The sequence below is a fragment of the Schistocerca gregaria genome, chromosome 5, assembly GCF_023897955.1.
Source record: "Schistocerca gregaria isolate iqSchGreg1 chromosome 5, iqSchGreg1.2, whole genome shotgun sequence".
NCBI classification, from domain to species: Eukaryota; Metazoa; Arthropoda; class Insecta; order Orthoptera; family Acrididae; genus Schistocerca; species Schistocerca gregaria.
In genome coordinates, this window is record NC_064924.1 from 37,423,143 (window position 1) to 37,567,321 (window position 144,179).

The 144,179-nt window shown below is 41.9% G+C and overlaps 1 long non-coding RNA gene across 1 annotated transcript; it reads right to left on the reverse strand.

The window, feature by feature from the left end:
- Positions 1-9,635: 9,635 nt before the first annotated feature.
- Positions 9,636-53,292, reverse strand: LOC126272018 (uncharacterized). The gene is made up of 2 exons (XR_007549163.1): positions 52,922-53,292; positions 9,636-10,042 (listed from the first exon to the last, which is right to left on the reverse strand). It is a non-coding gene; the product is annotated as an uncharacterized LOC126272018 (long non-coding RNA).
- Positions 53,293-144,179: the final 90,887 nt, after the last annotated feature.

Sequence of the window (144,179 nt, forward strand, 5' to 3'; positions counted from 1 at the left end):
AGGGGATTGAGGTGGACAAGCACCCTCATGGGCATCCTTGCCACACATAATTCATTTGGCCGGATTGGAACATGACTGGCTGGTATGACTGAACTGCTGACACTGATAGCAACGAGTAGGGTTTGGGATGTAAGGGCGAACGGAAATTATCTCATAGCCCACTTTTATGTTTGATGGAAGTTGAACTCTGTCAAATGCCAAGAATACAGGGGTTGGAACCAAGTCCTCATCAAACCTTTTCATGACTTGAACAGCCGGACCAGACAGGTAGTTTTGAATTTCCTCATCGGACAATACATCAAGGGAGTGCATATAAACCACCCCATGCGATGAATTTAAAGTGTAGTGCGCTTCCACCTGGACAGGGAAGGTGTGTAGCAGTGAAGTATGAGGCAATTTTTGTGCCTGGAGGGCACTGACTGTTTCTAACAAGGTGCCATTTCGTAATCAGGAACAAGACTTTACAGGACCTGCAACTGCGTCGACACCTTTCTGAATAATGAAAGGGATGACTGTGGAGAAGTCTTGAGCTTCGTCCAACTGAGAAACAGCAAGAAACAGCAAGAAACTGTGGCACTGATGGAAGAATTGTCCATGGCTGAGACTCATTTAACTTTCACTTATGAGCAGACATAGTAGACAATGAGGAAACCATTGCGGAAGTATCCCCCATGATTACCAGCATCTTTAATGGCGCGCTCGTTCCTTGTGGGGGCCCTCTCTGAGGGCACTACCGCCTTAGGTGATTGTTCACACCTCATGTCACACCTCCCGAGAAACAGACAGAATGACCAATCGGCACTTTCAGAAGGTACCAGTTCGTTTAATCACCCCTCCCTGGGTCTGGCCATTACCAGGGGGTATGTACGTGTCCTACCTGTCTACGCAGGCTGGGGAATTACGTGTTACCCCGTCACTGGCTACGGGTGGGAATGCGTGGGTCAGCCTTCAGACATGCACAGGGAGGAAAAAAGATACAGAGATGAACAAAGAAAAGGAAAAGAAAAAAGAAATGTCTCAAATGCCGCAGTAGAGAAGAGGATTAAGATAAGAGGTAAGGAAAAGAGGACAAAGGAAGGAAGGACAGAGACTTGCCAGCAGAGAAAGCGACGAAGAGAGACTGTTTTACAGTTTCAAGTGTCCGTCACAGAACATAGGTACTAAACATACTCCCAGTGGGGGAGGAAGGGAAGGGAAAAGGCGGAGGTGAGGGGGGGGGGGGTGGAAAGATGAGGGATGGGGAAGGATGTGGAAAAGGAAGGTATGCTGCCTGGAAAGGAAAGAAGGCCACACTAGCTCGGGGTCCCGTGCTTGCTACGCACGTATCCACAAAAAGAGTTGTGGACCCCCTGAGGGTGGTCTGAAGTGTGGTTCCGTGAAAGGTCCTGGCAGATTACACATGATTGAAGGTGAAGGGACACTGAGGCAAGAACAATATACAAAAATCCTACGAAAGGAACTTTTACCCCAAATAAATGATTGGTATCCTAATAAAGATGCCATTTTTATGCATGATGGGACACCTTGCCACAATGCCGAAAGTGTTTAAAAGTAGATACTTAGAAGAAGAGCAACTGAAAGTTTTGTCCTGGACAGGAAACAGCCCTGATATGAACTCAATTGAAAAATTATGGGGTACTGTGAAACAGAGGATAAGGAAATTTAAAATAACCACCAAACAAGATCTCATGGAGAAATGAGAGGAAATCTGGTACCATGACAATATTAAAATGTCATGTGAAACGCTATGTCAAACAGGATAAAAATGTTGATTAAGAACAAAGGCGTGCATACAAAGTATTGAATGTAGAAATATAATCTGTATGTGGATGTAAATGTGTAATAAATGTAAAGTTTTGGAAAAAATGTCTTTAATCTAATAATTTGAACACATCTGTAATTAGTGAAGACTATAAAAAAGAAATGTAATTAGATTTTAAAAATTCAATGCCAGTTACTGCATAACAAATTAATTTTAAGCCATAAAATTTCAATGATGAAATCCATACAATGTAATCTGTTTCATGGATTGATAGCAATCAGTCAAGGAAAGCATATAAACAAAAGAAGCATACCTGAATCAGGACTACCTTTTCTTGTTTATTCTAATGTTACATGAACAGAATACTAAAGCAACAAAGTGCATAAAGGCAAAAGACATCTATGAAACAAACCACATACACAGCAAACTTTTTAAACTTCCTGTGGTATTCATACACTTTCAGACATGATTTCTTGTCTGAAGCACACCAGAGGCCCTGTCCAAACCAAAGCCTGTAGGAATGATTATCCCAACATTCACTTGGTCTACCTCCATGATGTCAAATAGAATTGTGAGTGCATTAGTTTCAAATAGTAGTTTTAAAAATTGATGAGGAAAAGTGTGGCATATGTGAAAAATTGAGCACTTATTGCAATAATGTTTGTCTGATGTGTGATAATATTTGAAGTGGTTAAAAGCAAAGGGTTTTAAGTGACAGACCCACGAGTTTCAGAAAATGAGTGTCAAAGTTTCTACCAAATTTTCGAATTCTGTGTTCATTTGTTATACTGTCTATAGTAACTACCATGTTGTTGTTGTTGTTGTTGTTGTATTCAGTCCAGAGACTGGTTTCATGCAGCTCTCCACACTGCTCCATGATGTGCAAGCTTCTTCATCTCCCAGTAACTACTGCAACTTACATCCCTCTGAATCTGCTTACTATATTCATCCCTTGGTCTCCCGCTACGATTTTTATCCCCCACGCATCCCTCCAGTACTATAATGGTGATCCGTTGATGCCTCAGAATATATCCTACCAATCGATCCCTCCTTTTAGCCAGGTTGCATCACAAACTTCTCTTCTCCCCAGTTCTACTCAGTACCTCGTCATGAGTTACATGATCTACCCATCTAACCTTCAGCATTCTTCTGCAGCACCACATTTCAAAAGCTTCTATTCTCTTGTTGTCCAAACTGTTTATTCTCCATGTTTCATTTCCATACATGGCTATAATACATACACATACTTTCAGAAACAACTTCCTGACACTCAAATCTATACTTGATGTTAACAGACTTATCTTCTTCACAAACATTTTTCTTGCAATTGCCTGTCTACATTTTATGTATACCCCACTTTGATGTCACACGTTATTTTGGTTCCCAAATAGCTAAACTCTTTCACGACTTTAAAATAAGCGTCAGTTCATCATCTAATTCCCTGAACATTACCTGATTTAATTCAACAACATTTCATTATCCTTGTTTTGCTTTTGTTGATGTTCATCTTATATCCTCCTTTCAAGACCCTGTCCATTCCGTTCAGCTACTCTTCCAAGTCCTTTGCTGTCTATGACAGAATTACAATGTCATCAGCAAACCTCATAGCTTTTTTAATTCCTACTCCAAATTTTTCTTTCACTTCCTTCACTGCTTGCTCAATTTACAGATTGAATAACATCATCGGTAGGCTACAATCTTGTCTCATTCCCTTGTCAACCACCACTTCCCTTTTTGTACATACAAACTGTAAATACTGTGTCGCTCTCTGTATCCTACCCTGCCACCTTCAGAATTTGAAAGTGTGTTCCGATCAACATTGTCAAAAGCTTTCTCCAAGTCTACAAATGCTATAAACTTAGGATTGCCTTTCCTTAAGCTATCTTCTGTGACAAGTCATTGGTTCAGTATTACCTCTGTGTTACTACATTTCTCCGGAATCCAAACTGATCTTCCCTGAGGCCAGCTTCCACCAGTTTTTCCATTCTTCTGTAAAGGATTCGTGTTAGTATTTTGCAGCCGTTGACTAATTAAACTGATAGTGCAGTAATTCTCACACCTGTCAGCACCCACTTTCTTTTGAATCAGGATTGTTATATTCTTCTTGAAATCTGAGATTATATTGTCTGTCTTGTACATCTTCCCCATCAGATGGAAGACTTTTGTCAAGGCTGGCTCTCCAAAGGCTATCAGTATCTCTAATGGAACGTTGTCTACTCCTAGGGCCTTGTTTCAACTCAGGTCTTTCAGTGCTTTGTCAAATTCTTCATGCAGTAGAAGAACTCCCTTTTCATCTTCCTCTACACCCTATTCTATTTCCATAATATTGCCCTCAAGTGCATCCCCCTTGTACAGACCCTCTATATATGCCTTCCACCTTTCTGCTTTCCCTTCTTTGCTTAGGACTTGTTTTTTATCTGAGCTTTTCTCCCGAAGTCGTTTTAATTTTCCTGTACGCAGTATCTATCTTACCACTAGAAATACATGCTTCAAGCTCCTTACATTTCTCCTCTAGCCATCCCGCTTAGCCATTTTCACTTCCTGTCGATCTCATTTTTAGACTTCTGTATCCCCTTTTGCCTGCTTCATTTACTACATTTTTTTAAATTATTTTCTCCTTTCAATGATTAAGTTCAATATATTTTATGTAAGGATTTCTACTAGCCCTCACCTTTTCACCAACTTGATCCTTTGCTGCCTTCACTACTTCATCCCTCATAGCTACCCATTCTTCTTCTACTGTATTTCTTTCCCCTATTCCTATCAATTCTTCCCTTATGCTCTCCCTAAAACTCTGTACAATCCCTGGTTTAGTCAGTTTATCCAGATCTCATCTTCTTAAATACCCACCTTTTTGCACTTTCTTCAGTTTTAATCTACAGTTCATAACCAATAGATTGTGGACAGAGTCCACATCTGCCACTGGAAATGTCTTACAATTTAAAAACCTGGTTCCTAAATCTCTGTCTTATCATTATACAATCTATCTGATACCTTCTAGTATCTCCAGGCTTCTTCCATGTATACAACCTTCTTTCATGCTTCTTGAACCAAGTGTTAGCTATGATTACGTTATGCTCTGTGCAATATTCTCTACCAGGCGGCTTCCTCTTTCATTCCTTAATACCATTCCATATCCACCTACTACGTTTCCTTCTCTTCCTTTTCCTACTATCAAGTTCCAGTCACCCATGACATTTAAATTTTCGTCTCCCTTCACTATCTGAATAATTTCTTTCATCTCATCATACATTTCTTCTTCATCTGCAGAGCTATAGTCCGTGAGACGAGTGATTGGTACTGACAGTTCCGGCGGGCAGACGGCGCTGTTGCCGAACGTGGCTCACAGCACGCGGCGCCCTGTCTGCTACACGCATTCTCTAGCAGCAGAAATAAAAGCGAGACAAAATACAAGTCGTATTAGTACGCGTGAATTTATTTAAAGTTGATGCCTGAAATATATTAACTTGAAAACTGATAAGAGCTATTTAGTACAAGCATCTAAGATGCTGAAACATAATAAAGTTATTTGTTAAACTTCACAACTGAAATGAAAACTATTTTCGCAAGTTGTTGAACATTAGCAGTTTTGGTTTCCATTGTTAAGTATTAGCATTATTAATTTCTTCTACTACAAGCTACAGAATAATTGGTCAGTGTATTAAGAGTTATAATCTGAAGAAAGTACTCACAATATGATGATCTGGTTGTAGATCAATAGCAAACTCCCTCCTTACATTCCTGAATATGTTGTAGTTACTGTAATGGAAAAACACCACTCACATCACAGTCAGAATCTGATTTGACATTGTCTTCCTCAGCACTACTCGAACTATCACTGCTCTCTCCCAGATGTATAATTAAATTTTCGATGCATTCTTCCAAAACCCCTTCGGTTTTGGCCGCCTCTCTGATGGCACTTGCAGTGCTGTTTACAATTTTAGTCCACACCTCACTTTTCACTTTATTGAAAGCTGCTGGAAGAAGAGTTTCCACTTCAGAGATGGTGAATTTTTTATTGTTTGCAGCAATGTAATTTTTTATCTACGCCCACATTCCTTCAATTGCATTGAAGTGACAGTGCTATGGAGGAAGCCGAACAATTTCATGCCCGTGCCTTTTAGCAATCTCGTCAGTTAAATATATTGGAAATTGGGGTTTCTTTTGTGCCACGATTTCGAGCAGTTCCACCTTCCTTAAATCTTCTCTGAAATCTACTTTTCGCTGTTTCAACCACTGAATGATATCGTCCTCTCTCTCTCTCTCTCTCTCTCTCTCTCTCTCTCTCTCTCTTTTTTTTTTTTTTTTTGCCAAGGTTGGTGCCTTATCATGAACAACGGAATGATAGGCGCATTGTCCATAACAATCACTGATCGTCATAAGCGATGTCTCGAACCATTCTTGAAATACTAAACTGTTCATTTCTTCACGGTAATCTCCCATCTTTTTTGACCGAAACGTTTTCAAGCAGTTTGGCACAAAACCTTTCGATGTTCCTGCATGTAAGACAATAATACGCCCTCCTTTGCCAACAGGCACTGCCATTGTCCTCTCGGGCGTTCCATCATTCCAGCCTCTATGTAAAGAATGGCTGGCATTGACCCAAGTTTCATCTAACCACACTATACTTTCGAATTCCACACCCATGATCCTGCGCAGAAATCTGCAGCGCCATGCAACTACATCTGTCCTTTCCATTAATATTTTGCGACCGTTAAACAGTGAATAGCTGAAGCCTATGTCTTTCAACACTGTACGCAATGAAAATTTGCTCCCTTTATAAAGATCGTCTTTCTGAAGCGACACCAGTAATTTACATAGAGTGGGATGTTCCCTTCTCTTATAATACCTGTATATATGACGACGAATAGCGTCTTTCTGAAAATCGTCCAAAGCTGTCACCTGCTTATTTCTCGGTCACTTCTTTCCTGGTGTGTGCAGCTTTGTTGTGCCACTCTCGTCACAATCTATACTGTTCTTTCCCTATCTTTACAACAGTGTTCTTACTTATTTTCAATGCTGCTGCAGTTCTCTTCACAACCTGAACAACAGGAATTAAGGGCCCACCTTTGTCCCTTTCTTTCTCCACGTAATCCCTCACAGAGCACACGAATTCACAGGTCTGGGTGTGTAGCACACTTTTCTTCCTCCGTTTCACTTCTTGTGTTGGGCTGGTACTACCGGCCGCACTAGGTATTGTTTACAACGAAACATAAACAAAGAAACACTAAAAACAACAAAAACGAAATAAACTGCGAATTCAACTTCAGACAAATGACGAACGACCGCACCGCCTGCATGCGAGACACTGGTAAGTTTCATAAGCGCGCGCGACTGGGTTTCAGAGCGGCAACGTGGCCCTTGCTACCCGCTCAAAGTCAGGCCGTCATTGGCCGCCTGCCTGCAGTCGCTAGGCAACAGAAAGATGCTACCGAGCTGTCAATACCAAAGACTCGTCTCCCAGACTATAGTTGGCATATAAACTTGTACTACTGTAGTAGCCATGGGCTTCATGTCTATCTTGGCCACAATAATGTGTTCACTGTGCCGTTTGTAGTAGCTTACCCGCACTCCTATTTTTTTATTTTTTATTCATTAATAAACCTACTCCTGCATTACTCCTGTTTGATTTTGTATTTATAACCCTGTATTCACTTGAGCAAAAGTCTTGTTCCTCCTGCCACTGAACTTCACTAATTCCCACTATATCTAACTTTAACTTATACATTTCCCTTTTTAAATTTTCTAACCTACCTGCCCGATTAAGGGATCTGACATTCCACACTCTGATCCATAGAACGCCAGTTCTCTTTCGCCTGATAACAACATCCTCTTGAGTAGTCCCTGCCCGGACATCTGAATGGGGGACTATTTTACCTCCAGAATATTTTAGCCAAGAGGACGCCATCGTCATTTAACCATACAGTAAAGCTGCATGCCCTCGGGAAAAATTACAGCTGTTGTTTTCCCTTGCTTTCAGCTGTTCGTAGTACCAGCACAGCAAGGCCATCTTGGTTAGTGTTACAAGGCCACATCAGTCAATCATCCAGACTCTTGCCACTGCAATTACTGGAAAGGCTGCTGCTCCTCTTCAGAAACCACAAATTTGTCTGGGCTCTCAACAGGTACCCCTCCGTTATGGTTGCACCTATGGTATGGCTGTCTGTATCGCTGAGGCACACAAGCCTCCACACCGACGGCAAGGTCCATGGTTCATGGGGCGGTCCCCATAAAGGGTTAAAAAATTAGTGAAAATGTTAGAAGTATCAACAAGAACCCAGTTAGTAATAAAAACAATATAAAGATGATAACTGATGGGGAGTTATCATCTTTATATTGTTTTTGTTACTAACTGGGTTCTTGTTGATACTTCTAACATTTTCATTAATTTTTTAACCCTGGATGTATTGTGCCCCTATACGTACTTTTGGTCTACTGTTGCCCATATGGATTCATGATAGGTATTTTAAATTTTTGACGGGTTTTCTAGTCCATTAACAGTCTTTTATCAAATTTTGTTGTGAGGATATTTCTTGATAGTTTCGAAAAAACATAATAATTCAGGCGTACTTGAGGAACTGTGGACCCATATTTTCTACTTAAATGATGATTTGGCAATTGCGGCACTTATTCATACACAAGGAATGTTCGGTCCCATCCACATTGCAACATTAATGTTACAATTTACCATGTAAGTAATTTTTTCTATTTGTCACTATAGAATGCAACTAAAATTTGGCCACAATTGGTTAATTTAATAGATTTAACCCTATGAAGTGGCCTCTAGTCTACAATATTGGTCATTAACTAAATTATTTACAAGAGCGGCCAAGTGGCTATTATTCAAGATGTATAGTACACAAACTTCTCTTCTATATTAAAGATACTATCCATTTCCTAGAAGGTCTGAAATCTGTGCCCATCCCACTCCTACCACACACCTTGCTTGTTGCCACTGGTGTCACCTCTCCTTGTACCAACATCCCCCATGTACATGGTCGGTCTGCTGCTGAACAATTCCTCAATGGGCACACATTTGATGTCCTTTCTGCTCACCTTAATCAACTTTATACTTACCAACTTTACCTATGAGGAGCAGACCAGGGGCACAGCCATAGGAATCAGGTGGCTCCTTTCTCTGCCAGCATTTTCATGGTTCACTTAGAGGGGAGCTCCCATGGGATCCATAAGATTTCAGCCCCTGGTCTGCTTTAGATACACTGATGACATCTTTACCATGTGGACTCATTGTGAGGCTGACCTGATAAAATTCTTGATGTGTCTAAACACATTCTCCCAATTAAATTTCGCACTGTCCTATTCTGAATCCCATCCACTTTCACTACACATGCCATCTGGATTCCTTCCCCAGACACTAATTTCTCAGAACTCCACAGGTGGAAACTGGCATTACAAAATGCCCTTTGTCCTCACTACCCACCTGGCGTAATTTAATTTCTTCAGTCTTAGCATTTAATCTCGGTAACCATTACCTTTGTTACTCTTCTTTTAGTTTTCTATATCTTTTATTTCTACATCTTATTTTCTGACCTGTTGTTTTTTCCCACCTTCCACCTCTGCCACATACAATGCACTTACCTTTCTATTTTTGTTAACCTTGTACAATGTCTTGCTAGTGATCTCTGTCTTGCTTACTGCCCTGTCTTCCACCTTTAAGTTCTCAGATTTCTAAATCTCTTTCAGTGCAGTCCCCAGCACTAGTCTTTGTGTTCCTTCCTCTTCAGCCCTCCTGCCAGAAGCAGGAGCCACTGACTCTAAAAGCTTACAAATTTCAGTATCTTTACATGTTTTATGTTTTTTTCCCTGCCACTTCATGGTGAGTAGATTTTTTTATCAACCCAATTACATTACATTTCTATAAAGAAGGATCGATTTATTTTCTGTGACCACATTGCATTGTACTACAACAATCTTTGTATGTAGTGAACAGGTATTTAAAAAAAAATTGTAAGATAGTACAATGTGACAAAATGTTTATACTGTGAGATCACTTATTTGCATCAGCAAATACTGTCAGTTCTTTATCCCCTTTTCCCTTAGTCGTTTGATAAAACTAACATGACATTTATTCCATATTCCCAAGTCTTCCAACAAATCACTGTCACTTTTCAGTTTCTGACCTTCAAAATACAGCCAATTATTTTTCCAAACATAGCGCCAACTGATTTTGGTGTATATCTTCTCTCGGGCAAGCTTTAATGACATGTTTCGGCGAAAAGCTCTCTTCAAATCCAAAACAGTTGAGCCTCTTTGTGGCACCTAGAGGGAAAAAAGCAACCATTGTTCTAAAACAGATATTAAGAAATATACTTTTGATAAGACTCATCTTCTACAAAATAAATAAATAAATAAAATACCTATTAAGGCTTCCATGAATAGAAAACTGATACAGAAAAATCTACTCAGAAAGAGTGACAGCAGCAGAAAATGTAGCAATGCATGATTTTTCCAAATTTTAAAGAGTTATGAATTCCTTCTTCCTGGAGAAGACGGGAAAGGGTTGAAAGGAAAAAAAACCTTGGCAAGGTTTAATGCTGAAGGAACAACTACCAAACAAACAAAACACTAACTCAACAAGACAAAAAAAAGGTTGTTGGTACTAGATGAGATTTAGTATCCAAGAGCTTAGAGGAGATAGAGAGGATGGTTGTCAAGTCTGACATGAGCAGGAAAGAGAGGGAGAAACAATGTACAGAAAAAAAAGTGTGAGAAAAGAAAAATTATTGTACACTCAAGACAGATGGATAGTACAATTAAAGTCTAATCAGTAAAGTTCTGAGTAAGAGGTAAAGTCCGTCAAATGTGTGACAGAAAATGCCTCATCAGTGACAAGGTTATTAGAGATGGAGTTGGGGAAGAATGGGTCCATGTTCTTTTCAAAGGAACTGTCCCAGCTTTGGTATTAGGCATTTTAAGAAAATAACCTTAATTGTAAAACATCCATCTGTCCTGTCAGATGGAAATTAGAGCTTTCATCCTCCTGCATGAGTCCAGTGACCCACATATGCAACAGTGCATGACTGAACAGGCACCAGTTCACAACTGAAGTGTTGCAGAACATGTCTGGCAACAGTTGCAAGTATTTACTTTCCATCTATGCCCATTTATCCATATTGACTGTTGCTGTACCAACCGACTGCTTCCATTTGGTGAGTAGTTTTTCTTTATCAACATTTGCCATTTGAAATAACAAAATACATTCTAATTCTGAGACATTGAGGCAGACATAAATCATAAAGATTACACAAAATGTTAGTTAATGGTGTTACATATAACTTTTCAGAAATTTGTGTCAGAAATAAAAAAGTGTGGTGATTATTTTAAGACTTTAACCACAATAATATAAATACACCAATCAAGAAACACCAGCTCAGTAATTAAAATGTGTATATCGTCTACTGCTTAACGGAAATAGCCTTCACAATTCTGCTACGTATCATATCAGTCCAGCATTTTGTCTAACTCCAAGTCCAAAATATAGCAGCAGAGAAACTGAAAAATACTAAATAAACTTTGCTAAGAGCTTTTCATATCAATGATTTGCACATCTTCCCCGTAAATCCCAAAACAAAGGAGACACACTGGGTGTATGAACGACCCAAGGTATACATTACCACGCAATAGCGGCCACCACAAACTGCTTTTGTAAAGTACACCAACAAAACTGGATGTACATCTCCGAATCCAAATATACTGATAATTTTAGGAATGGCTAAGCAGTTTTGCAGTTTTTCCTAAGCTTTATCTCTCCCCTGCTAATATCTGGGATTTCCAGCTTCCTGTCAAATGTCTTCAGGCAGCCAGTTTAACACTTTGCACCAGAAAGGAATACTCCAGTGTGAATCCAAGTCGGAGACAGAGTCTACACAGACATTATTTTCAAGTATTGTGGTTATAAATTGCACAGTTTATTCCAAATTCTTATTAATATTTATTATTAATTACAAATACCACAGCATGTAAATGCTTTGGTACATGAGGGTACCAACATCTAGATCTCTGAAGAAGCTTCTACAAGATGTTGGTTATTGACTTTGCATTATATTGTAACTGCACATACTGTAGAACTTTTTTCTCTTTAGTTGTTTTGCCCAAGAAAATTATGCCACATGAATGTGTTGCTGCCATAACCGTGCTGACCCTAATCTCTGTTAACCCACTGTAACCACATCTTCCATGCTACAGTTCCCCCTTCCTGTCTCCTATCATGCCTCTCCAAATCACCTACATCGTGTGCCACTCCCCACCAGCTCTGGCACCATGCATCACATGCCTAGCCCGTACACCTGCCACCCCTCCCTCACTCATTCCTGGCCAGCAAACTGGGTGAAAATATTTGTGAGTGAAATTACAACCAGTTTCAGGAGAAGTGCAAATTGCAGAATTACAATAAAGATTCAAAACAATTTAAGGTAGATTTTGCCTACTAGTCAGCAGTTGGAAGGGAAGAAATGTATTCAGAGTTACGAAAACAATTAGACTTCACACAATATACTGCTGATACACGAAAATACACTTCAGGCCAGGACTCGAACCCGGATTTCCTGCTTCACGTGAGTGGTTGCCTTAACCACTTCAGCTGCCTGAGCACACCACCTGGACTAACCAAACCTCCAATATGTCACAGTGGCCCATATCCTAAACTCACACAGTTGCTGCGATTAACGTACAGGGAACTGTGCAAGTGCAGGATGTGGACACACGGTGACATGTTGCAGGTTTGTGTCAGTCCGGGAGGCATGACAAGTGGTTAAGGCAACTGCTCCCAAAGCAGGATCTTTATGTTCAAGCCCCAGTCCGGCACAAATTTTCACATCACCAATAAATTGTGCAACTAAATCCTACAGGTATTTGCAATTGCTAGCTCATTTCAAACAGTGATCCATTGGTGTAGATTATTTATGGGCTCTGGAAATTGCCGAAAATAGAGAAAAATTGCTGGTGGAGGTCCTCAGGTGGAACTGAGCCTTTTGGGCTGTGCGATAGGTCCAGACAAAGCTGTGGCCAAGGCATGGACCATGGAGGTGTACATAAGTGGACCCACAGGACAGATGATGGAAGGAAGTGTCGAGTTCAGTAAGAAGCAACTGGACACGGACTGCAATTGGAAACCCAGTTCTGGGCCACTGTTGCGGTAAGTGGATTGTCGTCTTAGGGAAAATAAGACTGTAGTTTGGATGATGAGGCTAACTATGAATGTGGGCAGTATAATTCGCAAGCAGTAGTTGCTGCCTGAGCCGCAATGGAGGAATGGCAGCTTCCATAAGGAGGCTATTCACTGGGCTCATTCGGAAAGTTCCAGTCGCAAGTCGAAATCCACTGCGGTGGATAGGGTCCAGCAGCTGCAATGCAGAGTATGATGCTGAACCATACAACATGCTCCCATAGTCCAGACGGGACTGCACGAGGGCTTTGTACAGCTGCAGCAGTGTAGGGCAATCAGCACCCCAGTCGGTGTGGCTCAGGCATTAAATGATATTACGATTCTGCATGCACTGATGAAAATGGGGAAGCCAAGTCAACCAGGTGTCAAGGACCAGCCCCAAAAAGCGGTAAGTCTCCACTATATTAAGTAGTTGGTCATCGAGGTAAAGTTCCAGATGGGGGGTGGACAGTAATACAACAACAGAAGTGCACAACACAAGTCTTTGCCGCTGAAAACAGAAAGCCATGAGTGAGGGGCCCCTGACTGTGCCTTTTGTATGACTCCCGCAGACAACTTTCAGCCATACCAATAGAAGAGAAGCAGAAGGAAATGCAAAAATCGTCAGCATATAGGAGGGACCCTATTGTTAGTGTGAGACCATTAACAGCTATTAAAAAGAGTGGGACACTCAGGACAGAGCTCTGCGGGACCTCGTTCTCATGGATATGGGTGAATTGCGGGAAGCACTGAACTGAGCTCTGAAAGTGTGAAGCGACAAGAAGTTCCGTATAAAAATCAGGAGTGGGCCCCAGAGACCCCTCTTGTGCAGAGTAGCGAGGATGTGGTGTTGCCGAGTGGTATCATAGGCCTTTGTGAGGTCAAAAAAGATGGCAATAATGTGTTGTCACCAGGAAAAGGCCAATCAAATGGCAGATTGCAGGTGGACCAAGTTGTTGGCAATTGAGTGCCCTTGAAGAAAACAGCCAGAAGGCTCCAAGATTCAAGGAGCCAACACAACTGCCGGCTCACCATATGTTCGAGCTGGTTCGACAGAACGTTGGTGAAGCTGATAGGACAATAACTATCCACATCTAGCACGTTCTTTCTTGCCCACCACCCTACGATGCAAGTCAAGAAATCTGGTCGCAGGACCTTCTGAAACTCTGATTTAGACCCTCTACATGGCTCTGTACCAGACATCTGCAATCAGTCCTATTGGCTATGCTGCAAATGGTGAGCTCTACCTTCATCTCACAAGCAAGACTAGCAGTGTGACTCTTCAAGCTTTCCTGGCAGATCTGTTGTAAATAGTCTTCACGGGTTTTCCACCAGATCATGTTATGCAAATTCTACAATATTTCTTTGGAGCAACTGTCCGACATCTTCAGGTGGTTCAACCTCGCTGGTGGCTAGGTACGGCAGATGGTATCAGCATGTCGATGCCCAGTTTCTAGAACACGCGCACGAAGAATGCACAGCCACAGAAATCGCACATGCACAATTATTTGCCACATTCAAACCCACTCTGCCAAAAATTGCAGAACAGCTCTCCCGCATGTACCCTGTACACGGTATTTGTCAACAGTGTGGCCAGACGCTACTCACCAACATCTGTACTAGGCCAGAGTTACAACAGGCTCGTTATCGAAGAATCTTGATTTTTGCATCGTGATTTAATAGTGCCGTTGAAATCCCGTATCCTTGTCGTTGAGATTATCGGCTGTACGGATATGTATTGCTTCCTTAATGACGCAATACCAGAAAGATGATGCCGGGGATAAAACTTCTGTCTTTTCATAAACCATACAATGTCTTGTATTCAGGCAGTGTTCCACAATTGCCGACTTTTCTGGTTGACGAATGCGTGTATGATGCTGATGTTCATCGCAGCATTATTGTACTGTGCGGCATGTCTGGCCTATATACGCTGCCCCACACTGACATGGAATACTCTAACTACGTTTCTTCAGCATCTGAATTCGCTCCATCCGAATAAAAATTTTGCAATAGAAGTGGAAAAAGATGGTACTTTACCTTTTCTTGAGTGTCTTGGTATGAAGGAAAGCAGATGGAACCTTGGGACACAACATCTACCACAAGCCAATGCATACAGACCTATATCTGCAGGCCACAAGCTGCCATCATCCTGCACAATATGGTAGTGCATTACATACGTTAATTCATGGAGCACATGTGGTATCTGATCCTGAGAGCCTGTCGAGTGAAATAAAACATTTGAAGACAGTGTTCCAAAAAAACGGTTATTCTGAGAAACAGATACGTAATGCATTTAGGACCAGGTGAGTTCAATCTATGGAGCAGACTGAAGATACAAAGACACCCACCACTTTGGCCTTTTTGCCGTATTTTGGTGCCATGTCGTCAAGAATCGGAAGAGTCCTAGGAAGATATGGAACTAAGTGTGTTTTTCAACCATCTGCAAAACTGAAAAACCTGTTGGGTCCAGTTAAGGATAACCTTGGCCTGAGGAAATGTGGTGTGTACAACATTCCTTGTCAATGTGGACCAAAAAAAAGGCCAGACATGCCACACAGTCACAGTGATGAACATCAGCGTCATACACACCTTCGTCAACCGGAATAGTCGGAAATTGCGGAAAACTGCCTGAATACAGTACACTGTGTGATTTATAAAAAGATACAAGTTTTATCCCCGGCATCATCTTTCTGGGATTGCATCATTAAGGAAACAATACATATCTGTACAGCCAATAATCTCTTCAACTAGGATACGGGATTTCAACTGAGCACAGCCTGGAACCCTGCACTGGCTGCTATTAAATGAAGACTCGAAAATCAAGATTCTTCGATAACAGGCTCGTCATAACACAGGCCTAGTACGGCTGTCAGTGAGTAATGTCTGGCCCACTGTTGACACAGCATACAGCGCATGCGCAGGAAAGCCGCTCTGCTATTTTCAGCAGAGGGAGTTTGAATATTGCAAATGATTACACATGTGTGATTTCCGCAGCTGCACATTCTTTACGCGCGTGTTCTAGAAATGGGGCGTTGACATGTGGATACTGTCAGTCGTACCTAGCCACCAGCAAGGCTGAACTACCTGAAGATGTCAGACAGTTGCTCCAAAGAAATTGCACAACGTGATCCAGTGGGAAAGACTATTTACAAGACTAGCAGCCTTTAACACTTAAGATAGCTGCTTGGAACCAGAGAGAATCTCTTTCAATCCAGAGTGACAATCATCATTGGTATCAATGTGACCCACCAACTGCAGTTGGCTGCCACCTGTGCTTTTCATGGAATCCAGAAGAACCTGTTCCACATCTGGAATGAGTCCACCCAGTATGCAGAGTGCATACTGGCTTTGTTCACCTTCTTCCCAGCCGTATGACTAGACTGCCTACATCCTGAAGGCTGAGAGGTTTCCTCTGAAACAGGGAAGACAATTGCATTTGGCTGATGGACAGCATCAGCCACAGACGGTAACTGGAACCTGTTCGTCAGACTAAACAGGAAAGCCTTATGTTTGCAGCCCCTCCCCCCTGGTAGTCTTTTGCAGCCTTCCACACCCCAAAGCCACCTTCCACTCGACCATGGATGACAGATCAACCTCAACATGAACAGTAACTGAACTGGCCTCCAGTCCGAGCCAATTGGTGGACTCATGGGTCACGCTGAATGTCTTTTGGATTCCCGTGGCCGGTCCACATCAGTGATGTCCATTCACTGCAAACTCAAGCTGTATAACCAAGACCAACAAAGCCTGGAGGTGAGTGCAAAGTGTCACCAACTCAGCTCATAGTGTAGCCAGGTGTTTTTGTTTCACAAAAATCATTTAGGAGAGGGTACCCAAAAAAATCTGAACAACATTGCCATTGGCGGAGGTTTTGTAATATGCATTTCTGACATGTATAGTGCAATTCATTGGCAGTTCAGTGCCGCCTGTGTCATCATCCTGGTTTGTTCTGTTCATCTGCAGTGTTTGTTTCGTTCTTGTTTCGTTTTTTATGATGCTAAGTTGTGAACAATACGTAGCTCTGAAATATTGTTTTTAACTCAGTAAAAATGCTGCTGAAACTGTTTTAATGTTGAAGCAACTTACGCAGATGACATTATGGGAAAAACTCAAGTGTACGAGTTGTCTGCTCGATTTAAAAATGGCAACATGTTGATTTATGACAAACTGCCCAAATCAACGAAAATATTGAAAAAATTCGAAAGATTCTCACAGAGCAAGTACTGACAGACATTTTAAATGAAATTTGGATTCTGCTGCTGAAGAAGATGTGTACCAGTCTTCCACCATGGGATGATAGATAGTAACAACGGATGAAAAACAGTCGACAACGGCCAATTGTGCTCGCATATTCAAAACATGTGACGTCACGCCGCTGCGCAGCAGCTCGGGGAAGCGGTATTTTGCTGTGGTCAGTAGTGAGCCAGGGTGTGAATCGGACATTCAACAAAGCCATGACCCCCTTGAAAATGCCCTCCGCAGATGGGCATGAAATCTTGGGTTTTAAAATGAAGTGCCTTCGACCACGTCACAATAGCCCGGGTTATCTTTATTAATTGAGATATTTGATCAACTGTCAGAGATTAGTGGGTTATCTCGGAGCTTGGTTCAGAAAATTTGTGGCAGACAGGAGACTGGTTGTCCCACAACTACACACACAAACAGCCATCTCTGTTAGACAGTCTTTTGGCTAAAAATGGCATGGTTCTGCTGCCCCTCGCATCTTACTCTCCTGACCTGGCTACATGCAGCTTTTTCTTATTTCCACGCACGGAAAGTGATATGAAAGGACACCGATTTGACAACATTTAAGAAGTCAAGAAAGAAGAGGCGCTGTCAGCCATTTTCTAGCAATAGCTATAAAACAGTGGAAGCACTAGAGGGACAAATGTATTGGTTGTAAAAGAGAATATTTTGAAGGGGATAAGATTGTTTAGTAACAATTTCAAAATATATAGCTTTTAAAAAAAATTCTGGTCTTTTTGGTGACCCTTCTATAAGTCAATATTACGTAAGTTTTTAACAGGGTTTGTGACAAAGCAAGCTGGGATAATTTTAATTCCCCTATTGTTTTGCCATCTGCATCTTTGAATTCGTTTTTCCACTTTTAACTAATTAGCATAAACATACGTGAATATACCCAGCATTTTCATAAGAGAGAAAGACTGGCTCTTAGCTGTAAAGAATATAACACCAAATCTAATTTTGTGCTTAGTTTTAGGTATGTAATTGATTTTCTAATTTATCTTTTGTTATAGGATGAAATCAGCAACTGTTTCATACCTTAAATTCTATTGTTGACATATGAACAAAGTCTAATTATACACATCTGGAAGACAAAATGCTAGTAATCTTAAACTATCTATTTGGCTGTAGTCGGAAACATGTTAGCAAAACCAGCCCTTCATTAATTCCAAAGTAATTAACAGTTTTGTCAAAAGTATTGTTTACATAACTGTATGTTAATTTCATAATTTAAACAAATAATTCAGCCTAAACCTTATAGTAGAAGAAACTGTTAAAAAGAACGAAGTTTTCAATGTATTCAGTTAATTTAATGAGATAAGTTTTAATTGTAATTCCTGTAAATTAACCTTCAAACAATATGTAGTTTCAGCACCTATTATTGTGAGGATACATAAGGGTTCCATTTTTTGTCACGAGACAGTAGTCCATGGCCGATTTTCAGACACGTAACCTGTGCTGGTTATAACAACAACAATGCTTCAAGTTAACTGTGAAATACGTGTTAAACAATTAGGCCGTCTGTTATAACAGTGACAGTGTCTGCTCCATATGTACCTTTCTATTCTTTAAGAACTGTGAACTTTGTGGTTAGGCTTTTAGTGCTCGTAGATGTTCAACACTGAACTATTGTAGCAGTATGTGGATGGTTCGCCTAACTATTCATGAGCCTTATAGGAAGTTAGAACAATAGTGCACTGGCCATGTGTAACTGTGTATTATTGGGTGGGGGACTGAGACAGTGAAATGCAGCTGTGCATTTGCCGGCTACATCATTTATAGTAGTCAGTGTCCCACTTACAAACTTTTTCAGCCAGTGCAGCAATGCAATACGTCGAAACCAATAATAAAAGCAGGTTGAACCGCTACAGGTTGGAACAGGATATTTTTTATGTCTACTTACAAGTTGTCATTCGTCTTCCAAAATACTAAAAGTACTCCGTACTCAAGGTATAGCCCGGCCTTCCTCCCCCAAGGCACATATACTGGTGACGTTAACATATAGCCCGGCCTCCCTCCTCCAAGGCACATATACTGGTGACGTTAAGACCTGAATAACAGGAACATTTCATCTGCATCAACTTTACTCTGACCGCTATTAAAATTAAGCACAGTGAAGGCGGTCTCTACATTCAGCTGTGAGAACTTTTCGTAAATATTTGCACAGAGTGCCAATGAGGCAGAACATGGGTACCAGCTTAGTGTATAACTAGTGGGATGTGGGAAATCAACCAAAAATAGCAAATCTGGGCAGCCCGGCTCATAGCCCTTGTCATCAATGCACTGAGTGGATTTGATCCAGTCAGACTTGCCTCCTGAGGTCCCGGAAGTGGTACATTAAAATGCTTCGCTACTAGCATGGGTATTAACAATTAGAACATCAATGTGACACATTGAGTAGGTCAGCGTAGCACCATTTACATTCTGTACACACAGTTAATCGCCTAAAACTTGCATTGCAAATATTGTCAAAATGGAAAGTTCCATTGATGTAAAGTTTTTACAAAATGGGATAGTAGTCAGAGGCTCATACCGTTAGACAATCAGAAGATTGTAATGATACTCAGAAAGTGTATTTTTTGTGCAGCAAACATACATTTTAAAATGACATTAACACTCTAAAAGTAGAGTAAATTTTTGTCACGGTTTTCTAGCGTGAATCATTTACAAAATACTGTATTTTGACAAGTTCCCACACAGACACTTGTACAATACCTACGGTAGCACACACTAAAGAAGAACAAAACTGCACACACTAGTAATGAGGATTCTGACCAGTAAGAAGGCAATTGACCATCAACAGGTTGTGTTCAAAACGATCACTGGCAGTGGCAATACACATGCTTGGTCTCATATGGAACGATGCTGCACATGTGCTAGCATTTCAGCGAAGATGTCTGAGCAGGCTGCAGTAATACTTCGTTGCACAACATCAGATGAAGTTGGTATGTCCTTGTAGACAGTGTCTTTCAGCTTTACCCAGAGAAAAAGCCTACAGGCATCAAACTTGTAAAACAGGGTGGCCAAGGTATAGGTCCTTTGTGTCCAAGCCAATGATTTGGAAACAACTGGTGAAGACATGCTCTAGTACACATGCACTACAGCTGTATAGCCATAATGTTGGTACCACAGGTTCTTCTAGTCTGCAGAGGGATATCTACTAGCATCTGAAGAAGATGGTCTGTCAGGAGGCTACAATACACACATTCAGTATTTAGCCTATGAAAAATGCCCCTATGAGCAATGGTTCACTATTCTGCACCACACATTTACACTCCATGGATACAGACATTCCACCTGACAGAGCCAACGGTTCTGGGGTATCCTGCCTTAAGGGGGGTGTAATGGATTTTGGTCCAAAAAATTGATTTTTCAAAAATATTATTTTCTTGATCTACACAGTTTAATCTATGTCTTGTATGAATCTTATCGTAATAGCATCTTTAGAAATGCCTCTGCACCCACCTTTTCTAGCATTTGGGAAACTGCTTGCTTCAGTGGAATTTTTGTCAGTATGAAGGCTATTTTCTTTTGATATCTCTGGCTGACATCTGTATCTCTGGCTGAAAACTTCCTTGCATGTCTTTTATTTACATTTTGACAATACTAACACATATTAGTAGGTGGATGGTTGAATTCGCAAACCTTTATGTGGAAGTCAAGAATTATGCATAATGGGTGGTGGAAAGACTGTGTTAAGGAAACTGAGGTTTCATGGAAACTGGTTTACGAACAAAAAAGAGGAAGCAGCTTGAAATGAAGAACATAAGCTCTCAGCTTCAGCATCAAAACTTGGGACAGGAGAATTGTACAGGGGTGTGAATGATGTTGATATGGATTACACTGGATTCAGACTTATTTAGAGCTTCTCTGCTGGGCTAGTAAGTTTTCATGTCCATGTGTTACCTGTAAAAATATGGAATACATGATAGTCGTTGATAAACTAAGAGTGGGAAGAGCTTGTGATTTTAAATAAATTTGTAATATGTGTGGGTATGAATTTTCATTTTTCTCCTCCAAGAAAACTGGCAGTGGTACCTATGAAAGAAATTTTAGATTAGCATATGCTATGAGATGCTCTATGAGTATGTAAGTTGGGTGCAACTTTTGTACCATAATTCCACTACTATTGTTCAGAGTACTGCTCTGCTGGTATTTCTCTGCACTTCGGTATCAAAGTGGGTGTTCATCAGAGTTCTGCCCTTTCACCATTGCTATTAATCCTTTGCATGGACACGGCAACAGCTGACATACAAATTTCACATCCCTGGACCCTTCTTTATGCAGATGATGTGGTACTTGCTGACAAAGCCCGCCCTGAACTCCAGCACCAGGTTCAAACATGGAAAGACAGGCTGGCTGAAAATGGACTGCACCTCAATGTCCAGAAGACAGAGTACCTAGAATGCAGCTCCCAAAACCAGAGGCACCATAAGTATTGGCGAAGAAGACCTGCAGAAGACCATGTATTTTAAATACCCAGAGTCTGTCGCTACCTCAGACTGCAACACAGCTCTTGATACTCGGATGAGGGTGAATGCAGTTTGGCTCAAGTGAAGACAGGTCATTGGAGTCCTCTGTGATAAAAAGATGCCTCAGTATCTAAAGACAAAGGTATATAAGACCTTGGTACACCCAGCAGCAATGTATGGGACTGAGTGTCACTCTATGACGAAACAACAGGAACAAATGTTACACACCATGGAGATGAAGATGCTTTGATGGTCCATGGGGCTGACAAGATGTGACCACATAAAAAATACAGACGTCCGGCAAAGGTATGGTGTCGGACCGATCACCGACAAAGTGAGGGAAGCTTGTCTCTGCTGGTACGGCCAACAAGTCGGGATTAACGGCCTTTACAAACGTCTGCTTGTGTCTGTGTATGTGCGGATGGATATGTGTGTGTGAGCGAGTGTATACCTGTCCTTTTTTCCCCCTAAGGTAAGTCTTTCCGCTCCCGGGATTGGAATGACTCCTTACCCTCCTTCCCTCTTTCCTGAAGAAGCAATCATTGGTTGCAAAAGCTTGAATTTTGTGTGTATGTTGGTGTACTCAAGGAATGTACAAACGCACTGTTAGCAAACACAACAACATCGTGTCTAGTGACTATGGAGGTTGAGTGGCACAAACAACATTGTGTCTAGTGACTATGGAGGTTGAGTGGCACAAACAAGTGTTGGTGCACAAATGTTTCAAAATACGATATCTGGTAAACAACTCACGCTAGAATCCTGCAACAAATACCACTGACATTCTAACTGATTGGTTGATTAATTGATAGGAGTTTTGGGACAAACAGCGAGGTCATCAGTCTCTCGATTTTGAAGTCAATTGCAGAAGAAAGACGGTCCACTAAAAGTGGATGGATCCAGTCAGGGAAGTCAAATTATAAAATAATGGCCATTAAACACACAGTAAAAGGGAAAAAAAGGTGAGACCAAATCTAAAAACTGGAAAACAGAAGACAGTCTTTCCATGGGGGAGTAGTCATGGGGTACCAGACCAATAAGACTGGATAAGAGGTCCCAACCACAACCACTCTGCCCCTGCTTCAAGACTAAAGCAGAAATTATATCTGAAAATAAAAACCACTTTCAAGGAGAAAATTTACAACCAGTTCAATCATCCATGAATCGTCTGCTAATATTAAATTTAAGGAATCGGGAGGACTATACTAAGCACGAAGTGGACATTCCACCAATATGTGGGATACCGTCAGTCTGGCTCCACAACCATATTGTGGGAGAAGGTCATTACGTAGGAGGAAACAATAGGTGAGCATGGTATGACCACCACGTAGGCAGCATAAAACAATGGACTCCTTCCAAAAGGAGCAGAATGAAGAGCGCCAAACTACAGTAGACTCCTTCATTGTGCAGAGTTTATCACTATGAGCAGTAGCACACCAGATGTCATTCCTTTCTTGGGCGAAGAGAGATCTGACATAGATTTGTATATCCACAGCTGGAATCGTGAAAGGAAATGGGGGTATCTGCTTCTCTAGCCAAATTGTCAGCCAGTTTATTCCCTGGAATACCCATACGACTTGGGACCCAGCACAGCCAAGTGCAGAGAGGAGGTCATGGATAGCAGATACCAAAGGGTGGTGAAAGTAACACTGGCCAATAGCCTGCAAGCTGCTCACTGCATTGGAACAAATTAAAAAACTGTGGAGGGAGACCTGAGAAACAAAAAGGATAGCCCTGTGAATGGCTAGAAGCTCTATCAACACACTACACAATCCCAGCAATAAATTGTGTTCGAAGCCAGTAGGAGACGTGAAAGCATATCCCACATTATCAATTGTCTTAGAACCATCAGTGTAAAAGATGGTGGCAACATGGAACTCTGCAAGGATTGCACATACAAGATGCCAGAAAACCACAGGGGCAACAGAGATCTTAGGACCCATGAATAGATCGGTCCTAAGCCGTGGTCTAGGCACTATCCAAGGGGTGGGGGGGGGGGGGAGGGGGGGTTATGGGAGGAAAGACAAGGGGTGCATTCCAGTGAGTGGAGATGGAGATCCCGACGGGGGGAAGTGAGACACATGCCAACTGGCAATCCCACCCATGGGCAGGTGTCAGGAGGGAGACATCCCTCGTTGGCAGAGCGTACACTTTACACGGCATGGTCGTATGTGTAAAGGATGGAATCCTGTGAGGAGACTATCAATGGGACTAGTGTGAAAGGCACCAAATAGCCAGATGCACCTCCACAATGGTGAACAGGGTCAAGCAGTTTCAAAGTGGAAGGAGCTACTGAGCCACAAACCTGACTACCATAATCCAGTCTGGACAAGACCAGAGCATGGTAAAGATGGATAAGAGTGGTAAGGTTTGCACCTCAAGATGTGCGGGCCAGGAAGCAGAGAGCATTAAGCTTCCGCATACATGTACTCTTTAGGTGGTGAATGTGAGGCAGCTATGTCAGCTTGTTATCAAAAATGAGGCCCAAGAAACAGGACTGTAATACAGCATCGAGGGGCTGGTCACTTAAATAAAGTTCTGGATAGCGGTGTACTGTGGGTCAATGATAAAAATGTATAATCTGCATTTTGTAGGAGAAAACTGGAAGCCATGGGAGGTGGCCCATGCAGGGGCCCGTCGGTTGGCGCCTTGGAGCCGATGCTCAGCAGGTGCTACCAAGTGGGAGCTGCACCAGATGCAAAAAGATCCACATACAATGTACGGGTAGCCAGAGGCCCCTACAGAGGTCACAAGCCCATTGATGGCAATGAGGAAGGGGATGACACTTAGCACAAAACCCTGTGGGATACCTTTCTACTGAATCTGAGGGGTACTGAGTGAAATGCCAACTCGAACCCAGAAGAGAAAGTGAGATAAAAATTTTCAGATAAAAATCTGAAGGGGACCACGGAAACCTCAGTCATGGAGGTTAACTAAAATGTGATGGCACCAAGCCATGTCATGTCTTATGTAGGTCAAAGAAGACTGCTACAAGGTGCTGTTGGTGAGTAAAAGCCTGCCAGGTGGCTGTTTCCAATCGGAGCAAATGGTCAGATCGTACTGCCCAGAAGCCAAAATGATACAAGGACAAAAGGCCTCGAGATTCGAGTACCCAACATAATCTGAAGCTGACTATCCTCTCGAGCAGTTTACAAAATACATTTGTCGAGCTTCAGGATGAGGATAGCTATACTGTCTCGCCATTGTGACAGAGAAGGACCTGTGAGCCAAATGCAGTTGAAGACCCTGAGGAGATGATGCCTCTGGAGAACTTCCAAGTGTTGGATTATCTGGTTGTGCATGGAATCCGGGCCTGGGGCCATGTCTCATCAAGAGGCAAGAACCTGCAAGAATTCCCATTTAGTGTTCATTATACGGCTCAGTGTGGTGCAAGACGAATCAGAGGAGGGGCTCCGTTCAACTCTGTGCTTCTGCCGGAGAAAGGTAATAGGATAGGAAGAGGATGTCAATGCCGTTACGAAGTGTGTTGTGAGGTGTTCTGCAAGGACCAATGGATAAGTTTCTACAGGGAATCATAACTTTCTTGGCAAATGCCTTTCCGAGATTGATGTCTGAGATACTCCTCTGTGATACAGACAAGAGGGAGATCGAGTCAATAATTAAATCACTGAAGACTCAGAACTCTCATGGTTATGATAGAGTGCCTGGCAAAATATGAAATTACAGTGCTGCACATGTTAACCCTGTATTTAGCCATATTTTTAATTTTTCCTTTAGGAATGGTCACTTTCCTGAATGTTCAAGTACTCAGTAGTAAAGTGGCTTTATAAAAAGGAAGAAAAGGATAATGTAGGTAACTTTAGACCTATTTCTATGCCATCAGTGTTTGTTAAAGTTATTGAAAAGGCTGCATATGTAAGGATAATTGATCATTTTATATCACATGATTTGCTATCAAATGTACAGTTCGGCTTTAGAAGTCGTTTAACAACTGAAAATGCTATCTTCTCTTTTCTCTGTGAGGTACTGGATGGGTTAACAAAAGGTTTTGAATGCTAGGCATATTTTTTGATTTAACTAAGGAATTTGATTGTGTTGATCAAAAATATTGCTCCGGAAGTTGGACCATTACAGAATACAGGGAGCAGCTCACAATTGGTTCAACTCTTACTTTGGCAACAGACAGCAAAAGGTCATTATTCACAATGTTGAGAATGGCTGTGATGTGGAGTCTGGGTTGGGTACGGTCAAGTGGGGAGTGGGGTGTGCCCCAAGGATCAGTGTTGGTTGGGACCACTCCTTTTCCTTATTTATATAAATGATTTGCCCTCTAGTATTACTAGTAACTCTAAAATATTTGTGTTTGCTGATGACACTAGCTTGGTAGTTAAGGGTGTTGTGTACAACATTGGCTCAGTTACAAACAGTGCAGTTCATGACATATGTTCATGGCTTGTAGAAAATAAACTAACACTAAATCACAGTAAGACTCAGTTTTTACAGTTTCTAACACGCAATTTAACAAAACCTGACATTTTAATTTCACAGAATGAGCATATGATTAGTGAAACTGAATAGTTCAAATTTATAGGTGTTCAGATAAATAGTAAGCTGTTCAGGATCTTGTTCAAAGACTTAATGCTGCCATTTTTACTATTCGAATGGTATCTGAAGTGACTGATCATTCGACACGAAAATTAGTCTACTTTTCTTATTTTCATCCGCTTATGTCGTATGGTATTATATTTTGGGGTTAACTCTTCCCATTCTAAAAAGATATTTTTGGCTCAGAAACGGGCAGTTTGAGCAATAAGTGGTGTAAGTTAACGAACCTCTTGTCGAACCCTGTTCACGAGCCTGGGTATTTTGACATTGGCCTTTCAATATATTCCTTACTCCCATTTCTTGTTGACAATATTAGCTTATTCACAAGAAAAAGCAGCTTTCAGTCAGTTGAAACTTGGCAGAGATCAAACTTGCATTTGGATCAGACTTCCTTAACTCTTGTGCAGAAAGGTGAGCATCATACTGCTGCATCCATTTTCAATAAGCTATCACTCCAATTCAAAAATCTTAGCAGTAATCCACACGCTTTCAAATTGAAACTGGGGAGTTTTCTCATGAGTCACTCTTTCTCTGTCGAGGAGTTCCTTGAAAAATTAAGCTGATTCTTGTTGTATTGTTGATTGTGTTTCCTTAAACTTATGGACTGACTTTCTTGGGGTTCACAAACATTTATTTTTATCTGTTATTTCTCTTATGTTGTAATTCCATGTACTGACACGTTCCATGACCTTGGAGATTTACTTCTCAATTTGTTCCTACGGAACTTAACGTGCAAATAAAAAATAAAAGTACACAGAGCACCTCGGAGGTTAAGACCCAGGACAGTTGACTGTCACTGGTATCCCAAAAGGCTTGGACTACATCTACGATGAAGAGGCATACACGCCAGGGAGGAAGCATAGTGCTTCCAGCACTCCTTTTTACTCTGCTTAATAAGGTAATGAGCCTTAGCATGGAGAAGCTTAAGAGCAAGGAGGTTGATCTGTGAAGAGTATCACTCAAACTGCTGCAGCACCCGTCGGCGGTCCTGGACAGCGACTGCGACATCCTTGTTCCACCACAGTACCGCTCGATGACGAGGGGGACCTGTGAATAGGGGGACAGCAATGCAAGCAGCACGGAGAATAGTGGCAGAGACGCCTTGCATGACTGCAGAAATGGAATTCGAGATGCAGGTGTTGAATTGAACAGTAGACGTAGATAACGGCCAACTGACCGTGCGGAATGCCCAGCGTGGGGGCCTGTCTGCTTGGCGGCAGCAGGGGAATGATAGAATCACCAGAAAGTGTTCACTGTCACAATGGTCATCATGGGATGACCAATGCAGTGAAGCCACGAGGGCAGGGGAGGAGATCAAGAGATCGATAGCAGTGAAGGTGCCATTAGTGGCACTGAAGTGGGTAGGAGAACCACCACTGATGAGACACAAATAAAGGTCCATAATAAGCTTGTCAATTAGGAGACCCCTACCCACAGTGGGTGGTGGGCATTTAAGTTCCCACACAGGTGGCAATGGAGGGGTGAGGGAGCTGCTGGATTAAAGTAGACAGTGCAAGATAAGGAAGTGGCCGCCTACCTGGAGGAAGGTAGACATTGCAAATGTTGATTGAGTCATTTGCACTCGAACCACTACTGCTTCCAGGTTGGTACATAGGGGGATCCAGTCACTAATGACATCGGAGCGAACCTAAGTGCAGACCCACCAGACCCCGGGACTGGCACGGTTCTGACAGAATGCCAATAACCACGAAATGTTGGAGAGTGATCATCACGGAAACGCGCTTCTTGAAGGCTAAGACAGCACACAGAACAGGAGGGGACAAGATGTTGCATTTTCAGTAGGTGACGATAGCATCCGTTGCAATTCCACTGGATGATCATGTGGCAAGAGTTCAGGTTAGAGATAAAGAAGCCGAGAGGAGGTCATGTCACTCGGCCAGTAGTCATCACCGACAAGAATGGCATGACATTCATATATAAGATGTTAGACTCAGGTTGTGAGGGAGAAGATAGCACCTCCAGGGGCACAGGGCATGCCTTGTCTTGGGATTTATGTTTCTTCTTCTCCTCTTTCCGAGGTGGAGGAGGGAAGGGCACAGAGGGAGTACAGGCGTCTGCAAGATCTAGAACTGAAAGAGAGCGGGCGACCCAGAGAGAGACAGAAGGTGTGTCTCATGGCCAGGTGCTGATAGGAGTCTTCTGGCATGAGAGACGTCTGGCAGAGGGGTCGAAGAAGGGGGACAGTTCTTTGGCCGGTGTGGGGGAGCGGCATTCGCACAGGAGGTCATGGGAACTGCATGGGAGGGGGAGGGGGTAGGTGGACTGGACTGGGGTAAGGAAGAGGTAGGAGGAGGAAATGAAGTAACAGAGCCAAAAGTTGAAGACAGTGAGATTGGATGGAGTCTCTCATACATTATGTGATCAAAATTATCCATACACCCCCAAAAACAAATGTTTCTCATATTAGGTACCTTTTGCTACCACCTACTGACAGGTACTCCATATCAGTGACCTCAGTAGTCAGTAGACATGGTGAGCGAGCAGAATGGGGCACCCCGTGGTACTCATGGACTTTGAATGTGGTCAGGTGATTGGGTGTCATTTGTGTCAGACAGTACTCAAGATTTCCACACTCCTAAACATCCCTAGGTCCACTGTTTCCAATGTGATAGTGAAGCGGAAATGTGAAGGGACACGTAAAGCACAAAAGCGTACAGGCTGACCTCGTCTGTTGACTGACAGGGACAGCCAATAGTTGAAGAGGGTTGTAATGTGTAATAGGCAGACATCTATCCAACCATCAGACAGAATTCCAAACTGCTTCAGGATCAACTGTAAGTACTACGACAGTTAGGCGGGAGGTGAGAAAACTTGGATTTCCTAGTCAAGCAGATGCTCATAAGCCACACATAACGCCAATAAATGCCAAACGATGCCTCGCTTGGTGTAAAGATGGAAGATTGAACAGTGGAAAAACGTTGTGTGGAGTGATGAATCATGGTACATAATGTGGTGATCTGATGACAGGGGGTGGGTATGGCGAATGCCTGATGAACGTCATATGCTAGCATGTGTGGTGCCAACAGTAAAGTTCTGAGGTGGTGGTGTTATGGTGTGATCATGTTTTTCATGGAGGAGGCTTGCAGCCCTTGTTGTTTTGCATGGCACTACCACAGCACAGGCCTACATTAATGTTTTAAGCACCTTCTTGCTTCCCGCTGTTGAAGAGCAATTTGGGGATGGCGATTGCATCTTTTAGCATGATCGAACACCTGTTCATAATGCATGGCCTGTGGCGAAGTGGTTACATGACAATAACATCCCTGTAATGGACTGGCCTGCACAGAGCCCTGACCTGAATCCTACAGAACACCTTTGGGATGTTTTGGAACGCCACTTCATGCCAGGCCTCACTGACCAACATTGATACCTCTCCTCAGTGCAGCACTCCGTGAAGAATGGTCTGCCATTCCCCAAGAAACCTTCCAGCACCTGATTGAATGTATGCCTGCGAGAGTGGAAACTGTCATCAAGGCTAAGGGTCAGCCAACACCATATTGAATTCCAGCATTACCAATGGAGGGTGCCACGAACTTTTAAGTCATTTTTTTCCCAGGTGTGTGCTTAATTTTGATCACATAGAGTACTTATAGCAAGCCTCAGCATAAGGCAGGCAACCCAGGGACTTTTATTTTTGGATCTGCTCAAACTGGGCAATCCGGTGAGCGGGGGGAGTGATGGTCAGCACAACTGACACACACAGGAGGTGGAACACAGGGACTTACCTCATGAAGTGGGTGTCCAGTCACCACACAGATGTTCTGCAATACACCGGAAAGACATATGCCCAAAACGCAAACACCGCATGCAGGGAGGGACGTATGGCTTCACGTCACATCTGAAGCACATAACCTTGACCTTCTCTGGGAGGGTGCCCCCCTCAAAATACAGAATGAATGCTGGTTAGCTGATTGGTTGGTTTAAAGGAGGGGGGGGGGGGGGGGGGGGGGGGAAGGGACCAAATTGCGAGGTCTTCGGTCCCTTGTTCCTGGTAAAATAATTACACAAGGGAAATAAGAAAAGAAAGTAGACATACAGCACAAAAACAGGAGAATGGAAGAACCAGAAGAACGACAGAAGGACAACCAAAACTACTATGAATAAAACAGGGAAAGAAAACCACAGAAACAGGTAGATGGGATTAAAAAAAAAGAGAGCAGATGATTGTGGCTGGCCGACCATGAGAATAAAAAGGAAAAGCCAGCCACTCTGTGACACATTAAAACGTCCAGCCTAAAAGCATTAGAGTGGAGAACACAAAGGGACAAAGGACATGCGCAAAAACCTATACAGAATGATAAAACTCACCATCATGTATAAAACATAAAACTAAATTAGCCGATGAGGCGTTGTCAGCTAAAATTAAAGGCAATGAGTCCGGTAACTAAAAAGTCCATTGCAGGACAGCTCAAGATACCTGCCACTGTCAGCCGAGCACAGCACTGACACTGAGGTGGGTCATCACGGCGCAGGAGGTAGCCATGTGTCATCCAAGCGTGGCCAATGCAGAGCAGACAGAGAACCACATAATGGCACGCAGTTTGTTGTGTGTACTGAGGCTATGCCATTCTGTCTCACAAAGCTGCAAAACCTTGTGGCATAATCTGAATGCAGGTCAGCTGCAGAGAAGTCAATCTCCATAAGTGGTTTCCATGTAGCCTGTTTGGCCAGCCTGTCGGCAAGTTCGTTGCCTGGAATTCCAACGTGACCTGGGGTCCAGACAAACACCACTGTACGACTGGACCGTTCCAGGGCATAGATGGACTCCTGGTGGTCGCTAGCAAAGGATGATGAGGTAGCACTGGTAATCAGCTTGTAGGCTGCTCAAGGAGTCAGTACACAGAAGAAACAACTTCCCAGGCCATGAATGGATGTGCTCAAGAGCAGCAGATATAGCCACCAGCTCACCAGTGAAAACACTGAAGCCATCAGGCAAGAAATGCTGTTCAATATGTCCTCCACGAACATACGCGAAGCCGACGTGATCATCAGCCATCGAGCCATCGGTGTAAACCATTTCATGACCTCGGTACATGTCATGAATCAAGAGGAAGCAGCATCAGAGAGCTGCAGGGTTAACTGAGTCCTTAGGGTGATGTGATAGGTCCAGGCGAAGCCACGGCCTAGGTGTACATCACGGAGATGGGCATAAATGGACCTCAAGTACAGGTGGTAAAGGCAAGGACTCCAGTTCGGAAAGAAGGGATTGGACACGAACTGCAAATGGAAGCCCTGACCTGGGCTGCTGATGCGGGAGATGAACTTCCACGAGTGGGAAAAGGAGACGGTAATTCGGATGCACAGCAGAACTATGAATGTGTACAATGTAACTGACCAGGAGTTATGCACACCTACCCTGCAATGGAGGAACTCTGCCCTCCACCAGGACGCTGGTCACCGGACTCATTCAGCACTTCCGCTTGAGCTGACAAAGGGGAGGAAGCCAAGTCAATCGGGCATCAAAAACCAGCTCTAAGAATCAATATGTCTCCACTACAGTGAGTGGATCATCATTAAGATAAAGTTCTGGTTCCAGATGAACGGTATGACACACGACTTTGCACCCAAAAACTGGAAACCGTGGGCTGGAGCTCATGACTGTGCCTTGTGGATGGCTCCCTGTAGGTGCTGCTCAGCAACACCAGTACTTGAGGAGCAATACGAAATGCAGAAGTCGTCAGAAGTCGTTTGCACACATAGAAGGTGAGACAGACGAGCCTACAGCTGCTGCTAGACCATTAACAGCCACTAAAAGTAGAGATATACTCAATACAGAACTCTGTAGGACCCCATTCTCCTCAATTGGGGGGGGGGAGGGGGCAGGGGGGGGGGCAGGGGGGGGGGATGGGGGGTAACTATGGGAGGCAGTAACTTGGACATGGCAAGTATGAAGCGACAAGAAATTTTGGATAAAAATCGGGAGTGGGCCTCTGAGATCCCACTTGTATAATGTGGCAGGGATATGATGTTGCCAGGTCATGTCATACACTTTTTGTAAATAAAAAAAAGATGGCAACTAGGTGTCAGTAGCATCTGGAAAACGCTGTTGGTATGTAAGACTCAAGGGAAACAAGATTATCAGTGGTAGAGCGACACTGGCGGAAGCTGCCCTGACATGGAGCCTGTAGGCTACGTGACTCCTAGGACCTAACCCAACTGCCGACAAACCATATGTTCCAGCGGCTTACAGAGAACGTTGGTGGGGCTGATAGCTATCCACACCAAGCGGGTTTTTACTGGGTTTGAGCACTGAAATGATGGTGCTCTCCCATCATTGCAATGGAAAGGCACTATCGCTCCATATCCGGTTGAAGATGACTAGGACAAGCTGCTTGTAGAGATGAGAGATGTTTAATCATCTGACGGGATCCGATCTGGCCCAGGAGCAGTGTCAGGGCAATGTGCAAGGGCACTGAGGAGGTTTCACACTGTAAAGGGGGCATTGTAGGATTTACTGTGGCATGTAGTGGATGAGAGGACTTTCCCTTCCAGCCACCATTTGAGGGTGCGAAAGGCTGGGGGGTAAAATTCACTGACGCAGAGGCTCGAGCAAAGTGCTCGGCAATCGTGATTGTGTTGGTATATAACACACCATTTATGTTAACACCGGGGACTGGTACCCAAAAACACGGTTGATCCTTGCCCAGGCTTGGGAAGATGATGTATGGCGGCCAATGGTTGAGATGTATCTCTACCAACACTCCTGCTTCTGTCATTTGATAAGTAGGCGAACGCCAGTTGCCATAGCTCAGCCAGGCGGTGGACTCCTGGAAAAAACCACCACAATTCCATTGGAGGATGACATGATCATGAGACTGGGAAGGGATGGAACATTCAATGAGGCAATTTACGCCCCAGGGTCACCTGCTGCCACTGACGTATTGCCTGAGCAGTCTATATCCATTGTGTCTGAGGGTCGGTGAGATCTAGGTCCTCAGTGGACACCAGAATCTCCACCTCATCTGCAGTTGCAGAGCTTGTAGGTAGCGATAGTGTGGTTGCCACCACAATTCGCTTGGTCTTGGGGATCATCTGTTTTGGATTTCTCTCGCTGCTCCTTGGGTTTCCCTGGCTCGCAGGACTTCACTGATTCAGTCTCTGGGACTGAGGATGAGCGTGAAGCCCTACGACCAGCTGCTTTCGGGCTCTTCACCCACTGGTGGGCGTCATCTTTCCCACTAACAGAAACCTGCGAAGGAAGGACTCAAGGGACCCCATCCTAGCAAGAGGAGCTGAAGACGACTTGCATTTCTCTGGCACAGAAGTGGAAACTGATAAAACCAATGGTTGGGATGGGGAGGGGGGGAGGGTGCTCCCGAAGTAGGTGGTGCAGGAACAACAGGGAGGAAAGAGCCCCCCAGCACCTAGGAGGCATGTGTAGTCTTCTGGCTCTGAGAGGGGACTGGAGTTGGCGGAGCTGATGCTAGAACTGTTATGCGGTGGCATAAGACGATGTCATGCGTACAGGATGTAGACTTTCAAATTTCCTCATAGCCTCAGAGTAGGTCAGTCACTCCAGGGTCTAGTACTCCATGATTTTCCTTTATTTCTGGAAAATCCTGCAGCCTGGCGAGCAAGGCGAATGGAGTTCTCCACAGTTGACACAGATGAGAGGCGGGGCACATGGAATATTGGGATGTGATGGACGTCTGCAATCTCGACACCTGACACTGGAACTATAGTGGGAAGACATATAGCTGAACTTCCAGCATTTAAAGAACCGCATTGGGGGAGGGATATAGGGCTTCACATCACAGTGGTGGACCAGCACCTTGACCTTCTCAGGTAATGTATCACCCTCAAAGGCCAAGATGAAGACACCGGTGGCAACTTCACTATCCCTCAGACCCTGGTGGACACACCGGACGAAATGTACACCTTGCTGCTCTAAATTGGCACGCAGCTCATCATCAGACTGCAGAAGGAGGTCCCTGTGAAATTTGATACCCTGGACCATATTTAAGCTCTTATGGGGCGTGATGGTTACAGAAACATCCCTCAGCTTGCCACAAATGAGTAACTCCCATGACTGGGCAGAGGATGCTGTTTTGATCAAGACTGACACAGATCTCATTTTGGACAAGCCCTCCACCTCCCCAAACTTGTCCACTTAATACTCAACAAAAAACTGAGACTTCATCATCATAAAAGATTCCCCATCAGCTCTCGAACATACAAGGTACTGGGGCGAATAAGAGCTGCTACCATCCTTAGCCTGACATTATGTTCCTCCCATGGTGTGGTCAGGGAGGGGAGCGATTTGGGGTCGTGCTTCTGTGATTTGAATTGAGCCCGTGAACACTTAGAGACTGCTGGTGTTTCACCACCAGCAAGAGATGATGTACTATGCTTTATTGCGTGCCATCCGCCCCGATGCCACCTACTCCGCCCCACAGGTGCTACCCAGCTGCAAGCAAAGGCCACCTAGCAGGATGGCCATTGCTGAGAGTCCCGATGCCCCAGGGTAACAGGCACCTACTCCTCGGCAAAGTTGGGGAATTAAAGACACACGCATCTGCAGTGTGATCCCTGTGTGGTCAAATGGTTCAAATGGCTCTGAGCACTATGGAACTTAGAACTACTTAAACCTAACTAATCTAAGGACATCAAACACATCCATGCCCGAGGCAAGATTCGAACCTGCGACCGTAGCAGTCACGCGGTTCCAAACTGAAGTGCCTAGAACCACTCGGCCACTCAGGCTAGCTCTTGTGTGGTCATGGGGCTACCATCAACAGGGTCCACGGTGGCCCCACCACAAAGGACTGGCTACTGTGCTGGATATCAAGTACCACCAAGCAAACAAGTCCATTACCATTGTCAGTGTAGAAAACGATGCTGCACAGTTGATGGAGGGTGACCTCGTCCAAGAGTTGGATAATGAGCAGACGTGCAGATCCACGTCAGTGAAGGATGTGATAGGTCTCAGTGCATGATAGACACAATAAACCATATAAGGCACCCTTTCCCAATTGGCTTACTCTTCGGGAAAATTTTGAAAAATGGAGGTCAAACCCAACAGGGGACCATCACATAAAGGCCAAAATGTGAGAGACTCCTTTTAGTCGCCTCTTACAACAGGCAGCAATACCTCGAGCCTATTCTAACCCCTGGATCCACAGGGGGGTTTGAGTGAAGGCACCAGTATCGTTTGGTGTTCTTTGCAACCCTTCTGCACACGTCTAAGAAAATGAACGCCAAGCCACACGGAGTTCCTCATCTGTTTGCAGGATGAGGTTCCTATGAAAACTCAGTCCCTGGACCATATTTCTGGAACTGGTGAAACTTAATAGACACAGGGACATTGCCAAGACAGTCACAAGTATGAAGAGCTGTGGATTGGGTGGCACAAGCAGCTTTGATGAACAGGGAGACCGACCGCATCTTACTAAGAGACTACATTTCACCAAACTTGTCTCAATATTTTCCACAAAAAACAATGACTTTGTGCCAGTGAACTTGTCTCCATCCATCCTAGTACAGACAGGGTAACAGGGAAAGTGCTAGATAACGGCCAAATTTTTTGCAGCTTGATATGCTTCAAGTGCAAAGCATCCACCCTGATACCATCCACTCCGACCAGGGGCTCTCCCCATGAAAACCACCCAGATACAGCAAGGGCTCTCTGGCACAGCAGCCATTGCCGGGAGTTCCGATGACCCAAGAAGACAAGCAACCAGTCCTTGGGAGGGAGCAGCTCAGGTATCATCAGTGTGAGCCCTATGTCGTCAGGGAGCTCAGTCATATTGGTACAAACAACTCCACCGTACGGACTGTCTACACATGCTGGTGACCTAGCAGGGTGGAAGGGGTCTAGAGTGGGGAAGGGAGATGAGAAGGAATGGGGGAGAGAGTCCACACCATAGATGCTAAGGAGGGATTTCTTCCCCAAATGGCTCACACTAAAAACAGGAAATTTTGGAGTGGAGGTCAAACCTCAAGTGGGGCCCAAAACACCACAAAGGATGTAAGAACAGGAGAAAGGAACAAAATTGCAACCAATACAGGAAACCAAGTGAATAGCCAGCTTGATGTAAATCATAACACCAAGAGAGGGGCAGGAGGGAGCAACAGGGAAGGTGCGAGGATAGGGAGTGCGGCAGGGTGAAGGAAATGCAGCCAGGGAAGGAAGAATTGGCTGCAATAGCTCGGGGCCCCATGTGTGCCATGTACAAACTCATGAAAGAACCGTGACCCCCTTTGGTGAGAGGGGGGGGCACTGACATTCTAATTTACTCATTTTTAGTTTGTTAAAGTCAATAGACATTGGTCCATTTAAAAACGTGTGTATTTGGACTACCAATCCATTCTGGGAGAACCCCACATCAATAGCACTTTTCATTTCCACAATAATTGCAGTGCAAGTTTTAAGTGATTCACCCTGTATAAGAAAAAAACACACAGCTGGTTTTTCATTCAGAATTCCCATTTCAATTTTAACCGTTTGTGAGAAGATCTTGGCATGTGCATGAATTTGACAGCAACGGGTTTGCAGTGTGCCAAAACTGCAGTCCTCCATTCACCAATATTGCTGCTCCCATCAGTCAGGATTCCACGACTGTCACGCAAGTACAGTATCCACAGGTTCAGAACAGCCATACTCAGTGCCGCTCCAGAACTTTATCATCCCACGCGATCACTGTCAGCAGGGAGAGATGTACAGTTCACATGGCCATGCAAGATTGTGCAGCCATATCACACACCTCACATCAGGAAGCCTCTGTGTTCACACTAACAGTTCACCTGGGCTTAGAAGTACCACCACATCACCTTTTATACAAGAACCAGTTTAGCGTACAGCTTTGCAATGGACTTATCCATGCATGGAGGCTCTGAGGAAAGTGAACACAGCCAGACTGCATTTGTCACCATCATAAAGGCCCGGCTCTGGGTGTGAAAAGGGAGAGTGCCATTTAGTACCTACCTATCACGATCACCTCCAGATCGAACGGACGGTAGTTTGGAAAGCAGCCATCATATACAGGGTGAGTCAGGAGGAAAGGTAAATGCTTCGAGGGATGATAGTATTAGTAATTCTGAACAAAAAACTTCATATGGACATATGCCCTGTCTTGCATCCTGACCTGCCTCAAGACAATGTGCCCTTCCCTCTATACATCTGATATTCCATCTTAGTCCTACTTGGTAAGGGTCCCACACTTTTGAGTAATGTTCCAGAATGGGTTGCAAGAGTGACTTGTATGCAATCTCCTTTGAGACTGATGGCATTTTCCCAGGATTTTACTAGTAAACTGGAGTCTACCAACTGCTTTATCCACAACTGAATCTATATGATCATTCCATTTCATATCCCTACAAACCGTTATGACCAAATATTTGTAGGAGTTGGCAGAATTAACTCTGAGTCATTGACAGACAAGTTCTCGGAGTATTGTACCATGTCATAATATAAAAAACTTTACTGGAGAAACCAACATTTCAGCCACAGTTACAGTGGCCTCCTCCTGGGCCTACTGATGGGATTTCGCTGTGAGGAGTCAATTTTATTTTGTAACTGCTGTTCACTGAGCATGACATTACATTATAATTTTGTGTAAGGTCATAGCTGTGATTGGTCGTTTGAAGCAGAAGGAGCAGGAACTTTATTATAATAGGTTGCTGCAGTGGACAGAGTACATATCTGCTGCTGTTTATTGCTTCTTGCACAGTATGCTATGACTCAGTGAATGAGACGTAGGCTCTCGTTTTCCTCCTGCCGGATGCATGCCATACAGCAACAGTTACCTGTAGGCAGTGCTCACGTCACGTGTTGTTGGTGTGGCTGTTGGACTCTGAGAGCTGGCAGCCAGGATGGAGCAAGCTTGTATTGATCCTTGATGTTCATGTTGTTGGGGTGTTTTATTATTTCTATGGCTGCACCAAGGAAACTGAGTTTAACAAAATGCGCGTACTGCCTAAGCAGCCAGCTTTGACAAAGCACAAGACCAAAAAAACTGTAGAAAAGTAAAACAAGGGTCATTAAGTGTAGTCCACATAAATTAGGTAGTGCTGGAAGAATCAGTGTAGGACATGAGACACTAAAAATAAGTGACAATGGCAGAGATAAAGGGGCTATAAAATACAAACTGGCAGTATTATGAAATAATATTCTGAAAAAGAGAAACTTGTTTTGATCTAATTCAGAATTAGACAAAATGTTGATATGAAAAAAGCAGAGATAAGAAGAGATAGATGCCTTTGAAGTTTAGTGCTGCTGAAAACCATGTAACTAATGAAGAGGTACTGCATTAAATTGGCTGAAACTCAACAAAAGTAATGAATCGGTTGAAAGGATGCATCCTGAAATATCTGGGAATTGTTGATTTGATAACAGAGGAAAGATTCAAGGGTAAAAACTGTAGAGGGAGGCCAACTTCAAGTGGATGTACACTGCAGAACTTGTGCAGAATGGGCGAGTCTTGCCCACAATAGCCTAGCATTTGCATGAAACCAATCCTTTGGTCTGCAGGTCATGATAACATGCCACATACCTTATGATTTTTGAATTGGGGATTCTCATTGCAGATACAGACGGATGTTTATGTGAGAACTGTTATTAGTCTAACCCAAAAAGCTAGGTCCTCATGCCTGCAGTTAAAAGAAAAAAGAAATAACATACATTCAATCATAACTGTTTCTTGGTCTCATTAAAAATCGTGAGAGAAGGTCTGGAGACCTGTTAGCTGGATTACACAAGGGTCAAACAGATTCTGAAATTAGACTATAAGGCATACCAAGGAGCAAAAATACACTCAGATCACAATTCATTAATGATTAAGACTAGACTGAAATTCAAAAGATTTGTCCCAAAGGATTAACGTGTAAAGTAGTGGGATACTGAGGAATTATGTGATGTATGAAGTTGTTCAATTCTGTACAGAATGTGATAATTAATACAACATTCAGTTCAAATGAAGAGGAATTAACTTCTTTAAAATGGGCAATCACAAAAACTGAACAGAAATCTATAGATACAAGGAAAGTAAATGTGAAGAAATCCTAGGTAATGGAAGATATACTTCAATTGATCAACAAAAGGAGCAGGCACAAAAAAATTTCAATGGCTACAGCAAAAATGTGAAGAAATGGAAAAAGAAATGGTTGTTAGCACTGATGCAGCCTATATTTAAACACTGTTTTAAATGTAAAGGATTATGTATGCAATTCATTTGCAGGCCTCTGGTCCCGCTTTAGTCCATTTAAGTTCTCAGCGTGAAGTGTGAGAGGACTCACTGTCCTCCCCTTGTTTCCACTCAATAATTAGACCGAAGGCAACCTTTTTGATGTATAAACACTTTATTCCATATTAATTTACAGGTGCTATTCAGCAATGCACAAGGTTCCTGCGACCTCAGCCCTTGGCTGGATGAGACGTGTGTGCGCTCGCTGCAGAGTCTACGACCTACCTCCTGGCCGCTTACAACAGCCGACCAGCCTACCTGCAAGCACAAAGGACCTTGGAAGACCACTTCCACACACACAGTTACAATGTTTCCCAAAAGGGAGCATATTATATCAGACAGTGTAATCTGCCCAGTTTTCAGACTGCCACTAGATCGTTCTTACAGGGGCAAGTGAGTTATGAAACTCAAAATACAATAAAATGAGTCTCCTCATTTTACAAACAGACATAAATTTAACCGACAACACGATTTAAACCAAGGAAAACAACAAAAATAATACTAGACACAAAATCAGGGCACATAAATATGAAATTCATTAACTTTTAGTTGCACAGACCAACAAATATTGCTGTCACGCTGATGAGAGACATGAAGGACACTAACATTAAACACAAAAGCAACAAAATACTACTATCACACTGCATATGAAATGTATGAAGTCAATACTGACAACAGCCAGTCCACAAGAGAAACATGCACAGCTTCTCAAGCCAACTTTAATCATTAAGGGTTTGTTCCTGTAAATCGCAATTTAGCAATGGGCCTTCGTAATGTTGTTGTTGTTGGGATGTTTAAGGGGGACTAAACAGCTAAGGTCATCAGTCCCCCATTCCAAAAAAAACGGCGAAACAAAATTTACGGAACAGGTAAAACCCCAAGGGGGGAGGAGACGCCCCTCCCCCCAGTCACTGAAAGAACACCAATGCGGCAGCGAACACTAGAGACAAGAAGAGTACAGACGAACACTTGACAGAAAGAAACGGAAGAAAATAAGAGGGTCGGAGACTGGTTGACTGACCATGGGAACAAAAATTGGGAAAGAGTCAACCACCCGAATACACACATTAAAATCTGCGACCAATGGGACACTCGAGGACAAGATACACAGAAAGGGAAAGGGACAGGTCCCCCCTAAATGGAACCATAAAAAGGACTACCACGGATAAAATTTAAAATGTCGTCAGCCATGGAGGCATCGTCGCATAAAACCAAAGGCAACGTGCCCGGGAGATTAAAAGTCTGCCGAAGGGTGCGCACGCGGGGACACTCCAACAAAATATGGGCGACCGTCAACGGGGACCCACACTGACACAGGGGGGGATCCTCCTGACGCAAATTGATGTCCGTGCGTCAGGTAGGTATGGCCGATGCGGAGCCGACACAGGATGACAGAGTCCCTGCGAGAAGCCCGCAGGGAGGACTGCCACACATCGGTCGTCTCCTTAACAGCCCGCAGTTTATTCGGAGAAGTCAGGCTACGCCACTCGTCACGCCACATCTGAAGCACTATACGGCGCAACGCCAGCTGCAAATCACGAGCCGGGAGGCCGATCGCCAAAGTGGGGGCGTCGACCGCCCCTTTGGCCAGCCTGTCGACACGTTCATTCCCCGGGATGCCAACGTGACCTGGCGTCCAAACAAAGACCACCGAACGACCAGAGCGGGTAATGGCAAAAACAGACTCCTGAATAAAGGATACCAGAGCAGAAGAGGTATAGCAGCGGTCGATAGCCTGGAGGCTGCTCAGGGAGTCACTGCAGATGACGATGGACGTACCTGAGCAGGAACGCATATGCTCAAGAGCGCGCAATATGGCCACCAGCTCTGCAGTAAAAATACTGCAGCCAGCCGGCAAGGAGCGCTGTTCAACATGGGCAGCGTGAGCAAAAGCGTAGGCAGGACGACCATCCACCAGGGAACCATCAGTGTAGACAGGCTCACAGCCTGAAAATGAGGCGACGAGCGCAAGAAAACGGTGACGGAGGGCCGCATGCGGAACCGAATCCTTGGGTTCCCGTGCCAAGTCCAGGCGGACGGACGGACGGGTCATACACCAGGGAGGCGTGGGTGCACAGGCCCGGAAGGGCGGCAGAAGAGGGAACGATCCCAGTTCAGACAGCAGGGACTGGACGCGGACAGCAATGGAAAGCCCAGACCTAGGTCGCCGGTCGGGCAGAGGGAGAACCCTGGCAGGGAAAAGCAGGCGATGATTGGGATGGCCCAGTGAGCAATGCACGTGGACAGCATAGTCGGCGAGCAGTCGGTGGCGGCGAATCCGCAGCGGGGGAACCCCGGCCTCCACCAGCAGACTATCTACGGGGCTCGTACAAAAAGCGCCAGTTGCAAGCCGAACCCCACAGTGGTGTATGGGGTCCAACAACGTCAACACTGAGGGCGATGCAGACCCATAGGCCAGGCTCCCATAATCAAGCCTGGACTGCACAAGGGCTCTGTACAATCGCAACAGCGTGCTGCGATCTGCATCCCAAGACGCATGGCTTAGGCAGCGGAGGGCGTTGAGGTGCTGCCAGCACTTTTGCTTCAGCTGAGTAATATGAGGAACCCACGTGAGCCGGGCATCAAAGACGAGTCCTAAGAAGCGGCTAGTGCCCACCACTTCAAGTAGGTGACCGTCGAGGTAAAGTTCCGGATGAGGGTGGACCGTCCGACGCCTGCAGAAGTGCATAACTCGAGTCTTGGCCACAGAGAACTGAAATCCATGAGTCAGAGCCCATGATGCCGCCTTGCGAACGGCTGCTTGCAGCCTGCGTTCGGCGACTCCCGTAGTCGTTGAGCTAAATGAGATGCAGAAGTCGTCGGCATACAAAGAAGGAGACACCGACGACCCCACGGCTGCAGCCAGACCATTAATGGCCACTAGAAATAAGGAAACGCTCAACACCGAGCCCTGCGGGACCCCATTTTCCTGTATATAAGATGAACTAGAGGCGGCACCGACTTGCACCCGGAAAGAGCGGCGCAATAAAAAGTTTTGAAGAAAAGCTGGGAGCTGACCACGAAGACCCCACTCGCGCAACGTAGCAAGGATGTGATGCCTCCATGTTGTGTCATATGCCTTCCGCAGATCAAAAAATACAGCAATGAGATGCTGACGGCGGGAAAAGGCCGTACGGATAGCAGATTCCAGCCGCACCAAATTGTCCGCAGCAGACCGGCCCTGACGGAAGCCACCCTGGGATGGAGCGAGGAGACCGCGCGACTCAAGGACCCAACACAAACGCCGCCCCACCATACGTTCGAGCAATTTGCACAAAACATTGGTTAGTGTAATGGGACGATAGCCGTCCACCGCCAGAGGGTCTGCACCGGGCTTCAAGATGGGAACGATAACACCCTCTCGCCATTGCGACGGGAATACGCCCTCGCTCCAAATGCGGTTAAAGATGGTGAGGATGTGTCTCTGGCAGTCCCTGGAGAGATGCTTCAGCATCTGCGCGTGGATGCAGTCCGGTCCTGGCGCTGTATCAGGGCAATTGGCGAGGGCAGCGAGGAATTCCCTCTCGCTGAAAGGAGCATTGTATGTTTCAGAACGACATGTGTGGAACGATAACGGCGTCCGCTCGGCGCGCTCCTTTAGAGAGCGAAAGGCAGGAGGGTAAGTTGCAGTCGCAGAGCTCGTAGCAAAGTGCGTGGCAAGGTGGTCAGCAATGGTGGCAGCGTCCGTGCAGACAGCGCCGTCCAGGGAGATTCCAGGGACACCCATAGGGGCCTGGTATCCATAAATCCGCCGGATGCGGGACCACACAAGCGACGGGGAGACACGGGAGCCCAAGGATGAAATGTACCTCTCCCAGCATTCCTGCTTACGCCGTGCAATAAGACGACGGGCCAAGGTATGGAGCTTCTTAAAGGCGATGAGGGTCTCCAGAGACGGGTGCCGCTTATGACGCTGGAGAGCCCGCCTACGGTCGCGAATAGCCTCAGCAATCTCCGGCGACCACCAGGGGACAGACTTCCTCCGAGGGAGTCCAGAAGAGCGAGGGATGGCAGTCTCGGCCGCAGAAATAATTGACGAGGTCAAGACACGGACCACCTCGTCTATGTCACCCTGTGGGAGAGAAGCAATGGTGGCAGCGGAAGTAAAAGCCGGCCAGTCAGCCCTGTTGAGAGCCCAGCGGGGCAGGCGCCCAGAAGAATGACACTGGGGCAGTGACAAATAGATGGGAAAATGGTCACTACCACACAGATCAGGATGCACTCTCCAGTGAAGGGATGGGACAAGTCCGGGGCTGCAAAGAGAGAGATCGATGGCCAAGAACGAGCCATGGGCCACACTGAAATGCGTGGGAGCACCAGTGTTCAAGAGGCTAAGGTCGAGCTGAGCCAACACATGCTCCACAGCGCGACCGCGGTCATCGGAGACAGTCCCACCCCATAGAGGGTTGTGGGCATTGAAATCGCCCAGAAGCAGCAATGGCGGCGGGAGTTGAGCCAGCAGCGCAGCCAAGACATGTCGGGGGAGTTGCCCATACGGAGGAACGTAAACAGAGCAAACAGTAATAGCCGGCGAGAGCTCAATCCTGACAGTGACTGCCTCTAAAGGCGTCAGAAGGGGTACTGGCGAGCTACAGACAGAGTGGTGAACAAAGAGGCAAACTCCACCTGAAGCTCGTTGACAGTCAGCGCGGTTCTTATAGTATCCCCGATAACCGCGAAGGGCAGGGGTCCGCATTGCTGGAAACCAAGTTTCCTGAAGAACAATGCACAGAACAGGGGAAACACTCAGAAGCATCCGGAGCTCAGGCAGGTGGCGGAAATAACCGCCGCAATTCCACTGGAGAATGGAAGCAGGAAGGGACTGGGAGGGCGTGAAGGCGACTAAGAGGCAGACGGCGCCGCAGAGTCAACGGCCGCCACTGAGCGAGAGTCAGCTGTGTCCATAGGAGAGGTCCCCGAGGGTTCCGTGAGGGCGAGATCTGCGGCAGAGGCGAGGATCTCCACCGCATCCCCAGAGCCAGAGCTATTGACAGCAGGCGGTACTGAAACTGCCGGAGCGTCCTTCTTCTTGGACACGTTCCGGTCCTTCTTCTCGCGTCTGTCCTTTGGCTTAGAGGGCTGGGAGAGTTTCTCTGAAGGAGCGTCGGAGGCTGACGACGACGCAGAAGCCCTACGACCAGCAGGTGGATGAACCTTCAGCCACTGGCTGACATCCGGCGGGGTAGCAGAAGAAACGGAAGAAGGGAGGGCCCCGAGGGACCCCTTCCGCGAGAGAGGAGCCGGCGGAGACGACGCCGGCAGAGAAGGGGGAGGGGGAGGGATCGAGCCCCCTGGTTTTGGAGCAGATGTCACTCCTGAAGCATGTGCGGGGGGGAGTGACAGAAGGGGGTTTGCCCCCAACTGCTAAGGGGGCAACAGAGGAAGGCTTGCCCCCAGACACGAGGGAGGCAGACAGAGATGGACGGCCCCGAGGGCCAACTGAAGGCGGCACAGAGGAGGCGACAACTGCCGCCCGCGAGGGCGACGATAACGTAGCTGCAGCATAAGAAGTTTGAAGAGGGACAGGATGCAACCTTTCAAATTTCAGTTTTGCCTCGCGATAAGTAAGCCGGTCCAGGGTCTTAAATTCCATAATCTTCCGCTCCTTATGAAGAACAGGGTAGTCCGGCGAGCATGGAGAGTGGTGTTCCCCACAGTTGACACAGACAGGCGGAGGCGCACATGGAGAATCGGGATGAGAGGGGCGTCCGCAATCTCGACATGTGGCGCTGGATGGGCAACGGGAGGACATATGCCCAAACTTCCAGCACTGGAAGCACCGCATCGGGGGAGGGACGTATGGCTTGACGTCACAACGGTAAACCATTTCCTTGACCTTCTCAGGCAATACAGCACCCTCGAAGGCCAAGATAAAGGCACCGGTGGCCACCCTGTTGGTCTTGGGTCCTCTGTGCACACGACGGACAAAATGCACACCACGTCGTTCCAAGTCAGCTCTCAGCTCGTCATCGGACTGTAACAAGAGGTCGCGATGGTAAATAATCGCCTGGACCATATTTAAGCTACTGTGGGGAGTGACGGTAACAGGGACGTCTCCCAGCTTATCACACAAGAGCAACGCCCGTGACTGGGCTGGGGAGGACGTCTTGAGGAGGATGGACCCATTCCTCATTTTAGACAAACCCGCCACTTCCCCAAACTTATCCTCCAGGTGTTCCACAAAAAACATAGGCTTTGTCGAAAGAAAGGAGTCACCATCAGTCCTGCTGCAGACAAGGTATTGTGGTACATAAGGCTCCTGCTTGGCACTAGATCTGCGTCCCTCCCATGGTGGAGCCAACGAGGGGAACGACTGAGGATCATATTGTGCAGCATCAAATTCAATTTTGCCTCGCTTAGAGACGCTGGTGGCAGTGCGACCACCAGCTTGGTGAGATTTATTGCGCTTCATTGCGCCACATCCGCCCAGATGCCACCTACTCCGAACGAGGGCTCTCCCCAAGGGGCCACCCAGCCAAAGCAACGGGTACCTGGCCGATATCCCGTTGCCCGGAGTCCCCGTGCCCCTGACATGATGGGCACATACTCCTTGGCATGCATGGGGAGGAAACAGCTCTGGCATCTGTAGTGCGATCCCTGCGTGGTCAGGGGGCTACCACCAAGAGGGTACATGACGACCCCACCACAACGGACTGGCTACCGTGCTGGATTTTAGGTGTTGAAAGGGTCCACAGTTGCCGTGGGCGCTAAGAACGGGATTGCGCACAAGACGAGGAGGCAACCCAGAAGACATGGGGTGTAAATCCCTCCACACGACAATAGATAGCATGCAAGATGGAGGTGCACGATGGACCAATAGAAAAACACCACATAAGGCATCCTTCCCCAAATGGCACGCACTAACAACGGAAATTTTGAAAATGGCAGGTCAAACCCAAGTGGGGACCATCACATAAGGCCGAAACTTTGAAGACTCCTTTTAGTCACCTCTTACGACAGGCAGGAATACCGCGGGCCTATTCGTACCCCCGAACCCGCAGGGGGGCTTCGTAATGTACCACCACAGAAATATGAGGGTACACTTGACTGATTCACTGCTTAGGCAGGGGACACAGTTTTGCTATATGCCTCTTAACCTGCCCATGAGCAGTTTTCACCATCAGCACATGCACATGATTATCAAGTCCTTGAAACAACTGCTCGACAACACCCAGCCTCCACACCAAGTGAGGCAAGTTATCTTCCTTGACCAGGACATGATCACCTATCTGGGGTTGCAATGTTCTTTCCAATTTCCATTTACTGCGTTTCTGCAGTTGGTGCAGGTACTCAGTGGACCATCTCCTCCAAAAGGACTGATGCAGCTTCTGTACAAGTTGCTACCTGTGCGACCTTTTGGCAGGAATCTCAAGGATGGAAGGTTTGGAATAGGCACAAAGTGGCTGTCCAATGAGGAAATGCCCAGAAGTGAGAACAGACGGAGAATTTACGTCATCAGAGAGAGCACACACAATGGCCCTGAATTTAGGCATGCTTCTATCCGAGTTAATACCATAGCTAGTACTCCGAAAGTCAGTACTGTACTGCTATGGACGTGACTACATACATTTGACTCCTGCTTCCCACAGTCCACCAAAGTGAGGGGCATGAGGTGGAGTAAAATTTCAACTGATACCCTCTGAGGTCGCAAAGTTCACCAAACCTTCAACTGTAGCATCGTCACAGGAAAAACGTCTAAGTTCAGTGTGTGCATCTACAAATGTAGAACCATTATCACTATACATGTGAGAAGGCTTTCCTCTTCTCACAATGAGTTTCCTTGGGGTAGCCAGAAAGCTGGTTACTAAGTCAGTAACTAACTATATATGGATGGCTTTGGTTGCCATGCAAATGAATAAGGTATTATAGGCCTTACTCCATCTTCCACCATGCTTCACACTAACAGGGCCTGCAGAATCCATACCACAGTGCCGGAAAGGATGAGACTCGTTTACTCTCAATGTTGGTAGTTGACCCTTAAGTTGAACTGCAGTCTATGACTTGAACCTAATACAATTCAAACATTTCCCAATAACTCCTTTGACTGTGTTGCTCTCGTTGGGAATCCAAAACCACCTACACCCAGCATGCAACAGATTTTCAGGTTCATAAATGATGAGAATTTTTGTCAGATGATGCTTAGATGGTTTGATAATAGGATGTAATCATACGGCATGTCAGCATTCATTAACGTCCCTCCCACCCATAGAATACCTTCTGTATCAACAAATGGATGAAAATCTGATAATTTGCTGTTATGTGGCACAGAAGAATTGGCCATTAACTAAGTCATCTCATTGCCATACTCGCCACTTTGAACTATGGCAAAAACCTTTTTGGTGGTGTTTTGGCATTCTTGTAGGCTGAGTGGACCAGTTATCCTGTATGCTTGCCACAGTGTAGCGTTGTTAGCAAGCCAAACCCCCATACATATTCTTGAATGAGGAATACTGACAGAGAAATTGATTATCAAATTCAATAACAGACACCAAAAATACTTGCACATACCTTCTTTCACGCACATCTTCTATATCACCAGTGAAGGACAACTGCTGCAGCCCAGGTCATAGTTGGAAGGCCATGAAGGGCCAGACCACCACTGCACAAGTGACCTCATATGTGCTGGACTAATGCCATGCCATGTGACTCTTCTGATTTGATATGTCTCCAGTTGGGAACTGAACTCAGCTCCTGAATTTCAGAGATTCTGTTGGCTACAAAAGTTTTCCAGTGACTAAGGCTACATTGCAGCCAGATCTACTGTGGAGTCCATCCACAGTTGGATATCACTGTTTTTTACGGCATCTAAGGCATTTGACACCTTATAAGTGAGTCAAGCAAGATGCAGAACACCACATAATTCCAGTCATGAAGAGATTGCAGTGTGACAGGAGTTGCATGAGATTTGGCTGCAGCCAATGAAACTAAAACCTCGTTGTTGGAAAGAACACATCTAATGTATACACAAGCACTATATGCCAACTGTGAAGCACGACAAAAACCACAAATTTTGAGTTTAATATGTTGACGGGAAATGATTTTCTTTCTGATTGAAATATCATTACAGGAAGGTAGTTGCATGTACAGGACATTCCATTGATCAATTAAGTTGGACAGCTGAACTTCATCCCAATCAAAGATTGGTTGCCAAAAGCACTGCAAGACTGGACGTAAAAGCCCTAGTGGCCCAAAAATAGATGCTATTGTAGACAGACCATTATGCCTGGTAAACTTTGAGCACTGTCGTCGTCTCTTCAGCTCCATGTGAAACTGGCATGTGTCAGAGCCAGGGTACCATAATATTCCTAACATTTTTATGGTTTATTCAGCAGTAAAATTACAAGGCAAAGAAGTTTGTCTGCCCTGCAATGGAATTTTTTGCCATAACCTTGTCACTACTGGAACATCATTTCCTCAGTGGAAACTCCCCAGAAGCAGGTCAGCTGGGTTTGAAGTTCCTGAGTTTCAGCTCCTGAAGCTGACACACCTAGGAAGTCGTACACATAAAAGCTACACAACAGCGTTTACGATGCCACTGGAAAACTGCCTTGATTTTCCAAGGCCACACGTTGGTGACATCTAGTCACAAGAAAAGCAGCAGGAGTGGTTCCATAAGTGACTAGACAATATATATTCTTGCAATGGTTCTGATGTTGATTCCTGCCACAGGATGGAGAGACACTTGGCGACACATTTTTGTTATGTCAGCTAACAGAGCCACATTAAAGGATCAAAATTTTATAATAATGGAAAAAAAACTGGCTGGACCATGAGAGCAACCTTCAAGATTTCATTGAGAAACACTCCATTAGAAGTGGCAGCAGAGCCATCAAACACTACTCTTAACTTACTAGTGGAGCTGCATTCCTTGAACACAGCATGATGTGGAAGGTAAAACCTGAGAATTAAGAGACTTCTATGTCCTACATCAATATACTCATGCATGAAAGCAGCATATTCCACCCTCAAGTTTGGTTGCCTCATAAATTTCCACTCAAGATGCTCTGGCCTCCAAGAGGCCTGTTCTTGTGATTCACCTAAGGGTTTACAGTCAGGTTTTATTGGCAGTCATATCACAAATCTCCCATCTTCATCTCGAGCTGTGGGGCGCTGAAAGTGAGCCTCACATATTTTATCCTGCTTAGGGATTGGACCAATGAGCGAGATTACAGAAGTGTCCGATTCCACCATGAACCATGACCTCATGAATGTGGCAGAAATGGCTATTCTAAGTGTCTCCAATATGGCGCCTATGATGTCACTACATACACACTGCAAACACGAAAGCTCGCATAAATAAGATAACTAATGGGACTACCGCGGGAAATTGGGGGTTTTAGGGAGAGGACAAGCAACACACAAAATGACAAACAAAAAACAATGATCACAAAAATCTACAGGAATCGCACACTTCCCTTTACCTATATAGGTCAACCGCAACTGACGAAACCAAAACAGTGACACATACAACAAAAACTACGAAAATTGGAATGAGACATTTCCCCTGACCACAGCTGACAATACCAAAACACCAATACCTACATGTAAAACTACAAAAATTGGAATCTTGTCATTTCCCTTGTCCTATATAGGTCAACCGTAACTATTGATACAAAAAATTCAGCACACACAACACATCAAAAAGTCAAACATCCCTACATAAATGAAAACACATTCAATAAACAAAACATTATAACTCAAGAAAAATAGACAAAAAAAATTACTTATCACCAAAGTAGAGTGGACACACACACACACACACACACACACACACACACACACACACACACACACACACACACACACACACCGCTTCTGTTGACCCCAATGAGCAGCACTCCACTATCGGAAATAACTTTTTGAAGCTTGAGAATTTAAAGCAACGTTTCAAAACAACCACTTGTGAAATTATAAGCTGGGCATCAAGATTAAGAATCAATGAGAATTCCACTGATAGAAGAAAAGAGTACACTGATGGCATCTTGGAGGGAAACAACTCTTCTGCTGATGTAACAAAGGAAAAGGTTGGAGCCAATATGAAAAACAGAGGATCTAGTATAACAGTCACATTTTAACAGAGCTTTGGAAGGCTTGTGATTAAACGAGGCAGAATGGATAGACAAGATTCTTCTGAATTTCTAAAATTGTTGGGTAAAGTGGCAACAAAATAGCTTTCAAGTTAGTGCATAAAATCTATGAGTTTGGAGACATACAACCAGGCTTTTGGAAAAATCCATTAGGATCAGTTTGACTTTAGCAAAGGTAATGGTACCCGAGAGTTAGTTCTGACATTTCTATTGGCAGTGGAATCAAGACTTCAGAAAAATCAAACTCATAGGATTTGTCGATCCAGGATAATCATCTAGCAGCATAAAATGGTGCAAAACATTCAACATTCTCAAAAAAATAGTTATAATGTATAGGGAAATACAGGTGATATTAAGTATGTTGAAGAACCATGAGGGGAAAAATAAGAATGGCAAACAAAGAAAAATGTGGACACTATGGGAGAAAGCTCAGTGTGTAGTCTGGCTCACAGAGACGAAGTCTTATGTCCCAGGACAACGAAATTTTCAGACACAATATGGAAGGGAACCTATGAAAAAAGGTAGTTTTTTGATAAATCAGATGTCATCATGAACAAAGTACAGTAGACACCTACAAAGAACCCAATAAAATCAATGCATATGGAGCTCAGAGGCTTTTGCCTCCAAGATGCAGATGCTTCAGGCACTAAATCTGAGTGACAAACATTAGCACAAACTATTTGTAATAGTTGTATTAGCCAAGACTGACACAAACAAGACTTTTTGGGAAAGATTTTTCTCTCCAATAAGTCAACTTTGCAAACTGTACCATCATAATATATGGGGATCTGTGAACTTATGTTAGTCATGAAATGGAAAGACAATTCCAAGTTCAATATGTGGTGCAGACGAGCACACAATTGCATCATTTGTCCATTCTTTTTCAGCAAGTCTCCCATCAACAGTAATGTTTACCTGGATATGTCACAACAGTATGCTGTGTCACAACTGAAACACATGTAACCTGGGGCATCACAGCACTGGTCCCTAAATTTCTATTAATTTCTGGATGAAAAGTTACTAGATGGAGTTGTTCCTATGGGGTTTTGTAAAGGATTGGACCAATAGAACTTTAAGACAAGCATTCACAATGCATTTCAAGGTGTTGCCATTGAATTCCTAGAGTATAGGCTACATCGAGAAAAACTGGATGCCAGCTGGAAACTGTTCTTAAGACTTGGGATGAATTGTGGTTTACTAGTCTCATAACATACAGACGGAGATATCATGATGTTGCAAACATTCAGGAGTGATTAAAAAGGGTAAATGTATCAGTTTGAGGTAGAAGACACTGAGCCTCTTCTCCTGCATTCTCTTTGGTTTCTATATTTTGGCAGGAAGTATTATGGACCAAAACAGAAAAGTCCAGTAAACAAGACCTCTAAAATGCATATCTTAAAAGCTATCAGGAACTGTTCACCTTTGCTACAGTGAAACAAACCTCTCCGACTGAACTCATCCTCCCAAGATTTTGAAAGCAAAGGGCTTGCAGCAGACGTGGTCCTTTGTCAATGGTACCAGAACAATATTACTATGACTTTTAGTTCTGGACTCGAGTTCCTTGCCTCCGATACATTTACCCTTCCCCATAATTCCTTAACACCTGCATCATCATGGAATCACCCTGTACAACAAATCATTTGATTCAGAGACACGAGACAAATTGTGCAGTAAAAAATCAAAAACAGAGACCAGGTAATTCTAATATGCCTATCTCAGTCCTAATAATTCTTCACGTTATAAAAATCTCTAATACAACGTTACACCTGGTCGAATTATCTGTTCACCTTACGTGAATTCAACTAAATAGTAGCATTCCACTAACAATCTTCTGCAGCATTAATTTTTTGGGTGATTTTGTTTCATATTACGAACATTTCTGCCCATTAATTTATTATGTATCTTCATCCTAACATGTTTTGCGGGTATAATTCACTGGCGTCTGTGAATTCTCGTTAATTCTCTTGTCATGTGGTGTGGCTGAAATCATTCTCCTCGGGTAATTTTTTTCTGCTGTGTAATAAAATAAGAATTTCGTAAATGTATAGGGCAGGAACCCTTAGGACTGCATCTGAAGTGAGTTGCAATTTGTCTCCTGTTCTGGGGGTATGAGGTAAGCGATTGCATAGTATCACCCTTAATTCCATATTTTCCAGTACGACTACGTGTCTCAAAAAACTAAGTTATTTGTCACATGCAATTTCTTAAATTTATGGTTACCATGTACTTTCAGCACAATGACCGAAATGACGCGTTTAAACATCAGAATGAATCCATGCAACATAACATGAATCCGCTAATAAAGAAAAATACTGCTACAAAAGTGCGTAACTGTCTTATCATCCAAAAAGACAACTCTGCTACAGAACAGGAAAAACGCGCCATCCAAACACTTCTAATAGCAATGACATGTTATTACTAACCACAACTGGTACCGTAGTTTCATTATGCCTGTCGATAAACACTGTAATTGACTGTCCTTGTTGTAGCGCAATTTGCGAATTAACCTCTTCCAAAGTCACATTCTTGGGCAAATCGCACATTAATGGATCTTCCATTAAAATGTCATTTAACGTCCTCGCAGTAACGGCGGCCAAATCATCCTCTGCAGACTGTTCACCCATATAATCTTTAGGGCTCTTTTCGTAATTTACGTTTTCCATGAACACTAACTAACACTCATAACAAACCAACTAGGCCACTTCTCACGCCAAATTCTCATAAACGCAAAAATTTGCTTGTAAACAACAGAGTTAGAATTAAATATCGAACTGAAATCGAATATAGTCGATATATCAAAGAAGTCGATCCCTATATTCCAACTAGTTTAAATCCCTCTTTTTTTACTGTAGTACATCGATACAGAGATTTAATAATAATTAATAAAACTAATTATGTTTTTGGTTCATTTTTCCCCCTTGGAGCCGGTCTCTGCTGGGGGTAAAAACCGTTGCAATTAAGTGCCAATACATATACTGATCTTAAGCCCGGTCCACACGAAACGATCTGTCTGCGCAGACATCGGCGCAGTTGTCTGTACATGCAAAAGAGGGCTGCAAATTTGGTGTGTTCACACGACACAAACCCCAATCTATTACTCGCCCGCCATCTGTCGGTGTAGAAAAGAAATATCAGTGGCAAGCGACTACGCTCCTCGTAAACGTCAAAAATTTAATTCAGTTATTGTGAAATATAGAAATGGTGGAAGTTCTGTTGTGGTCTGTGTTCGCAACTTGTGTTGCAAAAAAAAAAAAAAAAAAAAAAAAAACATTCATACCAACCGCAGGAAACAGAGAATGCGGTCAAAATGGTGTAGACAGTGGCTGCTAAAGCGAAAGTAATTTTCTCACGTAAATTTAATGCGAGAGTTGCAGGGCGAACCTAACGACTGGCGAAATTATTTGCGGATGGATGTCGAAACTTATAATTATCTCATAAAGCTTGTAACCACTCATATTGTGAGAAAAAATACTTGTGTGGCAGATCTTCCAGAAAATATTAATATCTTTGCTTTTTTGTACTTAGTTTGACTCACTTTGGTTGTTGACTAGGTTGTGTGAGACATTCATCATGACTGTTATCGTGATTTTCGAAAACTATTTCTTTGTGTTTTGATTTATCTTGCGCCAATAAAAATATTACATAGTGAAAGGAAATGGTGATTTCTGTGTTATATGTATAACACTCGCCAGACTAGCGACCTCCGGCGCGCAACATACGTCCAATTCGACAATGTGACCGTTTACTTCGACATCTCCACATCGCTCAGCTTCCGCTCCTTTCGGACTACAACATGACACTAATGGTGCCTCTACACTGCCTTCCCACGGTTTCCTACGCACAACGCCACCAGCAACTGGGATAAAATTGGAAGATAAGTACAAACGCCGTGGAGTTTTCTTCATCATGAACAATGCCGTTGTGGACTCTTCCAACATCGTCAGTGATGTCACCTGGTATGAAATCTTTTTCCACGTTCGTCTATAACGAACCAATCATGAGTGCTGTGCCTAAATTTGTGACTCACAGTGCGCCGTATGTACAACCTCCTGTGACATGTAGTGTGCAACAGTGGCCCAACAATATGAACTTCACAAAGTTTTCGAGCCCACAGATCACTTGGGGCTCCCCATATATTGCTGATAAATCGGTTTTGGACACATTCTCTCCCCACCCACTACAAGACTCACTACAAAAACAGATGGGTACAAATTTCAGTGACAACAATTACTGGTTGGACAGTCGTCCCGCCCCGATTGTTTCCGCAGCCCCGGCTGTGCCTGAAACGCCTCCCGCGACAGCCATGTTTAAACCAGCCGCCGAGAGTGACAGCTTCATAAACACTCCGCCACTCCCGTCCGCCGTGCAATCAAATCTGTTAAATCCACAACACAAGAGTGAGAAAATTCCTAAATTACCAAGGTTCACGATGGACAATCTGCATACGTGGTTTATTTTGGCAGAGACTATATTCACCGCCCTAAACATTGATTCAGACAGTGCTAAATTTATTGCGCTTATTAATGTCTTAGAGGACCGTGCTGAGTGGGTACAGGATTTAGTGCTGTCGGAGGCCCCCGCAAATCGTTACGCACTGGCAAAACAACAGATCTGCGAACGTCTAGCTAAGACTACGCAAGAGTCTGTTTTATACATACTGCAAGGTGTACATCTCAAAGACTCGACTCCTTCACAACTGAGGGGACGTATCAGAGCAGTCTTCGATATCAAAACTATGCTTTACTTTCTTTCTGGGTTGCGAAGCTGCCGCAAGCCATTCAACTGCAGCTCCTATCACACGATCAGGAACCTCTACAAGTGAAATTATTGCTGGCAGACGCCGCATATAAGATAACCAACAGAATAAAGTTATCTACGTGTGCCCCCCTCGATGTTACGCCTCCCCCGCGTGGCAGAGGCCGATTTTCCAAAACAACAGACAGAGTACACTGGTTGAGCACCAGATTACACACCGTCCTTCACCATCCCATACCACAGCTTGAAGTGACGTCCTTCGCCCTGTAACAACACAGGATCAGCAAGCTTATATCACTCCGTTTACGGTAATACAGCCAGGAATTGCCGCTCACCCTGTGCAATGTGCCCAAACACGCACGGCGGGCCGCTATAGGCGCACCGTTCCGCACTGTGACGTCAAGTCGCCTAACAGATCACAGGCTAGTACTACCGAATTATTCTCTCGGACGTTAGTATATCCAGGATATAGCTTCTCAGAAATGGTTTTTAGTGGACACTGGTGCCGATGTGAGCGTCATTCCACGTTCAATGGTCACTTCTACAATCACGCATTCGCCTCCCCAAATCAGAGCAGCCAACAACTCCTCATCAAAGGTTTATGGTGTAACGCAACTTCGCATTTACTTCGATGATACACATAATTATGAATGGACATTTTCGGTAGTAGAAATCGAAGAGCCAGTATTAGGATTGGACTTCTTAACTGCTCATAACTTTTCTTTGGACTTAATTACACCTGCCCTCTGATCAGTGGATTTTAAACAAAAATTTTCGGTGAGGTTTTCCCCACCCACGCCGACAGAATTCAGCTCGAATACGTCCTGTCAACAAGACAAAGAGACAGTTTCTATTCTATCTGAGGAGGTCAAAGCTTCCGTAGTGAAATTAGTTACGCAACGCCTTGAAATCGACCAACTGTCCGAAGACAATGCAAAGCTACTTCAACGTTGTGATGTCCTGACTGACGAATTGCGTGGGTTTAGAGAGGAGATCAAGATTAAAAGTAATAACACGCACGAAACTACACGGGGCCTGCATACCGCACCGTTGATTATCCGCAGCCACAGCAGCACCTGCCACGACCCGGACAGCGAAGACGGCAAACCCCCACCCTGTGCTTCACCGTCCGCCTTTCATCAAAACACAGAGGCGACAGCTGTTACAGGCGACGCCGCGCATGCGCGCGCAACGATTCCTTCGTGCAGTAACTAGAGTTGTGCAACACGATTCTTTTTCCCGATTCGATTTCTACGATTCAATCTCACATTGCGAATCGTTTTCTACGATTCGTTCACGATTCTTTCACGATTCATTTTAGTGTGCGATGGCACGATTCTTACAGAATGCAAAAAGTTATATATCGTACTCACAGATGGTAGGACATGTCTGAAATTGTCAATGGGGTTAGAATCGAACTGTGTCATGATAAGATATGCCAGAAATAGTTTGTTTATGAGTAAAAATGCATATGACGTTACAAGTGTGGTTCTCGATTTATACGTGTAATGCCTTAATTGATGAAAGGTCATGTTTCATTTGATTGCATCTATTGTTTTATTTCAGTATGCCAGGAAAGAGGAGTCGATTTGTGAGAAACACTCTGCAAAATTACATCATATGCCAGTTTGGTTGCGTGGCTTGAACTTATCTAACTACAGACGTCTGTTTTATAGTAACAAAATCTAGCAGTGAGGCAGACGTGGTTTGGCTCATATCATCCTATGCAAACTAAGCTGACGTCGGCGCGGTGACTGATGGTAGCGATAGTGAATGGGAGATGCCTTTATGCTCTTTACCGTCAGCCACCGCCAAGTATCAGTTTGGTTTTCACGAGTAATATTACGGACCACGAACTTCATTTGTTCGTTCCGAGCTTCCTTTGTTCACACGCATCCTCCACTTTACTTCCATCTGGCGTTCGCAATCATTCGGCACGACTCAGCATGATTCTGAAGTTGCCTTCGATGCATAGCGTACTAAGAATCGATGAATCGTTGGAACTTGCAATCGTCACGACTCGGAAACACACAATCGTTCTTACGATTCTTTTGAACGACGCTTCGTCCATCACGATTCGATTCTTACGATTATTTATTTAGAGTCGTTCAAATAAACGACTCATTCACGAATCGCCACAACTCTAGCAGTAACACCATAGTCAATGGAACCCCGCCGGCTGTCGCACAGCGCAGCTCTGCGGACAACACTGCAGTTTTCACTGAACTCCCATTCAATGATAACGTATTTCAGGTTAGTTCCCTTTCATACTTACCGCGCACCGACGATAACGCCGCTCCTTCCTGCGTTCCTCCACGTATTTCGGCCACACCTATTCAGAAAATCAAAGCCATTACTATGGGCGTCTGTCACAGGCTTAACACAACTGAAGGACCGCCTGTCCAGTCTCACCCCCGACGCCTCAATGAAAAAAAACTTACCGCTGCCATGGGTATAGTCCACCCTCGGACATTGCGTGGTCTTCTCCAATACATGTCGTTCCCAAAAAGGACAATTCCTTTCGACTCTGTGGAGACTATAGGCGTTTGCACGCCAGAACAATACTTGATAACTACCCTGTCCCACACCTCCACGATTTTTCACAATCCATGTTCGGTGTCAATTTTTTCTCTGTGTTAGACTGCAAAAAGGCATACCATCAGATTCTGGTGCACCCAGAAGATATCTCCAAAACCGCTATCATCACCCCATTTGGACTATTTGAATATTTGTTTATGGCTTATGGATTGAAGAATGTCGCCCAGACTTGGCAAAGGTTCATTGACACCATTTACGTGGCCTTCAATTTTGCTGTGCCTACCTAGACGACATTATTATTTTCTCCACAACTGCAGAGGAACACAAACAACACCTCCAACAGGTTTTTGATAGATTGGCACGACACGGAGTTGAGATTAATCATGACAAATCCCAACTGGAGAAGCCAGAGGTCATTTTCCTGTGACACGTGGTCAATAATGAGGGAATTCGTCCCACCTCAGATAGAGTACAACAAATACTCGACCTTCTCCTCCCTTAAACCTATAAAGAGTTACGTAGATACCTCGGAATGGTAAATTTTCTTAGACTCCACGTGCCACATGTGGCATCTCTTCAAGCCCCTCTCACTGAGGCCTTAAAGGGAACGAATATCACAGGTGACAGATACGTAGAATGGGATCAGATCATGCAGCCAGCCTTCGACTAGCTTAAGTACGCCTTGGTGAACGCTATTACCCTGTCTCGCCCTCACCCTAACGCCTCCCTGACAATAACCACAGACGCTAGCGATAATGCCATTGGCGCAGTTTTACAACAGACCCTACCAACAGGTACTACACCCCTGCGTTTCTTTTCAAAACAGCTCACCGAAATGCAAAGAAAGTGGTCCATATTTGATCGTGAACTTTACATCATTTATGAGGCCGTAAAGTACTTTCGTACAGATATTGAAGCCAGACTTGTGACAGTTTACACAGATCACAAGCCCCTTGTCGAGGCTCTCCGCAAACCAGCATATCTACTACGCAGAAGGTTTCGCCATATGTATTTGGTATTACAATATGTTTCAGACTTTCAGTATATCAGGGGTAATGACAATGTTGCAGCAGACTACCTGCCACGCCTGTCCTCCCTAGAGACAGCTATTGATCCTCACCGCTTACACCAGCTCCAGCTATCCGACTCAGAGATACAGCACCTTCTCTCTGACTCTGATATTTCCTTACAAATTGCTCCACTTCCCTTCCCTAATGATGATGGCTCTTTGTATTGTGACATTAAAACAGGTTATCCTCGTCCTATAGTCCCTAAAGCTCTTAGGAAAGACGCTTCTGACACAGTCCACAATCTCGCTCACCCGAGCATTCGCGCGACTACGCGCCTCATTACAGAGAGATACGTTTGGCCTAATATAAAAAGAGATTGTAATCGGTGGGCGAGAGCTTGCATACTTTGCCAGAGAGCCAAAATACACAAGCATACTAAGTCCCCATTAGGCAAATTTACTGAGCCCTCAAGTAGATTCCGTCATGTCCATTTAGACATCGTCGGTCAGTTACTGATATATAACAATTCCGTTACTTACTGACTGTGATAGATCGTACCACATGTTGGACCGAGGCTATCCCCATCGCAGACATTACGGCCGACACTGTAGCTAACGCTTTTGTCCACAATTGGCCTTCTCGTTTAGGTTGCCCTACTTCACTTACCACAGTCCAGGGGAGACAGTTTGAATCTAATCTGTTTAATCGCCTCTGTCAACTGTGTGGTATCAACAAATTCAGAACTACAGCCAATCACCCGCAATTTAACGGCCTAATACAACGATGGAACCGTGCCCTGAAGGTCGCTCTCATGTGTTATTCTTTCTCTTGGACTGAGGCACTCCCCTGGGTCCTCCTAGGTTTGAGGACGGTTTTCAAAGAAGACCTTAAAGCGTCAGTTACTGAGATGATATACGGAGAAAACCTCGCACTTCCGGTGGATTTTCTTGATGATCCTCCTCTACTTCCCGAGGAGCAACTTCCCGAGTTGGTACGACAGGTTCGACAGGATATCACCAAATTACGTTTTCTGCAACCTCGATCGCATGCTACCCCTCCGGTTTTCATTCAACCACACTTCAGTTCTTGTAACTATGTGATGCTTAGAGAAGCCGCCGTGAGTCCACCCCTAGCTCCACTCTACACTGTTCCAAACCGGGTCCTGTCACGCTCTGAATATACTTATACGATCCTCTTTAAGAACAAACCATCTGTCGTGTCCATTGAGCGCTTGAAACCAGCATGAACCCTTAACGACACTGGCATACTCGATAATGCATTTGTTTTGCAGGAAACTTCAGAGGCCTGTCCTCTCCCTACTCCACAAGCTAATCAAACACTCTCTGCAAGTCAAGGCCCCCCTCTTCTGTACTTCACGCCTCCGAGTGCCAGCAGTAATAACTAGTGCTTCAAGTGAACTTGAATGACTATGATGTGGACTCTATTAAAATACAACTTGTGGACACTTTTCTTTTTTATTTTTTGTTTTCAAAACAATTCTGTGCCATCTGACCAGAAAGACATTAAACTATTACAGTGCTTCAACGTGGCTCATGGTACTTCACAAAATGACATTTCAGCCTATGTAGACTCCAATAATGTTTTATTTATAAGAGTAACCCCCCCCTTCTCCTTCATCTTCCCCGAATCCTCCTATCCCTATTGCTATCACCGTGCTGGCCGCACCGTACGGCCACCTCTCAGACTTCAAGATTACGTCATGCCTTAAATGTTTACCTTCCCTTTATCACTTACACCTCATCACTCCTCCTATGCGCTCCGCGCTCCTCGGGGGGGGGGGGGGGGCGGGCTCTGTGGCATAACTGCCAGAAAATATTAATATCTTTGCTTTTTTGTGCTTCGTTTTACTCACTTTGGTTGTTGACTAGTTGGTGTGAGACATTCGTCATGACTGTTACCATGATTGTTGAAAACTATTTCCTTGTGTTTTGATTTATCTTGTGCCAATAAAAATATTACATAGTGAAAGTAAATGGTGTTTTCTGTGTTATAAGTATAACACACACCATACCTGTATGAGAAGGGCAATTTCTCCTCATGAACAGCTTGCGGTAACATTGAGATTCCTAGCAACAGGAAGGAGCTACAAGGATTAGGAATTTTCAACTGCAATATCGAAACAAGCGTTGAGTGAAATAACACCCAACACATGTTAAGCTATTTACGCTGTCTTGAAGGATGAGTTCTTTTTATAACAGCAGTTAATTTTCTATTATGTTTTCACACAAATATATTCTTTTGAATAAATTTTTGATAAATGTATGTGAAATATACTGTTTTACATTACCTCGTGTTCCATTTCCTCGCACATTGACACTCCAATTTCATCTTCAATTGTATTCCTACGTGGTCTTGGCGTTTCTTGATCACTAAGAAAGCCAAGCAGATCAAATATCATAATGTTGGCTGGTATACTTGATCTACTACTACACCAGATCCTCTAGATTTCTGAACTTTGGATAATTCTCTTCGGTAAACAGTTCGAAACAAATTTATTTTTTTATTGCTGTTTCTCTGTTTACTGAGGCGTCCCTGTCGGCAATTTTTCAATTAGAGCATTGTATGCTGCTGTCTTTTTGTCCCAGTCGCTATGGGTGGTTTCTATATATTTCAATGAATTCAATTACAAACTCTCGAGAACACTGACAAGTATCAGTCATTTTAATGCCCTGTGCGCACAAATAAAAACAGTAGACTGAGCAACCAGCTGTTTCGCGCCAGATTTGTGGCGATCTCCTGTCCACGCGCTCCAACTTGTCTGCGCCGATGTGGTTTGAACCCACAGATTTGAGAGGTTTCGCTCAAACCTCCAACTCCAACTTCCAGGTCTGCACACACCTCAGGTTGGTGCAAATCTTCTGTCCACACACAACGATCTGTCTGCACAGATGTGATATGCACAGACATTTGAGCAGACAGATCGTTGCGTTTGGATGGGCCTTAGTGTTGGCTTCGATCGTAGATCCCGATTTTCTTTCTTGTGTGAGTCAATATCGCTTCTTAAGGAACTGACTATGAATTGTAAGCTAGCAATTCGTTCTTTTAGCATTGTTATTTCAGTGTTACAATTCTTACAAACTCCCTTTTTAACAGCATAACTATAACTATTTCTCTAGTTAGAATCACTGACTTCTACACTCGCGGCCATCTTGTTGTACAAACTATGTAGAAGTATACATGAGCCTCCATATGACTTGTTTCTTCTGCAAAAGCTACTTGCTCATCTGAAATTCCCTTTTTTGTTTGGAATTTTAATTGTGTCCTCAGTAAACCAGTGCTCATTTAAACAAACAACTCTAATATTTGCACATTCTGACAGAATGATTTTCAATTAGTCTATTTTGGAGCTTTTATTGTTTGAAGCATCAGTGTTTAAACCTTTACATTCCAGTGGATAACAATTTACTCTGACTATTAGTTATGGGCTTTAGCATATTGCTCTTCAGATAATGGTTTGGTTTTGTCTTTCTTAATGCTACACAAGTGTTTTCACTCCCATCACTACTTATCAGTTTCCCTTATTTTTTATGGCCCGTCAAATGTCTATGAACATCTTACTAAATATTTTTGAATCCAACCTATTCAAATGGAGACCATCTTTGGCAAGACACTTTGCACTTAGAAATTTGTTGGGATCAATGAAAACAACTTCAAGTTTACTGCACTGTTCTTTAACCCATAACTACTATCGACCATCTCTCAGAATGTTACTAATTTTTCTGTAGAGATATTTCTCACACCCCTGCAAATCCATATGGACTCTTCCATGTACCTTCCTATTGGCTGTCAAGCTACACGTGCCAGCATTCTTGCATTGTTGCTGCTCTTTGTTTCGTAATTATTAGCCTTGAGAGGTCTCACAGAAGTACCATAGTGTTTGCGTGCCGCGATTTTATTGCCATGCTAGTGTTTTTCCATGGCGGGGAAAGCTGGGCCTTATGTGCAACGTGTGTTATGTGAGACAGATGTCTTCACTTGCAAGATGAGCCTCAGACACCGAAAGAAAAATTCGAAAATCGAAAAACGTGCACCTTTTGCCCTCCTAGTCTGAAGAGGAAAACAAGGTATCCATGTCAACAGCGTGGTGTTCCGATTTGTTTGGAGTGTTCCAGGAAGGTCTGCGTGCAGTGTTTGCAGGTGGAAATTGACTAAAGTATAATTCAGTGGCACATGAGAACAAGTATTTAGTTTTTACTTATAATTTTTGGAGTAAAATGGTGGCAAAGTTTCTCCATTCATAGACTTATGGACTGAAATATTTGCTCTACATTGCAAAGTGAGTCGTAAACTGAAAGCTGACTTCGCACACAATTTATCGTAAGTCATGTCGGATTTTTCCTCCTAGTTATATTGCCAATTTGTAATACAATCCCTCTGATGAAAATCTGTGTGTAAGTAGAGAGCTAACTTTTGTTGTTATTTTCGTAACTCATAAAATAAAAATATGCTCCAGATTTCGCTTTGTTTTAATTGTCAAAGTGCTTAAAATACTGCAGTGTTTAAAAAAATCCAATTTCTACAAAAGCCATCTCTAAGAAGTGTAATGAATGACTGGAAGTCAAGAAACTATATATAAATTCTGGTTTCATAGATAAAATAGAAAAATGCGGTCTGTGAGACCCCTCCATATTAATTGTGTTCCTGAGAATGACCATAGTAGTTAAGGATTAATATTGCAATTTATTCTCTGCACATAGCTGTCACTCACTGATCTCCTGAACACAATGCCACTTATTATTATTCTGGAATTAGAGTAGTGTCTTCTGGCCACTCAGATGAGGTTCCTTGTGTGGTTTACAATTTCTTCCTCGTTGTTTTTTCGAAGCGAATTTGTTCCCACATGGATAGAAACACCTTTTGGATTTTTGTTACGCTTGATCTCTGATTGAATTTCATAGTGGGGTTTAGAACAACTATGTTTTTCAACAATGAGTCACCTATAATAAAGAATTCGCTTTCTGTCTTATTATAATACTTCTTTCTGTCTTTTTTGTATTTTAGCGGTCCATTTATATTGGGCTGGTTCTTCTGTATCTTCAGTATCCTTTTCTTTCATAATGACGGTTGAATTTCTTCGTGGTTTGTCAGTTGTATCACTTCATGTATCTGCCGAATTAGGTCAATCTAATACTGGAATGTTTTCACATACACAACGTTTTTCATGTTCAGTGCAATATTTTCCTGCTTTAGTAACATCAGTTCTGCTTTCAGAGCATCAATGTCATATTGAACAAAATGAATAATATCATCTTTAGAACTTAACGTGGATGTTAATCACACATTTTCATCACTTATACAGTCAAGGCATGTCCACTGACTATTTCCATTTATAAATTTAAGACACACGTCTGCGCACTTCTCGTGTTACTAAAAGTTGTATCTAATGAGGCTGTTAATGAGGCTTATTAAAAATTAACCAATCATGAACTGGCCAGATAACTGTGTAATATTGGGGGTTGTGAAAGTAAAGAACTGTGAAACACAGCTGTGCAACTGTTGGCTACATCATTTACAGTAGTCAGTGTTGAACTTCCACACCCCATTTCTCAGCCTGTGTAACAATGCAGTACATCAACACCGAGGCCTATCAACAAATAAATAAGGCAAGTGAATGTCAAAATGGTAGATGAGTTGGTTGAAAAGCAGTGTACTGTCCAGAACAAAAACGTCAGTAGAGTGTACTGAGCGAATTTTGACACACAGTGGTGTCACATCGTCTTGTGTAGCAACTGTATCAGCACCAAAGTTACCTCATATGTGTTCACTGAGAACTATCGGAGTCACCAGTGTGGAAGTCAAGTGTAGCGCAGGTGTGATATAAACCAGATACAACAGAGTATGGTAGGCTTACAATTTATTGGATAAATATACACACAGGTAAAATACACATGACTGCTCATCAGGGATGTTAAGAACAAATCAAAGTCTATGGTAAAGCCATAGATAGTCCACTAACAGCACCTCAGTGATGTGTATCATTCTGGATGTCCTCACATATCTTTGTTGGTAACTGACGGACCTACTGTTCACAATACCACTCACTGTAATTCTACATGTTTTGTAGAGATTACTTGTAGATCAAATCAAAATTTTTGTTTTAGTAACAATTTTATCTTTAGTGTTCCTTCTAAAAAATTCGTACCTATGTGGATGAAGACTCCCCAAGATTCCTCAGCTGAATAATATCTGTAAAGGAATTTGCCACAATGAAAATTTTGTGCAGGGAATTGTCTATAACAAGGTTTGTGACCAGACTGGATTAGGTGGTGGTGGGAGGATGTATGGGACAGGTCTTGTATTTATGTCTATTACAGGGATATGAGAACCTTGCCTCATGGCTGCAATAGACCTAGATGCACGACCTCTCCCATACATCGTCCCACCATCAAGTACACGACCAATCTTCTCCAATCCCATTGAAGACAGGGTACTTGTGAAACTAGTCATGTGATCTACAAGCTAAGCTGCAACTACTGTGCATGACAACCAGCAAGCTGTCTGTCCACATGAATGGCCACTGAGAAATGGTGGCCAAGAAAGATCTGGACAAAATCATTGTTTTCTCATACTCCATTGAATGTCCAGTAGAAATACAATGTTCAGTAATAGCGGACTTGCTTGACTGAAAAAAAGCGGGTGTAACGTTGAAGTTCAGTACAGCGTTCTTTCACGGTGCGTGTGGTTTGACCTATGTAAGCCATACCACATTGGCACGGTATCTTGTAAATTCCGGTCTTTTGTAGCAACAGATTGTCCTTAACTGATCCCACAAGGTCCGCAATCTTCGATGGTGGGAGGAAAACCACTTTTACCTGAAATTTTCAGAGGATTCTTGCTATTTTAAACGAAGTGTTGGCAACGAAAGGCAGAAAAGGTAAAGATTGTTCCGGCATGTTCTCCTCTTTATTCAATTCCTGAATCTTAGTTTTAACTGTTAGTGCCCTGTTAATCTGCTGCATGGAATACCCATTTTCGCTGAGTACTGTCTTTAGATGGACGAGTTCTTGAGGTAAGCTATTGCTGAACATTGTATTTCTACTGAACATTCAATGGAGTATGAGAAAAAGCTGGACAGTGCATGGAATCCCATCATCTCCACGATTTGCTCAAATCGAAGACGACAGAGTGCGTCAACGGCCGTGGCAAACAGCAACGCAGAGGGCGACTGAGTTCCGCTATTTCACCAGCGAGGGCGCTGCCGGCGGGCAGTGTGGTTCAACTGTCAAGTTTTCGATGCATGCGCAGAATAGTTACAGTACACTATATATTGCTGAACAGAGGACGTTTTCGCGTCTGCGACGGCTCACCTGAAGATGAATGGCAGGTGCCCAGTTGAAATATCGTGCGAAGTATTGAACGACGACCGGCTGCAAGCCCGAAATTTGTTTGAACAGTCAATTCGCCGGGAAAATTTTAAAATTCACGATGTGCTAACATGTCATTAGAGTCAGTGGATCACATAGTGGTATTTTGGTATTTTTCTTTAGAGTTTCAAGATACAGCTCACTCTATAGAAATTCTTGATTTAGATGCATTCAAGTTAATTGTGGTAATGGTGAAGGGAAAGCTCCAGTAAGAAATTCTGCAAGTTATGCTGCAGAAGAATATGTGAAAATTATGTTGGGTTATGATATCTAGGCTCATTCCAGCTTGAGGATTGTGGGAAAGCATAGCCTCGCAGAACCATTAGTAAAGTATGTACAAGATTCAAACATTAGTCAATTTGTGTCTGCATCATGAAGTTGTTCTTGACTGAAAATGTCAGTTTGCAAACCTAATTCTCGTCATTTGCGGGAGGTGTAAGAAAACAGCAGCTGAGGCTCATTGAATGCTCTCAGGTACATATAGTAAGGATGCTATTAGTGAAAGAACGTGTAATGAGTGGTTTCAACACTTCATGAATGGTGATTTTAACGTCGTAGACCGGCATAGTAGTGGAAGGGAGAATGTTTCGAAGATGCAGAATTGGAGTGAAGACTCACATCAAACTCAAGAGGAATTGGCACAATTAGTGGGAGTGACACGGCAAGCCATTTCAAAATGTCTCAAGCATATGGGCATGATTCAGAAAGAAGGAGTTGGGCCCCGTGTGAGCTGAAACCAAGAAACGTTGAATGGCGTTTTTGTGTTTGTGAACATTTACTTCGGAATTTCTGCATCGCATTGTGACTGGGGACGAAAAATGGGTTCATTAAGATAGCCCCAAATGCAAAAAATCATGGGGTATCCCGGCCATGCTTCCACGTCGACAGCCAAACCGAATATTCACAGCTCCAACCAATATCATGCTCTGCATTTGGTGGGACCAGCTCGGCGTCGTGTACTATGAGGTGTTAAAATCAAGTGAAACAATCACAGGTGCTCGTTATCAAACACAGTTAATGCATTTGAGCAGAGTATTAAAAAACAAATGCCTGTAATACAGAGAAAGGCACAATAAAGTGATTTTGCAGTGTGACAACGCTCGACCCCACGTTGCAAAAGAGGTCAAAACGTACTTGGAAACACTAAAATGGGAAGTCCTACCCCACCTGCCGTATTCTCCATACATTGCTCCCTCTGACTATCACATCTTTAGATCAATGGCGCATGGCCTGGCTGACCAACATTTCCGATCTCATGAAGAAGTCACAAATTGGATCGTTTCGTGGGTCGCTTCAAAAGATGAAAAATTTTATCGACGCAGGATTCGTACACTGCCCGAAAATGGGAAAAAGTAGTGGCCAGCAATGGAAAATACTTTGAATAATACATGTCTATCCAATTTGTTTAATTAAAGCCTCAAGCGTTGGCAAAAAAACGGTGGAAGCAAAGTTGTACACCTTGTAGTATGAACTGAAAAGAGTGTAGCAGCGCCAATTATATGGAAGAACAAGTTGTAACCCACTTACTGCAAGGATTATATCGATTATATCCTGAAAGTAGGCAAAGAGCTTTAACTTGCCAGGCACTAAGGATATTAACATAGTTGCATGAAGTAAGAAGACAAGCTCAGTCAAGGGAGCTTCCTGATTACTAAACTACTTAAACCTGCCTAACCTAAGAACAACACACACATCCATGCCAGAGGCAGGATTCGAACCTGCGACCATAGCTGTCGCGCGGTTCCTGACTGTAGCGCCTAGAACCGCTCGGTCACACAGGCCGGCCGCTTCCTGATTACCGTAGGAAGAGCTGCACAATGAGAAATTTGGCTGGGAAAAATAAGATGGAAGGGCCACAACTAGTGAGTAGTGGGAAGTGAGGTCAACAGAAAAGGAAGTCCCAAAACTGAGGTTTTAGTATTGCAACAAAATGGGTCACATGAAGAGGGAATGTACATTATGACAATTATTATGCCAAGGACAGGATAAATTCATTATTGCTATTAAGGTTTGATCAAACTTGCAAGTACCTTTGGCGTGGCTGCATTGAATAACAAACCTTTTGCAAGTTATTGGATTTAGGTAGTATCATTTTGGCCATTGATCACGATTGGTTTTTATAACACCAGGGAATTTGTAAATGGGAAAGGCTGGTGATAAAAAAGGGGCAGTATATGATTGCAAACAAACCTAGTTTAATTAAAAAGGGAGCTTGCCAGTTTAGGTGATGCTAGGCGACTTTTCATTAATATGAAGGTTGAGGTGAATTTGGTGACTAGTTATATTCTGGGAGCAGATTTCCTTGGAAAGGTGGATCTTATTCCCAATTGGGTGGGGCAGAGCTTTTACTTCAACTATTGTTTAGGTTCTGTTGTCATTGGCAAGAAGGTCTGATGATGATGGGTAGCTTGAAGCCCATGAAAGGGTGGACAATGAAGGGAAATCAGATAGATTAGATACTCAATTAGCCCACTTACAGGGTATTTCAAAAATGACCGGTATATTTGAAACGGCAATACAAACTAAACGAGCAGCGATAGAAATACGCCGTTTGTTGCAATATGCTTGGGACAACAGTACATTTTCAGGCAGACAAACTTTCGAAATTACTGTAGTTACAATTGTCAACAACAGATGGCGCTGCGGTCTGGGAAACTCTATAGTAAGATATTTTCCACATATCCACCATGCGTAGCAATAATATGGCGTAGTCTCTGAATGAAATTACCCGAAACCTTTGACAACGTGTCTGGCGTAATGGCTTCACATGCAGATGAGATGTACTGCTTCAGCTGTTCAATTGTTTCTGGATTCTGGCGGTACACCTGGTCTTTCAAGTGTCCCCACAGAAAGAAATCACAGGGGTTCATGTCTGGCGAATAGGGAGGCCAATCCACGCCGCCTCCTGTATGTTTCGGATAGCCCAAAGCAATCACACCATCATCGAAATATTCATTCAGGAAATTAAAGACGTCGGCCGTGCGATGTGGCCGGGCACCATCTTGCATAAACCACGAGGTGTTCGCAGTGTCGTCTAAGGCAGTTTGTACCGCCACAAATTCACGAAGAATGTCCAGATAGCGTGATGCAGTAATCGTTTCGATCTGAAAAATGGGCCAATGATTCCTTTGGAAGAAATGGCGGCCCAGACCAGTACTTTTTGAGGATGCAGGGACGATGGGACTCCAACATGGGGCTTTTCTGTTCCCCATATGCGCCAGTTCTGTTTATTGACGAAGCCGTCCAGGTAAAAATAAGCTTCGTCAGTAAACCAAATGCTTCCCACATGCATATCGCCGTCATCAATCGTTAGTGAATGTCTGTCGTGCAGCAATGGTAGCGGCGCTGAGGGGTTGCAGCATTTGAATTTTGTATGGATAGAGGTGTAAACTTTGGCGCATGAGACGATACGTGGACGTTGGCGTCATTTGGACCGCAGCTGCAACACGGCGAACGGAAACCCGAGGCCGCTGTTGGATCACCTGCTGCATTAGCTGCGCGTTGCCCTCTGTGGTTGCCGTATGCGGTCGCCCTACCTTTCTAGCACGTTCACCTGTCACGTTCCCAGTCCATTGAAATTTTTCAAACAGATCCTTTATTGTATCATTTTCGGTCCTTTGGTTACATTAAACCTCCGTTGAAAACTTCGCTTTGTTGCAACAACACTGTGTTCTAGGCGGTGGAATTCCAACACCAGAAAAATCCTCAGTTCTAAGGAATAAACCACGTTGTCCACAGCACACTTGCACGTTGTGAACAGCACACGCTTACAGCAGAAAGACGACGTACAGAATGGGCACCCACAGACTGCGTTGTCTTCTATATCTTTCACATCACTTGCAGCGCATATGTTGTTGAAAATTGTAACTACTGTAATTTCGAAAGTTTGTCCACCTGAAAATGTACTGTTGTCCCAAGCATATTGCAACAAACTGTGTATTTCTATCGCTGCTCGTTTAGTTTTTATTGCTGTTTCAAATATACCGGTCATTTTTGAAACACCCTGTAGATACATTTGTGAAAGGTAAAACTGAGGTCATTCGTGCTGAATTTCCTGATATCCTCATTAAGTATCTGAGGCTCAGTAAGAAACTGGGAGTTAGCCATATGTTGTAATGTGGTATTGAGTTGGTAGATCAAGTTCACGTAAAGAAGGCCCCATAAAGGCTACCCCCACCCAGACTGAATGGATTAAGACAAAAATATAGAAAATGTTAGAACAAGAGGTTATTCGACCATCTAAATTGCCAGATGCAGCTCAAATGTTCTTTCTACCTAAATCCAGTGTAGAGTTATTGACTACTGGACTACTGTTGGTTGAAGAAGAAGGTTTTATAAGATCAGTGCCAATGCCGGACTTATATTCATGTTTCAGTTGGTTTGGAGGAGCACGTGTGTTTACTATCTGAGAACTCAATCAGTCTTTTAAGCAAACACCTTTAGAGGAGAATTCAAAGCATATCACCACATTTGTTACTGATGAATTTTTTGAATATAATCAGGTTTCTTTTGAGCCAGTAACAGGTGCTGCAGTTTTGTCACAGTTAATGGATGCAGTGTTTTCTAATTACAGTTTAGATCTGTTTTCCATTATTGAGAGGATTTAAAAATATACATTATTTCTACTCCAGAACATCTGTTGCATCTAAAAGAAGCAGTTCTACCCAGGAGAAAAGGGGTGGTAGGAAGGCAATTGCCTGCATCTCTAGGGGATAAAATGAGTTGGAAGAGAAATATTCCACTTATGAATTACAAGTGCTTGCTGTGATGTCTGGAGTGAAGAAGTTCAGATATTATTGTGAACACAGAACGTTTATTTTAGAAACTGATAATCAAGCCATCAGCTGGGTGTTGGCCAGGCCCTGCAAAACTGGGCACTTTGTTAGGTGGGTAATGAAGATCCTGTCTTTAAAGTTGGACATTCTTAATATTAAGGACTCTCAAAATGTGCTATCAGATGGGTTAACCCACATGTTCAAGCAGAACAATGATAGTAAAACTGGGAACCCTCTAATGGGAGAGCATGATCACAGAAAGTGTATTGCTTCCCTCCTTACCCATATCTGTAGTTTGTTCCTGGATCTTATTGAGTTTCAAGCCTTTACATTAAGCAAAAGCTTCAAAAAAATGAAGTGGATGCTTAAATCGCGCGCAAACACATCGCGCGCGCGAACGGAGTCCGTCGCTCCCGGCCGCATTTTCCCACGCCGCGGCGCGCTTCCGCAGACCGCGATCTCCAGCAAAGGGCTCTTGTATTCGACGCTGTCTAAGAATGGTCTTCGTTGACGTCATGCCCCGCTGGCGCCTGCGCTGTTGTAGAAAGCCAGCATATAAATTGGCGAGCTTCTCAGCGACGCGACAGTAGCACCTGAAGATGGCGGGCAGTTGTCTCGCTGAAATATTGTGCGGTTTCTACAATATTATCCGGCGTAATTCCCGTGAACCTATCAAGCTGATAAACCATGTCTTAAATGCAGTGGAGAACCACAGAAATATCTCGGGTTTATTCTTGGACCTAACAAAAGCTTATGCTGTAATTGATCATACTATACTGCTGAGGAAGCTCGAATTGTATGGTGTAAGACGTGTGCCAAATCAGTGGATTAAATCATATTTGGAATATCGCTCTCAGGTAACTGAAATTAAGTACATGGAAGGAAATGATCTCCAGGTACACCTTTCAGAACCATGTGGACTAAGTCATAGTGTTCCACAGGGCTCCATTTTAGGTCCTTTTCTTTTTTTGGTCTACAAATTAGGGATTCTGAACCAGTACTGTTTGCAGATGACACCAGTCTATTGATTGAAGGGAATAATGAAGAAAATCTTACTGCATCTGCAAAAGATATTACAAAAGGAGTATCTGAATGGTTTACCAGAAACAGGCTAACAGTTAATCCCCAAAAAAACGGTACTCATGAATTTCCACACTGATCAAATTAAAAATCCAGCACAACCTGTAATATGTATAGATAACCAAAACATTAGTGCTGTCAATGAAACTAAATTCAAAACTAGCAAAAATGAGCTATGTGGTAAGAATTCTCTGCAACAGTGCTAGTGCAGAAACAGTTAGGGCTGTATACTTTGCTCGTGTACATTCAATACTGAAATACGGTATCATTTTCTGGGGAAATGTACATCAGGCCATAACAGTTTTCAGGAAACAAAAGGCAATTATAAGAATAATGAAACAAGTGAGCAGCAGAAAATCATACAAAACTTTCTTTAAAGATCTAAATATCCTACCCCTTCCCTGCATTTATATACTGGAAGTAGTCACACATGTCAAACAAAAAGCATACCGAGAAAAGAAAACCTTTTTCCTCAAAACAAAAGTGTCCATGATTACAGTACCAGGTCAGACAGTGACATACATGTTAATCATTGTAACACCACATTATGCCAAAAAGGTGTATATCATGCACGAACAAAACTTTACAACAGATTACCAAGACATATAAAATCTCTTACTGAACTACAAAACTTTAAAAAGTCTGTGACATCCTACCTTCTGAGAAACTGCTACTATTCAATCTCAGAGTATCTTATGCAAAAAAAATTAATTTGTATTTTTAATTGTTGAAATAAGTTATAAATATACAGTATTTCAAATATTTGTAATTATTAACTGTATAGATCTAATTTGTCATAAAAATTAATAAAATGTATGTTTGACATTTGAAAATCCAATAGCTAAAAAGGTTTTCTGTCCAATATCCTGTGTACAACATTTGTACTTAAAAAGAGATTGATATGGACAAATAAATAAATAAATAGAGATTTAATTTACTAGGTAATATTTAACACAGTAATATTCCTTTTCTGCTAGACAGTCTTTGAACTTGTTGGATATTTACTGTCACATACACCAATTGTTGGTTTTTATTTACCAATTTGCTAGCTGAGAGGTGAGGTCTTTTTCCTAGGATTCATCAGTCCACTGAAAGTATTTCAATGGCTCACAACTGCAGCCACATCACTGCTACTGTATTGTGCACTGTGCTGTTCTCACATTGCCCAGTGATGACTTGCTATGAAGCTTTAACTGAGAGATATGCTATTTTTGTGACCTCAGGCTGAAAGAGAGTACATAACGTCAGTCAGTTGAAAAATACTAGAAGAACTTAATTTTTTTTGGAAATTGACACACGAATTTTAACCATAGAGGTTTTCATTTATTCACAAAGAGAAAAGAAATATGGTCTTGATGCCTGACAGTTGTCAACAATTCCAGCTATGTCCCTCAGCACATAAAAAGTGGTTCATGGGCTCTCAAAAATGTTACTTGACAATTGAAATTTGTACAAGTACATAAGCTTTACTTTTTCTCCAGAGTTACACTTATGATATTTGGACACAATGCCTGTGCATAACATGAAGAAATCTAAGCGAAGACAGACTGTTCCTTCACAGTACTACCAGTTGTAAAATGTCACAGATTGCCATGGGAAGAATATATTCTTCACAGTTGTTCTTCTTCTCCTCTTTCACCCCCCCCCCCCCCCCAAAAGAAAAATCACCTTCCCCTTTTTTTCTTTTCAATTACTATATTTTTCAGCTAGTCTATAAGATGCTGAAGGCTATGGTCATGGAACTCTCACGAACACCCCATTCTGAAATCAAGAAATTTTAAGCATAAGAATATATAAATTGATGATATACCCAAGAAGTTTGTCATGGCCCATATATTGTACTAAACGTTCAGCACACTTTTCAAGATAATTCCCCGAAAAAAGAAAAAAATAGCATTTGATAATATCCACAGTTGTCTTTGCCATGAAACCGACTGACTGTGAAAGTAGTAACAGAATCAGTGAAGCTAACAATGTAGTATTGCTCATGGAGTATTGCCCAGTGCAACAGATTACACTGGTGCTAACAATACCTATGTTTCTAGATAGGGTTTGCCTTTAGCAAAACACACTTTTGTTTTTTAACGCAAACATGTTTCACTGCAGTTGCAGCATCTTCAGTGGGCTTTTATTTTTCATCTGTTAAAGAATGTTCTTTGCTGTTAGTATACATGTAACTATTAGTTTTTAAATATTAATTACAGATATTTGAAAAAAAGACACATAAATTGTGGGTTCATACCTGTTTACCACATGGTGTGGTTTTTCAGATGTGTTGTTTTCCTACAGTGACTGTTTTGTTCCACAGTTTGTCATCTGCAAACACCTACACCTTAAAGCAGATAAATTGTTTGAGCCAAAATTACGATTTGAAAATTGTTATTTCTCTGCTGGAAATTAATTAATTGTGTGTGTGTGTGTGTGTGTGTGTGTGTGTGTGTGTGTGTGTGTGTGCGTGTGCGCGCTCGCGCGCTAACAATAACATGACATCTGGAGCATTGTTGCTTCCAACATAATGTGTAATACTGGACATGCTCCTATTCTGTTTCTTGGTATCGAGTGCCAACTTCCGTGACTTGCCAAGCATAGTTTGCATCTCTATTGAAGTTGTTGTTGTATATTCTAAATTCATTAAATTAGTCATAGTTGTTTGAAGCATGTGCTATAACACTTATTTGCTCAAACAAGATCTAGTCCTTATTCATATGGTTCTTTTTCCAGATAACAGTATAAGGTGTGTGGCTGATGTTCAAAGGAGCATTGGAAATGTTGCACCTTGTGGAAAGTAGTTATGGACTCAGAACCACAGGTGTCTATAACATTCCAAGTAAATGTAGCAGCAGCAATGTGAGACAGTCTGTTAAAATCATTGCTGTTACAAACATCAGTGGTACATCAAGTACAGAAATTAAGAAAAAAATTTTTGACCAACACAATATTTCACAAAAGCCTAAGATCTCATTTGAGCAGCCCACTTTAGAATTTCTGGGACTCAACTGACAAATAGTTTGTGGAAATTAAATTGTGTATCAACAATATCAATAGAGAAATAGGCTCTGCACACAGCAATGTGGAGAAGCAGTCTCTTGACACCAAGCAACAGCAGAAGAGCTTCCACTATCATGATGGAAACACAGACACGACAAATGACATATCATTCTCGTCTCCTGTGTAACCTTTACTGCACAACGTCATTTACAACTACCTGTATGTTACTGTTTTGATAGTCAGTTGCTTTCCTGACAAAGACTGCAGTGGTTGTTGTTGAAAGTGTGGATTTTTATTGCAAATTAACACAAGTGCACTGAGAACACTGAACACTACATAAACTGAAGGTGTTTTCACTAAAATACTGACATTCAGTTTATTTCAAAATAATAACTGACATCCAAAAAAGTAATCTTCAAACATTTACTAGCATTCTGGGAATCTTATTGCTTATTTTTTAATATAAGCAGGTGATTGCAAGATAATTTTTCAGAAATCGTTTTATGAAGGAAAGCTGGGTAAGTCTACCTGTAGTTAAAATCAGAGACTTTTGTGGAAATAAAAGGAATTGGTAAAATGTGCATACACACACACACACACACACACACACACACACACACACACACACACACACACAGCCCCTCTTGTCTTCAAACACTGTGGTAAGTAGATAACAGAAACAACTGAGGGTGTTTCAAGCCAGGGGGTTACAGTAATGAAGGCTGTGTCTCAAGCAGAGTTCCCACCAGCACAGCTCAACATTTCAAGATGACACCTATTGAAAATTGCAGTAACATAACACTCATACAATGGTGACCATTTAAATGTGCATCTTGTGAAAACTATCAGAAACTGGTTGTAAAGGGAATTCTATGTGTGAAGTCCAACTACTGGCTGCTGCATGAAAAGTGTGTGAAAGTATGCTAAAAATTTGTTGCTGACAATGTCCATTGGTTCTGCTTAGATTGTTTGCTGAATGAAAACACCAAACTATCCTCCACTGTGAGGTCAGATGAGGAAATTATTAATGTGCTATGTAATGACAATGACAGTTCCACAGCGAAATTGTCAATGCAGATGAAACAAAATTGTCACCCAAAATGTAGGAAAAAATGTTTTTATAAAATAACCGAAGCCATAGATAAAAACAGGCGGAATGATACAAACAAGTCTGCTGCACCGAAGGAAGAAATTCTTGTGGAAGTCTCAATAACTGAAGATAAACATTGTTGAAGAATACTGGGTCATCAGGATTAAAAGGGTAGAATGACTGATACCAAGGCCGACTTACATGGATCAACATTGCAAGAAATATTAATTTAAAAACATGTTGAAATTACTTATAGACTTAAACCTTCACTTGCACAAATCACTTAAGAAAAGAGTTCATTAAATAATCTCTGATCAAGAAAGCTTTAACCAAAATATTTTTCTGGCACATAATGCAGCAGTCACAAATTCTTATCTGATGAAAGAATTAATGTTTTAGTTATTAAAAAACCGCAAGTAATACCTAACTGTGCCATATAAACCACAATACTCTTGAGGAAAATATACTTTAGTTACTGCACGCCAGCAAGTGTGACTTCGTTGTAAAAGTTTAAACTGCAAACCAGACAGTACACACCTACAACCATAACTACCCAAGGAAACTCTTGATCATACTGTTCTCTTTGGCTCATTATTGCGTAAATACAGGGAACGAAGCTGCTTAGAGACTATTACAGCAATCAGAAGTAAAACTAACTTTCAACATGGCCAACTAATATTATAAATTCTATTATAATAGATGCAGTACATTCATGAGAATGTAGCCGGCCGCGGTGGTCTCGCGGTTCTAGGCGCGCAGTCCGGAACCGTGCGACTGCTACGGTCGCAGGTTCGAATCCTGCCTTGGGCATGGATGTGTGTGATGTCCTTAGGTTAGGATAGGTTTAAGTAGTTCTAAGTTCTAGGGGACTGATGACCACACCAGTTGAGTCCCATAGTGCTTAGAGCTATGAGAATGTAAGGCATAAACTATGTTACCTAACCTCATTGACTGCATGCTGCATCAGCATCCCTCTCCTTCTCACTTGTGGCAGGCATTTAGCACATATATTCTTTCAGGTAATAAATGTAAAGGGAATCTAACTTGCAAACAGACTATAATTAATTGCCAGTAAACACCGTTCTTAATATTAAGGCAGTTCAGCACTTCTTGCTTTCACTACCACTGCTAACCAGCGCGAATTTCATTACACACCCCAGTCACTGATAGTTAATCATGTGAGTTCAACTTTTATCCTGAAAATAACAAGCAGAAACGTCAGCGCAACCAAAAAAAAAGCACTTAGTATTCTTTAATACAGGAAGACAGTCTGTTGGTGGACTTAATACAGCTCACTGCAATACAAGATGGAACTTGGCAAATATGACATTACCTTTTAGCACCAAGGGCAAGCGCAGTCCCAGCTTACTACACACACCACAAATGAACACAGTCCCATCATGTGGAATCCTTTTGGCCGCTGGCGCCTTTTACAGTAGTCCAGTTGAGAGTATGCAGAAGCTGCTGAACTACCGCTGTCAAACCGGCATGATGTTCTCCTCAGCGGATATGTGTGCCATTTGCCTGCTATGCCCGGCCACCCATACTGTGCTGTTCACTTCAATGACTTCTTTGACTGCCAGTATGGGGTTGTCCGTCTTCTTTGCTATTTCCTGGAGTTTGCTTTCGGCTGTTGCCCTGGCAACTTCACGCTACCTGCCACTTTCCCAATGGGTGTGAACCTTTCACCACCTTGGCTTCATGCAGTGGCCTGTATTCAACTTGGACTTCATTTGCTTCTGAGGGAAACTACTTCAGATTCGATCTATCGCTGGAAGTTTCTCTACCTTTGCACGGAACTCAGCGATAGTACCTGATGGCTCTCGAACTGACCATGGTGCGAGTGTGCTTTCGACATTGGAGCCGACAATTTTCGGTATTGGCTTCCGGAACATTGATCAGTATTTATGGCAGAGCTCGTTGCTGTGTATCAGGCCACACAGTACATCTGGCGACACAAGCTTTTCAATTGTTTCATTTGCTCCAACTCTCTCATTTGTCATCCTCTTGTGAATTTCGCTATGCATTTTGGGGCATACAAATTGATTTTTTCCGTTGTCATGCAGACACCCCAATGGCCTCCCACAGGAGACTTGTGGAAATAAAAATGGTATATATTTACAGGGCTTGACTATCTGAGGCTACCCCCAGCCACAAATTTTACAACACAACTTCTTATCTTTTAAAATGACTTCACTTTTTTGAAGCCACAAATTTTACAACACAACTTCTTGTATTTTAAAATACAAATTTTACAACATAACTTCTGTCTGCGAAAGCGCGCCGCGGCGCGAAAAATGCGGCCGGGAGCAACGGACTCCATTCGCGCACGCGAGGTGTTGGCGCGCGATTTAAGCATCTGCGCTAAGGCTTCCCATCTGCGTTAATTCGGTGCGGTTGCCACTTTGCGGCTGACGATTCCTTAGTGCCGCCAAGGCTGGCTCCCAGGCTTTGCTCATGTGAAACCCTGTGTCTCTGTTTATTAGGTCACTGTTTATATGTATTTCGACCGCCTCTTTGATGATGGAGTCCCAGTATGTGGAAGCATGTTAGAGGATCTTGGTTTCTTCATAATTCATGCCGTGTCCCATGTCAAGGCAGTGTTCAGCAACCGCAGATTTCTCTGGTTGACCCAACCTCGTGTGACGTTTATGTTCGTCGCATCTGTCTTTGATCGTATGACACGTCTGGCCAATATAAGACTTCCCGCGTTGGCACGGGATTTTATATATTCCTGGTCTTCTCAGGTCGAGGTTGTCTTTAACAGAGCCCAGCATTGATTGCACTCGTGCTGGAGGCTGGAAAACACATTTAATCCGGTACGTCTTGATAATTCTGCCCATCTTAAAAGACACGCCACCGACATACGGTAGAAAAACCAACCTTGTGGTGTTCTCTGCTTCTTCAGGCTGTTCTTGAGGTTTGGAGCGTGCTGGTCGAAATGCGTTCCAGATCTGTTTCTCGGAGTACCTGTTCTGGGCAAACACAGAGTTGAGATGGCTAAGCTCTGCCGATAAGCTGTCCTGATCTGAGATAGCTCTAGCCCTATGCACTATCGTCCGTAATACACCACTGCGCTGTGAGGGATGTTTACGAGGTTGGGTCAGCCAGAGAAATCTGCAGTTTCTGAACACTGCCTTGACACGGGACACGGCATGAATTACGAAGAAACCAAGATCCTCTCGCATGCTTCCACATACTTGGACTCCATCATCAAAGAGGCGGTCAAAATACGTATAAACAGTGACCTAATAAACAGAGACATGGGGTTTCACCTGAGCAAAGCCTGGGAGCCAGCCTTGGCGGCACTAAGGAATCATCAGCCGCAGAGTGGCAACAGCACCGAATTAACACAGATGGGAAGCCTTAGCGCAGATGCTTAAATCGCGCGCCAACACCTCGCGTGCGCGAATGGAGTCCGTTGCTCCCGGCCGCATTTTTCGCGCCGCGGCGCGCTTTCGCAGACAGCGACCCGTTGTCCAGCAGAGGGCTCTTGTATTCTACGATTGGTCTTCACTGACGTCATGCCCCGCTGGCGCCTGCGCTGTTGTAGAAAGCCAGCATATAAATTGGCGAGCTTCTCAGCGACGCGACGGTGTCAGCCAGCCAGCCAGCCCGCCAGCCCATCTGTCGACGTGCAGCGGTCCCCACCAGCAGCGAGCAGCGAGCAGCCAGCAGCCAGTAGCCAGTAGCCAGCAGCCAGCAGCCAGCAGCGGTTCCCGGAATTCCCGGAAGCAGCGGTCCCCACCAGCAGACCGCCAGTGCCGGTTCCCGCCAGCAGCGGTCTCGCCAACAGCCCGCCAGCGCCGGTCCCCGCCAGCCCTGGTCGCAGCCAGCAGCCAGAGGTGGTCCTAACTGCCTCCGGCAGCAGCAGCAGTGGAGGCGTCACCACTGGCCAGCCAACCGGGTCGCCCCCACCACCAGCGACAGCAGAGTGGGGCTTTGGCCCCAGTCTCCTTCGTTCTTCGTCATTCTCCGTCACCTTCTACTCTGTGTCTCTCGTCGCCCTGCCCGTCCCTCGTTTGTTTCCTTGTCTTGTTCTGTGTTTTTCCTCTCATCATAATGTCAAACCCCACCAGCTCCTCTACAGCCACCACCACTGCCATCATCTACACCTCCCCCTCAGCTGCTGCCACCACTATCACATGGTGTGCCGCATCACTCCCCCCTCAGTCCATCCCCCCAGTCCTCACTCTCCCATCTCCCTCGCTATTCGTCGCCCCATCCCCGGCTCCTCCCTCCCGTGCCTCCTCTGATCCCTTCCTTCCGATCCCTCCCCCTGCTCCTTCTGTTTCTGCGGGCCCCGCTAGGATGGTTGCCCGGAGAGCTATAGTTCATGCTCGACTCTCCCCTTCGCCCTCGTCGTCATCATCATCACCGTCGCCTTCGCCGTCACCCTCACAGTCTCCGGCGCCGACTCCAGCACCGGGACCTGTCACTCCCCGCCACATTCCAGTCGTTCCCATCCCCCACACCTCCTCTGCCGCCCTCAAGCGCCCGAGTGGCACCCCTGCCTCCTCTACTCCCAAAAAGGCTCCGCCTCGTCCCCCTTCCCCAACTCATGATGCCATGGATGTCTCCCCGCCTTCCCCCCTCCTCATCCTCCTCCACCTCCTCCTACGGCTACCTCCTCTCCCGTCCTGATCCCTCCTTTCTTGAAGCCTGGAACCTCACCCTCTTCCTTCGCCAGAATATTCCTGGTGCCCCCATCTCCCTCCTTACTCCTCGCGGTGATTCGGTGCTCATCTCCTCCCCCGGCCCTATCCTCCACATGGACCTCCTTTCCCACATCCCTGTCACCCGGTTTGGGCCTAATGTCTCCCTCACCCATGCTCCTTCCCCGTCTCCCTCCAGCCAACTCCAACCCCCACGTCGCCTGCCGACCCTCACCGCCGTGATCACTCGGCTTAATCCGGCGATCACGGAGGAGGAGGTGTTGGCGGAGCTCAAGGCGCATCCCCACCTGGAGGTGCATGCGGTTCGCCGCATTCATAACTCGCCGGCTCCACCCGCCTTATGTGGGTCTTTTCCGAGCACGCCCCCTCCATCGACCTTCTCCTGAAGGAGGATGCGCTGGTCTTTCACTGCCGCTACCCAGTTGACCCTTCCCGTTCCCCTCCTCAATCCCTCCACTGCCAGAGGTGCTTGCGGTATAATGCGCACCCTACATCTGAGTGCCGCGAGGCCCCCACCTGCCCACACTGTAGGCAAGCCCACTTTCGCAGGCAGTGCCCAAATCTCCAGTCCCCCCCTCCTGTAATACCTGTAACCTCCCTCACCCCACTTACTCCCAGAAATGTAAAGCCCGACCCCCTCCTACCACTCCTGACCTCACCATTCCTGTCCGCCCTCTGTACGCCCCCACCCCTCCCGGCAATTCTCTTCGTCCACCCCCTACTGCTGAGGACATCATCAGATTCCTCACCATCCTCCTTCAGAATGTTCATCCTTTTCAGCACCCCCACACCCTCCAACAGGTATTCCTCGCCGCCCGTTCCGTTTTCCACCTGAAAATGTACGCCACCTACTCCAACAACCAGGCCCATTTCACGTTCTCCCATCTTGATACCCTTGTCTAAATCCCTGTCATGGTGCGACAGCACCGTATCCTTTTCAACAACATCCACTCCCTTCCCGCCCACAAGAACCTCTTCCTGCACACCCTTGCAACCCAACGCGTGGACGCCTTCCTCCTCAATGAAACCTTCCTCCAACCCCACCACACCGTCCACACTTCGCCATACCTCCTTCACCATTCTGATAATCCCCTCCCGATTGCGCATAGCAGAGTTGCCATTGGTCACCACCGCCAGATCCCTGTTTGGCTCCAACCTCTTCTTCCCGACCCCACCGAACACCTGATCCTTAGTCTCTTCTTCCCTGGCCTTACCGTTACCTGTGCCACCATCTATGTCCTCCCTAACGCCCCTATTCCCTTCGACTTCCTCTCCCATGTTGACTGTACCTTCTCCTCCTACATGATCGCCGCTGACCTCAACATCCACAGTGGTTCCGCCTCCCAGTTACGGCGGTGGCATCGGTTCTTCTCCTCCCTTCAAGGCGACCTCATACCCATCCCCCAGCACACCCGTCCCGATTCCACCTCCACTCCTGATGTTGTCCTTTCCTCCGCCAACCTCCTTGGCCGCATAACGTTGGATGTCCTGGAAGCTATTGGTAGCGACCATCTCCCTGTCCTCCTAACCGTTTCAGACGGTCATCGCCCCCGCCCCGACCCTCGTCATGACCCTCCCCCTAAGTATGTCCATGACTATTCTCGTGCCAACTGGAATGCCTACCGGGATACCCTTTCCACCCAGGTTGATAGCCACCCCTTCACCTACCATCACCCTGACGATGTAACCCTTGCCGCCACCTTTCTCCAGCTGACCTTGTCTGAGGCCGTGGAGGCCCACGTCCCTACTGTCGCTATCCACCTCCACCGCCCTACCTTACCTCCACAGGCCATCCTCCTCCTCCGTGAATCCCGCCGTCTCTACCGTGCCTTCCTCCACATGCGTGACCCGGAGACACTACGACGCCACCGGCAATTCCAACGACACATTCGTAATTTGCTCGCGGCCAAGAAACGCCGGAACTGGTGACAGACATGCACCCGTTTAAATGCTACCCTCCCTATCAACTAATCCAAGTTCTGGTCCGCCTTCTGTCGCCTTACCGGAACTAAACCCTCCCCCTACTATCCTCTTCTCCATGATGATCACCGCTTCCCTGACACCCTTAGTAAGGCCAATCACTTTGCCTCCTACCTGTCTGATGTCTTTTCCATCCCCGATGATCCCCGGTTCGATTACTCCCTCTTCCCGGAAGTCCGTGATCAAACTGACACCTCTATCCCTCCCCTTGCACCTGGTTTCCAGTACTTGGACAACATTACACACATGGAACTCAATGCCCCAATCACTACACAGGATCTCATTGCTACACTCTGCACAAAACGCAACACTGCTCCTGGTCAAGATCGTGTCACCTATCGTCACCTTCGTGAAGCTCCTGCCCCTTTCCTCTCCACCTTGACCAGGCTCTACAATGTAGTCCTGTCCACCGGTTACTACCCCGACCTGTGGAAAACCTCCCGCATCCTGATGTTCCTTAAACCTGGCAAACCGCCGTCTGCTGTCTCTTCCTACCGTCCCATCAGCCTTACCTCGGTCTTCAGCAAGGTCCTGGAATCTATCCTGTCCCGCCGCATCTACCAGCATCTCTGCCAGCACCGCCGCCTTCCGGTTTCCCAGTGTGGCTTTCGGCCGTCCTTCTCTTCTGATGACCTTCTCCTTCACCTCACTCATCTCCTTTCCGACCAGCTTAATTCCCGTCACTCCGCTATCTTTCTCTCCCTGGACCTCAAACGAGCTTATGACCGCGTATGGCATTCCTGTCTCCTCTTCAAGCTCCAAACCTTCTCCCTTCCCATTAACTATGTCCATCTGATCGGCTCCTTTCTCTCCCACCGTCCTTCCTACGCCACCATCCCTAACATGGATTCCTACACCTTTTTTCCCTCCACCGGTGTGCCCCAAGGCTCCGTCCTCTCCCCCCTTGTGTACCTTTTGTATACGGCAGACATGCCGCCGCCGTCACCCCCTGTCCATCTTCTACAGTTTGCCGATGACACCGACTTCCTTGCCCTTGCCCCCACCCTGCAGCGCTCCCAACACCTTCTCCAATCCCAACTTGACCGGTTCACCGCTTGGTGCAACCAGTGGTTGCTCAAAGTCAATCCCTCCAAAACCCAGGCGATCATTGTAGGCAAAACCACCCCTTCCTTCCAGCTCCTTGATTTCTATCTCACCATCTATGGCCGTCCTATCGCCCTCACTCCCACCCTCAAGTACCTTGGCGTCACCCTCGACCGTCGCCTCTCCTGGACCCCCCATCTCTGGAGAAGCCAAGCCAAGGCACACTCCCGACTCCACCTCCTCAAGCTCCTTTCAGGCCGTACGTGGGGTCTGGACCCCTTCACCATCCTCCACACCTATAAATGCTTCATCCGCCCTATCCTCTGCTAAGCCCATCTGGCCTGGATCTCCGCCCCCCTACCCTTATAAATCCCTTCAAATCCTTGAACGCCATGCTCTCCGCCTTGCCTATCACATCTGTCTCCCCTCCCCCACGGGGATCCCGTATGATCTCATTCCTTTCCCCCACCTCCTCCTTTTCCTTGAAAGGATATGGATCCTGTACACCTCCCGCAAACTCGACCCTCCTCACCCACTTGTCTCGCCCATCCTCTCCCAACCCCGCCCGCTGCCGCACCTGTATTCCCACGTCCCACCCGGTCTCCATCTCTCCACCCTCCTTACCCTCTCCCAAGGTGGCGTCTGGCAGCTCCCCCTCCCTGATGATGTCCTCCTCCCCTCCATCTACCCCTCCTATCAACTTTGATCCTACCCGCCCCCACTTCCTGTGGCCTCTCCTCTTGGCACGCTCCTTTCCTTCTCTTTCCTTTTCCCCCGTCCCCTTCCTCCACTCCTCTTCCCCCAGGCTACCCCCCTTCTCCTCTACCCCTGTCTCCTCTACCCATGGCATCGTTTCTTCCCTCTCCTTCTCCCTCTCCCTCTCCAACCCCTCCACCCTCCTCCTCTCTTGGCAGGTCTCCGGACTCGTACACGGTTAATGAACATTTGTGCGCCGTAGATCACCGCCTCGTGTTTCTGTGTGTGCCGTCGTTTGTGCTTAAGTGGTTCAGTGTTATTCGTTTTGTGCACCTAAATTCATGTGTGACAACTTTCGTTTATGTATGTGTCCCGGTGCCTGAACAATCTTTATCTTGGACTCTATGCCCGTGAATGGCTCCATGTATTTTAAAAAGTGTTTGTCTATGTTTATATGTCCACCATCTGTTCATCTCACATTGTCATCATTTCTGTATTGTATGTTTCTCTGCGGCCGAAGAGCGGAGTAGTATGCTGCTGCAGGCCTGCCTGTAAACAGGTTTAAAATAACAATAAAGGAAAAAAAACAGCGACGCGACAGTAGCACCTGAAGCTGGCGGGCAGTTGTCTCGCTGAAATATTGTGCGGTTTCTACAATATTATCCGGCGTAATTCCTGTGAACCTATCAAGCAGATGCAGCGCCGGGAAAGCCTCAAACAGCACATGGTTTATCAGATTGAAAGTGGCAGTTTCAATTGATCTCTGTGGTCTGAAAACATGTTGACATCCGGAAATAATATTCTTGTCAAAGAATGTAATTAGTTTTGAAAGGAACACTTTTTCAATAATTTTCGAAAACCCTGACAATAGAGACACAGGCCTATAGTTACCCATACATTGATGATCACCTTTTTTATATAAGGGTATTACTTTTGCCATTTTCAGCTGCTGAGGGAAGACACCACTTGAAAAGAATGAATTGCATATGTCCAATAATGGTTGAAGTATTTGTCTTGCTGTTATTCTTATAAGATAATCTGGAATATCATCAATACCAGTTGAATACTTACTCTTCAATGAATTAATGGTATTTAGTAGCTCTGTTGGGCTTACTGGACTGAGGAACATAGATATATTATTTATTTCAATAGATGAAAGTTCTTTCCATGTTGTATTAGGTGGATTTCCAAATTTTTCCTTCACTAATTTCCAGCAACAGTTCCATAGTAAGAATTGAAACTGTTTGCAACTTCCCTAGGGTCAGTGACATTCTTGCCATCATGTGATATCACAATATTTTTGTGAGTTGTCTTCTTCCCCGTAAGATCCTGCACAGCTTTCCACATGGACTTCGTTTTATTGGATGACTTTTTAATATATTTGTCATTTTCCTTAATTTTTCCCTCCTTTATGCCGCATTTCAAAACTAGCTTGTATTTTTGAAAATAATTAATACATTCTGGACTGCTGTGAGTTTTTGACCGCAGAAAAAGTTTCTGCTTCCTTTTACGAGATACTCTGATGTCTGGTGTAATCCAGTTTTTGAATTCATCTGTGCTTTTGGAAATAACTTCCCTTTGTGGAAAAGCTATGTCAAAATTTTGCTTGAAAATGTTCAAAAAATGTTCCATTTTTCGTTAGTGTTAGAGGTATCATATACTTCTCTCCAAGGTTGTTCACTGATTAGATACTAGAAGTATTCATTATTTTTCCCACTATAAATCCTTTTATAGATAACATTTTCTATACTGGTCGAAATGTGATTCACTGGTATAGTCAGTAATTGCGAAAGGTGGTCACTATGGGGGGTATCAAAGTTTTCTGATGTACACTTGTCCATGTTTACACATACCTGGTCAAGGAGAGTGACACTAGTTTTAGTTACATGTGTTGGAGAGCTAACAGTAAGACAAAGATTGTAGGCTTTTATAGTATTTAGAAACGTTTCCCTGTGGGGGTTATGGCTTGGAAAGTCAATATTAAAATCACCATATAGGTCACTTTTTTCCCAGTTGTCTTAAGTTTGCTTATGTTGCTAACAGAAGATCTATACACACATAAAATAGTAGTGTTTTCAGACATTAACTCAACAGCTGAGATTTCAAAGTCTCTTTCACAACCAAGTTTGCAAACAGATGTTATACTCTTATAATCTACATTTTCTTTTACATATATACAAGTTCCCCCATGTTTTATTCCATTCTACAAAAGCAGTTTGCAAGGGTAAAATGTAATATTTTTAAGTACTGAAAATACTCATTTTGTAACCAATGCTCACAAAAAAATAACACTGAAACATCTTTCCATTCATTATTGAGGAGTATATTTATTTCATCAACTTTGTTTGTTAATGACTGTACATTCTGGTGTAAATCTTCAGTCTATATTTGCAATTTAATTCCGCATCACATTTTTTGTGATAGTCTACTTCCCTATAAAATGTCTTTTTCCCTTTTTATAAGACATCGCATCTTTCTTTATGACCTATTTGTCCAAAGTACTTTGAACTGCTTCTATATTAGGCCTATTGTGATTCCAATTTGCTAGACGACAGATTTCTTCAACCAAAAATTGTTCCCACTGTGATTTAAATGAAGGCCATGGTTGGTGTGCATGGACCTGTCTAACATGCTTACATTTCTTACGTCCACATACGGAAACTTTTTGCATACAGTATCTATCTCTTTGTTTACTCTTTCTATTAATTTATTTACACATCTCAAGGAGGAAGGTCGTATCTGTGTGGTTGATTTACAACAGCTAAATTTGTGTTGCCTAATTTGGGTAGCACACTTTCAAGAACATTGATGAGTTCACTACCTTTATCTTTGGCAACACCATTCGCACCTGCACAAATTACGACACAGTCTTTTGGGTTAAGGTTTTCACATGATTTTACCACTGTTTTTGTCACTTCTGCAATGCCTGCTCCTGGTTTGACAAAGGCTTGGGCACTTGCGTTAGTTTGTGTATCTGCTACCTTTTCTGCAATCTGACGCATATGATAATCGGCAAAAATCAGCACTTTTTGTTCTTTTTTGCACACTTGAGGCCAGTCGACTGATTTTTTAATCACATTTCTTTGTTTAGGATGCGAAATGCGAGAAAAATTTATAGTACACGGCTGTTGTTGTTTGTAATTAATATTTGGACTCATATGTTCCTGATTGACATTGTTTGCGGAATCTCGTTTGTAATTATAACTATTTGATGCACTTAATTTATTATTTCCAAGTTTTGTACTGGTTTCCACAGTAGTTCTTCCTTTGATTACATCACTCGTAGCTGAAATTTCTTCCAGGTTCTGACGATGCTCTGTTTGTTGAGTTTTACAGCCAAAATGTTGCAGCTGTTTCTCGAATAAGGCTACAGCCCTTTTAAGTTCACTGATTTCACTGTTTTTTGCAGTTAAAATGAGACGAAAATCATCGCAATGTTTATATATCGAAGTCACTGAATTTGCATTTGCCACGGTTTTTCATTAGATTTTGATCTTGTAATGATTTGGTTTGCGTTTTTTGCTTTACCTTCGCAGCAGTAACATTTTCCAGGTCGAACAACAATACCTTTTTTTTTTTTGCACTGAATACATAAAGACTCATTCTTTTTGACGTTTTTCGCGGAACTCGATTTTCGTGAACCTTTTTTCACCGCCATTTTGATTCAACAATGTTCTGTGCCATTATTAGTGTCGGAAAGTCTAATTAAAATAGTTCCCCTGTAAATATTTTTGATAGTAAATGTTTTCCACACACACACACACACACACACACACACACACACACACACACACACACACACACACCTACACCACCAAATAAACATCAGAGAGACATGATTAAAATGAACACAATATTACTTTATTAAGTCATTGGCAAATACAAAAATAACAAAAATAAAAATAAAATTTATATGTTGTGCTGCGTCAGATCTTATTTTCCACGATGCTAATACAGTTCCGGAATATGATAAACTGAAAGAGAGAGAGAGAGAGAGAAAGAGATTAATTTCTGTACTGTACTATGCTATGCAAAAGAGAAATTAGGACATAACAGCACATAAAAGAAGATTCCTTATGCTGAAGGAATGACTGTTGTGGAATGGCTAGGAGACAAAGTGTAGTGTAAAAGTGTACTGTCAAATGCTAGAACTGTGTGTTCTGTCATCAGGCAATGGTTAAAAAGGAAACACAGGTGTCAATAAATGGAAGTAATTGAGACATCTCAAATCCTTGTCAAGACGGACATGTATGTCTAAAAATGAAGTATTCATTACTTAAGTACATTAGTTAACAATACTACAACCTTATCTTAGTGGAAGAAATTGTTTTTCTTTATAACACACCCATTAATAGCTTAACTACAGTTTTGATTCTAAGACATACATACAGTAATCCAAATGAAGTTGCTAATACACGAAATGTTCATAAAATATTTATCGAACTAATGAACCTAACTGTTTCTGTGATTTTATATTTAGAGACAATTAACTGCAGGTCTTTAAGTACAAAGACAGAATATAGAAGAGTTGCATAATATCAAATGGAATGCTGTATGTTTTTTTAACAGAGTACACACAGAGGCATAAGAGGAGGATGGTTCAGGTGTAAGGCATTGTTATAAAAAAGGAAATTAAAAACAGCAGTAAAACTTTATTTTTACATTTTTCCACTTTTTATGTTCCTTTTTTTACAGTCACAACAGTAGTCATAGGTCTATACCCTCAATATAAAGCTTTCCCATCATTAATGATTCCATATTACAACATTTCTCACATGTTAAGTGTTCTTTGACATTATCCCGACGTTTAACACTGGTTATCAGACAGACTGCTGGAGTAAAAAAAAAAAAATAAATAAAAATCCAACACCTGCATTGTACTCCTGTTCGAAGTCAAACTTGAAACAAAGCAGAAAATGTATACTATATGCAAAATTATTGATCATGTAGTGTAGTGTTAGTATGGTAAGCAAGATTTTCATTGTCGGTATCATGCTCCCCCCCCCCCCCTCTTCGTTATTTTCTCTCTCCTCGCCCCATCATCTTAGGCATTTTGGTTCACGGCTGCCTGTATTACAGGCTTAGTATTTGGACGGTGGACAGTATGCCGTGTCACTGCCTTAATGATAATCACGTTCTGATGATAGTGACTCTAGGAACAACCTTTCTTCGTGTGTTGTATAACAGCTTTAATTTAATTTCATTGTCATTTATACAAATGAACACTGCTTTTGAAGATGGCCATATCTATAATGTGCTTTCACAAACTGTTGTTACTCTCTGGTGAAATACGCTAATTCATATTAGGAATGTAGTCTTACGTTGGTATGACCTGATGTCAGACGTAAACATTCCTCCTCAAGATGTTCTGTAACATGACATTTTCTGCCCATTTTCTCACCCAATATTGTCCCTTAATTGAGTGACCACCTTGTTGACAAGAAGCTGTACATTTTGTGCCTATAATTCTATGTTTATGAACACTGCCACAATGGCTCTAAGCACTATGGAACTTAACATCTGAGGTCATCAGTCCCTGAACACTGCCAAATTAACCATTTGTGTTACAAGTTTTATTTACTGTAGTGTTATAATCATTACCAATAAGTCTCACTTTACAACATGAATATCTTTTTAATGTTGTTTCAGAAAATACTTTTGCTTCCGTGTTTTATTTAGAACATTAGACATGACAGCAATAAAGAGGGAAATCCACATGTGCATTTATGTGCATCAGCAATCACTCAGTGACTGGGTTTGTGATTTATGTTTTGTATACTGCGAAGAGTCAAGCACACCTAATTGCTGTTAGAAAGAAACAAAACAATAAATTATTTCAGATTTTTTAAACAGACAAAATTTAAATTGTTTTAATTTCATATTTTCAACATTATAAAGAGAATGACAGTAATTTATTCGTATTTTACATTTTTCTGCATTTTACACTTTTATGGATCAGTCCTCTGAAAAGTTAAAACCAGAGGTTTACTGTACATTACAGATATTGAAGGTGTACAGAGGTTGGATTGATTGGAAGAATCAAATCTGCTTTTGCTTTTCTATCTGCAGACATTAACTTTTTTGTGCAGCATCTGTAGCAAAGAGGATATCACTTGTACTAGTATACCTCCCGATACATGTATTTTTTGAGAGTAGCACTTCGACTCATACTCTTCTTGGTTCATAATTATATGACAACACTTTCAGTCAAGCTCCCTGCATGGCAATCATTTACTGATTTGACAAATGTGTTATTTCAAAACTTTTCAATTTAGCAATATCATTTTTCATCTGGTTGAAAAAATTCACTTTTCTGATCACACAATTTGTGCGTGTGACCAGTTTGGAAGATTGGGGACTTACAAATATGTTGTTTACTGCTCACAAAGCTAAACAAATCAGCATTGAAGCTCACACTGTAAACAAAAACACAAGAGAGCACAGGAATGTTTGTCAGTATAACAATTTGAATCTTAGCAGAAGGGATCTCAGATTCTACAGCAGGAGTTTGTTTAAAACTTAATGAAAAGTGTGAAAACCATTGAAGTCCATGCGTCATTACATTTACATTCTTTTGAGGAGAAAGAATAAGTCTACAAAAAGTTGCATAAATTTATAACTGACAGGAACTCCCACCATGACAGTTGGGGAGTATAATATGAAATAACCAGTCTCATTCCTACCTGAAGATTCCATTGTTTGGTAAGTAGATCTTACTAAGATAAACTACACGATTGTCTTCCGTGCATCTTTCCAGAACAATAAGTTAGAAATGTGTATCATGAGACTATATTTTAAGAATAAAGAGGTTTAGTTGAGCACGTAGTTTGACATTCTGAAAAATGAATATTATACAGAAACAAGAAAAACTGGTGACACTTTTGCAGCTTTCAAAACTATTGGTTCCTTTCTTGGTGTGGAGAGAGAGATAGGTTGAGGAAAGTTGAATTGGACAGAGCACAGGATGAGTGTACTGAGAACAAGGGTACACTTTTCCTTACTACAAGTGTGAATAAGAGTAGGATTACCCTCATGAGTGAAATAAGACTGGACTTACCCTCATTATCACTACAGTCGAGAATGAGGGTAGACTAATCCTTGTCATCACTATAGGTGGTGCCATCTCGTCTTGTAAGCTCTCCTTCCTTTTCAACCCATCCCTTTCCTTACTGATGAAGAAACTAATAGTGTTGACAGGATTGTGTTTTGGACTTTTATCTTTATATATTTCTATCAGCAATATAAAATATTTCACACACAAATATATTAAAAATAAAGATTCCAAGACTTACGAAGCAGGAAAGTGCCGGCAGACAGGCACAATGAACAAAACACACAAACACACACACAGAATTACTAGCTTTCGCAACCGATGGTTGCTTCTTCAGGAAAGAGGGAAGGAGAGGGAAAGACGAAAGGATGTGGGTTTTAAGGGAGAGGGTAAGGAGTCATTCCAATCCCGGGAGCGGAAAGACTTCCCTTAGGGGGAAAAAAGGACAGGTGTACACTCGCACACACACACACACACACACATATCCATCCGCACATACACAGACACAAGCAGACATATTTAAAGGCAAAGAGTAAGGGCAGAGATGTCAGTCGAGGCGGAAGTACAGAGGCAAAGAAGTTGATGAAAGACAGGTGAGGTATGAGCGGCGGCAACTTGAAATTAGCGGAGGTTCAGGCCTGGCGGATATCGAAAAGAGAGGATATACTGAAGGGCGAGTTCCCATCTCCAGAGTTTGGATAGGTTGGTGTTGGTGGGAAGTATCCAGATAACTCGGACGGTGTAACACTGTGCCAAGATGTGCTGGCCGTGCACCAAGGCATGTTTAGCCACAGGGTGATCCTCATTACCAACAAACACTGTCTGCCTGTGTCCATTCATGCGAATGGACAGTTTGTTGCTGGTCATTCCCACATAGAAAGCGTCACAGTGTAGGCAGGTCAGTTGGTAAATCACGTGGGTGCTTTCACACGTGGCTCTCCCTTTGATCGTGTACACCTTCCGGGTTACAGGACTGAATGAAAATAAATGAAAATATGCATAATACAATAGCTTACTGATTTCTATGTTATCAGTTATTATTACAGTATAAGTATGTGTACCTAAATGCTTAAGCCCATCTGTAAATGGGTGAAACTGTAAAAATTTTCTAGTTTTTTTTATTATTAGTAAGAAATGTTTTGGTATTAATTAAACTCAGTAGAGTTTCTTGAAGATGAGGGTTTCACCTATAAAATGATGAAGTACTGTTCGTTGAGCACTTTCAGACATGAAATATTAAACATTAACTTTTTTGAATTTTCTTGTTTTTATTGGAATTTTTGACATACACTGAGACAGACCATTATGAAAAACAAGTGTTACACACATTAATTGAATATATGTAGCTCCTTTCTGCAATTAGTCACTGGGGTAACAAACATCTGCTTCTGTGATGTTCCTTCTTTGCCCTACTGTGTATGCAGTGCTTTGAGGTGCCATGTATTGGTAGATGCTTTGCTTCTGTTGTATACACAATGTATAAATTTGAACAGGGCAGTTTTCTGTACCTAATCCACCGAAAAAATGTGCCTTATAGAGACAATTCAATCACAATTTGAAAACAAAGACTATCGTGCACTGCATACAAAAATGGTTCCTACATTTTCTCATTAACTGCTAAGATTCAAAACTATTGAATATGTTCAAGCTGCAGCCACTACAGAGCAGAATCTACAGGAGATGTAAAGGGCGACTACAGAAAGAGTTACTGTTCCCATGCCATGAAATGAGAAAATCGTAGATGGCTTCAAATGGAACTGCATCACCTGAAAGTGTTAGCTTCATGAACTTAGGATAATATCTGTTTTTTTGGTCGCAATTACACCCTAGCAATCAGGGAGAACTTTTGACAAGATATGTTTCTCATAGCAAAATATGATATCGCCACCAACACTAGATAACTCCGTAGGTATGTTTCCTGTGAAGTTGAATAAGTGTAGTACTGTGTATGCCGATTTTTTTATTAGCTAGATGTTCAGAGTAACATTTTTTAACAACAGGACATTTAAAAAAATACATTCATTTTTTGTATAAAAACAGCTGTATGCAGAGTATTCTGACACTGCACACTATTAGAAATTAATTTGGACAATCTATTTTCATGAGAATATCTTCTCTTTCCTCTTCCATCTCATCCATGTCTTTTTGTCACTTCCAGTTCAGTGCACCAGTAACACCTCCTTTCTCTGCAGCTCTCATGACTTTACCAGGATAAATGACTACTGTACAAACAGCTAGCAAACTGCTATTGTCTCTCAACTCCTTTTCTACATCTTTTCTCAGTGCCTCTTGATTTTCTTTAGGATTTGGGCAACTGTCTGCACTCCATAACCATCCCATACTTTCTTCTGACTCTGCATATTGAATCTGTTACTGTTCACTATCACTGCTCCTGCTCTCGTTGTGGTGCAATAGATTTTTTCCTCCACAACCTGAGGTAGATGGCTGACAGCCCATGACATCATTGGAACACACACTCTTACATGCAGGTACCTCCAATCTCTAACATCTATCTGCCTGTGGCCAGAAATGTCTTTCCCGCAATTTTTTGTAGACCTGAATTAAGGTCCAGAGCAATTAAGCTATTGGGCAATCTTTCTAGAGCCTTATACCTATTAAGGAGGAATATTCCTGTTTTTTGGAAGTCAGAAAAAAGGTTGTTTTTCCTCTGGGTTGTGAATCTATCAGTTCCTTATTAGCCTTGGAATTTCATCCTTGGAAACTCAAGTGCAGCGACTTTCCAATGCAGTTTGCTCATGCTCTTCCACAATTTTCTTCCACTGGCCTTTCATTGGACGGAAATGTGCAGCACTAAGAGAATGAAATACTTGAGCTGAATTTGGTGGGAGTCTCAAATTCCTCGGTTTCAGAACTTCTATATTCATGTGGAAACTGAGACTGTCACTAATTAGTGCCTTAATCCCCCATGCTTTTTTAATACAAGTAGAAGCAAAAAGGTAAAACAATCATCAGACGTATGCTTCTGTTATATCAACACCCGTCTAGGCTATTCTCTGCCCAGCTGCTTGAAATTCTTTCTGTCTTGTAACTGGCATGGGTGCTAATGTACTCTCACCATGTACCACAAAGAAAGCATTTCTTATTTTCTCAGATTACTTCATGCTCCTCCTCATGATAAATTTGTTAGTGTTCCAAATACTAAAAGCATTTGGTTCTAAATGTTCAAAAATTGAGTTAACAATGCACTCTTAATAGATGTTAAAGCATAAGTAATATTTTTTGCTGTCTTTGCTGACAGTACTTTATTGTGTAATTTCAGAAAGGATAATGCCCACTCAGTTCCAGTAAAATTGTGTTTAAACCTATGAATAGCCCTACTAGTGCAGTTGAGGTTGGCTTTGCCAGTGCCTCTCAACTAAACTGGGAAGCCAAAAGTTGACAAGGCTTCCATATGAGACACAAACTGCCATTCTTCTTCATCCACGAAAGCTGTTTGGTCACGATTAAGTACAAGGAGAAATGATATTGCACCAAAACTGGTTCCATCCAAGGACCAACAGATTAGCCAAATCATTACAAAAGGTGACACTTCAGATGCAGAGGAAGATGTTGAACATCTGGAGCATTCAGGACCACGAGAGAAAAAATTGTTGCCAAATGTGACTGATTTACTTAAGAATAAATTTGAGTCCTATTTAAGTAGGAGTGTTAAAAATGTGTAAAATAAGGACAAATTTGTTTTTTGTATATGTGTTAGAAACTCATCTTCTGTCATTCTCATGAGCCTCTGCAGTGTGCAATTTCTTTGCTGCTAAATATCTTTGCTTTCTTCCTGTTTGTGTATCCAAATTCTCTGAGTGTTGTACGTGTAACAAATAAAATCCAAGCTCCTCGCATTGATGTATTATTTGTTAACACAGATATAATCACTTGAAGACCTTGTTAACATTTCAGAACTTGGTCTTTCTCTCTTCTTTGGGAAGCTGTTTTCCTGACAAGCAACAGAACTGTAATAATACTATAGTGGAGACAATCTAAGAAAATACCTGAAAACTCGTAGCACTGTTGCCAGCTTTCAACTGTTAAGTGCCAACACATGCAGACGAATACAACAGTGTTTACGTAGCTCTGACAACACTGAGGAGATGCCATTGAGGCGTTTACAAAATCATGTTATATTATTGGTTGAGGTAGGCCCATGAAGGTGCCATGTTCAGCTCAATGCAACTGCCAGGGGTCAACTTACACCAGCTCTATTACAGCATGAAACTGTGAGAGTGATATATTTGTAGTGTTCTCATGATGGGCCATATTACAACAGTGGAGTTCTCTCAACGTGTCAGCAAGATCCACACCACGTGTTTGTTGTTCTTTTCCACAACATAAACTCTTGGTACATAACTGAATTTCTTTTCAGATTGAGAATGGCATATAGATGGTCAACACATGCATTTATTGACGCAGAATTTAGACCTTTCTCTTTCAAATCATTGTACTAGAGCCAATTTGTATGTTCTCACCACTCTTCAGTCACAAGAGCCACATCCAGTTTTCTTCAGCTCAACATCCATTTGAAAAGGACATTTGCGCATCCTTTCTATCCTCATTGTGTCACAGAATTCAATGCCTCTATCTTTGAGGGCAATTGCTAATGGTATAAATCAAAGCCACCAGCAAACCCTTTGAAATGCTGTTTATCTGTCATGTTTCTATCAATGCCAAAAAATATCCCCTGACAAACTTAACCCTCTATCACTGCAGGTGTTCTTTTAGTCAACATCTCGCCTGAATCAGCAGTCCTTGTAAAAGATTTCTAGTTGCATTTGTGAGGCTTATATCTTGCATATTGTTTCAAAGTGCTTCTACCATTGAAAGGTATTATTATCTGTTCATCAACAGCTTGGTATTCTTCTGTGGGGAATAGTTGCAAAGATGACTGTAATAAAGGCTAAAGTGGATGAATCTTGAAGAATTTGTCTCTATTACTATTAGCTTCAGGTAGTTCTTGATTACTGATCACATGAAAATGCCATAGTAGTTGGAAGAATCGATTTCTGCGCATCATATGAGCTATTGATGGATATCTACACTCATTCAACAAGTACAAATGAACTGAGGGCATTTCCATTATGCTCATCTGCAGTAAAATACTGATAAACTGCCCCAATTCATGTTTGCTTGGCTCCAAAGAAAACTGAGTCTTTTTGCAAGGCATAGATGTTGGTCTATTCAGCAATGATTTGAAATACATTGTCAAATACTAACAAAGAGGTAGAGGGTATGATGTATCATGCAGCACGACAATGCGAGAGAGAGAGAGAGAGAGAGAGAGAGAGAGAGAGAGAGAGAGAGATATTGTTTATTACTCTCTGGCTGTCAGCGCTCACATAATTATTATTAGGATATAGAGCTTTTGTTCATGTTAAGAGTAATATTACAAGAGGAGAGCCATTCTTCTTGAGATGTAAAAATCGACGCCATTGCAAGATTTTGATTCACATTGTAATATATATGTGTATATGGAAGGAAATCAGTTAATGGAACAATAAAATATTGTTCATTTCAAGCAGGTACGTGTTATTCTACAACCAGCATATACTTCTATTGTGATTTAATAATAAATACCAGCTTGAGAACAGTTCCAATGGGAGGATTCAGTTCTAGTGAAACAGTTCGATGCTTTCTTTGGAAAAGAAGTCACCTCATCGATCATTCAAATCCACAATTGTACATGGACATTTCTCAGAACTGTAAGCAATCTGATTGATATGCAACAAAGACCCAAAGAATATTTCTCTGTACTTTGGTTACCACTTTCAGCAGCGCTGGAGCAGATTTCTACAACAGTGGTCTGTTTCATAAGTTACAAATATTAACACTTACCTCTCAATTCATATTTTCTTTGATGATTTTTGTTTCTAACAACCTATCTCTTTTTAAAACTAATAGTGAATGTCATGATCATAATACTAGGTCTAAAAATGATCTACACAGGGATCTGAAACATTTAAGTCTTGTTCAGAAAGGTGTTCATTATTCAGCCACAAAAATTTTCAACTTCCTTCCATCAGGTATTAAAGATCACATTAATGTCTTACCTACTTTTAAATGTAAATTGAGAGAATACCTAATGGTAAATTCCTTCTATTCTTTTGATGAGTATCTACAGATAAAGCAATGATTTTTTATACTGATAAAAATTTGTTTGCTATAGATCACATTAACTGTTTAATTTGGAAAATGTACTATATTTCCTTTTTAGGTATTGTTTTATATTACTTGAGCTATACCTTTGATTTGATTTTAACCTACAAACTTATTCATAATCTTATGGTACATTTTTGTCATTTTATATATGTGTATTATTTGTTTAATTTGGAAAATGTACTATATTTCCTTTTTAGGTATTGTTTTATATTACTTGAGCTATACCTTTGATTTGATTTTAACCTACAAACTTATTCATAATCTTATGGTACATTTTTGTCATTTTATATATGTGTATTATATCTGTTGTATGTAATCATGACTCATTCCACATCCTTGTGATTTATCACAATACGGATTAATGGAATACGAAATAAATAAATAAAATAAAGTGGAGGCGTGTAATCGCTATCAGTTTCACACATCATCCTGTGTACGCTGTATGTATTTATCCACAACAGTGAACATACAGTTACTCACACACGTAGAAAGACAATACAAGGTGGTATGGGAAACATTTCAGTATAAAGGTCGTGTAGAGCTAAACAGTAATTAGCCTAGTAGTAGTAGTAGTAGTAGTAGTAGTAGTAGTAAACAAAAATTTAATTTTTTTTTCTAAGGAGCCTTTATAAATGGTGACCATGACAGGACACGATCCTGATACAACACTCATAGTGAACCTGCAATATAACTATGTTAGTAATCTAGTAATTAATGTTTAAAAAAATGGTTCAAATGGCTCTGAGCACTATGGGACTTAACATCTGTGGTCATCAGTCCCCTATAACTTAGAACTACTTAAACCTAACTAACCTAAGGACATCACACACATCCATGCCCAAGGCAGGATTCGAACTTGCGACTGTAGCAGTCGCGCGGTTCCGGACTGAGCGCCTTAACCGCGAGACCACCGCGGCCGACTATTAATGTTTCATTGAGTGTATATATGTCTAGTTTTATAGAGTAACTACATTATGGTCCTTTGTATGTTTCATGCTAATGGAACGTGCGGGAGTATCTTGTGAAGAGAACGAGTGCGCCGTCCCAGCAGCTGAGCAGAAACGTCAAAAAGGCCAGAACATTTGAATTACTAGCTTTCTTGAGCATTTATGCATTGTAGTTGACCTTTCACATATTGATTTTCTAAGTATAAATAGTGTTGCTACATTACTTTTACTAGAATTCCAGTAGATATAGTAAGACAATATTTTATGTGTTATCTATGTACTGTGTTTGGGTCACATTGTAAAGTGTACGGACATTAACTTTTTTTTTGCGTGTGTAAAATTTAGTAGTCACTTTTGTAGGACTTATTTAGTGGAGAAACTGCCACTTGCTCATTTACATGGTGATAACTAGATCTATGTTCAAAGCAAATAAGCAAGCACACATCACAATCGCAGAAAAATAATTAAATAGTGTGAATGCATCGTCAACTAGTGCCACAGAATTTGATACACCGTAGTTAGCGATATGTCGATTACGGCTGAGCAAACATCAGTAATTAATGCGCTCACGCTGACGACACAAATCGTTGCTGGTTCCGACATTCATATGTCCGATGTCGAGTGAAGTCCAGAGAAATATGCAGCAACCAACAAACAACATGAATTTCATCTCTGACACAGGCGCGTGCGAAAACGAAATGACTGTACCAAAAAATGTGTCGGTACAATCCTCATTAAGCCCAGTGCAATCGTCAATTGCTGAGAATACAGATTTGTTATCCCAGCTGATGTCAAGTTTGACTGTCATAACAGAAGGGATTAAAGCATTCGAAACGACGCAATCCACGTTTGCAAATGACATGAATCGTAGATTCCATGCATTGTAAACCACGCAGTCCACATTTGCAAATGACATGAATCGTTGATTCCAAGTATTGGAGAGTGCGCAATTTAATTTGGCTCATGGGCAATCTAATAAACTAACAGAAATAAATATAAGATTACTGAAAAATTCCAAAGTTTGGAAACAAAGCAGAGTCACCTGATTGCTAGTCAGGCACAACTCATAATTACACAAGAACAACAGTACCAGGAATTAACAACCAAATACAAAGACATCTTATGTCGTCAAGATATACTAAACCATCAAGTGCAAGAAGTTATTCATGTACAGAACACTATTGCGCAGGACGTGAATACAATTAAGCACGATAACGAGCAAGCTGTCATTGGTCTTACTCGGAGGATAGATACTCTAAGTCACGAAGGCGAGAAACACATAGAGAAACTTTTCAATAAATGTAAGGTCGCATTCTCTAAGGACATTGAAGTTTGGGCGAAAGAGCAATCCGAGTCAGTGCGAAATTATGTAGACCAAACCTTGAAAGAAACGGTTTCTAACGTGCAAGTTAACAAAGAAACTGCACAAGAACAACAAAAAGCAGAGGTTAAAGAGATTCATGAAAATATAGGAGATGAATTTCCTGCTTGGAAAGCATAGATAGAAAATACATTAGAAGAACGCCAGCAGAGTCTAGTTAATACTAGAGGGGCACATTCTATTTGCATTTTATCAAAAGCAGACATTATTCCTGATGAAACCAGTGAAACCTAATCCATGCAACAATATCCATGTATTGGTACATATTCACGTAATCGACCAGAAACAAATTATCAAGATTATCATTCACCACAAAGTAGCCACCAGAATACACCTGTGACTATGAGTGAAGTAAAAATGCTTAAATATTCCAGATATTTATTTCCAGAAGGAAGTCGATCAATCCCATGGTATTCATCAAGAAATTTAAAGGGATATTGCCGCGAATGTGGACTGAGCAACAAAAAATTATGTACGTTGCAGGATTCATTCATGGAGATAGATCGATGTGGGCGTCAGAAGCATCCGATTGGTGTCAAGATTATGACCAATTTGAACGCGCTTTCTTGCACAAATACTGGAATAAGGGACTACAAGAAATACTATGTAAGGAAGTTTTTGACCCACAACCTTTTTCTTGCAGAAATGGATCTTTAAGAAAGTATTTTGAGAAGTATATAAATAAAAGCAAATACTGGAATGAACCAATCCCGACACAGGATATCATTCGAATATTAAAGGGCAAACTTCCACTGGAAGTTAAGGAAAAACTTCTACATGTGTCTGAACAACATGCGGAAGATTTTCATGCCACACTGGATTCAATTGACATTCTGCTCGAAGAATCACGTGTGCGCTATAACTAACCAAGTTATAACCTAACAAATACAATAGTAACAACAAACAGTATGGAAACAAACCTTTTGCACACAATTCACCAAACCCACAGGTGAATTATTTCCAGGAAAGGGTGAAATTTGGTAACGAAGATCCCGACCAGTGTAATCATGACCAACAATGTGAACAAACATATAAACGGAAATGGAGTCAGAATAATAATAAAAGGAAAGGATACTATCAAGAAGGGAATTATCAGCAAAAACGCCGATATCAGCAACCAACCCAAGAATATCACAACCAACCACAAACATCAGGTTGGGTACCAAATGCTGATGCAAATGAATGGAAAAATCAACCACCATTTATAACTGACATAACAGAGCAGACATCTACTAATAATGGACAATCGTCAAACTAAACTCGACTGTCAGAAGCCCCGAAGGTGCAGTCAAAGAAGTTTTGAGGGGCGAAAATTCAAGCGTCAATTTTTTCGGTACAATGATGGCAGATTATTAATAGAAGAACTTCAGCAGGATATGATGCCTTGTCAAGAGGGACATATCACTGAACCTGCTGCGAAAATTCAGGCAGCAATCGAAGGCATTACTGAGCCAGTTACTTTAGATACAGGAGCAGCAGTAAATGTCGTTTCTGAGAAGTTATTTCAAAGAATACTTCAAAAGCAAATCCACCGATTTTTCCTGTTCAGTGTTGTAGAATTGTAGGCCCTACTGGTCATAAGTCGTCTCAGTTTAAAATGCAGACTCAACTCCAGTTAGACATAGGAAATGTAGCTATAAATTGCACGTTCCTTGTAATAGAAAAATTGGTTGAGGACTGTATCCTGGGTATAGATGAATTTAGAGAGAGAAATTGGCATATCGATTTTTCTCTAAGCCATGCCAGTTTTACAATAATGGATCAGAAACATCATGTGGATCTTGTCAGGGAATATAGTACCCATGGAAAGTATTGTCAGGGACGAAAGGTGCAAATAAAGTGGATACATAGCAAACCTGCACGGTATCACCAAATTAATTAATTGCTACCAGTCTTAAAACCTGAAGATATGGTATACGAAAAGGTGCAAGAACCTGAATATTGGCAATAACATCAAAGAAAGCAATTATATGATCTTCTACAGGAATATCATGAAGTGTTCAAGAAAAACCTGGTGTAATCAAGGAATACACATGCCATTTAGATGTGATTCCACACCAAGTTTTCTGCCAGTTTTTTATCCAGTAGCGTGGCACCAACGAAAGGCAGTTGATGCGGAAATCCAACAGATGCTTGAATGGGATCTTGATAGAACCTTCGACAAGTCCATACTGTAGTCCGCTTCATGTTGACCCGAAAAAAGGAGGAAAAGTTCTATCGTGCTAGACGTACGGTAGATAAATAAGATTATCATGCCCATGCGAACTCATCCGGAAAATATCGATGAGTTAATTCAAAAGTTCAAGGGGATAAAATACTTAACAAATATTGATCTGAAAAGTTCATTTTGGCAGGTGGCACTAGACGAACCAAAAAAAAAGTACACCGCAATTGTACATACAGGTAGAAGCTATCAATTTAAGGTTTTACCTTTTGGGCTAAACGTGAGCTGAGGAGTTTTTATAAAGGCCCTAGATTACGCATTGGGACCTGCACTTTGAAGCAATTTAACTATGTTTGTGGACGACATGCTCATAGCAAAGACCACATGGAAGGAGCATGTTGATTTATTGAGAAAAGTGTTCGAACGTTTAAAGGAAACGGGCATAACCGCAAATATGCAAAAGTCCCATTTTGCTCGAGATAAAATCAAATTTCTGGGTCATCTTATAAATGAAAAAGGCATCTTACTGCACTCCGAGAAACTAAAGGCAATCAAAACCTTTGCAGTTCCAACAACAAAAAGGCAATTAAAGGGCTTCCTCGGAGTTGTCTCTTTTTTTCAGGCGTTTCATTCACGACCACTGGATTAATGCAGAACTGTTGTACAGCTTGTTGCTCTGTGGGTGTGGATGTAACGATGCCAGAATGCATTTGAAGTAATAAAGCATGCCTTAGTCAATTCACAAATATTATATCATCCAGATATGAGCCAAGAATTCGTTTTAATGGCAGATGCTCCGGAAATTGGAATAAGTTCATGCCTCTTCCAAGTAAAGATGGTAGATAGAAAATCAGCTTTCTGTCCAAAGCTTTTACTAGCCGACTCTTAATCTTGTGAAAGAACATATACAACTACCGAAAAGGAAGCATTGGCTGTAGTCTGGTCATTTAAGAAATTTTACTATTACTTATACGAAGTGAAGACAACAGTATACTGTGACTACAAAGCGTTAAGTTTTTTGCAAGCATGTAAATTATTACATCCAAGACTAGCAAGATGGACGCTCTCACTCCAAGAGTTTCGGTTTGAAATTAAATACATAAGCGGACAGGATAATTTCATCGCCGATGCACTGTTTAGAATGCCAGACGGAGATTTGTCAACTATCAACATCACGGACAATCCGTCCAAATTTAAAGTAGATACATAGGAAACATTTTCTTGACATGTGTAAGAACATGGGGAAACTACAGAATGAAGATCCTCGGCATTCAATAAATGAAACTTTAGCAAAGCCTGGAAACGATGATCTGAAGAGACTGCACAAAGTTGAGGACGACGTCTCATTTTTCAAAGGGCGTCTTGATTCAGATAATTGAAAGGTGTCTATTCCCGAGAAGAATGAGAATGACTTAATTTTGTACACGCACATCACTTGGGGACACTAAAGTGTGCTTGGAAGATTCAAGCATATTGCTACTTCCCAAATATTCGCAGGAAAGTACACAGACAGTTAAGGAAATGTAGAATTTGTCAGCTAGCCGAACCAGGAAATTTTTGTGTGAAAGATTATTATACGCACTAAACCGCTGTCAATCATTTCAGTCGACATCTGTGGTCCTCTACTATCATCAAGGAGAGGATGCAAATATATTGTAGCTTTTCTTGATATATTCACTAAGTATGTCAAACTTTATCCGTTAAAATCAGCTACTGGTGCATCCATAGCCAAGAAGCTGGTCAAGGATTATATAGTCAAGGTAGGCAAACCAGAGGTTATTCTTTCTGACAATGGGTCAATATTCACTGGATTTCGTTGAAGGGAAACATTAACCAGTTGCGGTATAAAACAAATTCTAACATCAGTGTACCATCCTTCAGAGAATCCCGTGGGACGAATTTTTCTTGAATTAAACCAGTTCATGAGAACATATTGCCACAGCCAGCAACCCAAATGGATCGATTATCTTGATGATTTTCAGGAAATTGTAAACAAGATGCCACATACTATGACAGAATACACCCCATACAAACTGATGTTTGGTAAACAGGAACAGAATGACTGGATTCGACCAATTCATAAAGTAGCTATTAACAAAATAGACCTACAAAATAAAGTACAATAATCCTTACTCAATATAATGGACAAGGCAAGGAAAAGGAAAATACATTTTGACAATCGACTTGGAAAAATAAAAACATATAAAGTGAAAGACGAAGGTTTAGCAAAAACTCATCCGAGCGCTTCACTTATACAGAGGAAGAACACAAAATGGCAATTATTGTATAAAGGACCATTTGTGACTACCAAAATACCCCATCCAGGAACTTATGTTTTGAAGGAAATGAAGAATGGGAAGGTGAAAGAATGTATCCTCATCATTTGTTAAAGGAATTTCATGGTAACTGAAGTTTCTGAAGATTAAAGATACTGTTCTTATCAAATAATATTGATTAGACAATTTTCATTAAATCTATGAATCATACTTAGGATAGTTTCTTTCTTTTTGCAATTTAGTAGTTAGTTTTTATTTTCAGGCATAATGTACGAGAGATATGCAGACATTATGCATTTGTTTTCCACTGTAAAGATAAGTTTTCTTTTCAGTATGCAGAGAATTTAGCTATAGTATGAATGATTTCTTTAAAAAAAATTTTAATTTATTTGACAGTAACTTCAATCAGGTTTCACAATGCATAATGACCATGGGTTAGTGACTCAAATGAATCTGGGCTATGACAACATATTTTTCTCTTATGTCAATTTGACAATGTCAGTGTATGTTTGTATTTTTTGTTTTACTTGCTGATCTGAAGTGATGCTGTTCAGAAGAGGTAACCCATTCTCAGTTAAAAAAGAAACGCTTATCACTTTGTTTCAATCTTTTGTGATGGGCATTGTCTTTATAATTGTACTATTGTTGTATCATACCTGTGTATGTAAATTATGTTATGTCAATTGTTGCTCGTGATGTTACCAACTGAGCGAATGCCGATCAGTTACAGGCACATCAACAAGTGTTAAAGTCCACCTGAAAGGTGATGAGAGTAAGTTGAGAAGGCATCACAGGTTGGATTAGTGTATAGTGCATTCTATGGTTGTTGATAGAAATGAAGAACACCTTATAACTTCCGAATACTTCGAATTCAGGACAGAAAATTAGAAAGAACTTTAGATTAGATTCTATTTCAGCTCAGCATAGATCAAACACCTTTTCCACAGAACTTACACAGATTCTTATTTTCATGTTGAGCATATGTGGAAAATCATAATACCCATGAGGATATGGTGAAATGGGAATAGAATTCAATCAAATACCCAGAGATGACAGATAGAAGGGAATCATAGATGCACGTAACCAACACGTCGATAGTTCACCTCAAGACACAGAAGATTAGCATTGTTGTGTTTCTTTTGTGAACAGTGTTTAAATTCATTCAAAAAATATATACTTGTAAATATTTTTTCCATTGTAATTCAATTAATTTTCTTTGCAAATTACAAATATGAGGATGGTAAATCTACCCCAAGGTTTTCCTTTGTGGGGCTTGGCCGAATGGCTAGATTACCTGTTTGAGACACCACAAGGCATGTGACAGAAGCTTTGAGTGATGATGAAAAAGGTTTCTGTTCACATCGCATGCCATCCTCCAAAAATGAATAAAAGCAAGCAAGTAAGCTATGCATATCAGCTGCATCAGGAATTTTGAAGCAGCACAGGCTTTGTCAGCAGTATATGCACCCAAATCTATAATTTCCATTTTTATAGTCATTCACTAATAACAAAGTCTCATAAGAAATATAGTGGACATTAATACACCATCATAAACAATCACCGATAAGGTGTTGTGTGAACACTCATGTTGGTCCACAAGAGGGGCATATATGATGTATCATGCAGCATAACTTGCTGAGACAGCGAGAGACAGAGAGAGAGAGAGAGAGAGAGAGAGAGAGAGAGAGAGAGAGACAAAGATATTGTTTATTACTCTCTGGCGGTCAGCGCTCACACAATTATTATTAGGATATAGAGCTTTTGTTCATGTTAAGAGTAATTTTACAAGAGGAGAGCCATTCTTCTTGAGATGTAAAAATCGACGCCATTGCGAGATTTTGATCGACATTGTAATATATATGTGTATATGGAAGGAAATCAGTTAATAGAACAGTAAAATATTATTCATTTCAACAAGGTACGTGTTATTCTACAACCAGCATATACTTCTATTTTGATTTAATAATAAGTACCAGCTTGAAAACAGTTCCGATGTGAGCGTTCAGTTCTAGTGATATAGTTCGATGCTTTCTTCAGAAAAGAAGTCAAATCCACAATTGTACCTGAACATTTCTCAGAACGAAAAGCAATCTGATTGCTATGCAACAGAGCCCCAAAGAATATTTCTGCGTACTTCGGTTACCACTTTCAGCTCAACATGGTATCTGCAGCACTGGAGCAGATTTCTACAACAGCGGAATCGTGTAATCGCTATCAGTTTCACACATCATCCTGTGTACGCTGTATGTATTTACCCACAACAGTGAAAATAAAGTAACTCACACACATAGAAAGACAGTACAAGGTGGTGTGGGAAACATTTCATTATAAAGATCCTGTAGAGCTAAACAGTAATTAGCCTAGTAGTAGTAGTAGTAGTTTTTTTTTCAAAGGAGCCTTTATAAGGGTTTGGCCGCTACTTACCTCAGCTCAGTACTTCCCGACAGATACACAAAACATTTACGTATCCTATCTTTCGGAACTTTGTTCTTTCGTCAGGGAGGGGAGAGGGGAAAAAAGGGGAAGAAGGGAAAGTGGATTCAGTTTCCAGGCTTTTCCTCTGTTGCTTCATAACCTGGGTTGAAGTAACTGAATCCACTTTCCCTTCTTCCCCTTTTTTCTTCTCTCTCCTCCCTGACGACGGAACAAGTTCCTAAAGCTAGGATACGTAAATTTTCTGTTCTGTTTTGTGTCTCTATCGGCTGCACTGAGCTGAGGTAAGTACTGGCCAGCCCTTCTATCTCTCTGTTAGTATTTGTTTCACATATTTATATGAGATTTTCCATTAATCATTTAGAAATACATTGTCCTTTGGAAATGATTTATCATACTGCAAAGGTGTCATTTTCTCTACTACTAGAAGTGGAAGTGATCCTTTCTGTTCTGTATCTTGGACAACAAAATCAGCTTTTCTAAATTTATAGTCAGTGCACTTAAATCTGTGATTCATTTTCTGTGCTGCTGCTTATATCTGAAAACGTTCCGACATTTCCACAAAGAGTTTACCCAAGACAGATAGAGTACACTGATTGCGTCCTGGGGGTGAAGAAGAGACTGATGACCACTATCTGCAGCAGTAGCTTACATCCGATTTTGGCTGAGATTCTATATCTTAACCAGTAATTTAAAGAAATCAACATCAAATATTATGTAATTACACTTATACATAGGTACCTGATGAATATTATCACTTCTTTTAGTGATATGTACCTTTCGACTTTTATATTCTGTCTCTAATTCCTCCCTAACTGCCGAAATTTCAGCATCCTCCTCCTGCTCCATCCTGACAGCTGCGTCTGAAAAAGCTTAAGGACTTTCAACTATTTCAACAATTTCATTTCAGTCTTCGACCCAAACATCTGATACATCACTGTCATGGACATCAACGTCTATACTGATTTCATTATTAGATAAATTTATATAAATTCGACCTCCAGATGTTTGCACTCACTAAACTCGAAAAGTATAGTCTGTTGATTTGAAATTTTCACACAACATTGCATTCAAATATGTGTTTTTACACAGTGAGGTTCAAAAGCTCACCGGTTTTGATATATCAGAATAAAAAAGTTTATTTTTATTAAAAAAACACAAACAAAATACGTATAGATGTCATATATCAAAATAAAAAAGTTTACTTTCATTAAAAAAACACAAACAAAATATATATAGATGTCATTTAACCTACCCATTTCAAGTATTAAAAATGTGAGGCATATGATCTACTCTACTATGCTGCCATGCAAGAAGTCTGTCCATGAATTCACTATGACTGTACGACAAGTCTCTACATTCATTTCGCTGACAACTTCTCGAATTTCCTCCTTTACGTCATGGATGTTTTGGGATTTATTGGCATACATCAGTGACTTATGGTAAGATGAAGCTTGAGGAAGATGAATCTGCATTTTGTAAGAATTTTAGAAAGTAGAAGCACCAGTTTTCTTTCATTTGTGACATCGAATTACATCGAGAACTACTAAAAAAAACAGTGTTACAAGCTGCCATCAAATCCCATGCAAAATTGGTTTGTTTGAGGTTAAGTTTAATTGCCAGTTCACTGCAAATTTATGTGCAGTAGTCATATCTTCCTCAGTACATTCCCCTTCAAGATTTGTAGATTTTCTCTATATCTTGTATTTGGCTTTTAATAGTTCCAGTGCCTTATTTGTATGGGGTCAGTTAGCGAAACCACATAAATATTGACCACTGATGAAAAGCTGCTTCACACACAATCCAGAAAGCTACTTAACAGTACATAAGACTGCCATAAACATGTATTAAAATAAACAACTCCAATACGTTACTTGAGGTATCCTTCACAACAAAAACACTTTGCCCCTGTTGCAATATCTGAACGTTGCAATTCCTTTCTTTATTAAACATTGCAAATGCCTAACACCACACAAATTCCCCTTACTAATCATTCATATTCTACCCACAGTATTTTTTTCACTTCATACTGCAGGCATGTAGCAAAGCAGTTTGTTGTAAAATATTAAATGCGGTACCAATATTGTAAAGTGGCCATGTCATTTTGATTTTTCTATGTCATCAATGCGCAGAGAGGAAGTTACGATTCTATTAAGCAAACTTTGTTGCCAATGTGCAGTCTGATACATTCTTAGTTGAAGTGTGTTAGCTGGTGGACATGTTTAGTAATGCTGTGGAGTTGTGATTGTATATATCATATGAAGAAAGTACAGCAAGGATGAATATAATGTGAAAGGAATGTAAATTTTTAATAATATTATTGTTTTTGAAGAGAAGAAGTTTGATGTTGTCTACTTTGTCGGAATTATTGTTGTCAGCTAGCTAACTTGCTCAGAGCTGAGAGAAACACCACCCCGCTTCCCTGAATCATGGATTAACATATTAATTGATTTAGCTGTTTGGTTTTTATAGAAATTCTCTGTAAACTTTGTACCCTTTTTAAATCATTGTTCATTTTGTTAAGCATGTTCAGACCTTTGTTACATGTAAAGATCAAGGAAAGTATTATTCTGTCTTTTTGAATGTATCTTTAATTCTAAAGTCATTCTCTTGGCACATTTCATAAGAATAGTTACTCTCCCCACCACACTTTTTGTCATAATTCATGACCAGCAACAGTTTGAATATACACTTAAAAACAACAATCTAGTTTCGGCACTGCCTGCTTGCTGTAGTGGTTTTGAGAAATCTGCAACAGTGTTATCAATATGTGAGGTAATTGGAAATTCTGATTAGGGCCAGTTAACTGTTTTACTTCCATTCCATATTTAATACGACGATAAGCTGCATTTAGATCAGTTCCAGTTCAATTGATATTAGGTTATGTTTAATTGAAGGTTAGTACGCGAGCTTAAGTTGGATAACAATTTGTGAACACACCGTTTTTGTAATATGTAGATTTTTATAGAATGGGAGGTAAAGTTGGGCTAATTTCAGATTGAAACAAATATAGTGGGGAGGTTACAGTGTATATAAAAGTTCACTTTATAAATGTAATAGAGGGCTAATAATTTAAGTACCCTCTTGTCATACAATTCAAATTCCTGTCTCACTGCTACAATTAATTCCTTGTCATTTATTATAACATTATAAATTTTAACATAGGGAATTATGAAATGGAACAATTTATAACAAACAACTGACATCAACCACAAAACCCACAATAAATGAAAATATGGCGATCTGTGCATGGCCATCTATCTGGAGGAAATTAGTTTGGGGGTCGCATGATCAACAACACACAGATGATGTCAGCCATCAAAACTTCCTTCCCAAGAAACCTTGATGGTGCCATGATGTGACAGGATGGCTGGTGTGACTACCACCCTTTGACATACATTGCATACAGCCGGTGTAAATTGGTCTTCATATCTCCTGAAGGTTTTCACTATTGCTACTGGTAGGTCATTATGTGGTGCTCAGTTATAACAAATTGTACAAAGAACAATATGCTCTAATAAATCTTCAAAGTGCCATTGCCTTCAGATGGTGTACTTTTATAACACACAAGTTGCGATATGAAAATTGTCAGCTACTGAATTAAATTTGGAATATCATAACCACCCAACAGCAAACGATAACAAAAGTCGACAGCAATTACTGCAGTCTTCAGTGCAGTGTGTGATGTCACGTGTATACCACACAGCCTTATGGTGTACCCATAAGTCTGCGGTGATCTCCTGTCCACATGCCGTCTGGCATATATGATGCGCTTGAACAAGATTTTTGCGTGTTGATATAGATTAGAAGTATCTCTGGAGTAAGCACTCGGATGTGCGAAATAAATTTTGTGTTATCAACATACACAGCCAGCATGCTTACATTATCTTGGGATGCCACAGGTTTGTCCATAAAGTGTCTTGTATATGCAGAATGGCATTACGTCGCCAGTACAAACAGATCCTCTTCATGGGTGCCATGGATTTACTATAGACATCATAACAATTTTCATTTGATACCTAGAATAAACAGGGCTAAAAATGAAGAGGCATTTTTGCTTCTTTGCAACTAATATCACAGCCAAGCTGCACACATTTTTCAATCTCTGGGACAGCCACCACCATCTTTGTGTTTTATACTAACTTTATCATATTGCTAAGTCTGTTATAAATTTTTGCTGTGATAGCATTGCAAAACAGCTTAATATTATGCCAGTGCCTCTGGAAATGACCCAGAAAATACTGAATTTTCCAAACATTAGCGATTGTGCCATCTTTCCTTTAGGCTAGGTCACAATTTTGCATATTGATAACATTCTGGCACATTTATTTCAGCATTTACTGCACATTCTGTCACTACATTACAGATTAACTGAAACTGAATAATATGCGATTTTTGGTTATATGTACTACAGAGTCAAATGTATCCCAAATATGAAAAATATATATGACAAATTCACTCTCCCCTTGGTGCCCTCTTAACACATTGATGATTACATGAATTTAGACTACAGTGCCTCCATAACATTTATTTTAACTTTTTAACTCCTCATTGTCCTCTGTTGAAGCATAGGCCATGTAATAGCATGAAGGGATGTGGACAATGAAACACTTGAAGGAGTTTGATGGCATTTTACATACTAATGTTTTACGTCTGTTAATCAAACTTGAATGTAATTGAAGGTAATTCAAAAGGCAGCTAAATTTTTACTTTGATTGCATATATATATATATATATATATATATATATATATATATATATATATGTGTGTGTGTGTGTGTGTGTGTGTGTGTGTGTGTGTGTGTGTGTGTGTGTGTGTGCGTGCGTGTGTGTGTGTGTGTGTGTGTGTGTGTGTGTGTGTGTGTGTGTGTGTGTGTGTGTGTGTGTGTGATATTTGTTCCACATCGTTATGGTTTACATTCAGTCTGTAGTTTTTTTATTGACTTACTTGCAAAGCAGAATATACAATCGAGGTTTGAAGCTGTCAGAGTTGTTATAAAAATAAATAAAGAAGTGTTCTGTACCAGACTTGTGCAGGTAATGCATTTAAGATAAATGCTGAAATTCCTCTCAATAGAATGTGTCATATATTCCATCTTTTATTTAATTCACAGACCATAATTTACTATTGCTATTAGTATATATTTAACTTCCTGTTTACTTTGAATTCTCTATCACACACACACACACACACACACACACACACACACACACACACACATTCAGTTGCTTGTTCTCCATGCTATGAAACATGCTCTCCAATCAAGGGTGCATTTGATTTTGAATAAAACACGAAACTGTTTGTTCATGTTACATAGTACCTTATGCGAATTATATTTGAGCTTGAAACAAACAAACTGACCTTAAATCACCCAGGTGTAGGTTATCAGAAGTGTATAAAAAGAAAAAGGTCTCACTTCTACCAGTCTTTTTTGAAGATTGACTACCATCAAATGAAATGGCTCTACCAGTCTTTTTTGAAGATTCGCCACTGTCAAAGGAAATGGCTATTTTATGAGCTGAGGGTTTCTTGCCTTTTATGTGTATGATTACAATGAAATGATTGTTGGAGATGACCAATGCCTTGGCCCAACAATCCTATACATTTTGCATAAATAATAATAGATGAAGACTTATTCAAAATGCAAACAAAACAGTACAGTACGCTTCAGTACGTCAAAGTATTCACACCACGCCAACGTTTTCTCTTTTTTTGTATTTCGCTTTGTACATGCAGCAACTATAGTAATTCTCCATTGCTATTACTAATAAACAAATGGTGAAAACGCAATAAATACGGCTAACATTTGATGTCTGTCGCTGTTTGGAGCTGTCAGAAAATAACGGAACTGAAAGAAATAACCTTACTGAGAAGTAACTGTTGCTGTGATAATTGCTAATCTATTTGACCAAATATCGTACTATGCTTTCGCATCAACTCATCGAAGATCTGGCTACGAAGGAGAGGGATTGACTATTTGGAAGGCGTTCTATAGGTCATGGGAATAGCTGTGAGACTGCACGCCATCTGCTGATAAGTACTTGAGCCTTCGTTAAGCACAAACAATTAAATGAAGTTAATGTCACAGCAGCGGCTGATAGGAGCCGCGGTACAATCATTAACAAGTACAGTCGTTCCCTTGAGCCACCGCCTTATATGTCAGTTTAGCTTGGACGGGTAGCACAAGGAGAGTTACCATAAGGAATTCGAGCGATTATGGAAACAACTGTCAGAGATCAGTATTTTACTCTGGCAGTTATCGTTATTGGCTCACAGTTCTCGTTCGCTGGCAGTTATCGGGTTACCACTAAAGTTAACCAGGAAGCTGGTAACGGTATAACTGTGTATCTGTGTTCCTGACTCGGTGATATTTCCTTAGAGGATAGTTACTAGAGTGAACAAAATAACAAATATTTTCGTACTGCTTCAGAAAAAGCCGCTGGCCATTGCGAATGACAAATAACATGCCAAAAGGCAAAAAGTATAACTTAAACCATTTGAATATAATAATTATTATCCTCATCATTTCTTAGGAGATTGTTAAATATTACAGTAACTGCTAATATTTACAGAAATGATACAGTGTCAGAATAAAACATAGTTATGCACTTTTAATAAATTTATCATACACAGAATACCTGATCTTGACTGTTGTGATGAAGTGGTGTCAAAACTGAAATATAACAGAATTTTTACTTAAGTAGGAGGAGGGATCAATGGAAGAGTCAGATTCCATGTGTGTGTGTGTGTGTTTGTGTGTGTGTGTGTGTGTGTGTGTGTGTGTTGTATTGGGCTTATTTGAGCCCTGGTGTTGGATGTGTGAAGTCGTTGGCGGCAGTGTTTGTAATTTCAAAGTAAGATTTTGAAGTTTTTTTCAGTGAATTATGAAGTTCTTTACCTTTTTTCTAGTTGTGATGTTTTGTGTATTTATGGAATGTTGAATTTTTTTATTTATGTAGGGATGTTTGATTTGTGGATTTTTGAGGTTGTGGTTTTCTTTTTCGTAGTTGTAGTTGTTGGTTTTTTGGCATCAATAGCTGTGATGGACCTACATAGGTCACCGGAAATGACCGACTCCCATTTTGTAGTTGTAGGTGTTGATGTTTTTGTATTGTCATCTGTGGTTGATTTATATAGGTCAAGGGATCTGTCAGATTAGAATTTTTGTAGTTTTAGTTGTAGGCATTGGTGTTTAGGTATCGTCACCTATGGTTGACCTATTTAGTTCAACAGAAGTGTCCGATTCCTGCAGATTTTGTTGGTGTAGGGGACTGTTGTCATTTTTCTTCCTTTTGTTCGTCATTTTGTCTTTTGGGATTGTTGTGTGTTTTTTATTTTTACTATTATATTCATCTCGTCCTCACCCTAAAAACCCAATTTCCTGTGGTTGTCCTGTTAGTTTGATTGTAGTTTTGGAGGGAGATGTTATCATAGGAGACACTTAGAATAGCCATTTCCGCCATACTGAAGAAGTCATAGGACAAAGGAGATGTATGGAATCGCATACTTCTGTACCAAAAAGTCTTTCAAACATTCTGTAAACCGTGCTTTATCTGAAACCAAGTTTTTAATGGTTGCTGACTTACTGGTAGATTATTGAAAATGCGTGTTCCTGAATAGTGGATGCCTTTTTGGACCAAGGTAAGTAATTTTAGGTCTTTGTGCAGATTGCTGTTCCTATTTCTCGTACTGATATTATTAATTGAGCTATTGGTTGGAAATACTTGCAACAAATTTCATTAAGGAGTAAATATACAAGGAAGCTGTGGTTAGAATACGAGGTTTGAATCCTGCCTCTGGCATGGATGTGTGTGATGTCCTTAGGTTAGTTAGGTTTAAGTAGTTCTAAGTTCTAGGGGACTAATGACCACAGATGTTAAGTCCCATAGTGCTCAGAGCCATTTTTTTGAAGTTAGTCGAACAGGCTCCTACATGATGTTCTTGAATATATACCACAAACGATTTTCATTACTCACTGTTACACGTTAGAAAGTTTTGCTCCGTTTGTGGTATACCCTTCCCAACTGAATTTATTATAGAGTTGTAGTTCCATAAATGTAGCACAGTCAACCTTTTCGATCTGTATATCTTCATATGGTATACACATGCTGTAGCTGGAGAAATCGAGAAGTTTTCCAAATCTCACATAAAACTTGGATTAGTGCAGTCACATGTTCCCCAATAGGACTATCTTGTACAAGACAGGTGTAAACGAATCTGTCACATTACGTATATTTTTATTGTTATATTACAAGGCTTATTCTATTAAGAGGGCAGCACAAGAAATTAAGCTTCGAATTTAACCTTCAGTATTCAGTTTACATATTACTTGATACTTAAAAATGCATGTTGTTAACATTTTATTTAAACAGTGCTGTGGCGAAGTTGTGCATACTTTCTGTTTAAGCTACGAGGATAATATTTCTATTGGCGACCTACATACATATAATATGAAACACTAATAATCGTTCTAACATCAACTGAAGCGTACCCGGAATTAATTAGCTAAGGTTATGACACGATTCATACGACATTCCTGCCATTTCGCACTACTCACAGTTATATTGATAACTAAACTGATGGATTCCAGCACTGACATTATTTAACTGTAGCCCCTTCGGAGTACTCGGTATTCGGTAGTGACAAATAACTTGACAGTTATTGATAACCATTAAAAATAACAGTTATCAAAGAATAACTGAGACCACAATAACGGTTACTCCAGAATATCCATTTGGTCCACCCTGTGTCACAAGCACAAACAAGGAATGTTCTCCAGAGTTAACATGACACATTCAGTTTAATCTCTGACTATGGTTTAATGTTGACAATATTTGTGTCTAGGGACAGCAAGTCTTGGTGCTGACTGGATGTGTTGGACCAGCCTTGGACCCAAAGATCATAGCGCTTTTTCTTTAGATTCATTTATTTTGATCTACCTTTGAGCATTTTTATGCAATCGATGTCGTCATAGGGAATTTACATTTATTGTACAAAAACATTTTGTTGGTATAGTTACATTACATGTACTAATAATAATAATAATGCAAGGCACATAAAATATACACTAAGGAAAAATTTCTTAATTTCACAGCATATAGAAAATAATATAAAGAAGTATCAACTAAACTATTGGCATTCTAAGGTAAATACAAAACAGTTAACAATTAGAAATAATTTGCTGTCAGGTGGTCCTTAGAACTGTTTTTAAATTCTGAAATATTCTTTCAGCCATTTTTCAGTCGTTAAGTAGGTATGATGCGCCTGTAAAGTTAAAGTATTAAACGATTTTAATCCTGGTATTCTTAACTACACTGTGTTTTCTTTACACTAGCTGTGGACATATATATCTGTTTGATTTGCCTAGTTTTATGTTGGTATACAACTTCCCTGTAAGATGTAGTTTGTAGGCAACAGTAAAAATAAAGAGATGGGACTCTCAATATGTTTAAGACCTAAAAAATCGGTCTGCAGGAGGTTTTAAGTTATAGCTGCAGAAATAGATCTGATGGCCTTTTCTTTGTCAGATGATTTTTTTTGTCCTCTGCAGAATTACACTATAAAAAGATACCATATTGCAGGCACAGTGTAAGATGGCACAGTAGGAGCTAGGTAACAGATATGTTATCACAAATATCTATAGTCTAGTCAATAAAAAGATGCAAGAGCTTTCTGTGTACACAGTCTGTGTGTTTTCCCCAAGTTAATTTGGAATCAACATATGTATCAAGTGGCCCAACAGTTGAGCACTAAGTTTCACTGATTGATAAACTAAAAGTGATGTTCACTGTCTTATTGAAGTTGATAGATAGCTCATTGTCTTTGATCCATGTATTAGATGGGCTGTTTCACTTTGTTTATGTCTTCCCCGGGGTTAATGAATGTGTTGTTGTGTCATCAGCATAAAGCACAGATTTTCAGGGTATGTTATTGGAAATGTCATTTATGAATATTATAAAAAGTAAAGGGCCATGCACAGAACACTGAGGAATGCCTCAAGTTATATCTAAGTATTGGGTCTTTTGGTTATTTTAATCTATTGTTTGTTTCCTGTCACTAAGATATGATATTATGATGGAAAGATCCAAGTCTCTGACCACATAATACCAAATTTTCTGCATTAGTATTGTATGGTTCACCAAATTATAAATTCTTACTTAGGTCGACTAGAATGGCTTCAGAAGATAACTTTGATTCAGATGTGGTTAGTATAAAACAAATTATGTCCTCAGCTGCTTTTACTGTTAATAATTTGGACCTAAAACCACATTGAGTCAGAATATTGTTTTCAGATAAATATCTTCAATTATCCTGTTGTATGCAGAATTATATTATTTGTGAGAGAATAACTAGTGAAATTGGATGATAATTATTTGTTACCAATTTTATGAATAGGGATGACAACTGTTCTTTTTAGACACTCTGAAAATGTCCACTAGCATACATCCAGTTTATTAGTGTACAAAGAGGATTTGATATGATACCCACTATTTTATTAATCACAAAATTTGATAAGCCATAAATGTCCCGAGATTTTTAATTTTCTAGATTTGCTGTTGATCTCTCTTTGTTAATTACTGAAACTTTTAATTTCGTGCAAGTTGTCACAATGTGTTGAAGTGCCTAAGCTGTTAACGCAATTTTTAAGACCTATAGTTTACTATACGAAAAAGCCCTTGAAAATATACCCCACAGCTAAAAATGTATTTGACTTTCTATTGTTTGTAAAGTACTAGTGTATTTCACCAGAAAAGTATTCAAGTTCTTGTTATCTAAACTAACTCATTTTGTATTTTTCTGAGTGTAGAGGTCAGTGCAGATTCATTCGTCTGTGCCCCTTTCTTATCTCCGATGAATGAACAAACATCAAAGATACTGGTTTCTTTCATTAATCTGAAACTGAATGTGATCTTTGAGTAGTGGAGTTTTATGTAGTTCTCTCGAGATGTTCATATCCAACTACAACAGTTTACAAGTAACTATATGTTTTTATGTAACATCCCCTCCAAGGGACTGAACTCGCCAATAGCACAAAGACTACTGTAATTATATTTCATAACCCTGGATATGAATAAGTATCTATCAATGTACTGGACTACAGTGGAGAATCAGGTTTTATGAAATAAGCCAGTCAGCTTATTGAGTCTATTATTAGAGGAAGATGTACACATCACCAATATTTATGTACTTTTACGAGTGTTTGAAATATTTTAAAAATTGGGCTAACTGTTTCTACAGTCCACTGTCTTGTTAAAAGTGACATAGAAAATTTTCTTGCTGAAGATGTTTTGAATGATGGTATAGCCTGTAAGGTACACTGTGTTGCAGAAATTCAGGATTATTGATATTAAGACTGCTTTAGTACAACGGTATGAGTTATCAACAAAAACTGCCTACTGCTGTCTGACTGCCATTAGGGTTTTGTCAATAAATAATGTGCAACAGAAAATTGTCCTGCTAAGGAAAGTGAGTGAAAAAAGTAAAGCATATTGTCAAAGCACATTTTTTATGGTGAGAACTATGATAAAGTAAATGACATGTTTCTCTGATACAATTTGTAAACTTATAAACATTTCAGAAATGAAATATTTAAATTGTACATATGACAAATGAGACATTCTGTATTAGATTCTTCAAATAAATATTTTTGTATTTTATCAGTTTCAATTTTGTTGAAATTTTATGCTAATTACACATACGTAAGGCATAATAGTTATTATGTGGAAAAAGAATACTGTGGCAACATAATTTGTTTCCATAATTTTCTGGAATAATGAGGTTTGAGACAGTCAGGATAAAAGGTTAAAGAGAAACGCGTTTTTCAGCTTCTCAAATGATTCACTCGCTCCTGAAGTAAGGAAAAAAAATTTGGAAGTATTGTTAATTTTTACGAAAATGTTGGTTATCATGCCTGCATCGTGGAGAATTTGGCGATAATAAGCTTTTATTGCTGCCCTATGTTACAGTGCACAAATTGTAACTACATTTTTATATTTTCCAAATGAAAATTTTACTAGCAAAATCCAAAACATATAAATACACAGGAATCTACTGTAAGCTTTCGCTGCCTGTCACCAGAAAGCGCTAAGAGCTATAAAACCGAGACCAGCCTATCGACTCACCCGATCGGCACTGAGATCTGCTTTCCCTAGACTCAAGTGTTGACAATATGTGCAGAACTCAATGCTCACACCAGAGATATTTCTACTCTAGACTTGTGTACGTACCTTTATTTGAATATACATATCGAGAGGTACGGTTCGTCCACGATAAGTTGGCTATTGGGGCATTGGCTGTTGGGAACGGTCGTGGCCCCGCTTTATGACTGCCGAGGAGTGAGGAGCGCTGAGGGGGAGGCAGCTTGGCTGCTTGCAGCAGAGCTGGCACCACTACGCGCGTTTTCCGCCTAATGCAAAATAGGTGGGGGATCGGAAACCACCTAATCTGTCGACATATTCTTGCTCCAGAGTTTTATCTACAACTTACATATTATTTATTTATTGAAAATAATAAAAAATGAAAGCAGATGAATGTACAACTTACGACACTATGAATCGAAACTCAAAAGCTGATTTTTGAAATCTGTTTGTGCCTGAAAGAACTGTCAAAATGAAGTTCACTAAAGATCACTGTCATTTGAGTTTGATTTAAAATCATCATTATCATCATCATCATAATCTTTTGAGGTCATGGTATTGCTGATAACTTCATTGGCAGTGATAGCCATTATTCCAACTAGTATCTAATCCCTTTGTTCCCAATGCTGCATCTTCCTGTACTGTAACTTAATGTAAGACAGCATTAACAAACTTATGCATTCTTTCCTTCTACATGTCACCAGTGACATTGTTCTCCATAAAAATGTGTTTTATTTTGCCCCATGCCAATTCTCTCAGATTCAGATTGCAGTCATAGGGCAGGAAACAGACTACTCTGTGGCCTCTGCTTTCAGCGACTTTATCTAATCAAGCTGCAGAGCTATGGGGTATCGTCTCAGTTGTGCGACTGGATTCGTGATTTCCTGTCAGGAAGGTCGCAGTTCGTAGTAATAGACGGAAAATCATCGAGTAAAACTGAAGTGATATCAGGTGTTCCCCAGGGAAGCGTCCTGGGACCTCTGCTGTTCCTGATCTATATAAATGACCTGGGTGACAATCTGAGCAGTTCTCTTAGATTGTTCGCAGATGATGCTGTAATTTACTGTCTAGTAAGGTCATCCGAAGACCAGTATCAGTTGCAAAGCGATTTAGAAAAGATTGCTGTATGGTGTGGCAGGTGGCAGTTGACGCTAAATAACGAAAAGTGTGAGATGATCCACATGAGTTCCAAAAGAAATCCGTTGGAATTCGACTACTCGATAAATAGTACAATTCTCAAGGCTGTCAATTCAACTAAGTACCTGGGTGTTAAAATTACGAACAACTTCAGTTGGAAGGACCACATAGATAATATTGTCAGGAAGGCGAGCCAAAGGTTGCGTTTCATTGGCAGGACACTTAGAAGATGCAACAAGTCCACTAAAGAGACAGCTTACACTACACTCGTTCGTCCTTTGTTAGAATATTGCTGTGCGGTGTGGGATCCTTACCAGGTGGGATTGACAGAGGACATCGAAAGGGTGCAAAAAAGGGTAGCTCGTTTTGTATTATCACGTTATAGGGGAGAGAGTGTGGCAGATATGATACACGAGTTGGGATGGAAGTCATTACAGCATAGACATTTTCGTCGCGGCGAGACGTTTTTACGAAATTTCAGTCACCAACTTTCTCTTCCGAATGCGAAAATATTTTGTTGAGCCCAACCTACATAGGTAGGAATGATCATCAAAATAAAATAAGAGAAATCAGAGCTCGAACAGAAAGGTTTAGGTGTTCGTTTTTCCCGCTCACTGTTCGGGAGTGGAATAGTAGAGAGATAGTATGATTGTGGTTCGATGAACCCTCTGCCAAGCACTTAAATGTGAATTGCAGAGTAGTCATGTAGATGTAGATGTAGATCCATGATGGTTACTTTCACAGCTTATTGTTTTCCTTCATTTTAGACAACCTTTCTCATTCACTCGTTGCAATTTTTTTGCCTGTTCTGCAACAACTCTAACATCCTAATTCTGAAATCCTATTTATTAGACATTCGGTCGAGCTTCTTAATGTGGTATGTCGCATTATCCATAAATCACAGAATTGGGTGGGACATTAGGAACCACCGTATCTCCACCCCCTTCCCACCTCCCCGTCGACGTCCGCTAGTTTTGTCAACTTAAGTTCACAAGTTAGTGGAAACACTTTCTTGCATGAAACTTTCTGCCAAAATAAAACTGTTTGTCAGACCATATTTTCATGTTCGTGTCCCAGTCCAGCACACACTTTTAATTTCTCTTGAAGTTTCAAATCAGTGCGTATTCTGCTGCAAGGTGAAAATTAGTTTGTAATTTCTTCGATCTTGTTGCAAGTACGAATTTGTTATTTCATGGAAGTATTTCACAAACTTACACGTGCTGTGCGTGTTTAGTATCGGTTGCGTATATATATATATATGTACACTCCTGGAAATTGAAATAAGAACACTGTGAATTCATTGTCCCAGGAAGGGGAAACTTTATTGACACATTCCTGGGGTCAGATACATCACATGATCACACTGACAGAACCACAAGCACATAGACACAGGCAACAGAGCATGCACAATGTCGGCACTAGTACAGTGTATATCCACCTTTCGCAGCAATGCAGGCTGCTATTCTCCCATGGAAACGATCGTAGAGATGCTGGATGTAGTCCTGTGGAACGGCTTGCCATGCCATTTCCACCTGGCGGCTCAGTTGGACCAGCGTTCGTACTGGACGTGCAGAACGCGTGAGACGACGCTTCATCCAGTCCCAAACATGCTCAATGGGGGACAGATCCGGAGATCTTGCTGGCCAGGGTAGTTGACTTACACCTTCTAGAGCACGTTGGGTGACACGGGATACATGCGGACGTGCATTGTCCTGTTGGAACAGCAAGTTCCCTTGCCTGTCTAGGAATGGTAGAACGATGGGTTCGATGACGGTTTGGATGTACCGTGCACTATTCAGTGTCCCCTCGACGATCACCAGAGGTGTACGGCCAGTGTAGGAGATCGCTCCCCACACCATGATGCCGGGTGTTGGCCCTGTGTGCCTCGGTCGTATGCAGTCCTGATTGAGGCGCTCACCTGCACGGCGCCAAACACGGATACGACCATCATTGGCACCAAGGCAGAAGCGACTCTCATCGCTGAAGACTGAAGACGACACGTCTCCATTCGTCCCTCCATTCACGCCTGTCGCGACACCACTGGAGGCGGGCTGCACGATGTTGGGGCGTGAGCGGAAGACGGCCTAATGGTGTGCGGGACCGTAGCCCAGCTTCATGGAGATGGTTGCAAATGGTCCTCGCCGATACCCCAGGAGCAACAGTGTCCCTAATTTGTTGGGAAGTGGCGGTACGGTCCCCTAAGGCACTGCGTAGGATCATACGGTCTTGGCGTGCATCCGTGCGTCGCTGCGGTCCGGTCCCAGGTCGACGGGCACGTGCACCTTCCGCCGACCACTGGCGACAACATCGATGTAGTGTGGAGACCTCATGCCCCACGTGTTGAGCAATTCGGCGGTACGTCCACCCGGCCTCCCGCATGCCCACTATACGCCCTCGCTCAAAGTCCGTCAACTGCACATACGGTTCACGTCCATGCTGTCGCAGCATGCTACCAGTGTTAAAGACTGCAATGGAGCTCCGTATGCCACAGCAAACTGGCTGACACTGACGGCGGCGGTGCACAAATGCTGTGCAGCTAGCGCCATTCAACGGCCAACACCGCGGTTCCTGGTGTGTCCGCTGTGCCGTGCGTGTGATCATTGCTTGTACAGCCCTCTCGCAGTGTTCGGAGCAAGTATGGTGGGTCTGACATACCGGTGTCAATGTGTTCTTTTTTCCATTTCCAGGAGTGTATATATATATAATTGACATCACCGGTCGAGGAAGAGTTTACCAACCAATTTGTTTCACCAGAAAGGAAAGTAACATGACAGTATAGACGTCTTTAAACGTTAGCTGACTTTTAAATGTCAACATAAATGCATTACATTTGCAATAAAAGCAGCAAATGCTTGCAAAAATCGAAGAGTAATTAAAAGTCTCTCTGTGAAATACCGCACTGCATTTTTGTTTCATGTTATGAATATTTGCTTATACAACAGATAAGAGATTTGCATACAATACCGGAAAATTTTTAAATCTAGTTAACTGAAAAGTTTTGACTCCTCTAACATGTTTTCTATTTTTATTTTTAAGTTTCGTCATTGTTTTTATTGATTAACAATAATGCAACTAGTGTAGCGAATGCTCTGTTTCTTAAGAATAACTGCACTTCTGCAACAATTACTGTACTTGCAGCAAGTTCTTGATAAACTTGACCCAGTGATTTGAGGAAGTAAACTTGAGTAAGTTTTTGTTCTAACGAAAAGGCCTCAGCAAGTGCTTACAGAAGTTACTTGCTAGTGGACACCATTCGTAATACTTCGTGTTTAGGGCAGTTTGATGTTGGCAGCACTCGGAGACAAATGAATATCTTCCAAGTAGTGACAATTTTCGCCGCTTCTGGCAGTAACGAAATTGTGGCCAAACAGTACTGACTACTGAGGCTGGGTCCTTTCAAAGATAAACTTTGGCTGAAGCACCTCCGTGAGGCCATATTGGAGTTCGGTAAGCTTGTATTTGGTGTATTTTATATTATAGGCGTATTATAACTAATGACCTATAAATAAATGCTGTTCCAAAACACTAATACATTGAGAATTTCTCAAAAAGTACAAGTTATTGATGTTAAATATCTGATAATGATTATTAACGTTTCAATGTTTCAGGAATGCATAACATACTGCAAAACAAAGAGATGGCTACTATGGTGCTATGGAAAATAACATCAGCAATGGACAAGGTGGGAAAACTGTTTCCGTTCAAGTCCTAAAAAAATTTTGTTATTCACTTTCAGGTTTCTCAGGGCTTCTTGTCAATAACTTACAAATTAAACATGAAAATGCAAAAGAATATTCGAAAAAGGTTGATTATCTGATAAAACAAACTAGCACTCAGCATCAGAACATGAATACATGTGAGACGGGATTAAAAGATGACTTAGTCTTACTGTCAGCCGCCTATAAAGTATACAAGAAAATTTACAGGCCAGTTATTTTAGGTTACTTCTTTTCTGAGCAAGAATGTCTTCAAATTAAGCATTTGTGGAGACGAATTATATTCTGGTACTGGCAGAGGTGTATATCTGCTGGTGTTTCAATTACTTACAAGAGTGAAGGAAGACATTTACTTTATGGCAGTGAATTATTAGTTTTCGCGTAAATTAGAACATATCGGTACTTCACACAACCCATCACGTTTATTTAGCAGTGAGGAAGCTTCTCCTTAGGTACTTTCAACAATACATACCACTGTGTGAAGGCGTAGTATGTACAGTAGATGACAGGTTCTCACTTCAGAAGAAAGAAACTACAGCAACTGGTTTACTGCAAATGGTCTTTCACTTAACCTTAGTAAGACTAATTATATTCAGTTCACCCCAACTGCCAAAACTGAGGAAGAAATGACTGTTAAATATGCCACACAGGTCATAGAAAGAGTGGAAGTAACAAAGTTTCTAGGCGTGAAGATTGACTGTAGAGTAAACTGGTCCCATCACATTTTAGATCTTTACAAGAGACTCAGCTCTTCAGTTTTTGCAATGCGAATCATCTCTGACAGTGCAAACTTAAGCATTAAAAAAGCTGCATACTATGGTTACTTCCATTCTTTGATGGCATATGGAATTATTTTCTGGGAAAATCAACCTCTTGCAAAGAAAATATTCATTGCTCAGAAGCGTGTTGTAAGAGTGATGTCTGGTGTAGATCCTAGATGCAGCTGCACGAGCCTATTCCGGAATCTGGGAATTCTTACAACTACTTCTCAATATATATACTCACTTATGTGTTTCATAAGTAAAAACACTGATTTATACAAATGTAACAGTGAATACCATCAGTATAACACAAGGAGGAAACATGATTTCCACACTGAAGGTAAAAATTTGAAGATTGTGCAGAAGGGTGCACAGTCCTCTGGTATAAAGATATTTAATGCTCTTCCTCCAGAAATCAAATGTGAAATTGCCAACAAATCTACATTTAAAGAGCTTCTGAGGCAATTTCTTTTAGCCATGTCATTTCACAGTTTGGAAGAGTTTATGAAACACAGTGAGAAACGGCCTTAAAATAAGATGTATTATCATATAAATTGAACATTAAGCTGAACATTCTTGTCACATATGTAACTCTTTTAGTGTTAACTGCTTTTATTTAACAGTCTGGGTTATATGACCTTTTCAGGTTTAATTTACTTTGTTTTATACCTGTAATCTGTAGGTCTAAGGATTCTCATTCCATTATATTGTGTTATGGATCATTGTAGTGGTTAAGTAACTTTATATTCTTTACCTGTAAACATAGTGTACAAGTACTTGTCATTGACAATGTAAAAATTGACACACACTACATCCATATGAAATTGTCACAGTTGGATCCATGGTGTAAGAAATAAATAAATAAATAAATAATTATCACAGAAATTATAATTCTCTTCACACAAGCAGCAGACTTATTTCTCTTTGGGGGATTACGTTCTTTTCGTACTATGTACCACAGCATAAATAACGAGTGACAATTGGGCATATTGTCACTTTCAAAGAAGGAAAAAGGTAGCAATAGTTTCCAAAATTCCAATGAAAGAACGAGCTGAACATATAAGCAGCTTGTGCTTTAATTCGTCAGCCACAGGGCTGCCGCAGCCATGGTGATACCTTGACAACACAGATATCTATTAATGCCTTCGTGAAAACCAAAATATATCTTTTAAAGGAACTCTGCCACAGTACTTTTAGTGAAGTATATATTGTATACAAATAAAGACATGACATGTTGACCGCTTTTTCTAAACTATAATCCGTTCATCTTAAGAATAAACCTGATTGTGGACGTTTCGAATATGTATTCTTCCGCGTTTGCTGGAACCTCATTGGATTTCCGTTTCACGTGGGACTGCAGCCAGGCTATCTCGAGTACTGTCAAGTACGATAATAAGGGTACATTTTGTACTGTGCGTTACCCGCACATTGACTTAGCGATAATACGGGACAACAGCTGTACCGACGCATTCAACTTAGACAGCACTGGGCGATCAGCTGGTACAGCTAGCCAGCTGTAATGTGAGCAGCTGCAATTACGACATAGCGTAAAAGAAGAGAGCAGAGGAGCAATACAACTTCGAATGTCATTTAATTTTTAAGCAGAATGAAATAATACACTGCAAATCTACCAAAATACGCTCCTTTGACGACTAGACGGAAACTGTAACACGTTATCATTTTTAGCTAATGTACTATTGTAACTGAAAACAAGAATGATGTAAATTCCTGACTTAAACACAGGGTAATTCTTCTGCATAAGCTGTGTGTAAAGTAGGAGAGTATTGGAGGATTTCACCGTATACTTAAATATTGAAGCTACTGAAGGTATTACTTACAGTCAGTCGTCTGGTAATCTCTTAGCTCCTTCCTCATCCGAATCCGGGAAATACATTTCAGTTCTGGAAGTGTCACCTGCTGTGTTGAGAACAACACCAGAATCCACGAATCCAACCAGGCACAGCACTTTCTCTTCTTATTTTATGACGAGCCGTTCTACATCACGTCAACGTTTTGCAGTGACGTGTGAAAAAGCTGTGTGCGTTCGCTCCAGTACATCTAGCAGCTTAACAGTCTCTTTTACTCCTCGGGTCAAATACTGCAGCTTGGCTCCAGATCAGTTGTGTTGGGTTCGTATTGTAATGGTACAGAAGCAAATGTAAAAATGCAGCATTTGTATGATGTGCTCGATGCTGTGAAAATGGTTGTTTTTTATGTTTCTAAGATACTTACCTACCGCTGTGGTATAAAACGGTGGACGTAGTCCAAATAAAGAGGATTTGGGTTTTCATTTTTGCCTAAAAAGTTTAAGTTGTTTTGTTTTCTTAATTTAAACAATAGTCCTACATAAAACATCAATAATTAAGAATTTGTATTTGAAATGGAAACAGGAATTTCGCGTCCAATATGTAATTAGAAACTACCCAAACCTAAACACAGAGAAAATATACATTGCTATAACACTAGAACGAATAGATGTATTTACACTCCATTCCACAGACTCTCAAAATCACTGAACAGTTATGAACTAATGGGGCACAAATTATTTAATAACCATCCACTATGTAAGATTTACCAGAGCAACCATTCAAACAAGTACTGTATGACTGGTTAGTTGCCCACCCACTCTGACATAAAGGATTTCATCAATTGTAATATTATACAGTGATAACAAACAGATTACTCTTTTGCAACAGGAATTACATAGTATTATAAGTATGACTTATTTCATCAATTGTAATATTACACTGTAGTAACAAACCTATTGCTCTATTGCAACATGAGATATTGTATTATAGGTATGACTTGGTCTACTGCCTTAATGGCCTAACGACAATAAAATTATTCTATTCTAGTCTATCAGAAACAAGAAGACGTGCATTATTCATAAAAATGATAATGGAGTTTCATGATTACGAGATGTAGGTATTTCAAACAGAGCCCGGGAAAATTTGAACCAACGCATTTGGTTCACACTTCATTACGCTACCGACTGCACTACACGTTCAATCTGCACTCCTTGATCAACTGAATTATATACATCGCTTGGAAAAATTCAGAGTCTATTATCTCCGTAAATTTACGAAAAACATTAAGAAGCTATTTGTCGGCACCTTTTAACCGTGTTCCACGCGCGTGTTTCACTATGGAACAGAAAGCAGCCGCAGCCATTTTCATAATGCGCATTCCGCACCAACAGCTCGACATTCGGAGTACAACACTGCCGAGGCTTTGACTGTGCACGATTTTCGAAATGAAAACTACGTAGCTAAAGCGTGATTAAGAGAAACGTTGATGGCTGTTAATACGTTTTATCATTTAACGTAACTTAGTACTAAGATATTTAATACATAAATACGACCTACTCCCAAGAGCTTAACACCACCAGTGTACGTGATGTTCTGACCAATCATCGCGTTTGTGTTTGTTTGCATGAGGTTTATTCTTATGACGAACGGATTGTATCGTCTCTGCTATCTATTTATGACAGAGGGCACCTTCCTCTCTATTTCGCCGCCTTTAGTTGTTCTTTTCTGTACATTAGATTACATGCAGTCATTCCAAAAGTCGTAAGACACTGGTCGTTTTTGTTGTTGTACTTAAAAAGATACAGTGAGAAAAACAGAAGTACGAAAATGTCTCATATGCTGCTGCCGCGAAATGTTGGAATAACAACATGGTGGTGGATTACCCGCAAAATAGGAAAGAATCGGACGGCGGCATATTTTCATACTAAGTAAGTCGAAGCTTCGCGGAAACTTAACAGTATTCGCCCTCCTGTTGAATTGTTACAAATAGGAATTCTATTCGGCTGACAACTTTGTTACTGCTGCATATAGGTACATTGTCAGTAATCACTTGATTGGCATTAAGGATAAACGTACTTGTTATAAATCGGGTTACCTTCCATTCGGAAAGTGGGTGCACTTCTCGATCGTTATGCGACTTTTAAATTATAGAGTGCAGCAATCAGTCGTCCTTTTTTAGATTTTATTACGCAAATCCCTATTTCGGCTAGTGCCTAGCCATTCTCAATGCACAATTTTTTATTCTCAATGCGTGACGCACGAACACCAGGGACTTAACATGCATTGAGAATGGAAAATAGTGCATTGAGAATGGCCAGCTACTAGTCGAAATCTGGATTTGCGTAATAAAATCTAAAAAAAGGACGACTGATTGCTGCACTCTATAATTTATATTACTTGTAATATCAAACTAAACTCACTTTTACAGTTTTTTTTCTTCTGGTGCAGTACGCTGTTACACTGTCACCTGAAGTACAGACTATAAGTGTGCAGTAATTCAGTAGCCAAATATGTTTACTCAATAAAATAACCTGTTTGTTGCCGTAACGCCATAAAAAATGGTCCGTGGCAGTTGTACTGAGCAATTTACGTGTCTCGTACAGGTAAACATGTCAGGTCACTGTCTACTGTATTATTTCTTATTTTTAGACAAAGAATCTGGTTTTATGTGCTAAGGCACCGCACTTTTTGTAAGTATAGATGAGGGTCATTAGGTTGAAATGTAATAGCTCGCTATTCCCGATGTTAATATTGGATCTGACAGGGATCGCTGCGATGATGTTTAGTTAATGCTGCTGCGAGCATCTATGACAGACAATATAATCGTCGTGTTAGCTGTTGCTGTGTAGAACTCTCTACCGGTATCCAATTTAGTGTATTAACCTTACACGTGTTCTGTGCCTTACACCCAGTTTCACTTCCAACCTTTCCCCTCGAAAACTACCGTAATGCTGCAGTCAAGTTACGAGTTTTTCATTAACGAAGCAATAATTATTACTGCCGATTACGATGTATTTTAAAATCATTGACTGTAGGAATTACAAATTAATCAAACGTAAAACAGATGCCCTTAGCCAGATGTACGAAGTAACTTAACAGAACACCAGTTATTTGTGGCTGACACCATAATATTGCCTTAACAGCAATTCTTGCCAGTTGACAAATAAGTGTACTTTTATACTGTAGTGTAAAGGAAAACAAACTCCCCAAACTCTTGCACAGAACTGTCACAGCCCTGTTATGTAACAGAGGGATACCTTTGTATAAACATCATAGACATAAAAAGGTATCTTATATGTGACTGCCTGTAGTGCTGGTAAAGGAGGAAACAACCTAGCTTGCTTGTATCCTCTTTCAGAAGTTTGTTTGTGACTATGTTGTAAGAGCACTGGTATAGATGCCTCTTGTAAGTTACTCTGTCCTTTAACTTTTTGTATAATTTTACACCTTTACTGAGAGTTACCGGATAATGTACCCATACTACTTATAAAAGCATCATCAACACCAAAGTAGTTTTTTGTTGTTAGAATGTGTATTGCAAGAATTCAAAAGTTGCAGATAGTGCACCGTTCTCACCATTCTTCTTATTTAAATTGGCCCGTACTGAAAGGGCCTAAACACAGCTGAGTAAAAAGTTGGCATGTTCCACATCCACGAGGATCTCCTCAACACCGATCTATGGAACGAAAACTAATCTAATCTAACTCGGCCAAAATTAAGGAAAAAACTTAGCTCTCTCAGAATGTCCACCACATTAACAACCTTGCAGACAATATTAATAGTCAAATCCGGTTTCCTGCAGATAATGCAGTTATTTGTAATCAAATACTATCTGTGAGAAGCTGCATAAATATTTAGTCAGATCTTGATAAGATTTCAGTGTTGTGCAGAGATTCGCAACTTGCTCTAAATGTTCAGAAATGTGAAAGGTGCACTTCACAAAACAAAAATACGTAGTATGTCTTGACTATAACATCAGTGAGTCACTGTTGGAATCAGCCAACTCATGCAGATACCTGGGTGTAACACTTTGTAGGGATCTGAAATGGAATGATCATATAGGTTCAGTCATAGGTAAAGCAGGTGGTAGACTTCGGATTATTGGTAGAATAATGGGGAAGTGCCATCAGTCTGTTAAAGAGATTGCTTACAAATCAGACTTGTGACCCATCCTAGAATATTGATCAAGTGTGTGGTACCCGTACCAGATAGGACTAGCAGGGGATATTTACTGTATACAGAGAAGGGCAGGATGAATGGTGACATGTTTGTTTAATCCATGGAGAATGTCACAGAGATACTGAAGGAACTGAACTGGCAGACTTTTGAAGACAGACAAAAGCTATCTTGATAAAGTCTGTTAAAACAGTTTCAAGAACTGGCTTTAAATGCTTACTCGAGGGATAAACAACAACTCCGTACATCTTGCTCACATAGGGATTGTGAGGATAAGATCAGAATAATTACTGTACATGCAGATATATTCAGACAATCTTTCTTCCTGTGCTCCATATGTGAATGAAACAGGAAGGAACCCTAATAACTGGTACAATGGGACAAACTCTCTGCCATGCACCTCATGGTGGTTTGCAGAGTATAGATGTAGGTGTAGACATTCAAAGAAACTATCCAATATTATTTCAAATCATATACCAGTAATCAAACATAATACTGTTCTGGAGGGGGAATAAACCTGATGGGCTGATACCCTTTTGTGCACAATATGATGTGTGTTGATGCTACTTACTAGTTTTTACATTGATTTCCACCAGAATACACAGATATTTTGTGTATTCTTGTGGAAATCTATGTGAAACTCAGATTTGGTGGACCACAAATATTGACAACTAGTGTGAAAGAAATTAGAATTCCATGTAATTTTAGTTACTACAGTCAAGCACAGACTATATCATATAACATTATCAGTAACTTCTTTTTATATTTCATAGTTGCCTTATGTATCAGCTGTAATTATATTGAGTTTTTGTGGGAAAACTGTAGTTGTGCTATAATAATTTAGAATAGCAGAGGGGTTGAGTCATCAACACACACCACAAGAGAGAGAGAAAACTTATTAGCATTCTTGAAACCCCCCCCCCCCCCCCCCCACACACACACACACAAACTGCCTACTTGTGCCCCAACATAGTGCCAGCTGAGATGTATAGTTCAATGACTGCAGTGCAGCAGGTGGACTAGGATGGGGTGGGGATTATGTCAGATGAGGTGTGTTGAGGAGAGGGAGGTGGGAGGCAGGAAGACAGGAAGAGAGGTTGGGGGTGGGTAGCTAGTGGCTTGAAGGGAGTTATCTGGTTTGATGGCAAGGCAGGAAGGGATGGCAAGTGCACATGCTAGGCATGTGATGCATGGGTGTAGTAGCCAGTGGAGATTGGTGCATGGTGGACATGTTGTGTGTGAATTGCGAGGACTTAATACGACATAAGAAGGTGAAACTGTTTGTTGGAGGGTGTGGGGACTGAATGATAACAGAGATTTAGGCCAGGAGTGTTATAGAGTGGAGGTTGTCTTGCAAAGATAACTCCTGTTAATGTTTTACGTACATAGTAGGTCCACCGCTAAAAGCTGCCATAACACCTGCCTACTCTGCTGCAATACTGCATCACTTTTATATCTGTATGATAACCAACCAGCTGTCCACCAGTCTGTGATCAAGAACAAAACTGACCACTCAGGGGCACAACATGCAGCTGAGCATCAATTGCTCAATTTCAGTGGCTGCTTCACAACCCATGTGAATCATTCCATCCACCACCAGCTTACCTGAATTCTGCAGATGGGAGTCATCCTTGCAACACATCCTTGGCTCCAGCAACCCTCCTGGCATCAATTTCCATGAACTCACTCCCCCACACTCTCCACCCAACAGTTTCCCATTTCTCTGCCCTAACAACCCCTCTCATTTCACATCTCAACATTGGCTTCATCACCTACCACTCCCCACCATCTCCAGCACCCGTGTAATCGCATACAAAGCCATTAGACCGGTGACTCTCCTTCCTGCTCTCCTAGTGAGCAAACCGGCTGCCTCCCTCTGAACCATTACTACCCAACTCTTCTGTCTGACCCCATTCCACCTCTCCATCCCCCCTCCCCACAGGGGACTTGCTGCTCTTTGGTGGGTTTGTGCTTGTCTACCACGAGGCCCCAGCCTTTGCAGCATTTTTTCCCTTCCATGCTGCATGTCTATCTTCCTGCTGTTCTTTTTACCCTCCCTTGAGGAACATGTCTGGGGTGTCTTTGGGAATGTTCCGCACTGTCTGTAGCTGACATACAAACAGTCTCAGACTAGGTACTGGCAGAAGTAAAGCTGTGAGGACGGGGCGTGAGTCATGCTTGGGTAGCTCAGTTGGTAGAGCACTTGCCCGCGAAAGGCAAAGGTTCCGAGTTCGAGTCTCGGTCCGGCACACAGTTTTAATCTGCCAGGAAGTTTCAGTCTCACCACTGTTTCTGTTCCTTTTTCCTTTCTTCCTTCACCTTCTTCTGTCCTTCCTCTGCTTTGGTGTTTGAGTCTCCTCTTTTCTCCTTATTCATCCCTGTGCACTCCTGAAGGCCAGCCCATGCATCTGACACATAACAGGTGACTGGATAACACGTAATTCCCAGCCCTGGTCCGAGAGGTAGGGTTTCCACGTACACCCTGGCACAGGTCAGGCCCAGGGAGGGCTGATTGCCTGAGCTCCTACCTTCCCAAATTGCTGATTGGTCCCTCTGTAAGGTATTCGGGAGGTGTGAGCTGAGATGTGAACAGTCATCTGAGGCGAGTTTGCCTTCTTGCGAAGGTGGTCCCAGTTGGAAGGACATGCCATTTGAGATGCTGGCAATGGGGGATTTCCTTGCAATGAGCCAATTATCATTTTTGCAGTCCTCGTCTACCAAATGTAAACAGAATTAAGCTCCTGATCCTGAGACCCTTCCAGCTGCACCTCGGTTCCTCGTGGTTTCATGTACTGAAGATGGTCATTCCTTCACAACAGTAAATCTGTTTATTATTCAGAAAGGTGTTGATGCAATTGCCGGCCCAGTGAAATCCTACGCTCGTTTACGGAATCACACTTTGCTTTTGGAGACTACTTCTGGTTCTCTAGCACAACTGCTTGCCACTTCACTTCTGCACGGCTATCCTGTTCGTGTCAAGGCCCATAGAACTCTAAATTGTTCCTGTGCTGTTATTTACACTAGGCTGTTCAATGGTCTGTCTGAGGCCAAAATCCAAGCATACCTCTCCTATCAGAATGTCATTGCTGTTCATCAGGTGATGCTTCCTTAGTTCCCACACACTCTCTTTCCTCACCTTTGATAAAATGGTGCTTCCGTCCAAGTTGAAAGTAGGATATGAACTTATCCCAGTCTGACTGTACATTCGGAGCATGATGCACTGCTACTACTGTCATCATTTCAGCCACACTCGAATGTCTTGTGAACACCCAGCCAAATGTGTAACTTGTGGTAAGGACGTGCATGAGGGCAATTGTCCACTTCCATCTCCCCACTGTTATTAACTGCAATGGCGACTATGCTGCCTCCTCTCGAGATGGTCCCGTATATCTCAGAGAGCAGGCTGTCCAGGAGATCTGGATAAAGGAAAAAGTATCTTACCCGGTTGCTTGCTAATTATTGATTAGTCACAAACCCTGCGTTCTACCATCTGGCACGTATAGTACTGTTCTTGCTACATCTTGTTCAATGAAGGACATGGCCACACAGATATGCGACCTCAAATCATCTCTGAGGTTGTGAAAGCACCCTGTGTCATGGTAGCATCACCGTCCCCTCATCCTCCCAAGCCGTCAAACTGTCACCGCATGGGCCGAAGCCACCAGCTACACAACCGGCAGGCCGGAAAGGACAGAAGGAATTCTCCCATGAAGACTTTGTATGCCCCTCCAGCTAACCAAGGGCATTTTAACTAGGTTGCGTACTGGGCGCTGCCTTTTTAGCCATCGCCATTTGTTAAGTGTTGGTCCCACACCACTTTGTGCACATTGCACCCAACTTTTAACTGTCTGCCATTTCCTAATGGAATGCCATTTTTTTAACCATTTATGTTCCCATTTGGGTTTGCTGTCTGAGTTATTGGCCATTTTAGCGAACAATGTGCGGGCTGTCAACTGCGTTTTACTTTCTATCCGTCGATTGGGATTGATGTATAGTCATTTTTAACTCCTATCTTTGTCTTTGTGTTTCTCAGTTTTGATGTGGGTGCGTATGACCCTAGTTCTTTTTGCACCCTAAAACAAAACAAAACAAACAACTCTACCCACCCTACCCTAGTCCACCTGCCAAACTGCAATCCTACCAGCACTGTGTGTGTGTGTGTGTGTGTGTGTGTAGTGGCTTCCTTTACTCTCAAATTTAGATTGTTTTGGGTATGTTAGGCTACTGGGTAGACCAGGTACAAGTAATTCTGGTTCAGTCACTTGGAAAGCACGTTTGTTCATATTGGTAATAACCTATCTAACAGGCATGAAATGCTTGAAGTTGTTGTTAAATTGCATGTTACAATCTCAAGGAACACCATCTTTTCTGTTCATAACATCTTCTGACAGATAAGTATTTTTATGCAATATCTGTCAGAAAGTTTTAAAAACGAAGTATCTTCTGTGTCCCATTCCTTGAGAAGAAAACCGAGCGAGGTGGCACAATGGTTAGACACTGGACTCGTATTTGGGAGGACGACGGTTCAATCCCGCGTCTGGTCATCCTGATTTAGGTTTTCTGTGATTTCTCTAAATCACTCCAGGCAAATGCCGGGATAATTCCTTTCAAAGGGCATGGCCGACTTCCTTCCCTGTCCTTCCCTAATTCGATGAGACCGATGACCTCACTGACTGGTCTCCTTCCCCAAACAACCCAACCCAACCCTTTGAGAAGAAACTTATTGGTTTTGCTGCTGTTTAGAATGGTCTCTGATATTTGATGTATGCCATAAATTCGTTTATGATCCATTATCAACTGTTTTACAAGACTGAAGTCTCTGTTGCAGGGAAGAAAAGTATGCCGCCTCTCTGCAATGACCTTGTAATTTGTATAGGAGTCCCCTTCACTCTTGCATGCTTGATCTCATTTTTCTTCCTTTAAGATGCACTTCCCAGTGTGTTTTTGGACTTTACATTATTTCTTCCGTTGCTGAGTAATATCAGTTCACAACGACCCGCAGCAAACAACAGTACTTCTCCAAGATGTGCCCTACAAGACAAAATGATGAGAAAGCTGGAAGTAAATATGTGAATCATCTATCTTCAGAGTTGCCACTGATATTCACAGGAAGGGCCTCAGCCATGGACTCGAACCCTCTCTCTATGGGGTTATGAAACATATTTATTGATTTCTGAGTTTTAAGAGTGTACAAAAGAGATCTTTTCATCATAAGTGGTTTATGTAATTCCAAAGAACATTATTCTATCAAGACTTCATTTTCTCTAAAATTGTGAATGAGACCCTTTCAGTGTAGACACGTATTTTTATTGCATAAATATTCTTGGACTTACTGCATGTCAGTACAGTGTTAAACATCAAGCTTTCAGTGATTACCTCCATCATCATTGTCGAGAGCAAACTGACTGTCTAAACTGCTGCTGTGGTGGCCTTAAGTAGTCCATAGATGGCTTGTGATTGGTCAGTAATTATGTTATGCTCTCACAGATGGTGTGTGTGTTTGCACTGGTGGCACCACCATTCCCTCCATGGTGTAAACATCACAATGAATATCTCTCCCTTTTCTCTGCATTGAGAGCTTGCTTCAGTGCACTGCTAAGGTTATACTCACTGTCAGGACTGAAGTCCTTCTCACACATTTTTATTTCAACAACCACTTTAATTACAGAATGCCAGTGTGTAGGAGCCTAGAACAAAATTCTTGTTTTGTAAAACAGTTATTTGTATTTGCTTGTAAGTTTGTGCTCAGCAGCTGCAGATTTCTCTATTATTATTATTATTTTTTTTTAAATATGCCATTGATGTTCTGCACAGTGGTAGGAAAAGTTATGGATGGACTGACTGACTGACGTGACTGCTTCTGCACTCATGGGGCTGTTATAAATCTCGATGACCTGAGGCCAAGACAGTCCTTTGGGTGTAGCATCTCCTTCATCTTCTTAGAGGGTCAAAATATAGGTCTCATACTGTATCTTCCAAGGACTATCTTGATGAGTGTAGTGCCACAGAAAGGAAAGAGTACAATTGGTGTCTCATCGCATGAATGTTCAACATTCTCATATTTCATTTTCTTGGAGTAAGGTGACTTCATATAAAATGAACTGCAGCCATTCTGTTGGAACACATATTTCAGATGATTAATTCAAGAATCCAAGAGTTCCTTGTCAGAAACAGTGTGTGCTGTGTGTACCTATATGTTTAAAAGTGCTCTCTTCTGCACTGGATGATAGAAACCCTGGGTGCTAAGATTTACATCAGTGCGTGTTAGTTTGCGATTCACTGAGTGGCTGAGATGTCCATCTAACATTCATTCTATCAAAACATCTAAAAATGGGAGCCATTCTTCTTTCTCTGTCTTGACATTTAACTGGATGTTTGGATGCATGCTGTTCATAAGTTCAAGGAAGTGCTCAATAGGAGCTATGCCATGTGGCCAGAACATAAAAATGTTGTCAACATCCTGAGAAAATGGAGATGAATGAAGGGGAGCCAAATTTAATGCACATTCTTCAAAATGTTCCATAAAAAAGTTGGCCACTGCTGAAGATGGCAGAAGGCGGAGAACCCATATCCAATCACCATTTTGTAAAATTTACTGCCACACAAAAAGTAGGTGGCCATCATAATACACTACTGGCCATTAAAATTGCTACACCAAGAAGAAATGCAGATGATAAACGGGTATTCATTGGACAAATATATTATACTAGAAGTGACACATGATTACATTTTCATGAAATTTGGGTGCATAGATCCTGAGAAATCAGTACCTAGAACAACCACTTCTGGCCATAATAACGGCCTTGATATGCCTGGGCATTGAGTCAGAGCTTGGGTGGCGTGTACAGGTACAGCTGCCCATGCAGCTTCAACACGATACCACAGTTCATCAGGAGTAGTGATTGGCGTATTGTGACAAGCCAGTTGCTCAGCCACCATTGACCAGACGTTTTCAGTTGGTGAGAGATCTGGAGAATGTGCTGGCCAGGACAGCAGTTGAACATTTTCTGTATCTAGAAAGGCTCGTACAGGACCTGCAACATGCGGTCGTGCATTATCCTGCTGAAATGTAGGGTTTTGCAGGGATCGAATGAAGGGTAGAGCCATGGGTTGTAACACATCTGAAATGTAACATCCACTGTTCAAAGTGCCGTCAATGCGAACAAGAGGTGACCAAGACCTGTCACCAATGGCACCCCATACCATCATGCCGGGTGATACGCCAGTATGGCGAATACACACTTCCAATGTGCGTTCACCGCGATGTCACCAAACACGGATGCAACCATCATGATGCTGTAAACAGAGCCTGGATTCAGCCAAAAAAATCATTTTCTGCCATTCATGCACCCTGGTTCGTCGTTGAGTACACCATCACAGGCGCTCTTGTCTGTGATGCAGCGTCAAGGGTAACCGCAGCCATGGTCCCCGAGCTGATAGTCCATGCTGCTGCAAACGTCGTCGAACTGTTCGTGCAGATGGTTGTTGCCTTCCAAACGTCCCCATCTGTTGACTGAGGGATCAAGATGTGGATGCACAATCCGTTACAGCCATGTGGATAAGATGCCTGTCATCTCGACTGCTAGTGATATGAGGCCGTTGGGATCCAGCACGGCATTCCGTATAACACTGCTGAACCCACCGATTCCATATTCTGTTAACAGTCATTGGATCTCGACCAACACGAGCAGCAATGTCGCAATACGATAAACCGCAATCGCGATACGTTACAATGTGACCTTTATCAAAGTCGGAAACGTGATGGTACGAATTTCTCGTCCTTACACGAGGCATCACAGCAATGTTTCACCAGGCAACGCCGGTCAACTGTTGTTTGTGTATGAGATATCGGTTGGAAATTTCCTCATGTCAGCATGTTGTAGGTGCTGCCACCAGCGCCAACATTGTGTGAATGCTCTGAAAAGCTAATCATTTGCATATCACAGCATCTTCTTCCTGTCGGCCAAATTTAGCATCTGTAGCACATCATTTTTGTGGTGTAGCAATATTAATGGTCAGTAGTGTATGTCAGAGCAACTTTATAGTTTCAGGAGGAAAATGCTCTGCCAACAGGTTTAGTGTGTCCTCCAAAGGCCCATGTGTAAATAGTGAGATCAAATCCAGGCTGCCTAAAATAGTATTTGGGTCCACTGTAAACCTGATTAATTTTTTCGAGGAACATCTGAGAGTTTTTGATGCGATGTTCACTGTGGCCAACTATCAGATTCATCAACTTCGTTAAATATTTGTTTACCCTGTAGGTAGGAGAGCTAATAGCACAAACAATTGGCCTCAATGGAATACCGCCCTTGTTGACATTAGGTAACTTGTATGGACTGGTAGGGGTAGGAGCTCATGCTCGTTCTTAAGATTTTTAGTGACATACTCTGGTAGACTAGAATTCTTCAGGAGCTCCACCAGACTTCTGTATGACAGAGCTGGTCCCATATTAGGTACTTGCATCCAACAACAATGCCTCTTTGCTGTGATATCCAGTGGTCTTAAGAGCAACCATGACGTTTCCCTTGTCAGCCAGGGGTACCACAAGATCTTCATCTTTCTGAAATGCATGGAGCCCCTCTCAATCTGCTCTGATGATATTAGATTTGGTCAGCTTGGCTGAGGCTATAATGTGATTGGTGATAAGTGTTATCTTGTTGGTGTTGCCTTGTGAGAGATGCCACACTGCCTGTTCCACTCCAGTAATGACATCTATGATAGGTGGTGTAAAAGTGGAATTCAATCCTTATTAAGGGCTGAAACACCTCCTTCATCCATGTTGTTGTCCGACGATTACATTAGTCAGTCCATCCGTACTGTTTCCAACCACTGTGCAGAACAGTGTCATATTAAAAATTGAGAACTGGAAAAATCTACAGTTGCTGAGAGCACAGTCCTACAAACAAAGCCCCTTGCGGGACTGGGTCTAAGAATAGGCCCGAGGTATTCCTACCTGTCATAAGAGGTGACGAAAAGGAGTTTCACACGTTTCGGCCATTATGTGATGGCCCCTGTAGGGAGTAACACACATTCTTCAAAATTTTCTCGAAGAGCAAGCCAATTGGTGAAGGGCGCCTTACATGCTGCATCGTGTCCATCATCCATTGAGATCTTTACCCCACTTTCTCGCTGTTGCATTTCAGTCCCCCTCATTCTCCATCTCTTGGGCAAGGACACCTTCCTGGGTGCGTTTTCCACCATGGACTATGCAGTGTCACTTTCTCCAATGACGATGACCGTGGACTTCTTTGCAGCTGATATCCAGCATGGTAGCCAGCCCATTGAGGAAGAAGGAAGAAGAAGGTTCTGCTGTTAGGTAGTTCTCATGGCAGAGGTGTAGGCCAGCAGTTGCAGGAAGTGCTGGGGAGTGAGTACCAGGTCACCAGCATTGTGAAGCCTAATGCAGGATTGGCTCAGGTGACTGTTAACGTAGGGGGGTTATGTAGGGATTTTACTAAAGAGGATCAGGTACTGATTGTGGGTGGGGCTGGTAATAGTATTGATAGGGATGGGGAGTATGACATAGATGGTGAACTGGAAAAGATAGCCACTCACACTGGCAACACGAATGTGCATTTCGTGGAACTGTTTCAGCGTCACGATCAGCCTCATCTTAATACAACCGTCAGGTGTAATAACATGAGACTTGGGGGTCACATTTCGGTGGTGTCGGTGGAGTCTATCAGCAGGACGGGTTTCTCTAGACATGGCCTGCACCTCAACAGGTATGGGAAGGGGAGGTTGGCAAAGCTTATAGGTGACAGCATAGGTGGGGTTGGTGGGATCACCCATGGGAAAATTCCTGCAGTAGTGGGTGTTACAGGTGCACCTTCTTTAGATTGAAGTCAGCTGATAGGTATTCCTGCTTAAGGGAAGTCTCTCTAACAAAGGAACCACTTTTGACAAAACTTAGGTATCCGAGTAATGAGGGAATTAGTATATTTCATCAAAATATACAAGGTATTAGAGATAAAGTTAGTGAATTGCTTATAGATGTTGACTCTGAAATTATTGGTGTATCTAAACACTTCTTAAATAAGGAGATAATTCAGAGGCTTCCTTTACCAGGATACAGGTTGGCTGGCAGCTTTTCGAGGAGCTCTTTGCGGTGTGGGGGAGTAGCCATGTATGTGAAAAATGGAATCCCATTTGAGTCAATTGATGTTCCAAAGTACTGCACTGAAAAGATGTTTGAATGTTGTGCAGGTGTGGTTAAATTTAATGGAGCTAAATTTCTAACTGTTGTTATTTATAGATCACCAGACTCTGATATCACAATATTTTTGCTAAAGCTAGAGGAGGTTGTATAAGTGATTGTGCAAGGAAGAGGATGCTTAATTCATATGATCTTATGCAAACCGTATTCTTTCCAACGAGAGTGCAAAGGAACAGTAGAACAACCATAGACAACATTTTTGTTCATTCCTCATTACTAGAAGGGCATTCTGTTGGCAAAAAGGTGAATGGCCTTTCAGATTATAATGCACAAATTTTAACTCTCAAAGATTTTTGTGCTGCAACACGTGTTAAATATAGTCATCAGCTGTTTAGGAAAGCTGATCCAGTTGCTGTAGAGACCATTGTTAACATTATAAAGGAACAAGAGTGGCAAGATGTTTATAGCACTGCTACAGTAGACGATAAATATAATGCTTTTCTCAAGACTTTTCTCGTGCTCTTTGAAAGTTGCTTTCCATTAGAACGTGTAAAACAGGGTACTAGCACAAACAGGCAGCCTGGGTGGCTGACTAGAGGGATAAGAATATGTTGTAGAACAAAGTGCCAATTATATCAATACCTTAGAAATAGTCAGAATCTAAATGCAGCAGCCCATTACAAACGGTATTGTAAGGTGCTTAAAAATGTTATTAGGAAGGCAAAAAGTATGTGATATGCAGATAGAATAACTAAGCCTCAGGATAAAATTAAAACCATATGGTCAGTCGTAAAGGAAGTGGCTGGTCTGCAGAAACAGCTCGAGGATATAGAATCAGTGCATAGTGGGAATGTCCATGTTACTGATAAGTCGCATATATGTACAGTATTTAATAATCACTTTCTGAATATAGCAGGTGAACTAAATAGAAACCTAGTCCCAACAGGGAATCATATGGCGCTCTTAGAAAAAAGTGTTCCAAGACTGTTACCTGAAATGCTCCTCCATGATACTGATAAGAGGGAGACTGAGTTAATAATTAAATCACTAAAGACCAAGAACTCTCATGGATATGATGGGGTATCTAGCAGAATACTGAATTATTGTTCTATGTATGTTAGCCCAGTACTTAGCCATATCTGTAACTTTTCCTTTAGGTGTGGTCGGTTTCCTGACCGATTAAAGTACTTGGTAGTCAAGCCACTTTATAAAAAAGGGAGACAGGGATAATATTGACAATTATAGACCTATTTCTATGCCATCGGTGTTTGCTAAAGTTATCGAGATGGTTGTATATACAAGGTTACTGGAGCGTTTAAATTCATATAATTTGCTGTCAGATGTTCAGTTTGGTTTTAGGAATGGTTTAACAACTGAAAATGCTATATTCCCTTTTCTCTGTGAGGTTTTGGATGTGTTAAATAAAAGGTTGCGAACGCTAGGAGTTTTCTTTGATTTAACGAAGACTTTTGACTGTGTTGACCACAAAATATTACTGCAGAAGTTGAACCATTATGGAGTAAGGGGAGTAGCTTACAATTGGTTCGTCTCTTACTTTAAGAACAGAAAGCAGAAGGTAATTCTCCGCAATATTGACAGTGGTAGTGATGTTCAGTCCCAAAGGGGCACTGTTAAGTGGGGCGTTCCCCAAGGGTCGGTGTTGGGGCCACTGCTGTTTCTTATTTACATAAATGATATGCCTTCTAGTATTACAGGTCATTCAAAAATATTTCTGTTTGCTGATGGCACCAGCTTGGTAGTGAAGGATCTTGTGTGTAATATTGAAACAGTATCAAATAATGTAGTTCATGAAATAAGTTCGTGGCTTGTGGAAAATAATTTGATGTTAAATCACAGTAAGACTCAGTTTTTACAGTTTCTAACTCACAATTAAGCTTGAACAGGATAGAGTAGCATGGAGAGCTGCATCAAACCAGTCCCAGGACTGAAGACAACAACAACAACAACAACAACAACTCACAATTCAACAAGAACCGATATTTTGATCAGACAGAATGGGCATATTATAAGCGAGACGGAACAGTTAAAGTTCCTAGGCGTTTGGATAGATAGTAAGCTGTTGTGGGAAGCCCATGTCCAGGATCTTGTTCAGCAACTAAATGCTGCTTTATTTACCATTAGAACAGTATCTGAAATAAGTGACACTTCAACACGAAAAGTAGTCTACTTTGCATATTTTCATACGCTTATGTCGTATGGTATTATTTTCTAGGGTAATTCTTCTGATTCAAAAAGGGTATTTTTGGCTCAAAAACAGGCTGTTCGAGCTATATGTGGTGTAAGTTCAAGAACCTCTTGTAGACCCCTATTCAATAGTCTGGGAATTCTGACATTGCCCTCACAGTATATATTTTCTTTCATGTCATTTGTAGTTTGCAATATTAGCCTATTCCCAAGAGTTTGCAGCTTTCACTCAGTTAATATTAGGCAGAAATCCAATCTGCATGTGGAATGCCCTTCCTTGACTCTTGTGCAGAAAGGAGTGCAGTATTCTGGTGCATCCATTTTCAATAAGCTACCACAAGAACTCAAAAATCTTAGCAGTAGCCCAAACTCTTTTAAGTCTAAACTGAAGAGTTACCTCATGGCTCACTCCTTCTATTCTGTCGAGGAGCTCCTGGAAGATCTTAAAAATTAAGCAAATTCCTGTGTTACATTGTTGATTTTCTTTATTTAAACTTACTTGTCACCTGAATATGTTTTTTATATTTCATTTTATCTGTTTCTAATATCGTGTTATAATTTCATGTATTGACTTGTTCCATGACCATGGAGACTTCTCCTTGATTTGGTCCCACGGAACAATAAATAAATAAATAAAAAATTGTGGTGGGGCCACCATGTATCCTATTGGTTGTAGCCCCCTGACCATACAGGGATCGCTCTGCTGATGCCTGCTCAGTTAACTCGCCACGAATGCTAAGGGGTAGATGCCCATTCTCCTGGGGCATCGGAACTCCTGGCAATGGCCATCCTGCCAGGTGGCCTTTTTTGCAGCTGGGTGGCACTCGTGGGGAGGGCCCTTGGTCGTAATGGGTGGCATCAGGGTGGATGACATGCTATGAAGCGTAGTCCATCATCTCTTGCCGGTGGTGAAACACCACCAGTCTCTAAGTGTTCATGAGCTCAATTCAACGCATAGAAGTATGACCCCAAATCATTCTCCTCCCTGGCCACACCATGGGAGGAACGTCAGGCTAAGGATGGCAGCAGATCTTATTCACCCTGGTACCTTTTATGTTTGAGAGCTGTGGGGGAATCTTTCATAATGATGATGAAGCCTCAGTTTTTAGAGGACAAGTTTGGGGAAGTGGAGTGATTGAGCATTATG